The sequence below is a fragment of the Ursus americanus genome, chromosome 20 (assembly GCF_024610735.1).
Source record: "Ursus americanus isolate L20-20 chromosome 20, mUrsAme1.1.p, whole genome shotgun sequence".
NCBI classification, from domain to species: Eukaryota; Metazoa; Chordata; class Mammalia; order Carnivora; family Ursidae; genus Ursus; species Ursus americanus.
In genome coordinates this window covers 13005846-13150024 of record NC_142146.1, presented here as the reverse complement: position 1 = coordinate 13150024, position 144179 = coordinate 13005846, and the positions used below count along the sequence as shown (strand labels likewise).

The 144179-nt window shown below is 44.3% G+C and overlaps 1 protein-coding gene and 1 long non-coding RNA gene across 3 annotated transcripts; one reads left to right on the top strand and one right to left on the bottom strand.

Moving 5' to 3' along the window:
* Window positions 1-53987: 53987 nt before the first annotated feature.
* Window positions 53988-63559, bottom strand: LOC123778640 (uncharacterized). The gene is made up of 3 exons (XR_006775972.2): window positions 61948-63559; window positions 56493-56549; window positions 53988-55599 (listed from the first exon to the last, which is right to left on the bottom strand). It is a non-coding gene; the product is annotated as an uncharacterized LOC123778640 (long non-coding RNA).
* Window positions 63560-63696: 137 nt separating this feature from the next.
* GPD1L (glycerol-3-phosphate dehydrogenase 1 like) lies at window positions 63697-123664 on the top strand. Of its 2 annotated transcripts, none has more exons than XM_045776108.2 (8): window positions 63697-63855; window positions 77261-77438; window positions 87634-87774; window positions 89342-89480; window positions 103081-103193; window positions 114189-114422; window positions 114858-114964; window positions 120767-123664. In XM_045776108.2, exons 1-8 carry the CDS (start codon window positions 63809-63811, stop codon window positions 120861-120863), a joined length of 1056 nt encoding a protein of 351 aa, XP_045632064.1. In that variant the 5' UTR covers window positions 63697-63808; the 3' UTR covers window positions 120864-123664. The 2 variants fall into 2 exon arrangements, with proteins under 2 accessions (XP_045632064.1, XP_087726261.1); XM_087870135.1 differs by lacking the exon at window positions 120767-123664 and adding an exon at window positions 117299-117535.
* The last annotated feature ends 20515 nt before the right edge of the window (window positions 123665-144179 follow it).

Sequence of the window (144179 nt, the reverse complement as noted above, 5' to 3'; positions counted from 1 at the left end):
TAAAATTATCCATACAAAGCAATCTACAGATTCAATGCAATCCTTATCAAAATACCAACGGCATTTTTCACAGAACTATAATAAACTATCCTAAAATTTGTATGGAACCACAAAAGACCTCAAATAGCCAAAGCAATCTTGAGAAAGAAGAACAAAGCACAACTCTGGATTTCAAGATATACTACAAAGCTGTAGTAATCAAAACAGTATGGTACAGGCATAAAAAATAGACACACGGATCAATGGGACAGAATAGAAAGCCAGAAATAAACCCACAATTACATGATCAACTAGTTTACAACAAAGGAGGCAAGAACATACTATGGGGAAAAGACAGTATCTTAAGTAAATGGTGCTGAGAAAACTGGACCACTTTCTTACACCATACACACACACACACACACACACACACACACACACAAACCCTCAAAATGGATTAGAGACCTAAACATGAGACCTGAAACCATAAAACTCCTAGAAAAAAGATAGGTAGTAGCCTCTTGGACATCTAGAGCCAGAACACTTTGGAACCAGACTTAGACCTGTCTGCCTAGGAGCCATCGCCCACCAGCCAGAAGAATCAGTCAGCCTCTGGGGAACAGGGCACTGCAGAACACGGGCTCGTAGCCAGATCCATCCAGCTCTGACACACCCCTGGAGACTGAGATCTATGAGGGTGGGGACTTCAGAATGACTCTGTCCTCCTCACCCCAGATACATGCTACTTTTGAACTCTGCGCCATGATCATATGGCCTTAGGAAAGCTGAGGGATCAGCCTGGGAACTTGTAGTTTGCTCATCCTCTTTTTTTTTTTCTTTTAAGATTTTATTTATTTATTTGAGAGAGAGAGAAAGGGAGAGCGCATGAGAGAGCACAAGTACGGAAGGGGCAGAGGGAGAAGTAGACTCCTTGCTGAATAGGGAGTCTGATGTGGGGCTCAATTCTAGGACCCCAAGATCACGACCTGAGCCAAAGGCAGATGCCCAACCAACTGAGCCCCTGATCAACTTCTTCTAGAGAGACTTTTCACTTATAAAAGTCTCTTCAGTTAGTCACTAATAAGACAATAAATGTTGTTTTAATAGGCCTTAAAAAAACAGAATCCCATTAGCAACATTTTTCTAGATATGTTTCCTGATGCAAGAGAAACAAAAGTAAAAATAAACTATCGGGACTTCATCAAAATAAGAAGCTTTTGCACGGTGAAGGAAACGGTGAACAAAATAAAAAGGCAACCTACTGAATGGGAGAAGATATTTGTAAATGATATATCTGATAAGGGGTCAATGTCCAAAATATATAAAGAACTTACACAGCTCAAAACAAAAAACCCAAATAATCCAATTTAAAAAAATGGACAAGGACCTGAACGGTCATTTCTCCAAGGAAAACGTCCTGATGGCCAACAGGCACGTGAGAAGATGCTCAACATCGCTCATCATCAGAGACATGCAAGTCACAACCACAATGAGATAGCACCTCACACCAGTTGGAATGGCTAGAATGAAAAACACGAGAAACAAGTGTTGTCAAGGATGTGGAGAAAAACGAACCCTCGTGCGCTGTTGGTGGGAATGTAAATTGGTTCAGCCACTGCAGAAAACAGTATGGAGGTTCCTCAAAAAATGAAAAATTGGAATACCATATGATCCAGTAATTTCACTATTGAGTATTTACCCAAAGAGAACAAAAAGACTAATTCAAAAAAATAAAGCACCCCTTTGTTTACTGTAGCATTATTTACAATCGCCAAGATAAAGAAGCAACCCAAATGTCCACCGATACATGAATGGATAAAGAAGATGTGGAATATATATGCAACGGAATATTACTCAGCCATAAAAAAAAGAATAAGATCTTGTCATTTGCAGCAACATGGATAAACCTAGAGGGTATTATGCTAAGTGAGATAAGTCAGACAGAGAAAGACAGATACCACCTGATTTTATTTATACGTGGAATCTACAAAACAAAACAAAAAGCAGAAACAGACCCATAAATACAGAGAACAAACTGGTGGTTGCCAGAGGGGAGGGTAAGGGATTGGCAAAATGAATGAAGAGGACAGGGAGGTATAGACTTCCGGTTATGGAATGAGCAAGTCATGGCGGTGAAAGGTATGGCACAGGGAATATATATAGTGAATGGTCCTATGATGGTAGCAACACTTGGGGTGAGCACAGCATAATGTAGAGAGCTGTGGAATCACTGTGTTACACACCTGAAACTAATGTAACGTGTATTAACCATACTTCAATTAAAAAAAAAAAAGAAGAAGAAAGTTCTTCCTTTCCATGGGCCTTGGATAAAGAGACTCCTAGCTATTCACCATAATCCAGCCTTCCCTTCTTCCATGGCGTCTCAGCGTGGTTTTCCTGGAAAACGACACCGAAGGTAAAGCTTACACGCTAACACTCTAGTGGGGAGATGAGCAACCCAGGGAAGCAAAAGTCAAGGAAGTAAGGCAGGAAAGCGGGGAGCGATGGAGGAATGTGTTCTCAGGCTGCCACAGCTTCTCCACAGCAGCTGCTCGGATTTTATAGGACGCCTCCAGAGAGGCTGTACGAAATGACCGAGTCACAGAACAGTCTGGTAGGGTGGAAAAGGGAGCTCTGTTTCTGCTGGTATCCTGCCATGTCCTATCTCCCAGCGGCGGAGGTCAGCCGGGAGGCCTTACCCGCCTCATGTTTGGATTCATCACTCAGTCCCCTCAGTGGCTTCTGGGAAACTGGCCAATGTGGCCAGTAGACATGTGGGGACTTCTTGGATCATGGGCGCAGCACTGCGAAGCATGCTTTCAAAAAGTGCCAGGTCAGGACTCCCAATGACTCACTCGGGTCTTCTCTTCCCATCTGTAGGTCTCTAAGGCCCCAGGAATGACGTGAGCTGTCACCAGGGGCTGCCCTTGCAAGTGACAAAGGTAGGCATAGCCAAGCAGCTCTGGAGTGGTGCATAATGGTTGTGTACACATGGCAACTGATTTAGAGCTTGGCCTATTTCCTAGATTGCTTGCAGCTTGATGAGGCCGTGTGTCTGAATTATCATCGTTGCAATGTGAAATAGCAATCATTCTGGGTCTGGTACTTAAGACAATGGCATGTTTCCTTCATGATGTCTTTCCTCCTAGCAGCTGGAACCTGGTCATGGCAGCCACCTAGCTTCTGCCAAAGACAATGACATCCCTATGGGATGGTAGAACTATAACTTGGTAGAAACTTGGAACCCCTGATGATGACATGGGACAGAGCCATCCACCCTCCTGACCCGGACTGCTCACAGTGAGATGAGTAACTGAGAAAGAAAGAAACGTTTTTTTAAGCCATTGTTTTAGATCTTTTTCTTATAGCAGTTTAATATGATTGCTTTAGTTAAAAAAAAAACAAGAAAATTACCATCTATTCTAGTTTTTTGAGAGTTTTTATCATAAGAGCTGTTTAATTCGATTAAATGCTTTTTTGTATTATGATATTTTGTGATTTTTCTCCTTTAGTCCATTGATAGAGTCAGTTGCATATAGAGATTTTCTAATGTTGAAACATCCTTGCATTATGTATACACACACATACACACACACATACACATACTGTTAGATTTGGTTGACTAATATCTAATTCAGAATTGTTGCATCTTTATTTATAAAGTGAGGTAGGCCTTAAATTAGATGAGGTTTAATTGCATGTAAGAAATCATGTAAGCAAATAGGGCTACATATAGGAAATCGGATAAATAAATAAAACAGTCAATCAGATCTTGTCTGCGGCACTTGAGTGGCTCCGTTGGTAGAGAATCCACTCTTGATCTCAGGGTTGTGAGTTCAAGCCCCACCCTTGGGTGTGGAGCCTACTTAAAAAAAGAAAGAAAGAAAAAATGAAAACAAATAAATAAATATAGGGACTTGCGTGCTCATAAATCATTAGAAGGGATAGAGAAGCAAGCTCTAGGTGGGGTCTCCAGAACAGACCAGAGAGCTGTTACCACTGCCATAGATGGGGAGGGGGAGTGGAGAGCTGGCTGCCGGACCTCACCAGGGGCTGTGATCCACAGAGCGGGACGCTGCTGCCTCCGTCACGACAGCCTCTTATCACCACACAGCTAGTGACTGGACACTAGAATGTAAACGCCAGACCCTGATGCTTCCCAAGCTGCCTCTGAACACTCAAAGCTAGTGACTAGTGTCCTCAGTACTGCGCCAGTAATGTCTCCATGACCATGCGAAGCAAAGCAAGGGCAGGAGCTTTAGGAAGATGGCCTGCCCCACGCTTTGCACTTCTAGATTTCATCCAAGTGCATCTAATTGGTGTAACTTAATCACATCAAGAACTCTAGTCGCAGAGGAGACTGAAAAGGGTTGTATTTAGTTGTCTGGGTTTTGCTGTACAGGTGGGCACGATGGAAGGCCATTGGAAGGGACTGTGAGCGGTAAGTGACAAGTGTCCTGGCCAGGGTGCACTAGATTCCACCGCAGTAGCAATCCCCCAAATCACGGTCGCTTAAAATAGCAAAATACGTATGCCACCTGACTGTCACAAGTCTGCAAGGGTGTGATTCTGCTTATCGTCGCCATTGAGAGACCCAGGCTGAGGGCGCGAGTGTCATCTCACACATTGCCGGTTGCCATGACAAAAGCAGAGAGACCCTAGGGGGGTCTCAGACCACCTATCGAGTGCACTGGCCTAGAAATAACACACCATTTGAGCTCATAAATCATTGGTCAGAATCTAAGAGGCCCCACCTAACCTCATGCGGGTTAATAACATACCCCTAAAGCTGGGGGGAAGAACTGGAAATATTGTAACTACCACAATTCTATCTACCCACACCTGGAAATGCTTCCTCTTCTGCTCTCCTGATACAGATTTGGAATCGAGTTTATGCTAGACTCAGAAGATGAGTCAAGCAGGCTTTCTTATTTTTCCAGTCTCCGGAACAATTTGTATAAAATGAGAATTATATACTCCTGGAGAGATTGAAGGAATACATTCATAAAACCATCTGGGCCTGTGATTTTTAACGTGCATAGGAGGAAATCTTCGAGATACTTTCTCTCAAGAGATTCATAAGTGTGTACGAGGTTCCTACTTCTTCTCAATTTTTGCTTTTTATATTTTTATGTATAAAGTATTTTTATATTCTTTCAATGTGTTTAAATCTCTCCTATCTGATTTCCTGCTTTTCACTTTGGAATTTATTTGCAGGCTTTCTCCCTTTCTCAGTCTTTCCAGAGGTCTGTTTACTGAATTAATTGTATTGGTGAAAAACTGGCTATGTTAAGATACTCTTTTTTTTCCCCTATTATTCACTATTTCACTGATTTTTACTTTTTTATGTATTACTTCATTTTGTTTCATTTTTTCATGTTTATTTTGTTTTTTAGGTTGATTCTTGAATTGCGTGGGAAGGTCATTTGGTTTTAGTCTTTATTGTTTTGGATACACACATTTGAAGCTATAAAGCCAAAGGCACACATTTTGTCATGTAGCACACGAATCACTTGGAAGTATAAATATTCTCCTTTAGGCCTGATGGAGTCTTATATGTCTGTATCCTCTGCCTCCAATATTCCATTTCTTGGAATCTGTCCTACAAATATAATTGAACAGTGGGTAATAAGTTTCATGTATGGGGGGCGCCTGGGTGGCGCAGTCGTTAAGCATCTGCCTCCAGCTCAGGGCGTGATGCCAGCGTTCTGGGATCGAGCCCCACATCAGGCTCCTCTGCTGGGAGCCTGCTTCTTTCTCTCCCACTCCCCCTGCTTGTGTTCCCTCTCTCGCTAGCTGTCTCTCTCTGTCAGATAAATAAATAAAATCTTTAAAAAAAAAAGTTTCATGTATGGGCTATTTATTATAACTCCTGCTCATAATAGTGGAAACACTCCAAATGTCCACCCATCAGAGACCTGTATCCGTTTCCTGTGGCTGCCGTAACAAACGGCCACAGACCCAGGGGCTTACAATAACACACATTTCTTCTCTCACAGGCCTCTTAGCCGGAAGTCTGAAATCAAGAGCCCTCGTCTGAAACCAGGTGTCGGCCGGCCTGCACTTCCTCTGGAGGCTCTGGAAGAGAACCTGGGCCTTGTGTCTTCTAGCTTCTGAATGACTGCTGGACTATGCTGTCCTGTGGCTGTCACACTCCAATCTCTGCCTCTGTCCACACATCACCTCCTCCTTCACCGGTGTCAGATTTCTGTCTGCCTTTCTCGCATGAGGACGCTAGGCCCACCCGGGTCATCCAGGGTAATACCCCCATCTCAAGATCCTCAACTCAGTCACATCTGCAAAGAATTTTTTTTTCAAATAATGTAACACTTACAGGTTCCAGGGATTAAGATATAGACATTTGGGGAGAGGGGGACCATGATTCAGTCTACTATAGGAATAGTTAAATAAATCGCAGGGATAGACCTATCCCTATAATGAAATATTTTGCCATCATTATGAAGAATGAGATGGAACTGAATGTATTAATATGAAAACATGTCAAAGACATACTGCTAAGAGATTAAAAAGTACATTGCAGAACAATAAGTATAGTGTTATCCTACACTATAATTTACATATATTATACATGTGCTGCTTAAAATATATTTCTGAATACATACTCAAAAGTAGCAATAATTGCGTCTGAAGAATGCAATTGGGTCAGGAAGATGAGAGAATTTGCTCTTCTTTTGTACTTTTCTATATTGTTTAGATTTTTATTTTATGATGATGATGATGATGATGATGATGATGATGATGACGTAAGCTCCATGCCTAGTGTGGAGCCCAACACAGGGCTTGAATTCCCAACCCCAAGATCAAGACCTAAGCTGAGATCAGGAGTCAGACACTTAACTTACTGAGCCACCCAGGGGCACCCCCAGATTTATTTTTAAAAAATCATGGACAGGGGTGCCTGGGTGGCTCAGTCGTTAAGTGTCTACCTTTGGCTCAGGTCATGATCCCAGGGTCCTGGGATCAAGCCCCACATCGGGTTCCCTCCTCGGTGAGAAGCCTTCTTTTCCCTCCCCCACTCCCCCTGCTTGTGTTCTCTCTCTCGCTGGCTCTCTCTCTCTCTGTCAAATAAATAAATAAAATCTTTTTAAAAAATCATGGACAGGTTATTTTTATAATCTTTATAACTGTAAAGTATTTTGTTATAAAATATTCTCTAGCCCATCTGCCTCCAGTACCCTGGCCCCGCCATGCAGGACTCTGCTCTCCCCAGCAATCCTGTTTTTACAGAAGAAGCAGAACAAAGTAATCATTTTCCCATGCCCTATGAAGGTCTGTACTTGTCCTCTTTTGCCACCTGTTGTTGAACCTCCAGTGACAGTGGAGAAAGAAGGTGATGAATCAGCTTTCAGAGTGAGCAAACCCACGAGCTGTTTAGTTAATCAGCACCCAAACCCTCAAATCCCCGTCCGCTTCAGCTCATGTCGCTTACTAGCTGGAGAAACTGAAGCCAGTGACTTAACCTCTCAGACATCCTTATCTATAAAATGAGGAAACGTTACGGTCTCCCTCATAGGGCTACAGTGAGGACTAAACGAGACAATGCATTTCTAAGTAAAGTGTTTGTAGAAGCTGGGTTGCGGTCTGCCCAGGTATTAAATGAAGGCGTTGGTAAAATCCAGGGTGGCAAATAACAGGGATGATATTGGATATAAAACCAGATTTGAAATAGCCAAGAGCATTGCAAGCAAATAAGCCCTGCACCACCCAAGGAGCTCTGGGTTCCAGTATGGGTGCCAGTAAGTCCCAGCTGTGTGACCATCACCCAAGTCCCTTTTCCATTCTGGCTTTAAGTTTCATCAGCTGAAAAATAAAGGCACTGACCTGTGATCTCTAAGGTCCCTTCTAGCTCTCATATTTTATCATTCTGGGGACTTGGACACAAGATTCATGATTGTGCTTGTCAATCAACGTGTTCCTGCAAATATTTATAGAAAATACTTTATTACTTTGAGGATAAAAAATTGAATGGATTTTTTTTATGGACTAAATTGTGCCTATCTCCCCAAAATTCATCTGTTAAAATTCTAATCCTCAATGTGGTTATATTTGGAGATAGGGCATTTAAAGTGGTAATTAAAATCAAATAAGACCATAAGGGTGGCGTCCTAATCCAGTAGGACTGGTGTCCTTGTAAGAGAAGGAAGAGAGGTGACATTAGTAAAATGGTGGAATAGGAAGCCTCAGCCCTCGTTCTCCCACAAAAATACTTTTCATGAGGAAAAGCTCCCAATAAACTAGTTATAGACATAACCACCTCAACATAACAAAAGCTGTATATGAAAAGCACACAGCTAATATTATACTCAACGGTCAAAAACTGAAAGCTTTTTCTCTAAGATCAGGAAAGGCAAATAAGCCTGCACTCATCGCTTTTTTTTTTTAAGATTTTATTTATTTATTTGACAGAGAGAGACAGCCAGCGAGAAAGGGAACACAAGCAGGGGGAGTGGGAGAGGAAGAAGCAGGCTCCCAGCGGAGGAGCCTGATGTGGGGCTCGATCCCAGAACGCTGGGATCACGCCCTGAGCCGAAGGCAGTCGCTTAACGACTGCGCCACCCAGGCGCCCCTCTCATCACTTTTGTCCATTGTAATACTGGAAGTTCTAGTCAGAGCTATTAGGCAAGAAAAAGAAATAAAAGTCACCAAATCAGAGAGGAAAAAGTAAACTTATCTCTGTTCACAAATGACATGATCTTATACGTAGAAAACCCTGAAGATGATACGTGTGCACACAAAAACTGTTAGAACTAATAAACAAATTCAGTAAAGTGGCAGGATAGAAAATCAACATACAAAAATCACTGGCATTTTTTTCACATTAACAATGAACTATCCAAAAGAGAAGTTAAGAAAACAATCTCATTTAAAATACTGGGTGATATAAACTTAACGAAAAAGACGAAAACCTGATATGCTGAAAACTTCAAAATCTTGATAAAAGTAATTAAAGAAGATACAAATAAATAGAAACATAGCTTATGCTCCTGGCTCGAAAGACTTAGTATTACTAAAATGTCTATGCTATCCAGGGGCACCTGGGTGGTTAAGTCCGTTAGGCATCCAACTCTTGATCTCAGCTCGGATCATGATCTCAGGGTCCTGCGACTGAGCCCCACGTTGGGCTCCGTGCTCAGCGGGAAGTCTGCATGAGGATTCTCTCTCTCCTTCTTCCTCTCCCTTTGCCCTTCCCCCCCAAATAAATAAATAAATCTTTTTAAAAAATGCCTATACTCTCCAAAGTGATCTATAGAATTCAGTGCTATTACCAACAACATCCCAATGACATTTTTCACAGAAATAGAAAAATAATCCTACAGTTCACATGGAACCACAAAAGATCCCAAACAGCCAAAGCAATCCTGACAAAGAACAAAGCTGGAGGACCACACTTTCTCATTTCCTTCTTTCTTTTTTTTTTTTTTTAAGATTTTATTTATTTATTTGAGAGAGAGAGCACACAGGAGCAGGGGGGAGGTGTAGGGGGAGAGGCAGGTTGCCTGCTGAGCAGGGAGCCCGATATGGGACTCAATCCCAAGACCCTGGGATCATGACCTGAGCCGAAGGCAGATGCTTAACTGACTGAACCACCCAGGCACCCTACACTTTCTGATTTCAAAATATATTAGAAAGCTACAGAAATTAAGACAATATGGTAATGGCATAAAAACAGACAGACACACAAAAGATACACAATGGGAAAAAGTTGCTTCGGCAGATGGTGCTGGGAAAACCGGACAGCTATATACAAAAGAATGAAACCGGACCACTTTCTAACACCATACACAAAAATAAACTCAAAATGGATTAAAAACTTAAATGTGAGACCTGAAACCATAAAATTCCTAGAAGAAAACATAGGCAATAATTTCTTTGACATCAGCCATAGAAACATTTTTCTAGATATGTCTCTTCGGGCAAGGGAAACAAAAGCAAAATTAGACTGTTGGGACTACAAGCAAAATAAGAGTTGCTGCACAGCAAAGGAAACCATCAACAGAACAAAAAGGCTACCTACTGAATGGGAAAAGACATTTGCAAATGACATATCTGATAAGGGGTTAATATCCAAAATATATAAAGAACTTACACAACTCGACACCAAAAAAAATTGATTAAAAAATGGGCAAAGGACCTGAATAGACATTTTTCTAAAGAAGAAATCCAGATGGCCAACATGAGAAGGTACTCAGCATCACTAATCATCAGGGAAATGCAAATTAAAACCACAATGAGATATCACTTCACACCTGTCACAATTGCTAATATCAAAAGCACAAGAAATTAGCAGTTTTGGCAAGAATATGGAGAAAAAGGAACCCTCATGCACTGTTGGTGGGGATGCAAATTGGTACAGCCACTGTGGAAAAACCAGTGTGGGCATTCTTCAAAAAATTAAAAATATAATTACCATATAATCCAGTAATTCCACTACTGAGTATTTACCCAAAGAAAACAAAAATACTTACTTGGAAAGATAATGAGCCCTTGTGTTTATCGTAGCATTATTTATAATTGCCAAGATATAGAAACAAAGTAAGTATTTATCAATTGATGAGTGGATAAAGAAGATGTGGGATACATACACTATGGCATATTACTCAGCCATAAAAAAGAATGAGATCTTGCCATTTGCAACATGGATGGATCTAGTGTAAGTGAAGTAAGTCAAAGAAAGACAAATACCATGTGATTTCACTCATATGTGAAATTTAAGGAAAAAAAACAAAGAAAAAAGGAAAAAAACAAACAAAAAACAGATTTCTAAATACAGAGAAAAAAACTGGCGGTTGCCAGGGGCAGGCGGCGGAAGCAGGGATGGAATAAATAAATAAAGGGGATTAAGAGTATATGTATCTTAATAATAAAAAAAAAGATATAGAGAGCCCAGAAATAAACCCACACATCCACAGTGAACCGATCGTCAACAAGGGTGCCAAAAATACATCATGGGGAAAGAATGGCCTCTTCAACAAATGGTATTGGGAAAACTGGATATCCATAGGCAAAAGAATGAAATTGGACCCTTATATTACACCATACACAAAAATCAACTCAAAATGGATTAAAGACTAAAACATTAAAGACTTAAGCATCTGACTTTGGCTCAGGTCATGATCTCAGGGTTCTGGGATCAGCCTCATATCAGGCTCTGCAGTCGGTGGGGTATCTGCTTCTCCCTCTCCCTCAATTCTGTCCCTCTCCCTCTGTTCCTCCCCTCACTCATGCTCTCTCCCTCTCTCTCTCAAATAAAATCTTAAAAAAAGACCCAAAACTGTAAAACTTCTCAAAGAAAACAGGGGGAGAGCTTCTTGACTTTGGTCTTGGCAATGATTTCTTAGATATGACACCAAAAACACAGGCAGCAAAAGCAAAAAAAGACAAGCGGAGCTATAACAAACTAAAAAGTTTCTGTATGACCAAGGAAACAACAGAATGAAAGGCAACCTACGGAACGTCAGAAAGTATTTGCAAACCATATATCTATATGAGGTTAATACTGAAAATATACAAGGAGCTCTTAAAACCTAGTATCAAAAATACAAATAACCCAATTACGAAATGGGCAAATTGCTCCAAAGAATACGTGCAAATGGGCAGCAGGCATTTGAAAAGGTGCTCAGTATGACTAAGCACTAGGGACATGCCAGTCAAAACCACAGTGATACTATCTCCCACCTGTTAGAATAGCTATTATCAAAAAGGCAAAAGAGGGCAAGTGTTGGCCAGGATGTAGAGAAAAGGGAACCCTTGTGCATTGTTGGTGGGAATGTCAATTCACACAGCCATTAGGGAAAATAACACAGAAATGCCTCAAAAAATTAAAAACAGAACTACCATATGATCCAGGTATCCTACTTTTGGGTAGATATTCAAAATATTGAAACCAGGATCTCAAAGAGATATCCACATTCCCCTGTTCAATACATCATTATTCATAATAGCTGAGATGTGGAAATAACCTCAATGTCTATTGACACGTGAATGGAAAAAGAAAATGTGCTTTATACATAGAATGAAAGGTTATTCAGCCTTAAAAAAGAAGGAAATCCTGCCATATGCAACATGGAGGAGCCTGATGGACATCGTGTTAAGTGAAATAAGCCAGTCACAAAGAACAAATACTGCATGATTCCACTTGTATGAAGTGCATTGTAAGCAGCCTCATAGAAGCGCAAAGGAGAGTGATGGTTTCCAGGGGCTATAGGGAGAAGGAAATGGGAGTCGTTCAATGGGTATCAATTTCAGTTACATTTCAAGATGAATAAGTTCTAGAGAGCTACGTACAACATTATGCCTACGGTCGATGATGTTTTGCACTTTGTTAAGAGGGTAGATCTCATGTTTAGTGTTTTTACCACAAAAGCAAACAGTGTTTTTAACCACAAAACATAAAGAGGGAGAGCTGCCAGCGATGTGTGCACAGAGGAAAGGCCATGTGAAGACACAGGGAGAAGGTGGCCATCTACAAGCCAAGGAGAGAGGCCTCACGAGAAACCAAACCTGCCAACACCTCGATCTTGAACTCCCAGCCTCCAGAACTGTCAGGAATAAATTTCTGTTATTTAGGCCACCCAATCTGTGGTATTTTGTTACGGCAGTCTAGACAGACTCATACGAGATTTAAAAGCCAATTATGGTAGGAACTTCATTTGAAAATGTTCAAGAGATTTCATAGACTAACTAAACACTAAAAGGGCCTTTCTTGGAACCACGACTGCCAGAGATAGATGTTCTCTCTTACTGGTTTTGGAAATTAGGCTAGGTTGTCTAAATCTCGTGCAATTTTTGACAGTCTCAGGTTTTAGTTCTCCCAATTTAGAGGATTTCAGTTTGGGAGGCAGAATTAAAAATAGCACAGTAAAATAGTATGGTCCGGAGCACTGTGGACCTGGCTGAAGCTGCTTACCAGTAGCATGACCCTTACTCAGTTCCTTAATCTGTCTGCATCTGACTACTCTGATCCTACCTCACTGGATTAGGAAGGGAGTGAAAAGTGAAATTAAATGACAGCCTGCGGAGGGGGGCATCTGGCTGGCTCAGTCCAAAGAGCATGTGGCTCTTGATCTTAAGTTCATGAGTTCAAGCACCACATTGGGTCTAGAGATTGCTAAAATAAATAAAGGTAAAAGGAAATGGCAGACTGTAGAGACCTGGCAATCTCATGGTACAGGACTGGTAGCCGTTACACTCATTTGACAATGGAAAGTCATCACTGCTGCTTTCCTTGAAAACCTCATTATGTTGGAAAGAAATAGTATTTTCTTTAAAAAAAAAAGATTTTGTTATTTATTTATTTGTTTGAGAGAGAGAGAGCGCGCGTGCAAATGAGGGGGAAGGGGCAGAGAGAGAAGGAGAGGCAGACTCCCCGCAGAGCAGGGCGCCCCACTGGGACTCGATCCCAGGACTCTGAGATCATGACCTGAGGGGAAGGCAGACGCTTAACCAACTGAGCCACCCAGGCGCCCCAGAAAATAATATTTTCTTATAAAATATTTCCTAAACTGTTTAGTGTTTTGCCCATGAAGAGGTCTGAACTTCCATTGGAAGCTGGAGAGGATGGTGATAATAGTGTTCATTTATTGAGCTCTGACTTGTGTACCCAACACATATGAATTTGTCATGCATTGTTTCATTCAAACTTCTAGATATCCTAAGAGGCAAATATTGTTATTATTCTCATTTTACAGATGAGAAAACTAATACTCAGAGCAGTTAAATAGCTTTCCAAAGGTCCTACAACTAGAAATATCAGCTATTCGACTCCAAAGGTCACTTTCTTAGCTTCTATGCTGTACGGTCTCAAATATACAATTACCATTTGTATTATTACACATTTTTCCAATGCTAAGTACTTTATGTGTTTAATGTTCATACCAACCCTATAAGGTCTGTACAAGATTTTATCTCTGTTTTACAGATCAGGAAACTAATGCTTACATAACTTACTCAATGTGATTTAGCAAGTGGCAGAGCTGGGACCCAAACCTGGTCTGTTTGAGTCCAAGTTTCTGACTCTTACTGCCCTGTCTTATTGCCTCCACACTGTGCTCAGACTGCACAGAGCAGAGGAAAGTACATGAAACTGGAGTTCAAGAGAGCTCAGTTTTGAACTTGGCTGGGTGACATCAGTAAGTCATTTCGCTTCTGAGCCTCCATTTATCATTTGTTGAACAAAGAACTTAGATTAGAACACCTATAATTCTCTCTACTTTAACATTCTTTCATGGCAGGTGAATTTTGAACAATTCCATTTATTATATCACTAAACTTAAAGAAAAAAGTGATTATAAATTCCTAAAAGAAAGCTATAGTGATTAAACAATTATGGTAAAGAAGTTCCATCCCAACACTTCAGAAATCAGCTGTTTACCTGGATTGGGGCACCAGTTAACGGACAATGGCAATAAAGATCCGATTGAGTATCTGTGATCCTAGACAAGTATGCATTCTCACTCTGCTTTGGTTTACTTTTTGGTTGAGTGAAGTGATCATGTAAATACCTACCTGCATGTTCATCTTAGGAGCACTCCTTCAAGTATTAAAAAAAGAGAGAGAGGGGAGCCTGGGTGGCTCAGTCGTTAAGCGTCTGCCTTCAGCTCAGGGCGTGATCCCAGGGTCCTGGGATCGAGCCCCACATCAGGCTCCTCTGCTGGGAGCCTGCTTCTTCTTCTCCCACTCCCCCTGCTTGTGTTCCCTCTCTTGCTGGCAGTCTCTCTCTGTCAAATAAATAAATAAAATCTTAAAAAAGAGAGAGAGAGAGGGGAACACATGGTTGGCTCAACTGGAAGAGCATGCAACTCTTGATCTCAGGGTCATGAGTCCAAGCCCCATGGTGGGTGTAGAGATTACTGAAAACATAAATAAATAAATAAATACAATGAAAAAGAGGGAGAATAGACAGGAACTAACATGGGGAAAAAGTTAATAAAAATGCAAGATCTGAGGTGTCCGGGTGGTTCAGTCATATGAGCGGCTGACTCTTGATTTCAGCTCAGGTCATGATCTTGGGGTCTTGGGATTGAGCCCCATGACAAACTCATGCTCGGTGGGGAGTCTGCAGGAGATTTTCTCTCTCCCGCTGCCCCTCCCCCATGTGTGTGCTCTCTCTTTCTCTCTCCCTCTCTCTAAAATAAATAAATAAATCTTTTTCAAAAAGCAAGGCACTATCTTTGAAGAGGTCTTTTTCATCCCTGGAACTGGATATGAGTGGTTAAATGTGCTGTCTGGTCCACTCTGTCCACTGAACAAAAGAGAATTTTAAAAATGATGCTTTCTGTATGATCGCATTGTAAGTAACCAAATATAAAGCAAAAATCAAAAGGAAACCACAATTTCAAAAAACTGAGTAGCGAAAAGTTGAGAACAAGATGAAGAAAGAAAAGGATAAAATTGGTGGATAGGAAGAAAAAAATAAAGACCCACAGGGAGAAAAGAAGAAAGGGGGAGGAAGAAGAGGCCTAGGGAGAAATGGAAAAAATGAGGGAAAATGGTAATTTCCACCAAGAACAGGCCCGAGCCAGTCTTGATTTTTGGACATGTGCGAACATCACCACATTCCAATTTGAGAACATTACCCTCAAAATTCTCTTGAACTGAATTCCACAAACTGAGCCTTCCAAAACCCACCATAGTTTGAGAAACTAGGAAACACCCTTTAGCAAAGTCTAAAGTTGTTTTCCTATTCTACCACTAGGGGGTAGTACATTCCATCCAATTCAACAAGCATTTAAAGAAGGTTATCCGTTGCAGAGTGCCCTAGAAACTACCCTATGGCGTAAGGCACCATTCTTTATACTCAAGCATACTTGATAATATACTTACACAAGTAATTACCACTCAATAAGAAATGAGTTGTGGAGTTGCATTTCAGCTAAAACTTTAAGGCTGGGTAGGAATTCGTAATAAGCAGAGATGTGTGGTAGGAGGAAGGTTCTAAAGAAAGGAGTACATTTGGAAGGAAAGATGGGTGACAAAGGTCAACTAAACTTCTTTTATAGTTGGAACAGAAAGCATTTTCTTAACTTTTTTTCTTGTATGTTCAACATCCACAGACCACTTGATGGGGATTGTTACCATAGGTAAATAACTGAACAGAAGTAAGTTATAAAAAAAAAAAAAAGATCAACAGAATTTGTTTTATTCTTTTTATTAATTTTCTTAAGTAGGCTCTATGTGGAGCCCTGACCCAGGACTCAATTTCACGACCCTAAGATCAAGACCTGAGCTGAGATCAAGAGCCGGACACTCAGCCAACTGAGCCACCCAAGGGCCCCCAGAAGTTTTTGAAATGCAACTATAAAAGTTTCTATTTGAGTAGAAAATGTCAATCACAATTATATATCTTTGGCTATGGTAGCAAGGGCCTCTGGTTCTGACCGTTGGTTCTAGATGTTTGGATCTAACATAGACGCCAATGTGACGGAAGGATTTCTCTCCAAATTCCACTTACTCGGCTGTTTAGAAGCAGGGTTAATGAGACCATCACACCACACACCGGAAATCTGGATGCCAACTTCGCTTTTATGATACAACTGGCTCTGAGAGTGAATTTTCATAGTTTTCACAGAATTTGAATTTTATCTTATGTTCTTTTTATTTTTTACAGCTTTATTGAGATATAATTTATAGACCATGAATGCACCCATTATATACAGTTCCATGGTTTTTAGTGAACTTAAAGTTGTACAATTATCACAATGGAATTTTAGAACAGCCCTTTCCCCAGTTTCTGTGAGTCCATTTGCAGGCAATCCCCCTCCTCCTCTCCAGCCACAGGCAACCACTGATTTATTTTTCTGTCTCTCTGAATTTGCCTCTTCTGGACACTTTATAGAAACAGAATCATACTATATGTAGTGTCTGGCATTTGGCTTTTTCCCACTTAGCATAATGTTCCCAAGATCCGTCCATGGTGCACACGTATCATTCTTTTTTACTGCTGAGCAGAATTCGTTGTGTGGATAGATTACATTTTGTTTACCGATTCACGAGTTGATGGACATTTGGGTTGTTCCCCAAAGCTGTTTAATAATGCAGCCAAAAGTAATTGTACAAGTTTTTGTTACGTGAAAGATGGGATGTGCTGGACAATTAGGGAGATGATTTTAGTCAGGGTATTGCCATTGGGAGAACATTCTTTAGTGAGAAACATCTCCAAGAAAAGGAAGAGGGTCTGGGATTTTACAGAGGCAGATACACAAGGGAGTCATCACTGGGTCTCCTGAGAGGCTTGAGGAAGGATGGAAGGAACTATGCAAGGTTGGGGCGCAAAGGCAATTAGCCTTTCTCAGAATACAAAAATGTGGAGGGATTTCTCGATGCTGCTGCTTTCCAGAGCACTGCTCTCACATAAAAGTTCAAAGGATGAGTGATGACTTGTGTATTCATTTTTTCTGGGTTAGATCCCTAGGAGCAGGACTGCTAAGTGATGTTGAACAGTTTAAGCAACTGTTTTCTAAAATAGTTGCACCATTTTACATTCCTAAGAATAATGTAAGATGGTTCCGGTTTCTCCACATCCTCGCCAGTATGCAGTAATTTCTTTCTTTTCCATGATGGCTAGTGGATGCGAAGCAGTCTCCCGCTGTGGTTTTAATTTGTATTTCCCTAATGATGAATGGTATTGAGCACCTTCTCACGTACTTAGTAGCCATTTGTACATATCGGTGGAATGTCCCTTCAAATCTCTTCAAATTGCCCAATTTTAAGTTGGGTTTTAATTGGGTCTTTGCATTATTAAGTTGTAGGAATATTTATTATTTTTATTTTTTTATTTATTTTTAAAAAGATCGTATTCATTTATTCTGGGGGTGGAGGGACAAGCAGACTCCCCACCGAGCGAGGAGCCCAAGGGGGGACCTGACCACCGAGCATTTCTCTGGAAGAACACACAAGGAATTAAAAATAAGATTGCCTTTGTGAAAGAGAAGTGAGCCACAGGGACGGTGGGAAGGAGACTTCTTTTTCTTGTTTACCCTTTCATACCTTCTGAATTTTGTGCTATGTACGGGCTTTACCTGCACAGAGAGCAGCAGCCCAACGCCTAAGCGACTGAACCACCCAGGCACACCAAGTTGTAGGAATTTTTAATATATTCTGTATATAACCCCTTTATCAGATATATGATTTGCAAATATTTTCACTCAGTCTGTATAACTTGTCTTTTTAATTTGTGAATAGTATATTTTGAAGGGCAAAAATTTTTAATTTTAATGAAGTTCAGTTTATCCATTTTTTCCTTGTATTGCTGTGCTTTTAATGTCCTTTCTATGAACTTTGTCTAACTCAAGGTTACCAAGATTTTCTATTTTCTTCAGGAAATTCTATAGTTTTGGCTCTTAAGTGTAAGTCCATGACTAATTTTGAGTTAATTTGTCTGTGTGGTCTGAGTTAAGTTTGTTGGTTGGTTTGTTTTTGCATATTGATATCCAGTTGTCCCCACACAATTTTCTAGAAAGACTATCCTTTCCCCCATTCAATTGTGTTAGAACCTTTGTTTAAAATCAATTTAACATAAATGTAAGCGTTTATTTCTGTGCTCTCAATCCTACATCTTTCCTGTATATGCCCATCCTTACACCAGTACCCTAAGAGGCATAGTACCTTATATCATATTGTCTTGATGACAAGTAGCTTTTTTTTTAAGATTATATTTATTAATTTGAGAGAGAGAGCATGCATGAACAAGGGGGAGGGGCAGAGGGAAAGGGAGAAGCAGATTTCCCGCTGGGCAGGGATCCTGTTGCAAGGCTCCATCCCAGGACCCTGAGATCATGACCTGAGCCAAAGGCAGATGGTTAACCCCACTGAGCCACCCAGGAGCCCCAACAAATAGCTTTAAGAGTAAGTTTTGAAATTGAGCAATGTAAGTCCTCCAATTTTGCTATTCTTCTTCAAAACTGTTTTGGCTCTGCAAAGTTATTTGCATTTCCATCTAAATTTTGTGAGCAGCTCATCAATTTCTACAAAAAAGTAGTCTGCTGGGATTTTGATAAGAATTGTGTTGAATTAGGGGCACCTGGGTGGCACAGCGGTTAGGCGTCTGCCTTCGGCTCAGGGCGTGATCCCGGCAATCTGGGATCGAGCCCCATATCGGGCTCTTCTGCTGTGAGCCTGCTTCTTCCTCTCCCACTCCCCCTGGTTGTGTTCCCTCTCTCGCTGGCTGTCTCTATCTCGGTCAAATTAATAAATAAAATCTTAAAAAAAAAAAAAAAGAATTGTGTTGAATTAAATCAATTTTGGGGAAATTGCCATCTTAACAATATTGAGTCTTCCAATGCATGAACATATAATGTCTATTTATATTGTCTTTAATTTCTTACAGCAATATTCTGTTGTTTTCATTGTATGTATCTGACACTCCCTTTAATAAATTTGTTTCTAAATATTTTGCTCTTTCTGATTTTATTATAAATTGAATTATTTTCTTAATTTCATCTTTAGATAGTTTGTGGCCAGAATATGGCAATATAATTAACTTTGTATAATATTACTCTTGTTTCCTGTGACATTACTGAACAAATTTATTAGTTCTAGACTTTTCTTTGTGGGTTACTTGGGGTTTTCTATATAAAGGATTATGTCATTTGTAGCTAAAAAGTTTACTTCTCCCTTTCCAATAGGAATGGTTTTCTCTCTCTCTCTCTCTCTCTCTCTTTTTCTCTCCCTCTCCCCACACCTCTGTCTCTCTCTCTTTCTCTTTCTTTTTTCCTTATTGTACTGGCAAGGACCTCCAGTACAGTACTGAATAGAAGTGATAAGGAGTATATAGTCATGCCTTGTTCATGATTTTAGGGAGAAAGCATTTAGTCCTACACCATTAAGGCTGATGTTAGCTGTAGACTGTTCCTAGATGACCTTTTCGAGTTTGAGAAGTGCCCTTCTATCTGTTTTGTTGAGGGTTTTCGTCATGAATTGGTGCTGGATTTTTCTGCCTCTATGGAGATAATCATGTGGGTTTTTTTACTTTATTTGACTTAATTAATGTATTCCTTAACTTAATTGATATTGTATTAATTCAAGCTTTCATTCCTGGAACACAAGATATACTGGGAATATACTTGGTTAGGATGCATGGGTTTTTTTCTATGTTGATGGTTTTGATTTGATAGTGTTTTATCAAAGATTTTTGTGTCTGTGTTCAGGAGAAATATTGATCTGTAATTTTATTTTCCTGTGATATCTTTATCTGGTTTTGGTATCAGGGCAATGGTACCCTCGAATGTGAGAGCTCTTTGTTACTGTAGCCTAATCTACCCTAGCCTGACTGATACAGAAAAGAATGATGCATCCCTTTTTGTTTTTAAAGCATTTTTTTAAAAGATTTATTTATTTAAGAGAGAGAGAGCTTGCACAAGTGGGGGGAGAGGTAGAGGGACAGAGAAAGAGAGAGAGAGAGAATCCCCAAGCAGACTCCCTGCTGAGTGGGGAGCCCAACATGGGGCTTGATCCCAGGACCCCGAGATCATGACCTGAGCCAAAATCAAGAGTTGGACACTCAACAGACTGAGCCACCCAGTTGCCCCAGCATGAAGCAGCTTTTTATTTACAATCTCCAAGATACAGTGTTAGGTGTTAAAAGCATGTCATAGACTATCTGGTATATGGTGTCTTATCCTTTGTATAAAGAAAAAAATCATTTATACATATGCATAGCATTTCTCTGGAAGAATACACAAGGAATTGAAAATAAGATTGCCTTTGTGAAAGAGAAGTGAGCCACAGGGACGGTGGGAAGGAGACTTCTTTTTCTTGTTTACCCTTTCATACCTTCTGAATTTTGTACCATGTGCATGCACACACACACACACACCCCATGTACATACTTTTATTTTATTTAAAAATATATATATATATATATTTCTATTATATGTAAGCATAGGCACCAAAGCAAGACGAAAGTCACAGGAACAAGCTTTTTCTAGGAAGAAGCTAACCTGAGGCACCACCTCTGATGATTGCTTGATAAATGCCTCTGATTACAAATTTGATTTGTCTGTGGAGAGAATGTGTTATCAGATTCCTTTGTTATATATTGTTTACTTCTGAATGATTGAGTGGACGGCCTGGGTTTTGTACAGTATGGCAATTTTCATTAATGGAAGTCTGCTCCTGAGAGGCACTGCCAACCCCTCAGGTAACTAGGTGTTCAAGACTGAGGACCAGAGCCCAGGCCATGGTGACCTGACCCAGGTTATCCAGTCCCCTTTGACCTTCCAGGTGGTCAGCTTCCCCCTTCGTTCAAGTGATATTCTGACTTGCTACATATTCTTTCCTTCTAACAAAGCAGTTGCCATCGGCAACATCCGTCCTATTCGTAGCTGCCCAAGCACCTGTATTATATGATATCGTGTGTTGTATTATATTATGTTATGATGCATCCTATTGCACTGCTTTTTAATTCAAGTATGATATACTTACAGAAAAGTACCTAAAATGGGAGCTGAATACACCCAAGTAACCATGTCTAGATCAAGAAACAGAATGCAACCCGCACTTCAGATCCCACATTCTTGCCCCTTCAACCACCACTGCCCCAAGGGTAAATGCTACTCTTCTTTTGAATAGCGTAGACTCATTTCTTTGGTTTTTGAACTTTATACAAATGTAATTGTACAGAATGCACTGTTTCTAAGCTTCTTTCACTCAACATTGTTTGTCAGTTTCATCCATTCTATTTCATATTGTAGTAGATTCATCCTGATGGTTATATAGTTTTCATTGTGTGAATTCTCAACACTGATTATATCCATTCTACCATGCGTGTGAGTGGTTTCCAATTTGGGAAATACAGCGCTGCCATGAATATTCTAGCGTATGTCGTGATGAGCAAATGTACGCATTTCTGTTAGGTAGTTCGGTATACATCTTAAGACTGAAATCACTGTATCATATCATGTATGTACTTTCAGATGCTGTAAACACTGCTAATCAATTTTCCAAAGTGGTCGTACCAACCTATGCTCTCATCATCAATAGATGAGAGTTCCATGGCTTGATGTTGTCAGTCTTTTCCATTCCATTCATTCTGGTAGATGTGTTGTAGTAATTATTATTTTGTGGCTCTAATTTTACTCTGCACTTTTTGGACAGTCTTCCAATGTTAGGTTGATTTCCTGTTTGTGCTGCCTTCCCAGAGTAGAGAGGTCAGACCATCACTTTCCTGGTCTCCCCAGTGACCCAGGTTGCACTCTAAGACTTCAGCAAAAGAGGCAAGTAACAGCATGGAATCCATTGTGACAGCACTGGCAGAAACATGTCATCTAGAAGGACAATGTGAAGCTTCAGGAATCCACATCCCAGCATCATTGGTGGGAGCCATGGGGTCTGTGGTCAGCAAGATGGTTGTGATGTTAATGCTGGAACAGGGCATCCTTTGGGTACTGTTCCTAGCTTTCTGGCCCACTAGCCCAACTCCTTGGGCCCTACAGAGATTCTGTAAGAACCATAATTTTCTTTTTTTTCTTTTTAAAGATTTTATTTATTTAAGAGATAGAGAGAGCACGTGTGCATGAGTGGGGGGAGGGGCAGAGGCAGAAGGACAAGCAGACTCCCCACTGAGTAGGGACCCTGATGCAGGGCTCCATCCCAGGATGCTGAGATCATGACTGGAGCCACCCAGGCACTCTGAACCTTAATATTCTTAAGAACATTTTTTTAAGTTTTATTTTTTAAGCAACCTCTAAGCCCAACATGGGGCTTGAATTCATGACCCCAAGGCCAAGAGTCACATGCTCTTCCAACTGAGCCAGCCAGGTGCCCCAAGAAACTTAATATTCTTTAAGAAGTTCCTTCTCTGCTTAATATAGCTTCGGGTCTGTTAATTTCAACTAGAACCCAGATGGATGTGATTTCACGGATGTCTAGCATAAGGCACAGCCAAAGGAACTACTGTGTATGGTTCTAAAAGAACCCTGAGTACATATTCCTCACACCAAGGTGCCTCCTACTGCACACACCACTGGTCATGGGAGAAAGACACGGAAAGTCCTACCAGTGAACATCTGCATTACACTTTGCTTAGTGAACAATGACAGTTCTTGGGAAATGACCAGCCATCCTAATGCTCCCTTCGTTGCAGAATCGGGGGCCACAGCTGCGCTGTGCAGATGGTGAACAGCTTCCACTATTTTTAGCAGAGATCGCTCTAAGCTGGGAAAACAGACACGGAACCAAAATTCCCCACAGAGCCCACTTCACTTCCTCAGTAACACCCTTCAGTTCTGGGCCAGAGATGCCTGTGCTAGTAGCCACACAGATTTGTGTCAGCGCCTCAGAAAGGCTGTTGTTGTCATGCTCCGAGAGAACCTAACTGTGAAGTATTAGGGCTTCGGCTTGACGGACGATAGCCAGAGCCGGCTGAGGGGTCATTGATGGATAAAAAGATATGTGAAATAAGGATGTCTGAAAATTATAGAGTGTGGGTTGGAAAATACAGATCGAACAGTGCTGACAGAAGTGAGGGCACGGAGAGGGAGAGAATGGGACTGGGTGCGGTGGTGGATAAAGACACACAGGCTTCATCTGTAAGGTTTCACAGTTGCTAATGAAAAGATGAAGGAGTAACCCAAGCTTAGGGAACAGTATTACAAAAGGCCCTGAGACAAATCACTGGAATGTGACTGATGCATTGAGTCCCAGAAGGGAAAGAGTCTGTGCGGGGCAGGCTGGAGCCTGGGAAGCTGGAAGAGACAAGGAGGGTCTCTAGACCCCAGAGCCTCTAGAGGGAGTGCCGCTGGCCTCCAGCTTGACCTCAGCCTTCTGGCCTCCAAGACTGTGATAGAATACGTCCCTGTTGTTATAAGGCACCCAGTTTGTGGTCATTTGTTATGGCGGCCTTGGGAAAGGAATACAGGTACATATCCATTATTCTTTTTTTTTAATCGCTCACATAATTATCAAGTGGAGGCCTTGGATTTCATAATGGATGAGAGTCATTGATGAATTACATGTTTATTTTTCACCTGTAAAACAAGTGGTGTTGACTGTGCACAAGTGAGGTAAATATGTTCTTTCTACCTTGTTTGTTTATATCTTTGCTGGGTGAACTTATTTATCAAAGTCAAAGCAAAAATAAACATTAGCCTTCCCAACAAAACACACACACACACACACACACACACACACACACACACACACCCTAGTAGCAAATAAGACAAATGCTAACAGTTTTATTATTAATTCTTGATGTTGGAAATGGAGTATTTGCTAAATTTTTCTATATATTTTTCAATATGTTTAGTTCAAAAGAATAAAAATAATCAAAAATTGAATGTGTTCAGATTTCTTTTTTTAAGGATTTATATTTATTTACGTATTTAAAGAGAGAGAGAAAGACAGAGTGTGGGGGGGAGGAGCAGAGGGAGAAGGAGAGAGATTATCTCAAGCAGACCCTACAACGAGCGGGAGCCCAACACAGGGCTCAATCCCAGGATCCTGGGATCATGACCTGAGCTGAAATCAAGAGTGGGACACTTAACCAACTGAGCCACCCAGGTGTCCCAAAATGCTCCTATTTTAAGCAAGAGGCAGTACTGTAAGAAACGGAGATACCCCTTCAGACTTCACAATTTAGATTTTCTCACGGCACATGAGACCTTGAGCTTCTTCCTTCTTGTTCTTTTTCTGATGGAACATTGGAGAGAATGGAATAGCTTTCCTGATCCATTAGCTATCTCAGTCCTTTGGAAATAGCTAGCAGCTGGGTCCTAGAAGTGGGTTCAGCCTGTTCATGATGGATTTGTCACTTCATCGGGTCCACTCTTTAGGTGATATATCTTTCAACCCATCTCTCAGCCCAGACCTTATGTGGCTCGCGCTCAGGGAGGAGGACATACGTACACACTCTTTTACACACACATGTGTAAGTGGGGGGGGAGGGTCTCAATGTCAAATGTATTTCTAACTGTGGGTTATAATCAAAGAGAGTTGTACTGAAAGTAACTATACTAAGTGATTTAACCGCAACATGGCCAAATCAGAAATCTTTATTTCATTGACTTTCTTTCCTCGAAACTTCTAAAAATTTTCTTCCCCCATTTTCTCCATCTCAGTCGATAGTACACCATCCAACCCAGTTGCTTAAACCAGAGGCCGGAAGTCACCTTGGCTGTCTCCCCTCGCCCTCTACATTCCAGCCACCAGTTACGGAATAGATAATAGATAACACCTGCTCACAAGTATTGGTTTGGAGAACTTGTGTTTTGGACACATACACACACCCACACATGTGATATGGACACTGAATGGCAACATGTTTTTATCCCCCTTTCCCTGAAGGGGGAGAATGTTACAAAGAGGGTTTTTATATTTTATCCTCTTTAAGGAGCTTGGAAACATCTGGAGCTCGTAGATTCTTACTCCCTTTATTTGTATTTTTAAATGTTTGGTATCCTTCTCATTCTGTGGCCTTTCCTTTTTTACTGCTAAGAATCTGCTCCTGTTGTGATAAATAGTTGATGGAAGGTGGGAGAAAAGAGAGAACACGGAAGATACAGTATATTTTGAGTGTGTTATTTCCCTATCAATAGGTGTGAGGACCAACTAGACGGTCCGTTCTCCCCTCTGGATTTCCACAGCATTCCATCTATGGCACTTACCACTTTTGACCTTGTGTTTCAGTTACTGGAACACAACTTTTACTCTAATTTTCTGTATCCTGGTTGGGGAAGGTTCCTTCTATATTTTACCTCTGTGTTCCCACCCCTACCTATCCAACCCCCAAAAACCCTAGCACAGCCCCTTAGAAAAAGTCTTTTGAATGACTGCCTAATTGTAACTTCCTTCCTTCCTTCCTTCCTTCCTTCCTTCCTTCCTTCCTTCCTTCCTTCCTTCCTTCCTTCCTTCCTTCTTCTTCCTTCCTTTCTCCCCTGTCTTCTTCCTCCCTTTATTTCTTAGAGAGCAGGAAAATTGTGCTTTAGAAATTCTGCTTTCAGCTGTAATTGGGTACAAAAGGGGCAAGACCTTTGGCAAGTACCTGCCATTGGATGGTCCGGTAAACTGGCCCACAGAGAATAAAAGTATACAGTGGGCATGAGCAAGCTGAAGAAAGGCCATGCTTACCCGCTTGGGTGCAAACAGAGTTTGTCAAGTGTCCTTGCCAATGTTACAAAAGAAATCCCTTTATCTCATTCCTGGGGGGAAATGTCTCTTCCAGTGAGTTTTGAATGGCTCTAACCTCCAAGGTTATTTCCAACACTTACAAATATGAGCAATGTCAGCGTAATGCAGGTCTTGGAATCATGAATCAACATTACGTGTCTGCAAAGGTCATTTGTATCCCTTACTCCTCATAGGGAGTAGTTTCCTCTTAGCAAGTTCAACTAACCTGCTAAGGAACCTAATACTTGTGGGAAGAGAGCCAATAAAGGAAGGTGAAAATGCATCATCTCACTCTAAACTGTGTCCATTCCCTAAAGGAGAAAACACTGAGGGCAGAGCCAGAGAAACCGTATAGAGACATATTGTTTTTATTTGCCAGATATAGGGCATAGGGCAGTGATTATGGCGTCTTTATGTCTCACAGCACTCCAAGTGCAACCACTGCCAATCAACAAATAATTTTTAATAATACTAATAATGTCATATCCGAGGGCAATAAATACTCTAACACTACCCATTAAAAGTAGCCTGTAAACCATTTCTTGAAATTGCTTTCCAGCCAGTTTCAAACACGACTCTATTAAACCATTAAATAAAACAGAAGAGACTATGTCATAAAATGAGAATAAGTATTATGTCGAAGAAGGTTAGAGGCTAAATTTATAGTATCTAAATTTTCTTAAGGAAGCAAGTGATAAAATGTTACTAAGCACCACCTTAAGTTATATAAAATAGTCTCAGGTTGGAATCACATTTTGTCCAATAACAATTCTTTATCTCAAGGGAGTGATAAGATAATATGCAATATTTTAAGAGGGAAATAGAAAGATTGAAAATAAACTAGAACTGAAGTGAACTTCACCTACAAAAAAAGTACGGTAAAAAGAAGTAAAATTTTATAATTTCAGGGAAAGTAAATGGGTTTGTCCTATCTGAATGTATCTTCAGCTCACAGATGAAAACAAGATTGCTGGTATTTAGAACTTTTTAATTTTCATATAGTGGACGTAATTTTTTAAAGATGTAATTTGGGCCAGAAACCTAATTGTTGTTAAAAAACTTGGGGTTGTCTTCAATTATTTAATCTGAAAGGCTTTGAATATACTGAAAGAATCTCCCCAATTCTGATGTTAGTAACTTTTTTTAAGGAGGCTCCACACCGAATGTGGGGCTTGAACTCACAGCCCCAAGGTCAAGAGTCAAGATGTGAATGCTCTTCTGACTGAGTCAACCAGGCAACCTTTAAAGGAAAATTGAGAGACAGACTCAAGGGGAACAAACTAATACAGGAACGGCATAGGAATTGCATTTTCCCACAAATAAGAGCAAACAGTGAGAAGTAAGAAATACAAAGGCAACAGAAATGTGAGTCTGAAATCTTAGACTATCTCAGAACCTCTTGCAGATACAAGGCAAGAGAAATCATTTTAGGAACTACTCCTGTAGGGGTGCCTGGTTAGCTCAGTCGGTTAGGCATCTGCCTTAGGCTCTGGTCATGATCTTGGGGTCCTGGGATCAAGACCCGCATTAAGTGTCGGACTCTTGCTTTCAGCTCAGGTCATGATCTCAGGGTCATGATTTCAGGAGCATGAGATCGAGTCCCACGTCAGGCTCTCACTCAGAGAGGAAGCTGGAGATTCTCCCTCTCACTTTCCTTCTCCTTCTGTCCATCCTCTCTGTCTCTCTCTCTCTCCCCCAAAATAAATAAATAAATCTAAAAAAAAAAAAAGAATTACTCTTTTAAAATCTTAAGGCAATCCATATATTTTGTTTTGTGAAAGAAGTTCCTTCTTGCATGACATTCCTTTCTTCCCACACACAGAAATGGAAAAGCAGGAAAAAGAGGATGAAATTTTAGTTTCTTTAAATTGAAATGTCATCGAAACAGGACAATTTCTTTGGTGAATATGAAAAGAAACAAGAACACAAGATTTATTCTATCTCCAATTTTTAATTCTATTGAACGGCTGGCTCGAGTTGAGTTAACACTAATAATTCCCATTTCTTTAATGTCTCTGAAGCAGAGAATTACACGTTAGCCTTCAACTCAATAGATATATGTTTCAGATTCTTATTAACAGAAGAGGAAAACCAATAGGAAAAATTGCCTCTGGCTCCCTCCCAAAAAGAGTCTCCCTTAACACAGAATTTTATAAAATAAGATTTGTTGTTGTTGGAGGTCCATTGAAAGAAAATTCATGTCTTCATTCTATAAAAGAATATCCCACGTAACTTCTAGTAATAACATAAAAAACAGTCATCTGAATTATTAATGCCTGTGGTCAGCAGTCTCATTTAGGGGCTTATCAAACCACAATTTATGGATTTCCTAAAATATGTACTTACATTTTACACATTGTGTGTTACTGCACATTTCCCTTATTATTTCCAATACCCTAAAACAATTTGAAATGTATATTAAAGCTTAATGTTTTGTTTGTTTGTTTGTAGAGTCATTTTGGCCCAACTTGTCAAAATTTGAAGATCTTAAAAGCCGTTTCAATTACAAGAAGGCTTTCAACTATCTGTATTAATCTTGTAAGATTAACTTTCATCTTAGCAGGAAGTTTCATTTTTTAGTACCTAGAATTAATTAACTTGAACTTACATGATCCAGTAGAATTTAAAATCTGGCAAACCATTGACGCCAAGTCCTAAGGTTAAGAATTTAATTATAAAGTATCTGGCACCTAAAAGGGCACTCGATGAATACTTGTTGGAGGCGTGAATGGGGTGGAGGGGTACCTCTCTGCTAATAAAAGGGTGATATAATTCTGAATTGCAGCCAATGAACGCTCTATTAGAAAATACCTAATAATGTTCAGATTCTCATTTCATCGTCAGCTATAAATGACATCAACTTCCACAGATAGTGTAAAAAAGAGACAAGATTCCATTAAAGCTATTCATACCATTTATGGTCAGTTTGACAGGACATTTAGCCCCAAGTGAGAAGATGAGCCGCCCTCAAGGCAGGAAGGCAATAAGCCATTGTTATTATTGGATTTTCTTACTCTGTCTGTACTGCAAAAAAGAAACTTAAGAATTTCTATCAAACATAAATGTCTTCCCCTCCAAAAGTTTGAAGGTTTCCTTAAAGAGAGTATTCAATAATTAAAGAGTCTAGTCAATTACAGGCTCTGGGGCTGAAGAAAGAGCAACACCAAGATTTCTCACGTTTCAAAGAATCACGCTCTTTACAGTGCTTTTGAAGAAAACAAGTAACTTTCCTGCTCTGGGTCCCGACTGTGGGAGAGTCTTATTGGTCTCCAACACAGTACCCAACACACGGCAGTCGTTCAGTTAACCCCGGTCGAGATACTGTATTTGCCAATAGAGACAGTGTCGGTGTGTGAATTCTGTATCCTTGAACTTACAGTTACCCCCACTGTGTCCGAGCGTTGCTATGACAATGAGCCTTCATCGAGGTATGCTAAGTCTGTTTAGAGGTACAAAAATTTATGAAATACATCAAAATAAATATAGGCTCTACAGCTATTCCAGAGTCTAAGAAAAAGAAGTGTATATTCACAGAGTGATAATGCTGGTAACGGGGAAGAATTTTAGTACCTGACCACTGGGTTTTCTTGTAACTGCTAGTGAACTTGTTTTATGGAAGCCGCAGTGCCTGCACTCAGACACTCTCCTCAGATATACAGCTAGTCACACCGGAGAGCATTTGGGGATGGAGATACACCATAAAGGCATTTTCTAGAAAAAAATATGTTAAAACAAAATCTCACGACTCTGAAGGAATCAGACTGTCGTCTGTAAAATAGGATCAGATAATATGGAGAAAAATAATGTTTGGAAGAGATCTTAAGAGAATATCCATTCATTTTATCCCCCAGCCTTCGGGCAGGAAAGGAACTTAAGCTGTCCCCACAGATTTAAAAAGCGAAAAATAAGAGGTAAAATCATAGGAACAGAAAGTAGAATAGAGGTTAAAATTTTATGTTATAAAATTTACCATTTTTAAGTGCACAGTCTTGTGGCACGAGGTACTTCTACGCGGCTGTGTGATCATCACCATCATCCATCTCCAGAACTTTCTTCATTTTCCAAAACTGAAACTATGCCCATTAAACACAAACTCCCCAGCCCCTTCCCCGGTTCCTGGCAACCACCGTTCTACTTTCTGTCTCTATGGGTTTGACTACTCTGGGTACCTCATTATGGTATCTTTATTTTACCACACAAATCTTTTCTTTCCTAAGGAAAAAATAAGAAAGTATTCATTCTTTTTCATTCCAGCTGCACTGCCCTGGCCAGGCCATCACTTTGTCTTCTGCAGATGATGGTGGCAGCCTCCTAACTGGTCTGCCTCCCTATGTCCCAATTCTGACTCAACTCCCTGCTCCACGCCGCGGTCAGTAAAGGGCTTCTAATTCCTACAGAACTAAATACAGAGTCCTTAGATTGCCTCCAGGCTAACATGGGGTAAACCTCCCAACTCACTCACTAAGATGCTACCTTGAAGGATAGAGGCCACCCACCCAAGTCCAAAAGACAGTCCCGCCACGTGCGGTGTGTTTGGACACTAATTGTGAGACATGTTCCTAATGATATCCACTCAGCCTCCAAACGATGAAGAGCCACAGAGAAGGCTACCCATCCTCATTCTGACCAGACAGCTGGGCAGAAGTCCTGCTCCTACGGGCAAGCTAGCTTCATCTAAATCGATCTAAACCAGGGGCGCCTGGGTGGCACAGCGGTTAAGCATCTGCCTTCGGCTCAGGGAGTGATCTTGGAGTCCTGGGATCAAGCCCCACATCAGGCTCCTCTGCTAGGAGCCTGCTTCTTCCTCTCCCACTCCCCCTGTTTGTGTTCCCTCTCTCACTGGCTGTCTCTCTGTCAAATAAATAAATAAAATCTTTTAATAAATAAATAAATAAATAAATAAATAAATAAATAAATAAATAATAAACCGATCTAAACCAAAGGCATGCCTCACCACCCCGCACCCCCACGAGTGGCTTCTAACCATGCAATGACAACAACTACCATCACTCGGTACACCCACTGCATAGCCCACTGCGTCTTGGGAGGGCAGTCCTCCCTGGACCAGAGAATGTCTTCTGAGCGCCCCATCCAACAGAGCGAACGTGAGCTCTGGGCTCGTTAGGAGAGCCAGGCTGAGCCAGCAGGAGAGAGTCATGGCCTGTGGCTCCACGCCCACTGCCGAGGCTCTCACCCCACTGGGCAGCTTCTTGGACTGGTTCTGCCGTCGGCAAATCCTAGAATGTGAGCCCAAAGGAAAGTTCTGCTTCTGTCAGAAGAAAGTCTGATAGGCACCAGAAATGGTTTCTGTCAGCCTGAGAGGAGAACTCTGACTGCTTCACTTCAGTGAAGGAGGGTTAGAACAGCTTGGTCACCTGCCCGGTGACCATCCCCAGGCTTTAACAGATCTCTCCTCATTCACAGAGGAGAGGATTTTTACCTCCTAGGGAAAGATTCTGCAGCTTTTAAGGGAAAGGAAGTGTTGTCTTGAGGGCTCAGATTAAAAACACTGCTGGGACAATGTTTTTATAGAAGAACAGAAAATTGTCTATAAAATATCTAAAATGTATGGAGTGATATACCAGAGATAAGGGAGTGTACTGAGGGAGAGGTCCAGAGATTTGCAAAGGGTCCTCACTAGTCGGGCAAGCTGCTGGCTTCTGTGTGCTAAGAGGGAGCTACCTGAATCTAGGCGATACCACCAGAAAGGAGTAGGTGAACGTGTGAACACATCGGGGGACGCCTGGGGGGCTCAGTTGGCTTAAACATTCAACTCTTGATTTCAGCTCAGATCATGATCTCGGGGTTGTGAGATCGATCCCTGAACAGAGTCTGCTTAAGATTCTCTCTCTCGGGGCGCCTGGGTGGCACAGTCATTAAGCATCTCCCTTCAGCTCAGGGCGTGATCCCAGCATTCTGGGATCGAGCCCCACATCAGGCTCCTCCTCTAGGAGCCTGCTTCTTCCTCTCCCATTCCCCTTTTGTGTTCCCTCTCTCACTGGCTGTCTCTCTCTGTCAAATAAATAAATAAAATCTTTAAAAAAAAAAAAAAGATTCTCTCTCTCCCTTTGTCTCCCCACTAAAAAAATAAATACATAAAAAATAAAACATTGGTGGTACTGACATGTTGATGGCCCTCCAAACTATTATGCTCTGTGAAAGAAGTCAGGCACAAAAGATCATATATTATATGATTCTATTACTGGAAATGTTCAAAAAAAGCAAATCTATTGGCACAGAAAGCAGACCAGTGGTTGGCTGGGGAGCAGAGACTGAGGACCGAATATAAACAGTCATGGGGAGAAGGGAGGCCTATTCATTCATTCATTCATTCATTCATTCATTCATTCTTCATTCATTCATTTTCTTTTTAGTTGCTTTATTTATGGGGAGGTCTTTTAATTTTTTTAAATTATTTATTTATTTATTTGAGAGAAAGAGCAAGGGGGGAGGGGGAAGGGCCTGGGGAGAGGGAGAAGCAGGATCCCACTGAGCAGGGACCCCGATGTGGGGCTCAATCCCAGGACCCTGAGATCACGACCTGAGCCGAAGGCAGATGCTTAACTGACTGAGCCACACAGGCACCTCTATGGGGAGGTCTTTTTAGACAATAGAAATGGGGGATTGTGGTGATGTTTGCACAATTCAGTACATTTACTGAAAATCATTGAATTGGCTGTTTAACCATGGATGAATTTTATAGTAGCTAAATCATAACTCAATAAAGCTGTCCAAAAAAAACACAAACCCTAGGCAAGAAAAACAGAATAAATGGACAGAGTGCCTTATCTAGAAGTTAAAATGGACTAAAAGACTACTTCAAGCGAACTACAAAGACAAAATAAAAAATTATCAATTGACAAACTGGGACACAGTGAGGTTAATATAAAAATTTCAGGAGCTGTTAAAGACATTATGAAGAGATAAACCTATGGAAACAATGTAATTTTAAGAAGGAAGACAAGCAAACAGAAATTCAAAAGGAGATGTTAAAGATAAATGGAGGCATATTAACATTTTTAAGAGTTCGAGCAAAAATCGATTTGAATCGGGCAACATCTGATGCAGCAGATAGGAGGGCCCACTGGTGACCTGTACAAAATGAAAGACTTCTACAGCCAGAAGGGAGATATACCAGGCTAAAAAGCGGGTCTGCTGTTGCAAGGCCACTTTCCTTTAGTGGTGGGGCAAGGGTCTATCAGACAGATGATAGAACTAGGGCTGATCAGGTGACTGTTATCCCGTTTTTAACACAGATTGAACAACAAATATGCAGGATTTTTTTTTTTTTAATTAACCCTCCTCTTAATGTTAACACTGATTCTCTCAGTTGATCATAAGTGGTTCTCATTTTCTCCTTTTTTCCAAATTTCTTACAATAACACAATTTTGATTATAAAATATTACCTGTGTGCATATTTAAAAGGTAATGAATTTGAACATTTCAGTGAAATGGATGATCTTCTAGAAAACAAAAATCACCCAGAGTGTTTTAAGAAGAAATCACAAAAAAAGGATAAGTTTGTAATTCAAAATGCTCTTATGTCTGTATTACGCATTTTTTAATTTTGGAGAAACAGGTCATTTCCATAACATATAATGCTTCAGAGTATAGAGGAAAATGGGACACTAACCATCTTACGAAGATGACATAATCCCTTTACCAAAGCCTGGAAAGAGTGCACATGAAAGAACCGTAGACCTGTCTCACTTACAGATATCAATGGGAAAATCCTAACTAAAACCCTAGGAGATCAAATTCAAGAGTACAGTAAAAGAATAATGGATCTCAGCCAAGTAAGGACGTGGGCCAGCTGTGTGTTTGAAGGGCCAGGGACCAAGTGACTCCATCCCCACCATTTTCCACCTCCTAATTCAGTTGGCCTCATCATCATCTCTCACCCCAATTTTTGAAACCCTGTCTAATAAGACTCTCTGCCTACACTCTGATGGTAACCTTTTTAAAAGCACATTATGTTCCTTCTATGTTGCAAACTCTTTTAAGCAGCACTTTGCTTTTGGAATAAATGCCAACTTTTCTGCCAGGTTGTCACACACAGGTTGTATTTTAGGGAAGGCAGATGCTGAGATGGGTAGGCATGCAAAAGATTTCCTGGGGAGTGACACTGGCAAAAGAAAAAGGGGGAGGGAGCAGGTTTGGGCATCACTGACTGTGACGCAGACCTGACAACTTTCTGCTAGTCCGACAGGGATCTTTGGAGCAAAGATTGCCTTAAGAGCAGACGAGCATAGGACAGAAACAGCCAGGACTTTTACCACTGTCCTACCCAGTCATTAGTCAGGGGGATGCCTGAGAAGCAGGGATCTCAACTTAAAAGGTGAGGCAAGTATCCTGAATATATGAAGAACTCCTACAACAAAAAGGCAATCCAAGTTAAAAATGGGCAAAGGACTTGAACAGACATTTCGCCAAAGATACACAAATGGCCAGTGCAAAGAAAAGATGTTGAACATCATTCATCAGATTCATCGTTTGTCATCAAAACCATAGTGAGGGCATCTGGGTGACTCAGTCAATTAAGCATCTGCCTTCAGCTCAGGTCATGATCTCAGGGTCCTGGGATTGAGCCCCAAGTGGGGCTCCCTGCTCAGTGGGGAGTCAGCTACTTCCTTTACTCCTCCCCCTTGCTCATGATCCCTCTTGCTCTCTGTCTTTCTCAAAAAAATAAATAAATAAATAAAAATCTTGAAAAAAAAAAAGAAAAGAAAAACCCAAATCATAATGAAATACCACTTCACACCCACAGGGGGCCATATCCAAAATGCTGGATAGTTAGTGCTGGTGAAGATGTGGAAACATTTGAACCCTTATACATTGCTGGTGGAAATGTCGAATGGTACAGCCAGCGCAGAAAACAGTCTGGTGGTTTCCCAATAAGTTAAGCATAAAATCACCATATGACCTGGCAATTCTATTCCCAAATTAATATACCCCAAAGAATTGAAAACAGGTGTTCAAAGAAAACCTTGTACACAGATGTTCATGGTGGCACTACTCACAATAGCCAATGAATGAGCCTTGAAAACATGCTAAGTAAAAGAAACCAGACCCAAGAGGCCGTATATTCCATTTATATGAAATGTCCAGACTAGGCAAATCCATATGGCTTGGAGGTTGCTGGGGCAGGGGAGAGGGGGCAAAAAGGGATCAACTGCTTAATGGATATGGGGTTCCCTTTTGTGGCGATGAAAATGTTCTGGAACTAGGTAGCGGTGATGGTTGCATAATATCGTGAATGTCCTTAGGACTGCTCTAAGTGCTCCATCTCTGATGGGAAATTGTATGCTGTGTGTATTTTACCACAATTAAAAAAACATGCTGAGCCAGATTCTGAAAAGCCGAGATGCAGGAAGCTATCAGACAACAAACTGCATTTCTCAGAGCCAGGCAGCCAGCCCTTCCTTGAAGGGGGTTCTGAGTGCACCTCTGTGTCTGCCCTCGGGTTTGTGATGATAATTGTTTCAATATATAAGAAGATCGGGGCTCCTGGGTGGCTCAGACCGTTAAGCGTCTGCCTTCAGCTCAGGTCATGATCTCAGGATCCTGCGATCAAGTCCCGCATCGGGCTCTCTGCTCAGCAGGAAGTCTGCTTGTCCCTCTCCCTCTGCTCCTCTCCCCTACTCATGCTCTGTCTCTCTCTCTCCTCTCTCTCAAATAAATAAATAAAATCTTTTTAAAAAATAAAATAAAATAAGAGTGTAATTCAATGCAGCTTGTACTTTTCAGGGAAGGGAAACTAATTTTCAGAGCAAAAGAGAGTGAGAGAGGGCTGCTGGATTTGGAGGTTCTAGAGGGGAAGGGGCCTTTTTGTCACAGCCCACGTGGATGGAGTTCCCCGAGGTCTCTAGTCTTAGAAATGTTTCAGCACAGGAGTGAAACATAGTAGGTAGACTGAAGAGAGCCCAAACAAACTCATAGAATTCCCTGCAGCCCCAGAGAAGGGCAGGAGAGAAGCCACATTTTACCTGTGTCCCAGTGAAGGGGACAGTTTTAGCTGAAGTAGAGCGGACCTCAAGAAACCCTACGGTAAGGGATGGCGCAGTGGGACCCTGCTCACATCACCATCCTGGGACACATGGACATCTGGGCAGATACCAGCTTGGACAGAAATGAGCGAAGAACCAGCTCCCTCCCTATTGCAAAAGCCCCAGAGGAAAGAGGAGGGAGGACTGCGCTCAGGCCAGGCAGAATGGCAGAAATTTACCCAGGATGCAGATTTTCTCACACCCTGATATAATTTCTCAAAAGAAAAAGTGGATTGACTTGTAAAAAAAAAAAAAAAAAAAGATTTATTTCTTCCGTGACATGTGCCTTAAGCTAGGGTGCCTGCCACAAAGGCAGTGATGATTTTTCACATGATGGCCCCAGTTCACATTTATGGCCCCTGCTATCTGCCACTTTCTACCCCACACCTAAAATTCCAGCAACATCAGCCTACCCCCTAGCTGCAAACACCCCATGTGCTCTCCTGCTTTCTTAGCATGCCTGTGACATTTTTTTAACTGACCATATGCCTTCCTTTAAGAGGTCCGAGTCTATGTCCCCTCCTGTTAAATCTGAGCTAGCTAACCAGAGTCTCTTTTGTAGCCAACAGAATTTGGTGGATGTGACACCATGTAACTTGCAAAGCAGCTAGGTCAGAAAATACCATGCAGCTCCTGCCTCGTCGCCTGGGAACACTCACTTTTGGAGCCCTGAGCTGCCAAGTTAGAAACCCAACCATCCTGAGGCTGCCATGCTGTGAGGAAGACCAGGCCACAGGGAGAGGCCTCCGGTAGGTCCTTTTGCTGACAGCCCCAGCTGAGGTCACGTCCAATAGTCACTATCAACCGCCAGACACATGCGGGAAGATGCTTCCGGATCATTCCAGCTCCCAGCTGTGGGGTCACCCCCAGCCTCAAAGTCTTCCTAGTCGAGGAGTCAGATACTGTGGTGCAGAGACAAGCTGTCCCCCTTATACTCGTGCTAAATTCTTTTTTTTTTTTTTTAAAGATTTTATTTATTTATTTGACAGAGATAGAGACAGGCAGCGAGAGAGGGAACACAGGCAGGGGGAGTGGGAGAGGGAGAAGCAGGCTCATAGCAGAAGAGCCTGATGTGGGGCTTGATCCCAGATCGCCGGGATCACGCCCTGAGCCGAAGGCAGACGCTTAACCGCTGTGCCACCCAGGCGCCCCACTCGTGCTAAATTCTTGATCCACGGAATCTGTGAGCTTCATAAAATGGTGACGTTTTAGGACAGTTGAGTACACAGTAGTAGCAACTGGAATGTACCCTTCTCCATTCTGAGGGGTCAAAGTCCTATTTATTCTTTTCTTTTCTTTTCTTTTTTTTTTTTTTAAAGGTTGGGGGAAGGGGAGAGAGAGACGCTTAAACAGGCTTCATGCCCCTCGGGGAGCTGCCAAACCCTGAGATCACGACCTGAGCCGAAATCAAGAGTTGGACGCTTCACTGACTGAGCCACCCAGGCATCCCCAAGGTCCCATTTGTTCTTAATGGCCCAGCAAAAGCATCCCCCCCACCCCTGAAGTCCCTGCTCAGCTCCAGGGCGAAAATCGATGCCCTGGTCAGACTGTTGTAATTTTGAGGTGCACACTGCTCTGCCTCTCCCTTCTCCAAGGCCAACGCATGGTGCGAGCTGCCGTTGGGGGGGCAGCCCTGCCCGGAGTAGGAACTCAAAAGATCTTTGCTCCAAGAATCTTATTCCTCAACTTTACATGAAATAGTAATTCAGTGCAGCCTGTGCTTGAAATTTGCAGGGAAGGGAAAGGCAGTTTAGAGGACAAACCACGCCTATCTTGAAATGATTCCCCCGCTTTGAAAGGCTCCCGAGGAACTCAGCTGTGTCTTCCTCCTGAAATGAAGTCATAGTGGCAGAGAGCCTACAGCATTTCGTCCCTGAGCCTGCGTTCGTTTGTTCCAAGTTTCCAAAATACAGGAGGTTGTGCCTTTTCAGACGCTGCAGTGGGTGGGGCCCTGAGCTGGTGTGAATGAGAAGTGGTCTGGATGGAGCACAGAGTGGTTTTTTTGAAAGGCAGTCCAGAGTATAGTTCCCATATGGTGCCGGCATTCTGCCAGAGAACGTTCCGACCCCCTCTGAATGTCGTTTAGGCTGGGCTGCTCACAGATGCAAGAAAGCACCTGCGAGCCACTGCAAGCCAGATTACACGAATGTCTATTGTAAAAGTAAATTTTATAGCAGCTGTTATGGTGATTGTGATCAGAGTAAACTGATAATTGAGTTTATGCTAACAGATCAGTCTGCAAAAACACTGCATGGACTGTTGGGAAAGGGGGTGTAAAAGGTGAAGCTCTGTGTACACAGCAAGAGTCATCAGGAAATAAAGGCCAGGTCACTAATGGGATGACTACAAGCTTGGCTTTCCACCTGCTGGCATTCCAAACCGACAGCACTGAGCCCGGAGTCCAAACTGACGAGCATTTTTATTTATTGTTTTATTTTTAATTTTTTTAAAAGATTTTATTTATTCATTTGAGAGAGAGAGACCACGAGCCCGGGGGGGGAGGGGCAGAGGGAGAGAGAGAAGCAGACTCCCCATGGAGCAGGGAGTCCAACGGTGGATCCCACGACCCTGAGATCATGACCTGAGCCCAAAGCAGCAGATGCTTAACCGACTGAGCCACCCAGGCGTCTGACCAGCATTTTTAAAGATAGTACTGTCTCCCACCCCCAATTTGAAAACAGATTTCCCACAAAATCTTCTAGAACTGAGGGCTGGCTAACAATGTGAAACTAAGCTTCTATTTATTTTAGAGACAGAGAGAGAGAGAGCATGAGCAGGAGGGGGAGAGGGGGAGAGAGAATCTCAAGCAGACTCCTGGCTGGGCGCGGAGTCCAACGCAGGGCTCCATCTCATGACCCTGAGATCAGGACCTATGCGGAAACCAAGACTTGGGCCCTTAGATCGACTGCACCACCCAGGCACCCCTATTCAATGTTTTTTTAAAAAGCAGAGTCTTAGCTCTACTGTCTGTCTGTCCTGAACCCACTTTCCTGTTGTTTTTTTAAATTTCCTACTTATGGTAAAGAATATTTCTGCATTGTAAAAATGGGCGCTCCATATATAAAAATACTGCTTGCTTTAAAAAGTTGACACTCAGCAAAATCTGTTTGGGGTTTACCCATCTATTCCTTTTGTGTATCCCCCACCCACAGGGGCTTTAATTTCTCACCTTTAGCCTTCCAGTCCTCTCTAGCCTTCCTTATCAAAACAAAAAAGATCAGAGATCGTACCTGAGCCGTACATGAAATCACTTACTCTAATACAACAACTCTCCCAGGCATCTGCAATTTAAACTCTTCTTTTGCAAAATGAGTGACTCAATGTTGTATTAAAATAATGTTTCTGTCACAGCAGGCAGATGGGAAAGTGGTGAGGATGGGTTCGGGGGGCAGGGAGATGGGGGGGCTGAGAGAGAGAAGCAAGAGGCCTTTCTTGTAAACTGTAAATGTCTAACACTGGCCCCCAAGCTAAACCAGTCAACCACCCATCATTCCACTTAGCAAACCTTTGCCACACATCAACCAGAGAAAAGAGTATTCACTCCTATTTACATGATTTCATGTTTCTCACAAGAATCTAACGGAGTAAATACTGTTATCCTCCCCATTTTACAGATGAGGAAATTGAGGCATAGAGATTCAGTGAAAACAAATGTACAGCTCGTGAGTAGAGGAACAGGGACATGGACATAAACGGTCTGAGCCTGCATCCGCTCCTCTAACCACTGCCCTGGGCAGCTTTTCCCAATTTTCCTTCCTTTCCTTCCCCTTTTCCTTAGTGCTGGTAATTCTGCCTCCCATCTCTCTGCCCCAAATATCCAATGTTTTAAGGATCCAGAACCCATTCTTATGCACTCCTTCTCTCCTGGACACCATTACTGTAGGCTGGCTCTTTTTTCCAAACCCCTAAACCCCATCCCATTGCCCTTGGGACTGGCAACATCTGTTCTTCACTGCCTACGGCCTCAGACCTTCCAGGCCCCCCATGCGGGTGAAGAGACACATGGAGCCTGGGAAAGGGGGAGGGGCAAGCCCAGGAGAGGATCAGCTGAGACACATGTACTCAGCTCTGGTGCCTGAGGAAGGGCAACCTATGCAAAGGAACTGGTCTGTGGTAAGAATAACACTGATCTGGGGCACCTGGTAGCACAGTTGTTAAGCATCTGCCTTCAGCTCAGGGCGTGATCCTGGTATTCTGGGATCGAGCCCCACATTGGGCTCCTCCGCTGGGAGCCTGCTTCTTCCTCTCCAACTCCCCTGCTGTGTTCCCTCTCTCGCTGGCTGTCTCTCTGTCACATAAATAAATAGAGTCTTTAAAAAAAAAAAAAAGAATAACACTGATCTTTTACTGCATGGACTGAAGTGGGTATCACGGTAAGAATAATTCCAAAAAATTGATAATTGATGGTGTTATCAGGAAATGAAAACACTGACATTCAAAACGTATCTAATAGTACTCTTAAGATCTGTGCATTTCGGGGCGCCTGGGTGGCACAGCGGTTAAGCGTCTGCCTTCGGCTCAGGGCGTGATCCTGGCGTTATGGGATCGAGCCCCACGTCAGGCTCCTCCGCTGTGAGCCTGCTTCTTCCTCTCCCACTCCCCCTGCTTGTGTTCCCTCTCTCGCTGGCTGTCTCTATCTCTTTCAAATAAATAAATAAAATCTTTAAAAAAAAAAAAAGATCTGTGCATTTCACTGCATATTCACTTTACCTTAAAAAAATCTGTAAACAAACCTTGAACTCTAGTTAATGATGTGCATGTGTTTAGGGATGAGATATTCTGATGTCTGCAACTTTAAAGTCCATTAAAAAAATAAGATAAATTGATGATGGCTAAGTGGATAGATATGTGATAAAGCAGCTTTAGTAAAATGCTATCAACTACTCTAGTCTGTGGGTATATGGGTGTTCTTTGTGGGTTTGTTTGTTTGTTTGTTTTTTAAGTAGGCTCCACGCATGGAGCTCAATGCAGGGCTCGAACTCACGACACTGAGATCAAGACCTGAGCTGAGATCAAGAGTTGGATGCTTAACGGACTGAGCCACCCAGATGCCCCAAGTATTTGTACAATTCTTTCAGCCTTTCTGTATGTTTGAATATTTTCATAATAAAATCTTGGGACAAAAATATTGGTATAAATATGATTGTAGATAACTAAAACATTTTTAATGTTTCGACTAGAGAAAAAGTCATTTTTTTTCTAAACACAAAAATATATTTTTTGTGTCCTGATGACTTCTATATATTTTAACGGATTCCAAATTAGTAAGCATGCATGAAACGAACTTTTTGGGCTATTTGGTTATAACATTATACTCTAGACATGTAGTTTCCACTTCGGGAAGTGTGATATCTGCTCGGGCAGATACTCTTTACTTGGCACCTTAAAAAAATGTACAAGAGCTTAGAGCTCAGGACATTAAAGGAAGGCAGGAAAGAGAGACATCTCTGCAGTGAGGGGAAACTAAAAGTCCCAGTAAATTAAGGACATTAAAATATATGTGAACCATTAAAATGAGCGTTGGTCTGATTAAAACAGCGAGTGAGTTTAACGTGTAACAGATGTGACCAAATGACAAGGAAATGACTTGGGAGAGCTGATGAATGCTGAAAAGATAAAGAAGTCAATAATGAAACAGTTTAAAGAATTAAATTTTAAGAAAACAACCAACACCCGATAGAAAAATGGGCAAAGTGTATATGAACAGAAATATCAGAAGCTGAGGAATACCAAAGGCAGTGACCTTGGGGCTGAGAGGGGAGCCAGCCTCGAGGATAATGCCAGCACCCCGTGGACTGCAGAGGAGAAAGAGGGGGAGAGTGTCAGTAAGAGATTTGGGCCATTACCTTAATCAGGGCTGGGATGGCTTCCTTCTAGACTTCAAGCGAGATAATAAATGTCCTGACTGTTCAGGCAGCTTTTAGGTGGTTCTTATGTTACTTCCAGCTAGAAAACATCCCTGATAGACTGGTACTATTTTGAGGTTATTTATGAGGACTTTATTGCCGCACTGTCTGTGATAACAAATGATGGATACAACCTAAATACCAACTGGAGGGGATTGGTTAGATGAATTACGATACATTCATACAACGGAATAACACATAGTCGTTTAAAAGATGAGTCAACACAGAAGATTACATACTGTATGATTCCGTGCATATAAATTTTAAAAACAGGACAAATTAATCTAGGGTTCTAGCAGCCGGGACAGTGGGTAGCGACTGGAAGGTGCATGAGGGAGTTTTGGGGGGATCCGGTAGTGTTCTGTGACCTGGGCGGTGGTTACACGGATGTCCAATTATCTTTGTGAGAATTCAATGAGCTGTATATATACTTGCATTGTATATGCTTTTCTGTACGTGCCTTCTATACCATTAAAACACACAAAAAAGAATGAGAGCTTTATATATGCGAATAGGGGATAATATCTAAATGTGTATGTCCTAAAATAATTTAAAAACTAAAAAGACAACTAGATATTATTATGTATAAAACGTAACATTGATGATTGAATTTAAAAAAAAACTAAATACGTAAGTAAAGGCTGTCCAAATTCACCAAATAAGTAAATGCAGGGGCGATCCAGCCTTCCCTGCACTAGTTAGCTCCTCCCTGTTGCTCCTCCCGCATGGATATAGGTTAATCCAATGTGATTCCAACAAACACACTCTCTTTTTCTCACGACCTAGCAGATACCTGAGCCAGACAACCATCATTCTCAATCCCTCCCCTTCTCCTACGCCGCACGCAAACTCATCACACACCAAAAATATGTTGGGTTTACCATTTATACCTATCTCAAATCTACCCAGGACTTTCTGCCTCTACTCCAGCCAAAGGCATCATTATTCTCCTGGAGTAATGACAGAGAGCCCCACTTCCTGTCTTCAATTGTCCCTCAACATTCTCTCCAATTGCAGCCAGAATTAATGGTTAAAAAGGCAAATTTGACGGTGTCTCTCCCCAGCTTAAAAAACACTGCAGTGGTTTCCCCCTGCCCTTGGGACGAAGCCCAAAATTTTTGGCATGGAGTACAAGGCCATCTTTGGTTGGAGGGAGCTCACCTCTTCCTTTCACCTGAGAGCAAGCATTCTCCTGTTCCTAATCTGTCCTTCAGACACACAGACCCTTCTCGGTTCCTCAAATGACCTCACTTAGTCTCCTGCTAAGACCTCCCCCACCGTCTCCTCTTTCCATCTCACCAGGTCCTGCACATCCTTCTAGCGCTCCTTCCAGAAGGGCTTTGTGGAAGCCTACACTGAGTTAGGTCCTCCTGCTCTGCCCCCTGAACTCCCATACGTCCCCTCTCAGAATAGTCACTCACCACACCTTACTGTAATTTACTGAATATCTGTTTTCCAGATAAACCATAAGGATTGTGGGTGCAAGGATGATGTCTGACCTTGAACCACTGTATTTCCAGCATGCAGACCCAGGCCCAGCACATAGTAGGAACACAACGAATACGTTACATAAGTGAAATCACAAATGGGTGGCCGGATGAACAAATGCTTTTCAAATTACCCACAGTAAAACTAAAGTTACTTCCTCATCATAAGCGGGTGCTTTCGTGGGCACTGCTCGTGGCAAAGTCCTTGGGGGAAAGCCTTGAAGTCCTTTACAGTCGAAAGCCCTTTTAATGAATACATTCTCCCTTCGATTGCCAAACTTTGTCCCTCTGTACCATAGGAAGTTGTGGGACTCATATAAGGTGCAGGGTGTAGCAGCCTAGAGAGTTACTGAGCTGAGAGAGTTACAGAGAGGGTGAGTGATTTCTGGTCAGTGGAGAGAAGAGAAAGTAGAAGAGAAGGAGAATCAGAATTGTGTGCCTCACACATGACTGGCTGGACCCCAGTTTGGAGTGGCAGAGGGAAGAGCAAGAAGACAGCTGGGACAAGAAAAAGGGAAGTGAGCCTGGAGGAAATGTATAATCTAAGGGAAACCAGGGCAGAAGTCCAGGGTGCTCCTGACACCTGACATCACAGACATGGAGGGATGGAAGGCAAACAAAGACTGAATGAGCTGCGTGCAAAGAACACCCACCTAGTGGGGAGGCCTGGATTCTGAGCTCTGCCCTGACACGAATTTGTGGTGTGGCCTTACTGGAACCACTTAGCCTCCCTGGCTGTCAGTTTTCCCATTTGCGGGATGCAGGGTTTAATGTAGACTGTGCTTACTGATAGTTCAGAACTTTCGTGAACGCCATGGTTCAATGACAAGGCTTTTCTCCAAAGACAAAAGGAAACGAAACGAAAGAATACTCAGAAGAATTAAACCCTTTCACGTTCATGATCTCTACTAAGCATTTAGCAATCCTCACCTTGGGTAAAGAGTTTCCCTCTCATAAGGCTCTCTAATCTCAGGTATGTTTTCATCTGGGACTAATTTCCCTACGGGATTTCAGTTGTGTTTTCAATCACCACTGCTGCTATTTGTATAATAGAAAGCGTCTAGGTTTTCAAAAGTTCTTTCACGCTGGGCCAGACAAAAGCTCTGAGTGCAGATCTGGAGAGCTGCCCAAGGATACATTGCTCAAAAGGGAAGAGCAAAGGTTGGGGTGTGGGCTTCCCGCATGGACCTGGACTTAGTGCTAATATGGCCAACAGGCTGACATCACCACTTACATGCATACTTCCACAAAAGACTTCCAGACAGGACAGGACCGTAGCATTTGTCAACTCTCAGATCCTGAATCCCCGGTTTTTAATCCCTCAACATGTTGTGCAAATATTCAAAATTCAAAAATAAAGGCCGTCCATTATATTTCTACAAGCTGTTTCGGAAGTATGCGAGATAATCAATCCTTTCAAATGAAAAGTCTTCCTTTTCCCAGAATTTTTCACCTGAATATACTGTCAGCACCCAAATCCTGATGTTAGTCATGTATCTTGGATAACCTCGATTCACAGCTGTTTATGTACTAAAAATATTTATGTATTCCCTGGTCCTGATGAGCACAATAGCAATCTTTCAAACACCTTGCAGCGGGATGTAACAAAACCTGAACTGTGGCCCTGACTCATTTCTACTTTCGAGTCTGTCTCTCCGTTGCTGAGTCAACTTGGGCATGTTTCAAGAGTAGAAGAGCAGGACCCTGCACTCCCCCTGGAGGAAGTGAGGGGTGACAATTGATCTACTACTTGAGGGAAGAGACAGCTGCTGACTAGTTTTAGCACCAGGCAAGAGTGCGCAGTTCTCCATTTAATCCTGCAGTGGGCAGGAGGCTGACTGGGGAGCAAAGGTTTTAGAGCCACGTGGTGAAGACCAGAAAGGGCACTGGGTCGAAGTTCGGGCTCTCAGTTCCACAGCTCAGGAACTTGGGGCCTGAGTACAAACCTAATAGAGGGACCAGGCCTAGGGCAAAGAGACAAACACCAGAAGCTAAGGGCAGGGTCTTCAGAGCGACACTGACCAGGGCGCCTACACGCTCACTGCATGATACCAGGAAGATGGGGTCAAGTCACCTTAGCCCTCTGCATCCCTGTCCCCCCCTCCATAAAGAGTGTTAGCTCAACGTATCCCTTAGGATTGCTTTGCAGGTTAGATTCACAGCGTACAAACTACCTGAGAACAGGAGCTGTCTCCTGCTCCTGATGGCTTGTTGGGCACCCGGCACTCTGCTTGACCAAACAGGTATTCACTGAAAGGTTGTTGAATGAGTGAATGCAAAATGCTCAGCACAGAGCCTGACTCATGGTACATACGTAATGAAAATTTGTTGATTGAATGGTTTACGTAAAGCACTTGGGACTGGCCGATCACACAGCATCCAGTAAGTGGTAAATATTAAAATTGACACAGGGCTGATTTGTATAAGAAGAGCTCGCCTGAGATAAGAAATCTAAAGGGCGGGTGAACTTACTGCCATCAACGTATACTCTTCCCAGTAAAGCAGCCAACTTGGGAAAGCAAGGTGAGTGAAAAAGTATAAACATGAGCACTTTTCTCTTACTCTCAACATTAAATCTGAGAGTGGAAACCATCTCCCCACACAGAACTTGGGAGCTGAGGACTGAAACTGCTTGCCCTTCTCACACTCTACAGTCGGCATTAATTTACCTTGAGCATCCCCACTGCCCTTTTTAGCCTGACTTTATTATTCCAGAAGAGTCTGCTCAGACAAATGGCTAGATCGGAGCCAGGACTGGAACTTCCTGAAAGACCCATCAACTGTTCAGTGGAAACCGTCAACAGACACTTTGCACCTTAAGATTCTTTGGCTCCCTCACCTCAAAATCCTCACCAATTCTGGATGACTGTATCCTGATCCTTGCCCAATCCTGATCATGCCTCCTGCAGTGAAAGACCCATGGTAAGCCAAATTCCCAATTCTAAGCCAATTTCAACCTTGCCCTCCTGCTTCCAGCCACTGCCAAAGCTCTGTGCCAGTATTGTTCTCTGTTAACCACAGTCAGCAATAAACTTGGCATTATCTTTTTTTTAAGTTTATCTATTTATTTAATCAAGTCATCTCCATACCCAGGGTGCTTCTCGAACTCAGGACCCTGAGGTCAATAGTGGCATGCTCCTGGGACTGAGCCAGCCAGGAGCTCCCTCAGCCTTCTCTTTTCCATTGGTTGCGTTGGTGCTATCTGGGGAGCTGCACTGATAAACAGAAACACAGAATCTAGATATTACAAAAATAGCCACAGGGCATTTGATCTTCATGCCGTTCCCCTGACAGTCATTCAGGCTCTGCTCTAAGACCTCCTGTGCTAAGACCCCTACCTCTTCCCTTCTGCTGGGACCTGTTCTATCTCTGCGCAGCTCTCCCCTTGCAAATTCTCCACGCAAATCCTAGTCCTGCCTCTGGAAAGTCTCCCAAACTCGCTTCCAGAAATTAACCGACCCAGAAACCATCAGCCCTATATCGTTATCAGCTCTGCCTGAAGGCAGCCGGCTCATACAGCAGGATCTAAAATGGCAGAGGCTCAGAATTTCCTTTTGTTAAGGTCTGGGGACCTCTCTTCAAATGTAAATGAGTTTTGAATGGGCCACATTTAAAGCTCGTTCCACTTATAATTGCCTCACTCTTCACCCAAGATGAGCTGAGCGAAAATTTTTTTAATATATATTTATTTGTCAGAGAGAGAGAGAGAACACAAGCAGGGGGAGCAGGAAGCTCCCTGCTGAGCAAAGAGCCCAATGCGGGACTCGATCCTAGGACCCCAGGATCATGACTTGAGCCGAAGGCAGATGCTTAACCAACTGAACCACCCAGGCGCCCCTGAACTGAGGGAAATTTGAATTCTAGTTGACTTGAAAATATTTCATTATTGTTCACTTGCTATGGACATAATGCCTATTCATTATAGAAAAGTTAAAAGAGATCAATAAATTTTTAAAAGTCTCTATCACCTAAATATAGCCACCGTAAATATTTTGAATAATTTGGTATTCAATCTTTTGGTTATTTTTCCATTAACATGCAGGAACGAGTGTATGCGTGTATAGTGATAAAGTCAAGTTACACACCAGGACCCACAAAATGGAGGCCATCCCAGTGCCCCGGCCCCCATCACAAATGTAAACCTAAGTCAGCCTGCACTTACGGGAAACACCTACCAAAGAAACCCAATATACACCAACCACAATCCTCCGACTCAGCTTTAGCTAGCTTACCTTCCCCTAGAAAATAGGACCTGCTAGCCTTACAAGGAAATCCCCAGTCTCCTAACCTACCATGCCCTATTTCCACATTGCCTCTTCCAATGTTCTAGAAAACTTTCTCTTGGCTCAGATCCCTCAGGAACAGAGCTCCACTGCTTGTGAAATGCTATACTCTCCCAATCCATGAATTGTTTTCCCCTGAATACAGGACATCAAACTCAGTACTAAATTGTTTTGTCATTTGGCAATGCATACCTATGTATACATACATAATCTTGTAAACTTTTTAATATATATTGGTTATTTTCATATCATTATTTCCCATAACATCATTTTAATGGTTATACAGTATAAAACTACCTAATTTACCTATTGTTGGACACTTAGGTTTTTCAAGTATTATACTGATATTAATTTATTATTCATGTGCATAATTAAACATATGTATAATACACTATTATCTCTCTTTGCCCACCTTTAAGATGTTTCGATAGGAGTGGAATAAAGCCAATTTGTTGTCTTAGGAAACTATGCCACTTCTATATTCCTACCTGCAGAGTATAACAAGGTCCCTTCCCCCCATCTTCATGAATGTTGTGTATTAGCATACCATATACATTTAACATCTATGCCAACTACTAGACAAGATATCGAGCCTCTTGCAATGTTTGAACTACCTCTGATCCTAAACATTCCTTCATGTTTACTGGTCATTTGTGTTTCTGCATGTGCAAATTATCTTTTCATGTCCTGTGCTCACGTTTCTGCTAGGATATTCAGTTTTCTTTACTAAGTTATCAGAGATCTTTATATATGAAGATATTCATCATTGTTTTGTTCCACATTTTGTACAATTTCCTGAAGTTCAGAGACAATAGAGGTGAAGGATCTGGGCCCTATAGTAATAGAGGAAGGGTAGAGCTAGGAAATGTCCACAGAGGTGGATCCTGGGTGGCATGGGGGGATTAAAACCTGGGAATAAGTAGGGAGAGAGAATGTGGAAAGGAAGACAGAACAAGACCCAAGGAGGAGAAAGGCAACAGTAAGAGACCATATAGAGAGAAAGAGGGTGTCTGAATGGATAAGCCTGTCCAAAAAGACTGCGTGAGTTCCTTTTGATTCATCTAAATGGTAATCAACTTTTTTAAAAAAAGATTTTATTTATTTATTTGAGAGAGAGAGAGAGAGAGAGAGCAAGAGCAGGGGGCAAGGGTGGAGCCAGAGGGAGAAGCAGACTCCCTTCTGAGCAGGGAGCCCGACACAGGAATTGATCCCAGGACCCCAAGATCTTGACCTGAGCCAAAGGCAGACGCTTAACACCTGAGCCACCCAGGTGCCCCTTGGTCCCTGTTTAAAAACTAAACAAACCAACAACAAAACCCTGCTAAGTTTCAATCATCTTCAAAAAATCCTGCCTGCTGAATCCTTTTCTGGGCCCTCCACAATCGTACAGAAGCCTTCTGAATCCGTTTGAATCCAAGCTTCCTAGACTCAGTGACGTGATGCCTGGAAGGAAAGCGACCCTTCCCGGAGAGGACCTTACAATCTTCCTTGCGCACCACCCAGAGACCAGCTCACAAGACTGCCTTGGTTGTTGCTTGCTCCTTTTTCGCTCTATATTTAGCCTTTCCTTTCTTTCTATCTTCTTTTCTTTTCTTTTCTTTTCTTTTCTTTCTTTTCTTTCTTTTTTAAAGTAGGCACCACACTCAGTGTAGAGCCCAACGTGGGGCTTGAACTCACCACCCTGAGATCAAAACCTGAGCTGAGATCAAGAGTCAGATGCTTCACTGACTGAGCCACTCAGAGGCCCCTCTATCCAGCCCTTTTGATTTTTGCTCTGAGACCCAATGAACTCCGACCTAGATGACATAACTCTTTCCAGGCAAGCAGATACATTCAGCTTTCTCTTCGATTGGCATCTAGAGATCTTTGTTTCTTACCATCTGACATTCCATAGCTTGGTTCAGTGTAAGTGATTACCTGGGTTAGGTAATTAATACCAAGCTAGGAATGACCGATAGTCTCCCATTTTCTCAGGACATTGGCATGTCGAAGGTTTTATCAAAGCATATAAGTCTCTAGTGTATCATTGGTAGATCTGTTTTGGGGGTGGGAAGCAGGAAGGGAAATTGTACCTGTGAAATGAGTAGAAAGGAAAAGAGTCGGTGGCCACCTGACTCCTTCCCCTTCCCCATGAAATAGAGATGAACCCCCTGCCCAGCGCTGCCCTGGGGCCTCCACGCCATCCTCAGTACAGAAGTCCTTACCTGGACATGCACTGTGATCACATCCGCTACAAGCCAAGGCCAGAATGTGCTTTTTCTCAATTTTGTCTTCCTAGTATCTCTTTCGCTCTCTCTCCCCCAATCTCTCTCTCTCTCTCTCTCTCTCACACACACACACAGTGAAGGACTCTTTATAAATATCAGTTAAATGAATAAACAAACACACACTTGTTAGAACATGCATATGCTATAATCCTTGACTCACTGAAGTGAATGGGTAACACCTTTACAAATGAAAGCTAGTTGGGAGTGTGGGTATGATCTCCCTCCTTCCCCCAACTTTGAGGGTGAGGTGTGTGTTCCCCTTCCCCCACCCCCGCTCCGCCCCCACCAGGAAACTATAGACCTTTCCTCTTGAGAAATTAATGTGCTCTGGAGAAAAGTTAACAGGAAACTGACATTTGGGAGTGCCTCCCCAAAAAACCTGTTTGCCACCCCGTCACCCTCGGCTGCCAAGCCCTGCCAATTCACTTAGAGCTGCCTCACTCTTAAATATGAACACATGGCACACATCATCGAACTTTTGAAAAAGCTTCCGACATGAGATACCACAAGTAACATGAAGTAAAAACAGCAACAACAAATCGAAGGAAAACACCCTACACTTAATACCTTCAAAGGGTTAAAAAGAATAACGAGAAAGAACTCTTAGAAGTTGAAAACAACACAGAAACAAAACAAAACACCAAGAGGAGCTGAAAGATAAAATCCAGAGAGTGGGGGTGGGGCAGGCAAACAGAAGTGAGGAATGACAAGTGCTACGGGAGAGAAGTTTCAGAAGGAAACTACAGATGAGACGGGAAAGAACAACTTCTTGAAGAAATGAGACAAAAAATTTTATAGAACTGAGAAACACAATAATTCTGATTGAAACTGCACCAGTGAACTTAGAAAGGCCCACGACGGGGTTTTAATCAGGAAATTTCAGGACACTGGGGATAAAAAGAGAATCCCAAAACTCTCAGGATGGGGGGTGAAAAACAGGCCATACAGAAAGGAACAATGTATTAGGGAAGAATCTAAGGGAGTTTAACACAGAGAGATAAAAAATGGAATGGCATACTCAAAGTAGAAATGAATTGCTAACTCACATCATAGCTCAGAGGTAGAGTCGAGGGCTGGAAGGCCAGCTCAGGAATCCCCAACATCCAGCTTCCAATTCTGAGTTCAAGTTAAAGTTTGTTTACCTCCCTCTGTCATGTCTACACCCCACCTCCCTTCATCATGCCTACACCCACCTCCCTCCATCATGTCTACACCCACCATGGGGAAGAGGGGAAAGTGAAAGTGGACTGATTCTTCCTAGGTCACAACCTGAAATGGAAAACACAGTTTTAACTCACACTCTACTGGCCACAACCTGGTCCCCTGTCTGGAAAGCACCACAAGGAAGGCTAGAAAGTGTAATCCCCAGGTTGAAAGTTAGACACCATTTCACTAAAGGAAAAAAGGAGAATGGGTACTGGAAGGGTAACAGAAGCCTCTTTACCAAACAGATTCAGAACTGAATCCAGTTTTTTACATCGCTGGATACTAATAACCAGTAGAGTAATGTCTCCATAATTTGGAGGGAAAATGATCTTTACTCAAGCATGTCACACTAGGCGTGCCTAGATGGCTCAGTCAGTGGAACGTGCTACTCTTGATTTCAGGGTTGTGAGTTTGAGCCCCATGTTGGGTGTAAAGATTTCTTAAAATTTTTTTAAAAAATCTAAAAAAAATGTCACACTAATTCAATATCAAAGGTGAGGTTAGAACAAAGGCATTAAAGAGAGAAAAACAGAATTTCCTGGGAGGTACTGAATGATGTGCTTTACTTAAATAAGAAGTAATCCAAGAAAAAGGAGGACATGGAATCCAAGAACAGGCAGGATGGTGTAAAAGACACGTGGCTTTGGAAAGGAATCGCCAGGACAAAGATGGAATCAATAAATTATATATTATGTTTGATACTTGGGAAAAACTAATGATAGGAACACACTTGATCGAATGAAGCAAATGAGAAAAACTGTAAGAATAGTATGTGAGTTAAAAAACAACAACAACAGGGGCGCCAGGGTGGCACAGCGGTTAAGCGTCTGCCTTCAGCTCAGGGCGTGATCCCGGCGTTATGAGATCGAGCCCCACATCAGGTTCCTCCTCTATGAGCCTGCTTCTTCCTCTCCCACTCCCCCTGCTTGTGTTCCCTCTCTCGCTGGCTATCTCTATCTCTGTTGAATAAATAAATAAAATCTTTAAAAAAACAACAACAACAAAGCAATTATTAAGTCCAGGGGTGGAGGGAAGAATAGATGAGAGGAAATATGATTATAATACGCTTTTGAAGCTCTAGCTAATTGTGTTTACATGTCATAATAAGGCAAACTAATCACCAAATTGACCCCAAACCATGATGCAACTATGGAACAGAGAGGAGGCAGGGGAGGATGCTGGGCATGCTTGGGGGGTGGGGGGATAATATTAATGAAGCAAATCCTCATTTATTATCATAAGACATCTGAATTATAAAAATCAAGAAGTAGCAGAAAACCTCATTCATAAAAGGAGAAATGCTATATAAAAGTAAAATGAGAATATTTTCGCCTATCAGACAGGTGACATCCCCAAAGTGTGGTAATACACATCCTTGGCAAAGCTGTGGGGAGGCAGAGGCTGCCATACGTTGCGGGGAAGACCGTCAACTGGCCCCACCTCTGGGGAGGACAATTTGGCCATGCCTATCAAAATTACAAAGGTGTATACTCTTTAAGACTTTATTTATTTGAGAGAGAGAGAGAGAATGAGCACAAAATGAGGGAGGGGAAGGGAAAGGGGGAGAGAGAGAATCTCGAGCAGACTCCTTGCTGAGCGAGAGCCCGAAGCAGGGCTCCACACGGGGCTCAATCCCACGACTCTGAGATCATGCCCTGAGCTGAGATCATGACCTGAGCTGAGATCAAGAGTTGGACGCTTAACCGACTGAGCCACCCAGGCCCCCAAAGGTGTACACTCTGTGAACCAGCAATGCCACTTAGGGAAATTTATCCTAGAGGAACATTTACAGGTGTGCAAGATAACATCTGAATAGTCACTGTAGCATTTGTTTGTAAAGGAAATATTGGAAATAATGTGAACGTCCATCTGCTTAAGAAAAAAAAAAGTAAAGATGCTCTGTTTACCCAAGTGGCATGATTCATGAAATATTTCTTAGCTGAAAAAGCCATATGCAGAACGGTACATATACGAGGTAATCATCAGGCCTGTTCACCAGCGCGTCTGGCTCTCTGACTCCTGAGTGGTGGTAAGTTTGCACTCCCCTGCCCTCTCTAAGCTGCCAGGTCCACGTGACATGCTTCGGTCAGTGACCGGGAGCAGAAATGATATGTGTCGCCTCTGGGAGGAAGGCTTTAGGGGCCAGTGAGCAATTTGTCACCTTCCCCGCCCCTGACATTGCAAGCATGAAGCCTCAGATGGCAGAGGCTCTGTCATCTTTTTTTTGCAGCTCCGGGTGAGGACAAGGTGAAATAACCTACGACGGCCGTCGAACATGAGTGAGAAGGAAGCCACTTAGACGTCTGGATTGTTTGTTACTGCAACATGTCCTACTTGATCATGGCTGATACAGGATACTGTTCCACTTTTTGTATGAAAAAAAGAAAAAGGCAGAGAAAGTAAATATATCTTGTTCTTTTCTTGTGTACTGATATGCACAGAAAACTAATGACCGTGGTCACCTGAGGAGAAGCAGAGTAAGGTAGGGACTGGAAGGATCGGAGAAAGGGGTAGGAGAGGTGCTCTTTACTGTATCTCTTTTTGTGTTTTGTTCTGGAGCCATACGAATGCACTACTTATTTAAGTACTTTATCTTTTTTAAAGTTTTGTTTACTTACTTATTTATTTATTTATTTATTTATTTATTTATTTATTTATTTATCTATTTATTTGAGACAGAGAGTGAGAGAGAGAGCCGGAGCAGGGGGGCAGAGGGAGAGGGAGAGGAAGAAGCAGCCTCCCCACTGAGCAGGGAGCCTGATGCAGGTGAGCCAAAAGCAGATGCTTAACTGACCGAGCCACCCAGGTGCCCCTTATTCAAACACTTTAATTAAACAAGAAATAGTAGCATAAGTACATTAGTTAGAAATATGGAAGTAAACATATGAAACAGCAAAAGAGCTGAAAGTGGTTATTTCTAGGAAGTAGAATCTGGGCAGGAAGATGATTGCTTTCCACTTAGCATCATTTAGTAGTTTTAAAACTATGACTACGTATTTTAAAACTATGACTATGTATTACTTTGATTTTTTTAAAATAAGAGAAAAAAACCACGGAGAGTGACCGTGTTAAGCATCTTATGAAGTGATATTATGAGGGCTAAGCTTTAGTCACCTCAGTCTTGCATTGGGAAGTGATATATGACTGGAAATTTAAAAATTGTTCCAAAGTGCCAATCCTTACAAATTGAACCACATCTTTTATACTTGTAGGTCGCTTATGGAAAACTCCAGCCAATCTTGAATACTATTTGGCATAAAATGTAACACAAAGATTGATATCTGATTTCATAGTCTAGAAAAGAGGAAATCTAGAAAAGACGAGAGGTATTTTTGCTTTTGCCAAAAAAAGCAACTTCTGCCTCTGAACACTTCTCACCCACCACTAACACCTACCCAGTTGTCTGAGTCAGAAACCTGGAAGTCCCCTTAACTCTTCCCTCTCCCTGACCCTGCATTTCTTTAAATGCCAGGTCTGTAGGTCCTACTTTACCTGGACCACTTTTCTCCATCTCTGCTGCCTGCATCTAATAGCTTGTGTGTTCACTGTTCTTGTTTCCAGTTTTGCCCCTTCAAGGACATTCTCTTTGCTACAATCAGAGTGATATTTTATTTTAAAGATTTATTTATTCATTTTAGAAAGAGAGTAGGGGTGGCAGGGCGAGGGGCAGAGGGAGAGAAAGAATCTCAAGCAGACTCCCCACTGTGTGCAGAGCCGGATGTGGGGCTTGATCTCACTGAGATCATGACTTGAGCCAAAATCAAGAACTGGATGGTGAACAGACTGAGCCACCCAGAAGCCCCCGGAGTGATCTTTTAAAAGACAAATACAACCACATCACTTAGCCTAAGTGCTTCAATATTCTCCCATTGCATCCAAAATAAAATCCAAACCCCTGTAACAGAACCTTCCATTACCTAGCCCCTGTCCACCTGTTGGCGTCATCTGTCTTTACCTGTTGGTATGTCCTCTGTTTACTGAATTTTCAGATCCTCAAAGGAACCAACGACTGTTTTTCTTTTGCCTTCAAGCCTATATGTATGCTGTTTACTCTGCCTCAAACGTTCCCCTATTTAATTTGTACTCAATCTTCCTTCTTCCAGAAAGTCTTACCTGGCACCCTGGGCCCAGGTTGGCATGGCTCCCGTCTCTTCCCAGAGTTCCCTGTCTCTTACCAGACCTGATGGTTTGGACTCCACAGAAGATACTTGTTTCTTTATCTGACCTCCCTTCTAGACTGTAAACTTTGTTTCTTTTATTTGACATTGTATCCTCAGCTCTGGCACATGGGAGGAGGAAATATCTGTTGAATAAGCAAATGAACAAGACTCAAATCTAGAAACAAGTGCAGGTTGATATTTGATTTTCAATCGAATAGAAATGGAATAAATATCTGCTTTTCTCTGGTAAGGTATAATACTAAATCTTGGTAAATTCATCTTTTTTTTTTTTTTTAAGATTTTATTTATTTGACAGAGAGAGCCAGCGAGAGAGGGAACACAAGCAGGGTGAGTGGGAGAGGAAAGAAGCAGGCTCCCAGCAGAGAAGCCTGATGCAGGGCTTGATCCCAGAACACCGGGATCACGCCCTGAGCTAAAGGCAGACGCCTAACGACTGAGCCACCCAGGCACCCCCTTGGTAAATTCATCTTTAAAACTCCCGAGTTCTCCAAGTGATCCAAGCTAGCTGCTACCCCAGATATAATCAATAATAATACTCAGTGCTTGGCTAAGAACTGGCTCCTAGACTATAGCTAGGTTATAGCGGTGTGATTTTTAAAAGAAACAGCAGATCCTTACACTCTCCCAATTTAAGGGACTCATGAAAAGATGCAGTTGGTAGACGAAACCTGGTGCCCAGATCCCTCGGTTAATTAAATAAACCTTGATAGGAACAGATTACAATTGACACCTGCCACTGCTCGGTGTCTGCGGCTCTATTTGGTTCCTGCAAGCAGCCAAATCTGCCTTTCATCCATCACATCTCTATTCCCCAGGTAAGTGAGATAAAAGCCCATATAAGTTTCCAGAATGAGGCATTGTTTCTCTCAGCCAAAAATCTGTAATTTCTCATTAGACTTTCAATAGCAACATTGAAGATGGGCATTTTCATTTGAAGCCAGTTGTACCAAGAACAAATGTCACTGCTGGGGATTGTACATCGTGTAATTAGGAAGCAAAATGGTGACATACGTACTGGGAGGACAGAGCAGATAAAACGTTTCTCCGGACGCGGCCCAAGCAGAAGTCTGCCCTGAAATTAGAGGAATGAATTTAACCAATACCTGTGAAAAAGTTTTCAGCATCACAAAGTAATGAGAAAAACAGAGACTTGAGAGTTTTCTAAAAAGCTAAATGTATTCTTTCCATTTTTCATTTTAGGTTTTCATTACATACGTCCAATTGTTTGAATTTGACAGACGTTTTTAATATGAGCTAATGTTAAGTAGAAAAGCAAGTAACAGGACAATGTATAGAATATTAAAAGGTGGGAAAGAAAAATACGTTTGTCTATTTGTGGAAGATTCTTGGAAGGATACACAAGTCATGGTAACAAGGGTTTTCTCAAGGGAGGGAGCTGGGGCGCTGCTGAAAAAGGCAGGGAGAGAATTTCACTACATACTCTTCCAATCCTTCTGGATTTTGAACCATGTGAATTCATTAATTTTTCAAAAAATATATAGATTAAGTTAAAATAATAGGAATAAGGTCATTAAAACAATGAAATGAAGTGGGAATAGTACACGACAATAGTTTATGGGCTTATTTGGAAAAAATTTAAAATTAGCAATTCTCTGTCAGACTTCAAAAGAAGTAAAAATTTTTTAATCCATGAAATCCCAAAGTCTGGGGGCTATTTCTAAATTTTTTTTTCAACAAGCCTATCTTAAATGAATGATGTCTCATTCCAGCTAAAGAAGACACATGTGTCAGTTTGACCCATCACTGGGGATGTTGACTCTGGTCACTGGGTTAAGGTATCGTCAGTCAGTTACTCTGCCGTAAGGTTATTGTTTTATCCTTTGTACATAATTTGTGTGGAGACTTTGAGGCTAATATCCTGTCCCTCATCAAACTTTCACCCCTATTTTTAGCATTCCCTGATGATTGTGTAGGACTGTCATTCCTTCTCTATATATTAGTTGGCATTCTACTGCAAACAAGAGCTTTTCTTTCTGCCTTATTTATTTGTTTGCTTATTTCTTTAGGCTATCCTAGATACACGAATTTTTATTTTATTTTATTCAAAGCGTTTAAGTCTATTACTGTTATTATTTATTTTGATGCTTGTGTTGACCCAGATTTGGTTAGTGGAAAATCCTTTTTTTTTTTTTTTCTTAAACTGTGGACAATTTAACCTGGCCTGACTGCATTTTATGATTGAAATTCTCTCCTCTCACATTTGTTTACTATATTATATAGTTTTCTGTTCCTCAAAAACACAGGCTGTTTAGTGCCTCAGGGCCTTTGCACTGGCTATTCCTTCTTTCTGCAATGCTTTTCTATCCATCTTCCCATGACTGGCTCCTTTGATTCATTCATGGTCCCCTCCTCAGAGAGTCTCATCTAAGTTAAGGCTAATTCCTTTCTCACTTTCTTACTCTCCCTCTCATTCTCTGTTCTCTATTTTTAACCTCTCCCGCTCCACTGTCTCCTAGGAGTATACAACATGTTCTAGCCTCTTCCACATAAATTGTTCTAGCCTTTACACATAAAACAAAACTAAACTAAACAAAAACAGAACTCCCAAACCTTAAGATTTCTTCCCATTTCTCTTTAGTTTTGCCTTTCTCCTCCCATGTGTCCCTATCCCTTATCTTGTTGTCAGCCGAACTTCTAGAAAACATTGTCTACGTACACTCAAGCTCCACTTCTTTGCCTTCCATTTATACTTCCACCACTGCAAGCTGGGTTTATACTTTGTGCAAAAACTGAAGTTAAACTAGTCTCACCAGGGTCACCAATGACCAGGGTGGTGGCTAGGCCATAAAATACTTTTGTGTGACCTGGAAAAAGGTGCCCCTCCTTCAAGGCACTTGCTTCCATCTGTCAGAAAATAGTCATGTTAAGCATACCCATCTGCAGAGTTCACAGTACATCATTCCCACTGACATTATGCAGTACACTACCTGCACGACCATACTCAAGGGCTCTGTCAGCAGCCTCCTTTCTCCAGCTTTATCTCACTTGACCACTCTCAAACCCACCTCCCTCCCCACGACCATCCCTCCTCTCAAAATGCTATCTTCCTTTGGCAACTGCAATACCATACTTGACCTTCTTGCTGCTCCTTTCTTATCTTCTCAGGCTCCCCTTCTTTGGACCTTCTCTTGACTATTAAGTACATTTCAGAGTCCTGTCCTGGTTTGTCTTCCTTTGTTCCTTGACCCATCTGAGTGATCTCAGTTACTTTCATTCAACAAACATTTACTGAGTGTCCACTCTGTACCTGGCATTGGTCTAGGCACTGACCACTAGACTTTCCACATACGTGCTGATGAACTGTAAACACGTCTATCTCAGACCAACATATCCAATGCTTCCCTGAAATCTGAACTTGAATACCAAATGGATTCCTCAAACTTAACTTTTTGTTTTAAAGACTTTATTTTTAACTAATCTCTACACCCAGTGTGGGGCTTGAACTCACAACCCTAAGATCAAGAGTTGCACACTACAATGATTGAGCCAGCCAGGCACCCCTCCTTAAACTTAACTTCCCCAGAGCTCATCATCTTTCTCTCCAGATCTATTCCTCTTTTCCCGTTTCAGCAAATTACATTCATTCATTTGCCCAAGACTGAAAGCTCGAGTCATCCTAGATGCCTTCCACTCTCCACTCAAGAAAGTAGTAAGTCTCATTTTTCTGTTTCCTAGGTATGTCTTGGCTTGGCCCACTTCTCCCCATCACTGTCACCATCACACTGGTCTCCATCCTCGTCTAACCCACTGTTGCTTTTCATATAGAATACCATAGCGGGCTCTTCCCTGGCTTCTGCCTCCTGGCTCTCCTCCTGTGAATTAATTCATCTGGAGGACTCTTCCTATGACACAGGCTGGTGATTCATTCTTCCCCCATCCACAGTGAATTCCTTTTAGTTTCTGCACATGTCCCTCTCTCTCTAGTCTCTGAATTCTTGCCTATGCTGTTTCCTCTGCCCAGAGGAGCTCACTCATGCACTCCTGTCTCCTCACCTTGCTGACACCACCTTTTCCTTCCGGCTTCCATAGAGATCTTCCTTTATCTGGGAAGCCTTCCCAGAGACTCAAAATCTGGGACAGGTTTTTGTTTTGTTTTGTTTTCTGGGCTGCCATAGTAAACCAGTAGCATTTATCACACCATTGGTTACTTATCTGTTAATTGGCCTCTATCTCCTTCCAAATTTAAGTATCTAAGAGGGAAGGGACCCAAGGGCGCCTGGGTGGCTCAGTCTTAAGCGTCTGCCTTCTGCTTAGGTCATGATCTCAGGGTCCTGGGATTGAGCCCTAAACCAGGCTCCCTGCTCAGTGGAGAGTCTGCTTCTCCCTCTGCCCCTCCTCCCTGCTCATGCTCACTCTGTCTCTCTCTCTCAAATAAATAAAATCTTTTACAAAAATAAAATAAAGAGGGAAGGGACCCTGCCTTTCTTGTCAGTATTGAAACCCTGGGACCCAGCACAGTGACTGACACATAGCAGGTGCTCAGTAAATATACGCTGAATGAATGCATAATCGGATGAGTATGCGATATGGAATCCAAAAAGCCTGGCCCTGACTCCCCATGGGAAGTTTAGAAAGTCTTTTTTGAGTCTGTACCTCAATTTCCTCACTTGTAATGTGAAAATACACAGTTGGCCCTTGAACAAGGCAGGTGTTATGAGTGTTGACCACCCCCATAATTAAAAATCCTTATACAACTTTTGACTCCCCCCAAACTTAACTACTAATAGCCTACTATTGACTGGAAGGCTTCCTGATAGCATAAACAGTCAATTAACACATATTTTGTATTAAATATGTATTATACACTGTATTCGGACAACAAAGTAAAAGAAAATGTTATAAGGAAACCGTAAGGAAGAGAAAATACATTTATAGTACTGTACTGTATTTATTGAAAAAAATTCATGGGTTTGTATAGAGCAGGTCCACTTATACATGGATTTTTAAAATAAATATACATACAATACTGTAAATGGTATTTTCTCTTACGATTTTAATAACGTTTTTTAATCTGGCTTATCTTAATTATAAGAATTCATTATATATCCCTTCCCCTAGAATTTGGGCTCTGTGATTTCTTGGCCAAAAGATCATGACAGAAGAATGCTATGATAATTTGGGGGGTTCAGATCTTAAGAAACCAGCAACTTCCCTTTTGTTTCTCTTGCGATGCTTGCTGGTGGAACCCAGATACTTTGCCATGGGTCAGGCAGCTTCCCGTTGCTTCTGGAGAGGCCCACACGGAGAAGACTTGGGCCTGCAAGACTGCAGCCCACAGCTGAGGCTGAGCTCCCAGGCAGCAGTCATCACTAACTAGCCAGCCCTGTGAACGAGCCACCTTGGAAGTGGATCCTCCAGCCCTGTTTGAACATCCATCCCCATGCCGTAGAGACCCTTCCTCCCCGAGCCTGGCCTAAGCTGCAGATTCTGGGGCTAAATAACTGAATGTGGTTGTTTTAAGATCTAAGTTCGGGGGCAGTTTGCTGTGCAACGGGTGATAACCAGAACAGATTTTGCTACCCACAAGGGGAATGTTGCTGCTACATAGGGTGCGGCATTGGCTTTGGGACCTGGCAGCCGTCGGAAGTCAGAAAGGCCTCCAGGAGGATAGGAGGTCGGTGGGGAGGGCTTAACAGAGCTGGGAAAAATGTTCTCTGGAGCTAAAGGAAAGGAGAGTCTAGTTACATAGGGAAGTTTGGCAATACTGACGCCATTGCCTCCTGTAATGCAGAAAATAGAAAGTATACTTCCTGAACTCAGCGACCTAGCTAAGGAGTTTTCTGGGCTGAGTGTCCAAAGTGCTGCCTGCTTTCTTCTGGCTGCACAGCCAGTCTTTATCATGATACACGTGTAAACCAGTCATGTTGTCAGAGACATGGTGCCCATGCACCAAATCATATACACCCTCTGGCTTCTCCAGGTCCTCGAAGGGTTGGCCCTGGCACAATGAGAGTGGCTAACTCCAGCCTTCCAGGCTGCTCCCCCCTCTTGGGGAAGTGACACACAGAAGGCCAACAATGTCAGCACTGCCATCTTAGATGACCAGATACGGGTCAGAAGACCAGCTCCCTCAAAATCAGCTTTCCTCACTCTTCCGTACTGTCACTTCTCCTCGCTCCCATGATTTTCATTACATATATATATTAAAACATGTTTATAATAAATGCAAAAGTTACAAAGAATAACCAACCCTTCCCTCCACCATAAACACAGTCCTGCATTTTGTTTACCTTTCCATTGTTCTCCGTCGCAGTTTTATTACACGTGTGTGTATCCCTACCTACTGATATATTTAATTTTGCTTATTTCTGTAGTAACAGAAATGGAATCGAGGTGCATGCCATCTCTTCTGAGTTGCTTTATTCTCTCAATATTGTGTTCATGGGTTTCACCTACTTAGTTTTTGTCTTAATCTTTGTAACCAATCCATAAAATAATCGGTAACTTACTATGTTCTGGCACAATGTGGTGTGCATATCGGGTGATCAATAAACACCGTGTGATGATGCTTTGTCGGGTATGTCCACAGAATGGCCAGAAGCTCATTATCGTGCAGGTGTCCTTGCCACACTGGAAGAACAGGAGTTTCCAGACGAGGTAGAAAACTTTCAGGCAAAAGTGAAAACTGGATCACTTGATATAAATCTTTGCAATGCCTGGATACTCCCCCAGTCCATAAATTCATTATTTAATTTGACAACCTCATTTTCTAAGAAAAAAACTTTCTGTGTGCCTGGGTGGCTCAGTCAGTTAAGCCTCTGCCTGCAGCTCAGGTCATGATCCCAGGGTCCTGGAATCAAGTCCCATGGCAGGCTTCATGCTCAGCGGGGAGTTTGTTTCTCCCTCTCCCCCTCACCCCACTCTCTTGCTCTTTCACTCTTTCTCTCAAATAAATAAAATCTTTTAAAAAAATTTCTAGCAAGAAAAAACTAATAAAGCTTGAAAAGTCCGTCTTTCACATTATCCCTGCCTAGAAGTTTTCCCATTACTGCAAAGAAGTGAGAGCAAACTATCAGTGAAGGAATGGAGAAAATCCGTCTCATCCACTACTTTAAGTACTTAGCATAAGTAGTATCGAGAAATCTTTCCTACAATGTAAAGATGAAAACAAAAATAATTGTTAATCCTCTGGACATCGGACTAACAGGCTTAGTATTTTTCTACGGATCAGAGCATTTGTTTCTTCAGCCAGTCGCCACTCAGTGGTTTGGCTTTTTGGTGCTCATCTTTACCGCCTTTGGCAATCACCTCTCGAACTTTAAAAAATTGTGATGTTTGTGTCCCGGGAAATTCTAATAATCCAGGATGGTGCCGAGGCCTGGGGATTTTTAAAAGCTCCAGAGACTCTTCTATGCAGCAGAGTTTGAGAGCCACTGTCCTAAGCCACTTTGTCCTCTTCCCACGTGTCTAGCACGGTGCCTGGTGGAAAGTGACACTCAGAATGAATACATAATGTTCTACTTGTCAGGAAGGAGAAGCATAGTCTCTAGTGTCCGAACCACAAACTCTCCAGGTGCCCTGGGCAAAGACAACGAGGAGGCGCGTCCTGCCAAGCAAGTGGGGGAGGGAGATGCCGCCGGCGTCCAGGTCTCTCTCTCGACTAACTAGAAAGTGTCCACCCTGAAGCTCAGGTACCGTCCAGCCACGTCCAGAAGGCCTCAGAAAACACAAGTTCAACTAAGAAGTTCAAGGGGTGCCAGACTGTTTCCTGTTTCCACAAACGAGGCAGACGCTGAAAAGGCAGGTGTGGGTACTTTGAGCTCAGGCCCAAGCCGAGTCGACTCTAAAGCCAACCTGGAATCTTCTGCTCCAAACTGCAGTGTGGCCGCTCTTCCCGCGTGGGGAGAACGGCGCGAGTGGGGGATGGGCACCACGACGAGCCGGGGTAGGCCTGTTCTGCGGGGTCAGCGGTGCTGCCCCGGACGCTGCGAGAGAGCAGCTGCGCAACCACCCGCGGGTGCACGTGGCCCGGCTGCAGCCGCTGTCCAGGGGCGCGCGGCGGCTGGGGCAGCGGGGCCGCGGACTACAAGTCCCGGCATGCCTCGGGCAGCGGCGGGTAGGCGCCGGAGCCCGGCCCGGAGGCCAGCCCGGCTCAGGCGTGCGCAGTGTTTCTCGGGAGTGGCGGGGCGGGTCCTCCCAGGCTGTCAGCTGTGGCCCGGGGCGCCCGGGCGGCGGTATTTGCGGCCATTGGCGGAGAGACGGGAGGGGCGGGGCCCCCGCGAGCCGCTGTGGGCAAAGCCGTGCGCGCGGAGGCAGGCAGGCGGCCGGCTTGGGGAGGCACGGGTCGGGCTGCTGCGTTCCATCCTGGCCATGGCAGCGGCGCCCCTGAAAGTGTGCATCGTGGGCTCGGGGAACTGGTGAGCGGCGGCGGGCAGGCGGTGCGGGCTCCGCCTCCAGGAAGCCCCTCTCCCGGGCGGGCTAGGGCCGCGCGTCCCCGCCGCAGCGTGGGCACCGGGCACCGCGCGCAGGGAGGCGGGGCGGGCGGCCTCGCGGCCGGGCTGGGCACCGCGCACCCGGGGAGGCCGCGCCGAGACACTGGCCCGGGAGGCCTTGGGCCCGCGTGCCCGCGGAGGGCAGCAAGGCGAGAGGGTACTGCGCGTCCGCGGGCACCTGTCTGCGCTCTCGTCACCGCGCGGCGGACGCACGGAGGCCACCTGCTCGCCACGCCCGGGTGTTTTGCGCACCATTCTAAGAGCGTTCTCCAGTCTCCTGGGCGGGTCGCGTGGGTCGAGGAATCGGTGGAGACGCGAGCGTTTTTGCTGTAGTTTCGGTATTGAGGAAACCGAAGCAGAGAGGGGCTTAAGGGCTCTTGCCACCAGGTCGTGGACGGGACCGGCGCTGTCCTTCCAAGTGCGGGTCTCACCCACCGCTTCTGATACGTCCAGTATCTTAGGAAGGTTATGTAGATAAGAAAAGCCAAGTTCAACAGGCCCGGCTCCCGGAGTAGTCCAGCGGCCTTGGGGATTCTCTGGAGGGGTATTTGCGAAGCTTTGCATCTCCTTTAGGCTTTATATGACTTTTAACATTTATACAAGCACTTTGTGACAGGCGCTCTCCTAAGCACTTTGTAAATGTCGGCTCTTTTAGTTGCCTTTATCAAACTTCGCTACTCTGGTGTGTTGGGTGAGTGTAGAGGAAAGTGAGGCCAGGTTGGGTGGGAAGAAGCAAAATATAATAACAGCCTCTGATATTTTCAATCATTTTTCCATTGCGCACTTTTTTTTTCGCACACCCGAGGGACGGGTATAGAATAATTCAGAGTTGTGTCCTTTCAGTGCTTGTGCTTCTCTGTGGCCGGACACTCATCACAGTTAAGGCTTCTAGGAGAGCTGCAGCATTAGGAGTGGTCCTAATTACTGGTCTTACTTTGTCTTTCTCTTTGACCTGGCCCAGAAAGTTCTTGGAGGAAATCTTATCTGGTTCTCCACTTTTCCATCCCAATAAGGCTGCTGGCCTCTCCCTGTGCCACACCCCCACCCCCTTCAGGCAAGGTAATGATTTATTTCATTATCTGTTACCACTCCTTCCTATCCAGCTCTTGAGAACAGGCATCTACCCTCGTGCCTGGCATATGCTAAATAAAAATTAAATGAATGTTGGAAAACTAATTTTTAAAAAATGTAATTATATTTGATTAGGTAACATATTCACGTTCAAAAACCGGAAGGTACCAAAAACCCCACACAAAAACAGTGAAATACCTGACACTCACACTTGTCTCCCAGGATATTTCCTGGAGGAAAACCAGTAATGAATCAGTCTCTTCTGGCCTTTCTGAAGGAATTCCTTCAGATGCCAGCGAATGCTTACATATATTCCTTTCCCTCTCTGCCCTGCAGATACCAGGATATTATGCACTTTTCTGTAAACTTTTTTTGGCCAGCAACAGAATGTTCTATACAACATTTAGTGGAGTTGGTACCTCTCCGCTGCAAAGCTTCATTTCGACTTCCAGGTTGACTTTGCCAGTTTTGATCCCAAGGTCACCTGAATGAGATTACAGCAGCCCCGTTGGCCAGGGGACTGGAAAAGTACTCCTTTAGCACATGTTCTTTTAACATTAGTTTCCTCTTCTGTAAGAGGACACAGAGCCACAGATGACAGAGCCTTTTCCTAATTTGCAAGATGCAGAAGGAGCACGGCTTTGCCACGCTGGATTTGGGCCTGGAGCAGGAGTAGTGAAGTAAACCTCCTGCCCCCTCCAGTGGGATTTGGCTGCCTTCCCATGGCTTCACTCTGATGTACTTGACTGTTTTCCTGGCCCACTCCAGCCCAAGGAAATGGAGTAGAATTTGGCTAGTGACCTTAGAGTGCAGCAATTGAGAAATGTGCCATCCTGATGGTTTGGGCTGGCTGCCCAGCTCCATTAATTATGGGATCAGACAGGAACATTGTTGTTCACACTCGAGTCCTAGAGAGAGGATCACGACCTCCCCAGAGAGATTTCAGAAATCTGGGAACTGAAAACGGCATGGAGAGTCTTCCTAGGGCCCGTGGGGTGTTCAGCTCTGGTCAGCAGGCATTTCCAGCAATGCAGGCACAATGGTACAGAATCCTTGCCTATAAAGAATTTACCTTCAGGGCTGAGATCAATTGTAAGATAAATTCAGAAGAAATGGAAAGTGGAATGTAGTATCTGTCACAAGGTTAGTTAGATGTTACATTTTAAATAGTGTTGCGTAAAGTGTGGTCCAAAGACCACCCGCAACAGAATGACCACTGAGGCTACACTTGCTGACTCATAATCCCTGAGGGTGCAACAGATTTTTCCTTATGGGACTTTGGCCTTCTGCTAATTTTGAAATATTATCTGGAGATGGACCTGCCCTTCCAGATTTGGTCCTTAATTCAAGAATGTGAAGTTGCTTAAGCAATGTTTAAACTTAGGACTTTGAAGTGGCTGAACGTGGCTGTGTAAATAAAGGTGTTGTGACATCTAAACCCATAACTAAAAGGTGGCTATCATGCTCGCATTTGAGTGCCCTGTCCCATGAAAATGATCATTAATTGCAATACAGATAACAAATCTAGCTGACTTGGCCAGGAGCTTCAGCTTGGAATGACACGGGGGTAAAGTCAAGGGGTTGTATATTGTGCCTTTGTCCTGTCCTTTGGCACCTCCTTTTCTGTAGACAGGTCAGAGGGAGGAGGCCCAAGTGGCCCTCATGCATCCGGCTGAGCCCTGCGATGGTGCCCAATAGCTGGGATGCAGGGAGGTGCTTCCTTTTTTTTTTTTTTTTAAAGATTTTATTTATTTATTCGACAGAGATAGAGACAGCCAGCGAGAGAGGGAACACAAGCAGGGGGAGTGGGAGAGGAAGAAGCAGGCTCATAGCGGAGGAGCCTGATGTGGGGCTTGATCCCAGAACGCCGGGATCACGCCCTGAGCCGAAACTGAGCCACCCAGGCGCCCCAGGGTGGTCCTGACCTGCCTGGCTTTTCATGACCCTGGGAACTCAGAAAAACAACAAAAAGAAAAAACAAACATAAATTTTCCTAAGTTCCTCCAAAGGTGAAACAAAGTTTCTTCATCAGAACTTTGGGAAAATGACCCAGACACAGGGCAAGATCCGGTTCTAGCGTTGAAACCTCAGGGCTGTATTTACAGCCAAACCTCTAGTAGGGAGCATATGTCCGAGCCCCCAAGCCCCTTTGGAGGCAGAGTAATGCAGGAGGGGCTGGGGATTCCTACTCCTTGGGTTTCAATCCTGGTCCACTATTTGGCAGCCATAAGGCCTTGAGCGAACTGCTTCTTCAAGAATCATTGGTTATGATATTGATACCTACTGTCTAGGATTTTGGTGAGGATGAAATGACAGGATGGGGAGAGCACAAAGTGACCGGCACTCTATTACAGACATCAGCTCCTGCTATTGTTTATGTGATCAACCTCGACCAGCACCATCATTAAGTCACCAAATGGATCCAGTTGGAATCTGACCAAGAAGCAGAGGCAGAGAAGGGAGAGAAGGTGAAAGACAAAGAGTGGAACTGATTTGCAGCTGGAGGAGTTGGGGCAGTTGTTTCTCTCTTGCCCTCATTTTCACCATCACCCCATAGCTGGACTGAGGGCAGGGACAGCTTTGGCCTACTTGCACTGATGACCGGAGCTGGATGTGGGTGACTCTTTTTGGTCTGCTGGAACCATCTGAATGCAGTGCTGTGGCCCTTAGCCCTGCTCTGTCACCCTTTTGTCTATGCTGCTCCAGTTTTTCCAGTGGTTCTTGCTGCATGCCCACATGGAGTGTCAGAAGCGGTCTGAGCCGCTGAAAATGAGCTCCCCTGAGGTCAGAAATAATCCCTTCCCTGTCCATAGGGGCCACTGACATTACCTCTGCTTTGGGAGCCAGAGGGATAGTTGAATGGTAGGATGGGTGGGAGCTGAACTGGGAAAAGATCAGAGTTCCCTTGTGAACCAGAGTGAGTGAGAGTTTGTACAACTAAAACCCAGAAAAAGCCCTGATACTTAACTGCCTGTTTCCATCACCTCTGCCCCCTGGTTTGTATAGAAGTCCTCCAGCTTAACGATGGTTCGACTTACACTTTTCGACTTCATGATGGTGCAGAAGTGATATGTATTCAGTAGAAACCGTAGTCCGAATTGTGAATCTGGATCTTCTCCCGGGCTGGGGCTGTGCAGTGGGTCCTCCGTCATGATGCCGGGCAGCGGCTGCAGCACCCGGTCAGCCACCAATCACAAGGGCGAACTGGTGGTACATGGACATCCCGTTCTTTTTGTCACTTTCAGGGCAGCGTTCAGTCAGTTACCTGAGCTAGTCAACACGTCATTGTGAAATAGGCTTTGTGTCCAGTGATTTCACCCAACTGTAGGCTTACGTAAGTGTTCTGGGCACGTTGCAGTTCAGCTAAGCTAAGCTATGGTGTTCGGGAGGTGAGGGGTACTAAATGCATTTTAGGATATTTCAAACTTACGGATGGGTCTCTTGGAACCTAACCCCATTGTAAGCTGAAGAAGATCTGTATACAAACCATGGCTGCTCTTGTAGGGGTGAGTGAGGAGCTCCCAGTTCTCCTCCCTGAGCCTTTCACCACTGTCATTATCATTCTCTTCCACGTCCTCCCTCCCCAGGAGGTCGTTTTCCCTCGTGTCAGGTGTGTGCATTACTTCATTTAAGCCTCATAACAAGCCTGTGTAGTACTGTTGTTCTCCCGATTTTAGATGACAAAATGGAAATGCAGAGAAAACTTTTCGAGGTCAGTGGTTAATAAGGTGAAGTTGAAGCCCAGATCCTTGTACATCTAACAGCCTTGTTTCTATATAAATTGTTGTCATTTTCATTGAAAAGCATACTTTTCCCTGAGGACAAACCTCATCATCACAGAAATATTGAATATCTGATATCTTACCCTCCCAACAAAAGTCTAGTATAACCGTATTCCACTTAAGAAAAATCAAATTGAGGGGCGCCTGGCTGGCTCAGTTGGTGGAGCACGCGACTCTTGATCTTGGGGTTGTGAGTTCGAGCCCTGTGTTGGGTGTAGACATTGCTTAAAAACCTTGAAAGAGAGAGGGAGGAAGGGAGGGAGGGAGGAAAGAAAAGAAAAAAAGAAAAGAAAAAAGAAAGAAAGAAAAGGAAGAAAGAGAGGTCAAATTGAAATGTGGCCTTGAAAATTGTCATTGTCACCCTCTAGAACCGGCCTCCCTCCTCTTGTACCCATGGCAGATAATCATAATGCCCTATTTTGAAGGCAGCTGATCTTCCTAAAATTAATCTAGCAGAATAATTATTAGAAAAACCTTATATCTGAGTGAAAAATCTGTCACTCTAACTTCCATCCCTTAATCTCCGAGCACTGCCTGGGGGAGCCCACTCTGTTCTAAGACATCCCATTGGATAAGTCTTACGTCTGCTCCGTCCGTCTTCCCTGCGGCAAGCCGGGTAGTATCTCCAGGTCTGTCAGTGGTTGCTGGTGGGGGTCCGCACTAGCCAGGTCTCCCTTCTCTCTCTTCCCCTCATGCCTCACCTCCATGCTTGGTGATGTTGCAGACTAACTGCAGCATGCCAGAAGTCTTCTGGGTTTTCTTAAGGTTATACTGGTGGCATTTGGCCATCATTCCCCTTTGGGGCTCAGTCCCTTCCACATTTGGGAGCTGGGAATGGAATCAATTTTCTGCTGCTGCCTGACCGTATCCCCCAAAACTTAATGGCCTCAAGCAGTCGTCATTTATTAGCTCATGATTGTGGGAATCAACAATCTGAACCAAGCTGGAAGGGTCTTCTGCTGGTCTAGCCTGGGCTCACTCAGAAGGCTGAGGTCCGGTGATGGGTTGGCTGGGACTCTTGGTCCTAGATGACATCCTTCGTGTGTCTGGCAGTGGGCAGGCTTCTGCCAGAGTGAGAGGAGTGACCGAGCTGTGTGTCTCTCATTTGTCAGCAGGCTAGTTTGGACTTCTCCATTTGGTGGCTGGATTCCAACAACAGCAAGAGAGAGCACATATAAGTACCTCATCTAAGTGGAATCCTGCAGTATTTGTCTTTCTTGTAGCTGGCTCACTTGACTTAGCATAATGTCCTCAAGGTTCATCTGTGATGTCCCATGTGTCAGAATATCCTTCCCTTTAAGGCTGAATAATATGTCATTGTGTTTATATAGTACATTTTGTTTGTTTATTCATTCATCCTTCAATGGACACTTGGGTTTCTTCCACCTTTTGGCTGTTGTGAATACAGTGGTCCCTCTTACCCACGAGGAATACGTTCGAAAACTCCCCAGCGGATGCCTAGAATTGTGGATAGTACAGAACCCATAAAGACCACGTTTTTTCCTATGCGTACGTATCTGGGATAAAGTCTGACCTATAAATTAGGCACAGTAAGAGATTACCAACAATAACCAATATAATAGAACAGTTACAACAATATTATAAGTTATGCGAATGTGGTTCATCACCCTCGAAATACCTAATTGGACTGTACTCCCCTTTCCTGTGATGATGTGAAATGATCAGCTGCCGACATCATGAGGTGAAGTGAGGTGAATGGCACAGGGATTGGGACCTGGCATTTGGGGGGGGGGGGGTAGGGTAAGTGAAAGCACAGCAAACAGAAAGGGCAGATGAGGGGGACCTCTGTAAGGCTGCTGTGACTGTGGGTGTACAAACATCTGAGTCCCTGCTTTCCATTCTTTGGGGTTCATACCCTGAAGTAGAATTGTCGGATCATATGGTAATTCTATTTTTAGTTTTTTTGATGAAGCACTGTAGTGCTTCCCATGACAGCTGCACCGTGGTACGTGCCCTCCTGCAGTGCCCAAGGGGTCCGATTTCTGAACACCCTCACTAACACTCATTATATTTACGGTTTTGTTCATTTGGGTCCCTCCCCCCGCCCCCGTAGTAACAATCCTAATGGGTGTGAGGTGGTATGTCTTTTGTTAACCGCATGTCATGTGGCATGTGCAATTTTGCATCCCGTTTTTTGTTAAATGTAACATTCTGTCGTAAGCTGTGTCTTCTGCCCTTTGCATGCTGATAGATAGAAAGGCTTTTTTCCTCTTCCCCCCTCCTTTTCTTTGTGAAGTTGCATACATTGATCTTTTTTCCCCTCTGTGGTTCCTTGCTTTGATTTTAAGCTGAGAAAGCTTCCCAATCCAGAGATCAAATAAACATTCACCAAGTGGAATCTGTATTTAAAATACTTGATTTTTCACATTTGCATCGAATACTCTGGCATTTGATTGTACTTTAAAAGCCCTTTAACGCAAAGAATTACACAAAATGTTAACAGTGGTTCTCCCTGGGAGGTGAGATTATTCATAATTGTCTTTTCATCGTTTATGTATTGCTTTTCCGAGTAAAAAAGTAGATGTTATTTAAAGCAAAGCTTACCACCCTCTTCCCTTGGTTACATAGTCAGATCACCTCTGGAAGAGACTGGGCCGTGGATGTGGAAAATCTGGCTGACCCCTTGCTCATTCCCCTCACTGGGTCTTAGTTTCTTCTGTACAAAGGAGGAGGTACCATAGGGTCCTTTCTGGCCCAGAAGGATTTCACATTCAGTGGAGGAGCATGGGCCACCAGAATTCTGTCGGGTTCGCACCTGGCTTGATAGGTGGCCGTTCCTTGGCTGATGGAGCACATGCCCTGCCTGATGAAAACACTACATCTTTTTAGAGAGGAAAGGACAAGAAGGCAAGAGAGTGAATACCCAGGGGGCTGGGGTGGAGGTATGCCAAGCCTGAGGTTAGGACCTCCCGCAGGTGGGTGTCCATCCAGCTGGGACCCAGGGAGGGAGTCGAGAGTTGAAGACAGGGCCTGGGGTGTGACTGTGACCCCTCTGGTCATCCACTAACCACCTGTGTGCTCTCTGGGCTTCAGTTTCTTCATGTAAAAAAAGTGGGGATAATAGAGGCACCTGGGTGAGTCCATTAAACTTCTGACTCTTGATTTCAGCTCAGGTGATGATCTCAGGGTTGTGAGATCGAGCCCCGTATTGGGCTTTGTGCTGGGTGAGGAGCCTGCTTAAGATTCTCTCTCTCCCTCTCCCTTTGCCCCTTCTCCTCTCTCTTTCTCTCCCTCTTTAAAAAAAAATGGGAATAATAGATGGATATTGTAATATATGTAATATATATAATATAAAAAATAATGATAATAATAAAACCTGCCTCAAAGGGTTGCTGAGGCATGAAACAGATAATGTGGGTAAGATATGAAAGCAGTGCTATGGTGGTAATCATACAGCATATATAAATGTATCCGATCAACAAATTGTACATCTTAAACGTACACAATGTTATATCCATTACATTGCAATAAAAACAGCAACAAAAACCAGGGCCTGATACCCGGCAGGCATACCCCTTTCTGGCCTGGCCCACACCGCTCACTCCCCTCTTACTTTCTCTTCCCTCCCTTGCAATCCCATTCTTTTCCTTCCTTTCTCCACCCTCTCCCTCCTGCCCTCCCTCTCTCTTCCTTCCCTGGACCTCTTCCCTTCCCGCCTCCCATCCCCTCCTTCCCGCCCCCTCCCTGCTAGTGTTGGCTCCAGGTTAAAAGCAGAGGATAATCTCCCAGCCCCACCTGTTCCTCCACCTTTGCTCCAGGGCCCTGAAGGCTCCCCTCCCCCCACCCAGGTGAGGGCCTCTCAGCCTTCCGAGTTCAGGGTTCAGCCCTTATTGGCGCTTTCTCCCAGCTCTCCTGGACCTGAGTGTCACTGTGTCATCTGCTTAGCCACTTGGGTCGCCATGGCATCGTTTACTTTTCTTTGTGAGCTTGCTGGGGCAACCTCAGTCTCCATTTACCTCTCTCCGGGCTCCGTGAGGGTGCGGACGTGTGTGCTTTATTGCCTGTCTCCCCCGTTCCCAGCAGTGTCTACGCTTGATAGGTGTTCAGCATGCATTTTCAACACACGATTCTACTCTGTACAAGGGCAAATATGAAAGAGCAGGAAGTGTGGGCTTTGGGAGCAGATCTGGGTCAGAACTGCTGGGTCTAGGTGGGTAACGTGATTTTTGGGTGACACTCTCCAAGCCTCCACTTCTTCATCTGTAAAGTTAAAGGGGACAATGAGCGCCTCTCTTGGGGCTGCCGTAAAGATGAAAGGAGATCAAGCCCCAGTAGGTAACTGGCACTGGAACATGGCTTCCGGTCCATGTCCCTTCTGAACTTCATTTGCATAGGCTTGTAAGTTGCGGTCCCTCGCCTGGTTCTGCCACTCCCTGGTTGTGCTACATAAGGTCAGAGTGACTCTGATCCTCGGTGTCTTAATCTGCAAGGTCGAAAGGTTGGACAGGGTTAAGCCTCCGTCTTGCAGGCTCTGTCCTTACGGCTTTTGGCTCCGCTTCATACTTGCGTTACTGTTTGCTTATTATACTTTGTGTAGAAGTTGACTTTAAAGAAAACTTTCTGTCACTACTGTCAATATCATATGTTGGAGGTAACAACAACCAGGAGAATGAAAACGAAACAGTGTTAATAGAATTCTTGCCAAATCCTGCTACTGCCCAGGCTCAGTGTCTGAGGCCCTTCCAGACTTCGTGAAGAAGGGAAATTAGCACATGCTGGAGAGATGGTAACAACACGGTAGCACTCAAATGAGATGTTCTGCACTCTCTCAGAAGGCCATGGGGGTTGAAAGGGCATGAGTGAGTCAGTGTCCTTTGGTGCGGTGTGGGGGGGTAGCACTTGGCCATTGGGGGTGCCCCTGGTACCCATTCCTCACTTTGGAAAACACTGGACTGGATCCTAGACCTGGAAGGGACCTCAAAGATTACTGCCCCACCTGTCATTTAGTAGATGAATGAGCTGGGCCGGGGGTAGAAATGGTTGCCCGTGCCCTTGACCCTGACAGTGGAAGATCCATGCCTGGATCTGTTGGTGCAGTGGCAGAACGATCCCTGACACGTGGACAGCTCCACCAGTGTGCCGGGGAACCCCAGCCCCAACCACAACCAGGTCACATAGAGACTGCCTGTGTGGACTGTAGCATAAAAGTGTACTTTTATTTTAAGCTCAATTCTAATATCTGGGAGTGTTTTTGGACTGGTTTTCAGCAGGCCAGTCACTTTTTTTATTTAAGAGCAGGGTATGTCACTTGCAATAGCCTCCAGTCCCTTCAGAACGCTCAGGTTCCTCCAAAACACTTGGTTTGCTCCATCTGATCTGTTCCTTCGTGTTGGTCAGAAGTAGTACACGTGTGATGAGCACAGATGGTGCCATTTCAGAGCCAAAAAGGAGTTAGGGGTGTGGATTATATACTTCTTTGAAAAAAAACAACAATAACAAAAAACAGCTTTTTTGAAGCATAATTAATATACAAAAACTACTGGACATATTTAATGTATATAATTTGATGGATTTGGAGATATGAATATACCCGTGAAAGCACTACAAATCAAGGTAATAAAAATCTTTGATAAAAATGGAAAGAAAAAAATAATAAATAACAATAAAATAAATGTTTATTTCCTAAAATAAAAAGGTTCTGCTTACCCCTCCCCCATTTCTGGTGGTAAGAACACCCACTGTCATGTCAGCTGTGGGCTTGTCATATTTGGCCTTTATTATGTTGAGGTGGATTAATACATGGAGGTTTTATAAACAACCCAGAAAAAAGGTGGGCAGCAAAGACAATGTTTGGTTCAACATGGAGATTGTACCAAATAACAACCGAAGTACTTGGTTCAACGTGAAGATTTTACTAGATTGCCCAAAGAGATTTTGCTAGATTTTACTAGATTGCCCAAAGAGATTAAAAAAATAAAATAGAGTGTTAGAAGTCCTGATCCCAAAAAACAAAAACAGATTACTGTGTAAGGTATTTAGAAAGAACAAGACAAGGCCTCGTAGGCACTAGAATCTTTTTTTGTCCTCGCTAGATTTGTCCTTGAATTAAATTCCACGCTTCTCAGGGCGCCTGGGCGGCTCAGTTGGTTAAGCATCTGCCTTTGGCTCAGATTGTGATCTTGGGGTCTTGGGATCAGGCCCCAGGTCCCTTGGGAAAAAAAATCCCTGCTCAGCGGGGAGTCTGTTTCCTGCCTCTGCCTACCCCCCCCATACTCTCTCTCTCTCAATAAATAAAATCTTTTAAAAAAAAAATTAAATTCCATCCTTCTTCCCTCAATCCCGATCACCTTCCTTTATCACCTTATAAATGGATAAATTAAGCTACTGGTTCTCAACTTTGGCTGTAAAGTAGATTATTTAGGAGCTTTAAAAATCCTGAGACCCAGGCCACGCTGCAGACCAATGAAATCTGTGCTTGCAGAGTGGGATCAGGCATGGGTATTTTCTAAAGCTCTGCAGGGGCCGACGTGCAGCCAGCATGGAGAACTGCTTTGCACAACCGTCCAGAACTTTGGTGCTGTCCTCCCTCACAAGGAAGAATAGCATGAACTGTTGTACACATCAAAGCTCTGTGGCTTTACCTGTAAAATTCTTATTTTATGCTGGCAAGACAGTCTGTTAGCTAAATTCCTATTCATCCAGTTCTCCTGCTGACACTTTGTAGAAGAGAGGCCAAGAGAGGTGCCTGGATGGCTCAGCCGGTTAAGCGTCTGCCTTCTATTCAGGTCATGATCTCCGGGTCCTGGGATCGAGCCCCATGTCGGGCTCCCTGCTTGGCTGGGAGTCTCCTTCTCTCTCTTCTTCTGTTCCTCCCCCCACCCCCTTCCATGCCCCCGGCTTGTGCTCTGTCTCAAATAAATAAATGAAATCTTTTAAAAAAGGCCAAGATTCTCCCCACAATCACTAATTCTAGTCTGGGAAACAGCTGCTCGCGGACTCCCAGGGAGGTTAACAGCTCAGGCTCACGGTGTTCCTTGGCGTTGAGTAACTCACACAAGGTCATAGGGAGCAAGTGTGATTCTGGGGAAGTGAGCAAAGTGAGGGGGGCTACTAGGCATTAGGAATCCACATCTAGTAAATCAAGTGGGAAAATAAGCCAGAACCACCAGATCTTCCTGGTGATCTTACCAGAACATATTTGCTTCTCCCTTTACAAACCCCTCTTGGGGAAGCCAAGCATCTGCAACCAAAGGCAAACCTGTAGCATCTGCTGAAATGAGTTAGTTCAGAAAAATCAAATGAATATGGGAACTGTTAAACATTAAGCCCACCAGACCATGCTGGGTATCCTTTGGGATTCATTGGTGCTAAAAATGACATGACAGAAATAAGTGGGGAAATCTACATTACATGTGAGGTCATCAGGGACTTCGCTCTGCCTCCTCCCTGGTTTCACCAGTCACTTGGCTCAGTCACCCATTCACTCATTTATCTCTGTTATTACATATTTACCAAGCGCCCGCTGTGCCTAATGCGTTGGACTAGATGCGGGAGCCAGTAGAGCGAGGGCAATGTGCTCTTTGCTCTCAGAAGCTTACCACCCACTCAGAGAGGTGAACAAGGTAAGGGGAATTGCTTCCCGCACCAGGAAAGTTGTCTAAGAAGCAAAGTATTTCTCCATTCAGGGCCACCCAGGCCCAGTCAGCCGCCCGTGGCCCACTCTGCACTCTGCGCATGTGTGGGACGGGCACAGGTGCCCGGGGTGACCGGGAACACCTCTTCCGAGGTGGCTGCCGACCCTAGCCCCGCGGCCCTTGTCCAGCGGACTGGCCTTAACCAGTTGGAATGCCTTCTCTTCCTCGTAGCAAAGCCTATGGGACACATCAGTTACCAGAATGTGTCTGGTGAACAGAGATGCAGGAGAGAAAGGGAGCTTGGGGGGCGGGGGCTAGAGGCCAGCTGGGGGGATGTCTACTGGGGGCACCAAAGACCCAGGCAGCCAAGCCCTGTGCCCTCGCTCTGCTCCTTTTCTGGAAGTCACCTAGGTTCTTGTCCTCCCATTGTGACTGCAACTGTTGCAGGTCACCAGAACCCAGTTTTTTCTACGGTAGCTACGTTTTAATCTGTGTGATGGATTTGAATTATAGCCTGGTTGCCTCGGAGGCTTGGAGTACCTGCCAAGTAGTATTTTTATGTTTTATGTCATTTCTTAGGTGAGGTTCTTTTCTGCCTGTCATGGTCTCTTCCAGGATAGGTCGATGCTTACTAGTTTCAAGGGGTGGTGGTTTTGACCTTGAACCAAATTCTGGGGCTTTCCTCATCACGGGGGCGGGGGGTGTTCTTTCCAGGTGAAAACAACTAAGCTTCAAATGGTTTGTGGCTGATAGGACGTCCCATCTGAAGTTATAAGCGCAGTGCTTGAATCAGAATCACATGTTTCTTCTGAATTACATCGAATGCTTTCTCTCTTCTGCCCAAGTGAGTTTAATTTTTCTTTTCTACTGTTTCTTTCGTAGGGGTTCAGCTGTTGCAAAAATAATTGGTAATAATGTCAAGAAACTTAAGAAGTTTGCCTCCACAGTTAAGATGTGGGTCTTTGAAGAAACGGTTAATGGGAGAAAACTGACAGACATCATAAATAATGACCATGAAAATGTAAAATATCTCCCTGGACACAAGCTGCCAGAAAATGTGGTAAGACTTTGGGATGGAAAGTACTTTTGGTTAATTCTGAAAGTTACGCTTGGCTGAGTTAGCGCTTGGGGCTTGGGGAAATGGGAAAGCTACTCCGTGCTCCTTTGTTCCGTTCTACTGCCAGCTTATTTGCTTGGTCAGTTTTGGTTTTCCTGACTCTGAAGGTGGGCTTTGTATTGGTTTGCTAGGGCTGCCATAACAGGTACAGTAGAACAGGTGGCTTAAACAACAGAGATTGATTTTCTCACGATTCTGGAGGCTTCCAAGTCCAAGAGGAGGGTGTCGGCAGGTTTGGTTTCTTCTGAGGCTCTCTCTCTGACTTGTAGATGGCCATCTTCTTCCTGTGTCTTCACACGGACTTCGTTCTGTGTGTCTGTGTCCTAATCTACTCTTCTTCCTTTTTTTAATGGATTTATTCATTTGAGAGAGTGCATGCAGGAGCTGAGGGGAGGGGCACAGGGGGAGGGAGAAGCAGACCTTCCGCTGAGCAGGGAGCCAGACACGGGGCTCGATCCCAGGACCCCAAAATCATGACCTGAGCTGAAGGTAGATGTTCAACTGACCGAGCCACCCGGATGCCCCAATTTCCTCCTCTTATAAGGACATGAGTCATGTATAATTAGGGCCCACCGTAATGTCCTCATTTTAATGTAATTACCTCTGTGAAGACCCTGTCTCCAAACACAGTCTTATTCCAAGATACTAGGGTTGGGATATCAATATATGAATTTGGGATGGGGGCGTGGCACACAATTCAGCCCACAACAGGCTACTTTCTTGGCATTCAAAGTGCTGGTCCCATCAGAGCTGGAACTCACAACCTTGCCTTTAGCTGCTTGTGACCCCCCCCCCCCCCGTCCTGATATTCCCTTTCCAAGTGCATGGACTTGATCTGCACACGGGGACAGCTAATGGACTGGTCTGTAATTAAAATTAGGGTCAAGGCCTAAATTACAGAAAGAGATTGGAGAAAACAGAAGATCGTAAGACTGACAGTTTAAAATTTAAGCCTATTAGGTCTGAGAGGGAAGACTACAGGTAATTGCCTGGCCTCATTCCAGTGACTGTGGGAGGTGGGGGGAGGGAGAAATGAGCAAGAAGAACAAAAAGAGTGTACCGTGCGTGCTGCTTGTCTGAGTGGAATTTAACTTCTGTTGCCAGCTTCACCCTTTGGTGGCTTTCTGTGATAGTCTGTTTGAAGAGCGGGCCACTGTGACTGCCTGATTCCCGGGTTAACCGGACAAACACATCTTCTTTGTTCATGAAATATTCATCTCTTTATATATTCACTCATCAACCTTTATGAGCATGTACCCTGCATGCAAAGCACAGTGTTGGTTGCTGGAGACAGGAAGAGGAATAAGACTACTTGCTTCCTTCAAGGAGTCCAGCAGGGGGGACGGAGTTGTAAGCTGATAAACGCCAGGAAGTCCCGATTTGCAAAGCCCTTGCTCGCTGGAGATTGCTGTTTGGCTTTTGGTTGCAGTGTTCACTAGCATCAAGCGCTGTGCTAAGTAGCTCACGGATCTTGTCTCGTGTAATGCTCTCAGTAACCCTCTTAGGTTGATACCACTGATTTTCCTATTACGAGGATGATTTTGATTTTATAGGGGAGGATACCAAAGCTCAGAGAAGTTAATGAACTTGCCCAGGGTCACACAGCTAGAAGCTAGGGTTTCAGTTTGATTCCTGGTGGACTCATCCCGTTGAATCCGTTGTCTTCTGGACACTGATCACTTTCTCCTCTGTGTCACTGCAGTGGGGTCAGGCAGCATTTCTGCACATTCTCGGCATTGTTGGTGGGGAGAGAAAGGATCCCTACGGTTCTGAGCTTTGAAGTTAAGTTGTCCAAATATCCGAGGGGAGGGACAAAGGGAGCGGCTATTCCCACCGCAGTGGAAGGCTTCTGAGGTCATCTCTGACCCATGCTTGGAGTAGGAAATTCCTGCGTTTCACTTCTCATTCTTGTTGGACTCGATGGCTTCTTCCCTAACAGAAACCACAGGCTTCGTTAATACGTTCCTTCCACCCTGCTTTGTGGCAGTCCCTTATGTACCTACCTGTTCGACCTCACCTGCCCCCAGTGTATGAACCTGACTTTCTGGTTTTTTTGTTCTTCAGTGGTTCCTGGTGCAGTGCTCAAGGCATGTGGGGGGAGGGGAACTTGCCAAGTGGTTCTGTGAAGCTGAAGCTTGTGCCACCGGCCGGGGAGCCAGGAGGGAAGGAGACAGGGAAAGAATTGACATAGAGGAGTCAACAGCCATTACCACGTAGAGCCCAGTCCCCACACTGACTGATTCCACCACCTGCCCCATGTCCCCAGGTGTGGACAGAGGGAGGAGAGAAAGGAGGAACCATCCGCTCCCAGAACTCTGTCTGTGGATGTCTGAAGCCTTGTAGGTTCACAAAAGTGAATGTATCCATTCCCTAGAATGGACATTTGTGTGGTTTCCAGCTCTTTGCTGTCATGCACCATGTTCCCAGGCTGGTGGAACTGCCAGGAACACACAGCCCTGACGTCACCACGTCACACCACTGGTTTCCAAAGTGGTTGTACCAGTCTACACTCCCCCTAGAGCACGTCTGAGGGTTCATGTTGTTCCGTGTCCTTGCCAGGGCTTGGCAGGAGAAACCCAGGCTGTTAGAAAGTTTTATTTCTTAAACTGGTGGAAGGTACACAGATGGGTTTTTTTTTTTTCTTTATACTTTTTATAGTTTTGAACTGCACTTACAAAATGTTGCATGGTAAAGCCGAGCGACGAGAGGTGTCATGGAGGAGGACTCCTGGGGAGTCCGAGCGCCTGGGCTCGATGCTCACTGTACGGCCAGACGGTTGGGCTGTTCCTAGGGCCTTATTACCCTTAGGGGTTTTGTGAGGCATGAGTGAGGTGATCCACGTGTATTTAGTCTTCTGCAAAGCATTTTTTTAAAAAGCTGGGGTTGTTTTTGTTGTTTTATTTTAGTTTCATGTTTATTTCAGAGTTTTTCAGCTATCTCATTTGATCCTTTAAAAAATCAACTAGTGTTAGATAAGACCCCCATCGTTATGAGAGACCAGTTGCATTTCCATCCACATAGGATTGTTACTTGTGATGTCTGTCAGTTGGCATGCTGACGTGAGAACGTGAGTCTTTTTTGCTCGGGGCCCCCATGCTGTTTCTCACTGAGGTCCTTCATGTCCATCCTCATCACGTGACCCCCCATCCTCACCCCCAACCTCTTGTAACAGTGACGTCACCGTGTCATCACCTGTTGGCTAAAAGCTGGGCCAATCTGGGTTTGCAGTTTTCTCTGAAACCTCAGTGGAAAGAAAGCTTCCCATTTCTTGCCACTGTCGGGTATCAGCCATCGATCCCGGTTTACAGCTGTCTGTCCTGGTTTACAGCTGTCTGTCCAGCGTCCCATCCGGGTGGAGAGCTCCTTTGCCTTCCCGCTGCCGGTTTAACCAGCCGCAGCGTCGTGCCAGGATTTACGATCACAGCATCTTCTGTGAAATACCGTTGTCATTGCTTCTCATCTTGCTTTCTAAACCTTACGCTTTTTTGAAACAACTTTACCGAGGTACGATTCACAGATCATACAGTTCACCCGTTCAAGTGTACCGTTCAGTGGTTTTGAGTATATTCAGAGTTGTGCAAGCATTAGAATATTTTCATCACACCAAAAAGAAACCCCATACCAGGTAGGAGTCACTTCCTATTTCCTCCTATCCCCTGCCCCAGCCCTAAGCAACTGCTACTCTTTCTGTCTCTATAGACGTGCCTCTTCCGGACATTTCCTATAAATGGCACCATACAATATATAGTTTTCCGTGTCTGGCTTTGATTTAGCGTCGTGTTTCAAGGCTCATCCGTGTGGTAGCTTGTGTCAGTACTTGATTCAATGTTTTCATGGCTGAATAAGATGCTATTTTATGGCTGTACCACATTGTATTTATCCACTTGTCTGTTGATGGACATTTGGGTTGTTTTGCACTTTTTGGCTGTTGTGAATAGTATGGCTGTGAACACTTGCATACGGTGTTTCGTGCGAACATGTTTTCATTTCTTTTGAGTGGGTACCTAGGAGTGCAACTGCTGGATCGTATGGTAACTGTTGACCTCTTCGAGGAACTGCTGGGCTGTTTTCCAAAGTGACTGCACTGTTGAACACGCCCGCCTGCAGTGTGTGGGGGTTCCAGATGTTCCACGTCCTTACGAACACCTTTGTCATTATCTAACTCTTTGATCCTACCCATCCTAGTGGGTATGAAGTGGTATTTTATTGTGACTTTGATTTTCATTTGCCTAATGGCTGACGATGTTGAGTATCTTTTCATGTGCTCATTGGACATTTATGTATCTCTCTCAGAGAAATGTGTATTCACAGTCTTTGTCCGTTTAAAAAATTGGGTTATCTTTTTATTAATGAGTGGTAAGAATTCTTTTTTTCTTTTTTAAAGATTTTATTTTGAAGTAATCTCTACACCCAGCGTAGGGCTCGAACTCACGACCCCAAGATCAAGAGTCACATGCTATTCCTACTGAGCCAGCCAGGCGCCCCTAGAATTCTTAATATGATTAGATACAAGTCCATTTTCAGATACATAATTCAGAAGTATTTTCGCCTTCAAGTTTTCACTTTCTTAATGCTATCCTTTGAAGCATGTAAGCTTCTAAGTTTGAAATTGAATTTATATATTTTCCTTTCTTACTAACTCTTTGGACTTGGTTTCTTTTTTTTTTTTTTTTTTTTTTTTAAAGATTTTATTTATTTATTCGACAGAGAGAGACAGCCAGCGAGAGAGGGAACACAAGCAGGGGGAGTGGGAGAGGAAGAAGCAGGCTCATAGCGGAGGAGCCTGATGTGGGGCTCGATCCCAGAACACCGGGATCACGCCCTGAGCTGAAGGCAGACGCTTAACCGCTGTGCCACCCAGGCGCCCCTGGACTTGGTTTCTTACATCAGCCAGTGCTGATGTTTCCTCCGCACCTAGAGTAGTGACTGGCTTTGTTGTGGTCTGGAGGAGTGCCAGGGACGGTGGACATGGTGAGGAGGAACGAAGCAGGGTGAAGAGTTGTATTTCCGTGCTTTCAGTGGTATCCTGTGCGATGTAAGGTTAGGCCGAGACAATTAAAAAAAAATGACCACTTTCTTTTGGATAATAGGGTTGTGATAATAACTATTAATTTTGGCTGCAAGCCTTCTCAAAATTAGAATATCAGGTCACTAGAAGCCTCATTGTTAACTCTTTCCTCCCTGGATTCAACTTTCTGGTTTTCGTTAGAGGAGTCATTGTCACTGCTGCTTCTCGAATTTAAGTGCTCCTCAGAATGGCTTGGAGAGCTTAACAGGGATTGTGGGGTCCACCCGAGGGCTTCTGATTCATGAGGTCTCAGATGAGGCCCATACATTTGCATTTTTAACAAGTTCCCACGTGACGGTGATGCGGTTGCTTCAGGAATCACACTTTGGGCACCACGGGTCTACCTGATCAGTCTACATCACTCGTGTTGTACTGGGGAGTCCAGCTGGTTAACGGCTGTGTTTCTCTCCAAGCGACCTCCCTGGTGGCGTATTTGCATAAGACTCATCAGATAAGGTTGTCTGTGTCTCAGGATCATGTTTCTGAATATAGAGCCAGGGATGTAAATTTCACCTATGCTCTTGGCTGAAATTGAGATTAAATAGAAGGGGAGGGCACCATACTTACTATTTTTGAACCTCTGCTTTGCTATATGTGTTCCTCACATGCTGTTGTGTTTCATCTAAATACTTATTCCCTCGAGAATCTAGGCGAGTTGCCTGTGGGTGTCCAGTTAGCTGAGTGGTGACAGAGCTAGGCCAAGGTGTGCATGTACCATACAGTGATAACTAAGCCAGGGGGATCCAAAAGAACCTTTAGGCTTCTCCACATACATTCACCGGCTTTGTTTTAAATGATTTTGTGTGTGTGTGTGTGTGTGTGTGTGTGTGTATACATATGTATAAATGTGGACCAAGAGCCCTGGATTCCTGGAAGTCTGAACATTAAGTGGACCAACCATGATGCCTTGGCTCTGTCTTGATTATTTATCCTCCTTGCCTTTGAAAGGCAAGCCCTTTTGTTCTGAGTTGTCTTTCCCAAAGTATTTCAGGTTCTTTAATGGTAGACACCCTCAGAAAGATTTTGACAGGAAGCACGTGAAATAGGTCAGCATTTCTAAAGCAGCGTCTTTGATTTTGTTCAGAGTAAAAGATAGGTAAAGCCTTAGCTAAAGGTTTTATTCTGAAACAGGGTATTCCAGTTACTGGGTTACTCGAGGAGAGCTCGTTTGATACCGTGTAAGAGGAGTAATGTTCTGTGAGTGGACCGTGCGCTTCTGTGGGTGAAACCCTAAGCACTCCACCAAGGGGAGCGGAAGGACGTCTGTGTAGTGAGCCCCCAGTCATATCGTCCTGGAGAGCTGTCACGTTCCCAGCCAATTGCAGGTTCTTTGATTTATTGAAGAAGGAAGTGGAAGGGACAGGAAAAAATCCAGACCAGCTGGCAGCTTCCTTGCAAGTTTTTAAAAATGGGACACAGGGATGGGCAGCCTCCTTGAAAGGTAAGAATTGTAGGAAGCAGGTAGATTTTTCTGATGTGTAATCTCTTTCGTTTGTTTGGTATCATTTTGAAGCACTCTTATTTATACTACTTAATCCGAAAGCGTTTTGTGAAGTGGCTGGATAGGAAAAGTGATTTTTTTTAAAAGATTTTTTATTTATTTATTTGACAGAGATAGAGACAGCTAGCGAGAGAGGGAACACAAGCAGGGGCAGTGGGAGAGGAAGAAGCAGGCTCATAGCGGAGGAGCCTGATGTGGGGCTCGATCCCACAACACTGGGATCACGCCCTGAGCCGAAGGCAGACACTTAACCACTGTGCCACCCAGGTGCCCCAGGAAAAGTGATTTTTATACCCCTTTGTATATGGGGTGATTGCGGTCAGTGAAGATACGTTACTTATCCAAGGTCACACAGCTGATCATTTGCAAATATGGGACTCAAACATACATCTTTTCCATATTTTCTCTTTGGTTCTGGTGTCTTTTCCATTTCACCATGTTGGGAAATGCCTTGAAAGGGCAGAAAGGGAGGGGTGTGTGTGTGTGTGTGTATGTGTGTGTGTATTGGGGATGGATGGGACAGAGGAGGAACAAGAGGTCTAGAGAAGAAAAAAGATTTTAACTACAGTTCAGGCTGTCAGGCTCTGTATTAGAGTGTGCAGAGCAGAAATCCTTGCCTGAGTAAGGCTAGTTACCCATGGTGGAGTGAGGGGGTCAGTTCTTAACAAAGGCCCGGAGAGCGTTGGGTGGGACCACAGGCAAATGCAGAAGAGCATAAAGAGCTTTGCCAGTAAAGGACATGGCAGCTGGGAATTGGCATCAGGAGCCTAATGGAAAAGAGTAAGAAATTGCTCTTTGGAGCAGGTAGAATCTGCAAATGCGAGGGGACTGATAGGCAGGTAGATTTTTGGTGACACATCCTTGCCACTCAGCCTGGATTACTAATCCAGAGAAGCCCCTCTGAAGAGGAAAGCAGCTTCTCCCTGCTCTGGGGAATGTGAATAAGAGGGGAAGTGCCAGTAAGCTTTGGGTTATGATCTGCTCTATGGGGAATGACTATGCTGCCATTCAAACCAGCTGAAGCTGAGATAGGGGATGATTTGGTTCATATGACTAAAAATCCAGGTAGGGCTGGTTTTAGGCACAGCCCGAACAATGGCTGAAATGAGGTTGACTGGGCCCTGGGTTTTTCTCAGTCTCTCTGGTCTGCATTCCACAAAGTTGGCTTCATTCACAAGGGAGCCCCTTGGCAGGACTAGGTTCTCCACCTCACATTTGTAAAATGGTTGCAGCTGTTCCAGACCTCACACCATCATCCCACACTGTTCAAGGGAAGACCTGGTAGCTATTGGAGAAGAGTAAGGAAGCAGCTGTCACAAAGAAGCCCCAGCAAACATCTCCTTGGCTCTCATTGTTTTATGTGCCTACTGGCTTGGACAAAAAGACCATCCATGGAGCAGGGGAGGGGCCAACTCCACCCAAATTGCATGGTTAAAATGGGGAAGCAGTAGCTTTTGAAATGAAATGTAGGGGCACTTTTGCCAGAAAGGAGGAGAACCCAGGCTGGGTGGTAAATTACAGAAGTCTTCCATACCAACCAAAGGGATAAGGGGATGAAATAATTCCAGATAGATTCCCCTGGGGGACTCTCGGAGAGAGGGAGTGACTCTTAGCATATGTATTAGTTAAGAGAATAGACTAAGATCAAAGAAGAGACCTAATAATCACGTGACTTAAAGAACAAAAGGACTTATTTCCCTCTCACGTAACAGTGGTCTAGCAGTTTTGCTTCACACTGTTAGGCTTGGTTCTATCCTTCTTCCGCATGTCCTGTGCCATCTCTTAGGTCTGGGTTGCCATGAGTTTCAACAACAGAAACTGGGGAGAGAAAGTGTGGAGGAAGCAGCCCGCTGTTTTAGGGGCTCTGGGCCATAAGTGGTGTGCACTGCTCCCTCTCACGCTCTGTCGATGAGAACTCAGTCCATGGCCTGTGTCACTGCGGGGCCTGCTGGAAAATGCGATTCCTAGCCATGTGACCAGTGACCGGCTTCCAGCTCTGTGATTACGGAGGAAGGCGAGAAGGAATTTCGGTGAAGAGTTGGCAGTCTCCATCACAAGGACCAAACTAGCTCTCCTAGGAGGCTTAGCCATCCCGAATGATATTCCTGTGGCACATAGCAGCATTTCCTCAGGGAAGAATCTTCCTCTAGTCCCTTCATTTTGGGAACCAGTTATGCTTCATAGGAGCTCTATCTCGGTTAGAGTTCGGTTCAGGTTTATATGACAGAAAACGTATCATAGCAGTGACCTAAAAGTTTGCTTTTTCTTCTTTCCTGTAAAAGATGCTTATGGTATTAATGATGTGTTAATGGTGCCAGGGACTCTTTTATCCTACTGTTCTGCCATCTCAACATTTGGTTTCCTCCTCATAGTCCAAGGTCACTGTCTGAACTCCAGGCATCTCTTCACGTTCCGTCTGGCCAAAGGAGGAGGAAAGGCCTCAAAGAGCATTTCCCGGAAGTCACACACAGCACTTCCGTGGACGCCCCGCCAGTCAGAACTCAATCACATGGGGCACGTAGCTGCAAGGGAGGCTGAGGAATGTAGCCTTTCTGCTGGGCATTTATGAGCCTAGCCCCAAACTGGGGCTTCTCGTGCTGAGGAGGAAGGGGAGAACGGACATTGGGCAACAATAAGCATTCTCTGCGAGAGACCACATGCCCCCACGTCCTCACCTCTGCCTGTGAATGTGTGTGTATGTGTTTCTCTGCCCATGTTAAATTCTAACACCCATCTTCATATTTATCTGAAGGAAGGAAATCACCAAAAGAGCTGACGTGTGTTGAGTGCACACCAGGTGCGAAACACGATCTATATCCCTTATTCTTCACGAGAGCGCTCCAAGTGCCTTACCGAGGAAAGTTTAGCGTGGGACTATTTACAGAGGTGTGGGCAGAGTCAAGGCAACCCAGAGGGTTTCCTGGAGTGCCCAGAGTTTAGCAACAGCAGGAAATCATAACCCACCCCTGAAAGGGCAAGGGGACAGACTGGTGTCAACAAACCAGCCCGACCAGAGCTTAGAGACATGGGAAGAGGGACTGCCTGTCAGGAGGTATAACTGTAGAATGAAGCCAAGCCAGCACCCCTGTGAGCCTGGGCCGGAATGGCCCCAGGAGGCTGACGAGTACCCTGACCTGTCTCTCCTCCCACCTTGGATCTCCTAACAGCGTCCTGCTTTGGCAGACGCCACCTGGGAGGCAAAAATGGTCCACAGAAAGCAGCTCCCTGGGGCAACACAGCAGGGCAAGGAAGGGCAGAGAATGGATTGGGGCATTGGGAGAGCAGCAGAGAACAACCCACACAGTATCAGGACTCCTTTTTCCAGGTAGGGAAACTGAGGCATAGAGAAGCTAAGTCACTCGCCCAACCGGTCAGCAACAGAGGCAGGACCCTCCACGATTCAGATGCGTCCTGAAGGGGAAGGCAGAGCACACAGCACACTTGACTTTCCTGTCTATCTGCACGGTACTGTGCACACAGTAGGCGCCTGATAAACGGTCAGTGAATGAAGTCATTGGCAGAGACATGTTGGTATAGGAGTAACTGTTTCCTCCTCCTCCTCACTGCAGGTAGCCGTCCCAAACCTCAGTGAGGCCGTGCAGGACGCAGACCTGCTAGTGTTCGTCATTCCCCACCAGTTCATTCACAGAATCTGTGACGAGATCACCGGGAGAGTGCCCAAGGAAGCGCTGGGAATCACCCTCATCAAGGTAACTGGCCCGTGACCCCAGGCAGAGAAAGCATTGCTGGACATCAGTTATGGGGGGGAATTTATTTTCTCTCACTTCCACCTGTTGGCAAGAGGAGCGGAAAGGGAGGTTATGGCAGTTTTTTTGTTTTCTGGTTTTTTTAAAAAGATGCCTGGAAGGTAATCAATAACACATATCCCAGGAGCTTAGCTGAGCTCAACTTCAGGCGAGGGCTGCTTGCTTTCTGTCACAGCGGGTTTTGGCAGCGGCGGTGATGTGAGGACGGGCTCCTCCTGATGAGCCTCGCTGTCAGAAAGAACCCGTCCAGGACATGGGTCTCAGCCTGCGTTCTGGAAATCACCGGTGGTTTGTGTTGCTGGGAAATGCATCGTCATTAGTTTCCGCTCCAGGGTATACTCCCTGAAGGGAGTTTTTAACTAGAAGTCCACAAACCACCCCCACAGGTCCCTAGACAGAATTCAGGAGGGTCCTGGACTTAAATGGGGGGAGAAAAGTCCCATTTTTATTCATTTTAACTTCCAACTGAAATGAGCATTGCTTTCATGGATGAATGCCAGCCACAGGTCAGACTTGCCATAACAGCGTTAGCAGGACTTGTGGTCCTGTTGTCAATAGAAATCCAAGGTATTTTCATGCCACTTTATAATGGCTCCAGGTATCTCAAGGTATCATTTATGCTGATCATGACCTTGAAATTATGGTAATTGTTAAACCTGCCAAATCATCTTTTTCTAATTGCATTAATAAAACAGCACGTATATTTGTCATAAATTTGTGTGGTTTTTTAAAACATTTTGATAACCACATTTCAGTGGGTAATCTCATACATTTTGCTTTATGCATATGAAATTCCAAGAGTGAGTCCATAAAACTTCAACAGATGGCTGAGGGTGAGGGCCATATCATAAAAAAGGTTAAGAACCCCCTGGAGAGACTTTGTTCTCAAGTGGTTCATAGATGAGTGTTTATGAGAGCAAACTTGAACAGCTCACACATCAGTTATAAGTACAATGGATAAATGAATAGTGGGCTTTCATTTTGGAATAATACACAGTGGTAAATAGAAACACACCAGAACATTCATGCAGTCACAGGGGTGAATCTCTAAAATAATAGCGTAGCACCGAACAGTACCGCATAGGTGAATGGTGCCATTTCACTTACAGGCTTTCTAAAGCAAGCGTTATGGCATAACACATCGTTTAGGAATAGCTTTATGTGGCAGAACGGTCCAGAACAGAAGGGAGCAGTGCGTCCAGCCTTCAGGATGGTGGTTCAGCCTGGTGGGGGTGGGGACCAGTAGTGAGGAGGAGGACAGACTTGGGGAAGGACACAGGGGACTTCAGGGGTATAGGTCATGTTTCGGGTGGTTACATGTTCATTTCTTTCCCTTTCATCGTTACGCTTTCAACAGTGCAGACATGGTATGCATGTTACTCTTGTAAGAGCTGTTTTCTAAGTCGTGTATGCCCCCGGGTTCCTGTGTCTACGTGAGTAACAAAGCAACCGTGTCATGCATCTTTCACTTGGCGGTTTGTTTTCCCCTAACTTGTTGACATCCTTGCAGGGCATAGACGAGGGTCCTGAGGGGCTGAAGCTCATTTCCGACATCATCCGGGAGAAGATGGGCATTGACGTCAGCGTGCTCATGGGAGCCAACATCGCGAGTGAGGTGGCTGCAGAGAAGTTCTGTGAGACCACCATCGGTGAGGTTGGCTGGGTCGGGGGAGCCTTGGGAGCCTGGGCATTCGGTGCTCTAAAACGTACATTTGCGGCGTCCGGTGTTTTCTGTAGTGGACTCTTCTTCAGGTGGATATTCCGTGGGTTGGGGATTTACTGTAAGGAGGTCATTCTGTGGAACAGAAATGTTTCAGCAGCCTCTAGAATGAAAGGAAAGGCCAGGAGACCCTTTGGACCTCCCATGATTGAATAATGAATGATCAAGGTTAAACACAAAAATGCAAAGTTGCTTATACAGAGAAGCAGGTGGGGATATTCATGGAGGGGCTGCCCTGGCCTTAGAAAACCCAGATTTTTTTTTTTTACTCACAAATGCCAGTATCTTCATCCTCGTTGGATTCCGGTGCGATTTAAAAATTGGTGGTAATGTGCTCGCTTTGGCAGCACATATACTAAAAATTGGAATCATAAAAATTGGTGAGAATGATCCCTGTTTTCAGGTGAAAAATCCAAAACTCAGTGAATAAGTTACCTGCCCCAAGATCACGTGGCCAATTTAGAACCCAGGCATGAACTTGGCCATCTTGTTTCCTAAATCAGAAAGCTCTTTCTATTCTTAGGCAACATTGGTGTTGTGAAGATTTCTGCTTCGTTTAAAAAGAGCTTTGGAATTCTCATGTGCCGATGTACCACATTAAAGACTGATAGAAAAGTAATATTCCTATATTTACAGATGCTTTGCAAAAGTTTTATTTACCACTCCAGAACTTACTTCTACCCTTGTCAAACATACCAGCAGTGTGAATGATTTCTCCTTACAGCTTTGTAAAAGGAAGCTCTGAGAGGGGTCAGGCTCTTTTGAGTAAGATAGAATGCGTGAGAAAAAGTAGCTCCTGAATTTTTTTTTTTTTTTAAGATTTTATTTATTTATTTGACAGAGATAGAGACAGCCAGCGAGAGAGGGAACACAAGCAGGGGGAGTGGGAGAGGAAGAAGCAGGCTCATAGCTGAAGAGCCTGATGTGGGGCTCGATCCCATAACGCCGAGATCACGCCCTGAGCCGAAGGCAGGCGCTTAACCGCTGTGCCACCCAGGCGCCCCGATTTTTTTTTTTTTAAGATTTTATTTATTTATTTATTTATTTATTTATTTGAGAGGGGGGATAGTATAGAGGGAGAGTGAGACGGAGAAGCAGATTCCCCGCTGAACAGAGAGCCCAACACAGGGCTCAATCCCAGGACCCCCCGGGATCATGACCTGAGCCGAAGGCAGATGCTTAATTGACTGAGCCACACAGGCACCCCAGTAGCTCTTGATTCTTACACACGCCTGCAAGTTAGGACATTTTTACTTCTTTTGCTTATTTCTCTTTTACTTTTAATTGCATAGATATTATGAAAAATAGGGGTGATCAAAAGAAAACCCTGTCTTACATTTAATTTCCATTATTTTTTTCCTATGTGTGTAAACTACTAATTTACATTTATAGTTAAGCTACATACTGCTTTAAAAAAATACTTTATTTACTTAATATATAACAGGCAACTTTCAAAGTCGGTCAGCTTACATCTTCATAGCTGGACAGTAGTCCATCAATCCCATATATCTGCGCACTTAAAACTTTTTTTTTTTTTTTTTTGAGAAATACTATTTGTGGAGAACAGAGGTATCACAAATAATAGAATGAAGAAAACAAAATGGACTATAGTCAACCTAGGTTGATATTTATGTAGACACAGGGAAGATATATGTAGGGAAGATGTATGTCTACAATGATATATGTAGACACAGGGAAGAAAATTTAAACAGTACAAGAAAGTGTGCAAGTAGAATTAAGATTGTAATTTCTGGAACTTGGGATGATGGCAGAGTAGGAGGATCCTGAGCTCACGCCGTCCCACATTTACAACTGGATACCATCCACATCCAAGTCCGTAACCAGAGAGGGATCCAGAGATGGGCAGAACGAACTCCACAGCTAAAGACGGAGAAGAAGCTGCACTTGACAGGTTAGGAAGGTCAGAAAGGTGGAGGGAGGCTGCCCACAGGAAGGAGGGGGCTGTGTGCATGGAGACGGCAGAGAAATGAGCCCTCGCACCAGGGAGCTCACATGGGAATGCTAATCCCCATAACATTTGGCTTTAACAACCAGAGGGGCTGAATTCTGTGAGTTTGTAACAAGTGGGACTTGTTATAGCCTGGAGCTTCGGAGGTCAGCTGACTCAGCCCTGGGCAAGCCTGGAGGGCAAGTGATAGTTGGGTCTCTACCCTTAAAGAGAGCAGCCTGAGTGGAGAGGCAATTTGCACGACGTGGTTGCACGACGTGGGGAGCAAACAGGAGACAGATCTGATCATATTGATTTTGGAGCATGTCGGGGGACTTCTCTGAAAATGAGAGAACTGACAGCTGCGATTTTCTGCCTCCACCCCCCAACATAAACACAGAGCCATCTGTGGAAGGCAGGGCTGCACAAACACTTGTAGCCTGTGCCCCAGGGCTCAGGGCAAATTGTATTAAAGCTGTGTGCATGCCCTGCCCAGCCACCGGGTGCACAGCCGTCTCCTTGCATAGCACCCAGCCACCACACCATGCCCCGCTGCATGCCCCCGGCCATCATCACACACCATGCCCGGCCACCACATCAGGCCATATGCCCCCAGCCACCATTATGCACTGGACCCAGCCACACCCAGCCATTATCAAATACTGTAGCCAGCCTCATGCCCCCAGCCACCCTTGCGGGCAGCTCCCGGCCAGGGTGACACTTCAGGGGATCCGACATAGGACTGGAGGCCCAACACCAACTTTGCTAACACCACCACCCCGCTCCCAAGTTCCCCAGTGGGTATGTCCTATCAGAGCTGACCTGCTTGGGTCCCACTAACACCACGGGAGGAAGCACAGCCCACAACAGGCAGAGAATCAGTGCCGACGACTGCACTGAAAGGAAAAGTGACTCTGACACGACAGCAGGACATAAGCAACATGCACAGAACTCTCTCCTGGAGTGCCGGGTTCTGGTGAATGGGGGACATGCACTGCAGGGACTCCAGGACCTCCTCTGCATAATGTTACTGCATTCAAGACAGAAGACACAGCTGACTTTCTTCACACACAGAAACAGACACAGAGAGGCAGACAAAATGAGAAGACAGAGAAATTATCCCAAACGAAAGAACAGGACAAGGCCACGGCCAGAGATCTAAGCCAAATAGTACAAGTAATTTGCCTGATAGAGAATTTAAAGCAGTGATCGTAAGGATACTCACCGGACTTGAGTAGGGTGGAAGACATGAATGAGACCCTTAATGCAGTGATAAGGAATAACATAGCAGAGATAAAAGGCTCAATAAATGAAATGAAAAACATGCCTGATGGAATGAGCAGCAGGATGGAAGAAACAGAGGAACGAATTAGTGACCTGGAAGACAGAGAAATGGAAAGTATTCAAGCTGAACAAAAGAGAGAAAAGAATTATGCAAAATGAAAACAGACTTAGGGAACTCAGCGACTCAATCAAATGTAATAACATTCATATTACAAGAGTCTCAGAAGAAGAAGAGAGAAAAGGGGGCAGAAACTTCAGTTGAAGAAATAATAGCTAAAAACTTCCCTAATCTGGGGAAGGAAACATATCCAGATCCAGGAGGCACTGGGAACTCCCATCAAAATCAACAAAAGCAGGGGTGCCTGGGTGTCAGTTAAGTGTCCGACTCTTGGTTTTGGCTCAGGTTATGATCTCAGGGTCATGAGATCGAGATCGAGTCCTGAACCTGGCTCTGCACTCAGTGCGGAGTCTGCTTAAGATTCTCTCTCTCCTCCCTCTGCCCCTCCCCCTTGCTCACTCACTCTCCTCTCACTCTCTTTCTCTCTGAAATAAGTAAATAAATCTTTTTTTAAAAATCAACAAAAGCAGACCCACACCAAGACATATTGTAATTAGATTTGCAAAATCAGGTGGTAAAAAAATCTTAAAAGCAGCAAGATAAAAGGAGTCAGTAACTTAGAAGGGAAAACCCATAAGGCTAGGAGAAAATTTTTCAACAGAAACTTGACAAACCAGAAGGGAGTGGCATGATCTGTTCAAAGTGCTGAATGGGAAAAATCTGAGGCCAAGAATACTCTATCCAGCAAGGCTGTCACTCAGAATAGGAGGAGATAAACAGTTTCCTAGACAAACAAAACTGAAACTAAAACTAAAGGAGTTCATGACCACTACACCAGCCCTGCAAGAAATATTAAAGGGGCCCTTTTGAGTGGAAAAGAGAGACTAAAAGTGACAGTATAAATGTAGGAAACACAAAAGCAGGAAAAATGAATATTTATGTAAAAAACCAGAAAGGAACTCAAGAAAAAAAGGATATAAAATATAATAACATACACCTAAAACATAAGGAGAAGAGGAGAAAAGAATGCTTTCAAACTGAAACCACTGTCAACTTAATATAGACTGCTATATGCAGAAAGAGGCTATGCACAAACCTAATGGTAACCATATATCAAAAACAACTACTAAATATGCAAAGAATAGAAAGAAATCCAAATATATCACTAAGGAAAATCAGCAAAACATGAAAGAGAGAAAGACAATAAAGGATCAGAGAAAATCTTCGGGAACAACCACAAAACAAGTAATAAAATGGCAATAAATACATATCTATCAATAATTACTTTGAATGTAAATGGACAAAGTGCTCCAATCAAAAGTCATAGGGTATTGGAATGAATACAGGAAAAAAAAAAAAGACCCATCTATATGCTGCCTACAAAAGACTCATTTTAGACTTAAAGACACCTGCAGATTGAAAGTGAAGGGATGAAGAATCATGTATCCTGCGAATGGATGTCAGAAGAAAGCTGGAGTAGCAATACTTAACATTGGACCAAATAGACTTTAAAACAAAGACTATAACAAGAGACAAAGGAGGACACTATATAGTAATAAAGGGGACAATCCAACGAAAAGATATAACAATTGTAACTACTTATGGACCCAACAGAGGAGCCCCCAAATATATAAAACAGTTAATAAGAATCACAAAAGAACTGATCAATAATAATACAGTAATAGTAGGGGACTTTTTAACACCCCCGCTTACATCAATGGACAGATCATCTAAACAGAAAATCAACAGGGAAACAGTGGCTTTGAATGACACACAGGAACAGATGGATTTAACAGATATAGTCAGAACATTCCATCCTAAAACAGCAAAATACACATTCTTTTCAAGTAGACATGGAACATTCTCCAGAATAGATCACATATTAGCCCACAAAACAGGCCTCAACAAATACAAGAAGATTGAAGGTATACCATGTACCTTTTCTGACCACAACACTGTGAAACTGGAAGTCAGCCACAAGAAAAAAATCTGGAAAGACCACAAATACATGGAGGTTAAATAACATTCTACTAAATAATGAATGGGTCCATCAGGAAATTAAAGTAGAAATAAAAAGATATATGGAAACAAATGAAAATGAAAACACAATAGTCCAAAGCCTTTGGGCTGCAGCAAAAGCGGTCCTAAGAGGGAAGTATATAGCAATACAGGCCTACCTCAAGAAGCAAGAAAAGTCTCAAATGAACAACCTACCCTTACACCTAAAGGAGCTGGAAGAAGAACAACCAATAAAACCTAAAACCAGCAGAAGGAAGGAAATAAAGATTAGAGCAGAAATAAATGATATAGAAACAAAAAAAAAAAAATAACACCACACAAAAAACAGTAGAACAGATCAATGAAACCAGAAGCTGGTTCTTTGGGAAAAAAATCAATAAAATTGATAAACCTCTAGCCAGACTTACCAAGAAAAAAGAGAAAGGACACAAATAAAATCAAAAATGAGAGAAGAGAAATAACAACCACAACAACACAGAAATGCAAACAATTAGAATATTATGAAAAACTATATGCCAACAACCTGGAAGAAATGGATATATATTCCTAGAAACATACAAACTATCAAAATTTAAACAGGAACACGTAGAAAACTTGAACAGACCAATAACCAGCAAAGAAACTGAATCAGTAATCAAAAAAACCCCAACAAACAGAAGTCCAGGACCAGACAGCTTCCCAGGTGACTTCTACCAAACATTTAAAGACAAGTTGATGCATACTCTTCTCGGCGTATTCCAAAAAAAATAGAAGAGGAAGGAGAACTTCCAAATTCATTCTGTGAGGCCAGTATTACCCTGATACCAAAACCAGATAAAGATACCACTAAAAATGAGAACTGCAGGCAATATCCCTGATGAACATAGATGCAGAAATTCTCAACAAAATACTAGCAAACCAGATTCAACAATACATTAAATTATTCACCATGATCAAGTGGGACTTATTCCTGGGTTGCAGGGGTGGTTCAATATTTGCAAATCAGTCAGTGTGATACATCACATCGATAAGAGAAAGGATAAGAACCATATGATCATTTCAGTGGATGCAAAAAAAGCAATCGACAAAGCACAGAATCTATTCATGATAAAAACCCTCTCAAAGTGGGCTTAGAGGGAACATGCCTCAACATAATAAAGGCCATATATGAAAAACCCACAGCTAACATCATCCTCAATGGGGAAGAATTGAGAGCTTTTCCCCTAAGATCACTTTCACAACTTTTATGCAACATAGTACTGGAAGTCCTACCACAGCAGTCAGACAACAAAAAGGAAATGCATCCAAATTGGTAAGGAAGAATTGACGACTTGCTGATGACATGATATTGTAGATAACCTGAAAGACTCCACCAGAAAACTGCTAGGACTGATAAATGAATTCAGTAAAGTTGGAGGATACAAAATCAGTGTACAGAAATCTGTTGCATTTCTGTGCACGAATAATGAAGCAGTAGAGAGAGAAATGAAGAAAGCAATCCCATGTATAATTGCACTAAAAATAATAAGATACCTAGGAATAAACCTAACCAGAGAGGTGAAAGACCTGTATTCTGAAAACTACATGACACTGATGAAAGGAATTGAAGACGACACAAAGAAACGGAAAAACATTCCATACTCATAGATTGGAAGAGCAAATATTGTTGAAATGTCTTACTGCCCAAAGCAATCTGCATATTTAATGCAGTTCCTATCAAAACACCAACAGCATTTTTCACAGAACTAGAACAAACAATCCTAAAATTTGTATGGAACCACAAAAGACCCTGAATAGCCAAAACAGTCTTGAAAAAGAAAAGCAAAGCTGGAGGCATCACAGTTCTGGACTTCTAGTTATATTACAAAGTGGTAATAATCAAAACAGTATGGTATTAATACAGAAATAGACACATAGATCAATACAACAGAATAGAAAATCCCAAAATACACCCACAGTTACATGGCCAATTAGTCTTTGACAAAGCAGGAAACAATATCCAATGGGAAAGGGTCTCTCCAACAATCGGTTTTGAGAAAACTTGAGAGTAGCATGCAGAAGAATGAAACTGGACCACTTTCTTAAAACATACACACATTCAAATGAATGAAAGATCTCTAAATGTGTGACCTGAAACCATAAAAATCGTAGAGGAGAGCACAGGCAGTAACTTCTTTGACATTGGCCATAGCAACTTCTTTCTAGCTATGTCCCCTGAGGCAAGGGAAACAAAAGGAAAAATAAACTATTAGGACTACATCAAAATTAAAAGCTGCTGCACAGCAAAGAAAACAATCAACTAAGCAAAAAGGCCACCTACAGAATGGGAGAATGGAATGGAATATTACTCAGCAGTAAAAAAGAATAAAATCTTGCCATTTGCAGCAACATGGATGGACAGAGCTAGAAAGTATAATGCTAAGTGAAGTCAGTCAGTCAAAGGAAGACAAGTACCATATGATTTCACTCATGTGGAATTTAAGAAACAAAAACAAGCAAAGGGAAAAAATAAGAGACAAATCAAGAATCAGACTCTTAATTATAGAGAACAAAGTGATGGTTACGGGGGGGAGGGATGGGTAAACGGGTGCTAAAGATTAAGGAGGGCACCTGTGATGAGCACCGGGTGATGTATGGAATTGCTGAATCAGTATATTGTACACCTAAAGCTAAATATAAAATGCATGTTAACTAACTGGAATTAAAAACTTTTTAAAAAGTTGAAAACAAAAGCCCACAGCAAATCTTAAGGTGTCTACTGAGAAAGTCGAGATTCAGGGCGTTACGGTGACTTACCCAAGATTATACAGCTAGTCATCGGTGGAGTCAAGATTTGGATCAGGACTGTCTGACTTCAAGCTCATGTTCTTTAGATACCATATAACAGTGTCCTTTTTAGTGGGTTCCTAACTCGCTGGTGACTTGGGATCATTCCTGTGAAGATACAAGGGCTTATCCAATTTCTGTGCCCACCTCTGGAGCTCCTCTGCATGGAAGGAGGCTAGTTCTGTTCGCATAGAGATCCGTGGGGATTCCGGAAAATCACAGGCTGGCAGAGCAAGAAGGAACCTCTGGTGTCTTCCAGACCATCCCCTGCTTTACAGATGAAGAATGAGTTACCCAGGATCACCCAGGGAGAAGGAAATAGTCTTGAGTCGGCTCTCTACCTAACACTGCCTCACTGGAAGAAATTGTGAGCTTTGCTGGCTGATCTCATTTATTCAGCAAATTGTTCAGCAGATATGAGCCATTTATCTAAAATCACGAGATTAGTCAATTTTAATCAAATATAGTCTGACACAATATGAAATAGCCAAGGATAGGTCTGTTGTGCAGACATCCCCCAGCTTCAATTACCAAATGGCCAGCCCCTCACATTTATCAAAGGAAGCATTACATTTCTTATGTAACTTATTTTCTATGCCAACATTTTGAACAGTAAGAAATAAGGGAGGGGCGCCTGGGTAGCGCAGTGGTTAAGCGTCTGCCTTCGGCTCAGGGCGTGATCCCGGAGTTCTGGGATCGAGCCCCACATCAGGCTCCTCCACTGGAGCCTGCTTCTTCCTCTCCCACTCCCCCTGCTTGTGTTCCCTCTCTCACTGGCTGTCTCTCTCTCTTCAAATAAATAAATAAAATCTTAAAAAAAAAAAAAAGAAAAAAAAAGAAATAAGGGAAAATGTAATCTGTTCTTGTCACAGGAATTGTTACATGAAAAGAAAAACGTCAAATTTCCACATCCATTCTCCAGACTGAAAACAGGTGTTCCTCTGTAATAGCGATATCATCCTTAGAAAAGAAAAAAAAAATGTAATTTCCCTCCCTCTTCCGGAAGGGAATCCCTGTTTGTTTCTAAGTAGTCTTCCAGAAAAAAAAATTATATGTATACTAGCCTATATATAGGTTTTATTCTTTCACAGTTAATTCTTTTATCTGCCTGTGACTTTAATGGAGCCTGTGAAATTATATAACTACTTCTATTAAAAAAATTACTTGTTGGGGCGCCTGGGTGGCACAGCGGTTAAGCGTCTGCCTTCGGCTCAGGGTGTGATCCCGGCGTTATGGGATCGAGCCCCACATCAGGCTCCTCTGCTATGAGCCTGCTTCTTCCTCTCCCACTCCCCCTGCTTGTGTTCCCTCTCTCGCTGGCTGTCTCTATCTCTGTCGAATAAATAAATAAAATCTTTAAAAAAAAAAAAATTACTTGTTCCAACTCAGTCCTATTTGCCAATAATAAATTGGCACTTAGTTTTGGCAATCGGTTGGAAATGGCTGGTTGCCATAATCATTCTGTAAGGCTGAGATACCATCTCCAATCCTTGATTGAAACCCGTGTCTGCCTATAGATTTTGGCTAGAATTTTCATATACCTCTTAGCCATGTTCATTGTAAGAAAGCTTCTAGTTGGGCACATTAGGCTGTTTTGCTTTGTAAAGACAGACAAATGCACAGATGTTAACATCTCTTTCCCTCTGGCTTCTATTTATCCAATGTGTCCACTGCTTTCTCTGTGGATTGGATCACGGTTGGCAACAGTGACCTGAATTAAATTAAGTAAAACATTGAAAGGAGGATAAAACCCAAAGGTGGTATTTACTAAGTTGTCTTATATAACCTGAACTTAACCCCTCATGAGGAAGTAACAGACAAGCCCAAAGTGAAAGACACGTTACACAACAGCTGGCTTGCACTCTTCAAAAATGCCACTGTCATGAAAGACAACGAAAGGTTAAGGAGTGTCCTGGATTAAAGACAAAACGTGCCTGCCAAACGCAGTAGGATCCTGGACTGGGGGAGGGAAGGTTGCCATGAAAGACAGCGTTGTACTAATTGGTGAGATTGGAATGTGAGTTGTGTGTTAGATAATTGTACCAACATTAAATCTCCTGCATTTGATAATTGCACTGTGGTTAATCCAGATCTCCTTTCTTGATGACATTAGCAACCAACCTATTCTTCATTATGGTAGATTCAGGACTTTTAGCCCACTGGAATCTTCTGTGGAAGACAACAAAACAGCCTTGTTTTTCAGTAGCTTGTAAAAATACCAACTGGCATGGTGAACTGTGGTGCCCCCTTGCGGTGAGAGTTCCCTCATTCTTGGGACTGACTTCCAGAACTGGAGACTTTCACTGCCACCTCACAGATGTTTTTCAAAGCCTGTTATGTATGCAGCATCTGCTAAGTGTCGAGGGTACACAAGCTCCTTGCAGAGCTTCCAAGCACACAGATATGGAATCACACACTGAAAGGAGGGCTTGAAGGTGTCATACTACAGAGGTGGATTATCCTACAACTTGGCATGAAACAGAAGGGAGATTTCCCTGTCTTTGGTTCATATTGAGTTTGGGGCTGTCCTTCCCCGTGGCTGTTGGGCATTCATTACCCGTTCTGGACCAGATGGTCTGCGTCCCTGCTTCCCTCATTACTACTTATGGTTGGTAATAATACAGTTAGTGCTTTTCTAGCTGTGACTTAAAATAATAATTTTTTTAAAGTACATATGAGAAAAAGTGAGATCGCGGTAAATCAAGCCCACCCCTCTAAGGGACACTGTGTATAATAATTTGCAGCCACAGAGGACCCGGCAGACCCCACCTGTGTCAGTGGTAGATGGAGAGTGCCCTTCTCCCTGCCTGAGCAATCTGTCAGATTGCTCACAGCAGCAGCTCGCTTCTAGCTGCAGACAGCTGGATTCCAGTGACCTGAGCGAGGGGCTTGTCTGTGGTGCTCACGGTTGTCCTTCGTGTTGGAGGCACTGAGCCGTGGCCCCCCGTGAGGGACGCAGGAGTAAGACAGTAATGACGTCATGATGTGGAGGCTGGGGGCTAGTTTACCCAACCCAGGTGATGCAACAGTGTTGCACAGAATCACCCACATGATCTGGTGGACTGTTTGAAAAAGGAAGAGGGCAGTTTGCTCAAACGGACACACTTCTAATATTTGGAGAACTCACCTAAATAATAGATAATAGCAATGCCTGTAGAATAGAAAATGTGTTTCTAAGTATTGGGTGTAAAGATTTTAAACATTTTATTACGGACAGTTTCTTTAAAGAAGACAAGAAGGAGAGGTCGGACAGTGTCATGAGCCCTGTGTATCCATCATCTATCTCTGCTGGATTATTTTGACATTATATTACTTATAGGTGTAACCGTAATTGTTGACAATCATCTTTTTTTTTTCTTCACTGGAAGAATACAGCTCTGTGATGTTTTTTGGGTTTTGCTGGTTGACCTCCCCACCCCCATGAGGAAGCGTAGCATAGAGAGTCAGAGCATGGGTCCCGGAGCCAAAGCACCTGAGTTAGAATTGGGCTCTGCCTCCTATGAGCTGTATGACCCTGGGCAAGTTGGTAAACCTCTCTGGGCGTGCTACGTATAATTGGGGAACATCAGTCATAAGCATATGTCGGTTCTCCCCATCGTTATTCTGTAGGACCTCTGTGTGCTCTAAGAGGCTCTTTCCACACCTTCTAATTTAACCCCACAACAATCCTGAGGGTGTCATAGCATTTCACTCATGAGGAAGCTGAACCCGGAGCCGGTGAACTCGAAGGTTTGAGAACTTGTCTGCCGGAGTCATCTGGGGAGCTTTAAAAGCTACTGATGCTTGCCCCACCTCGGAGACTGCTTAAATTGGCCTGGGATGTGGCCTGGGCGTTGGGTTAGTTAAAGACCCCCAGGTGACTGTGTGGGAACAAGCTTGGGAACCTAGAGGCAGGCAGAGCCCCCATACTGTCACCCACAGTGAGCTCTCTGCCATCTCTGTGTGCTAGCGTTGACTTGGGAGCCAGGACGTGGCTGGCAAGGTTTATCATCTGGTTTCCAGGGCCTCCCCAGAGCCAAGCCGCACCCCACCCCACCCTGCACCCTGCCCGATCAGAGCAGATTTCACACCAGGCTTTACATGTAAAGTTTCGTCTGTGTTCGTCTTAGTTTTAATCCCAAGTCCCTGAACAAAACAAAAGGAAAAGTAAAAACTACAGAGCCTCCATCCCATTGCCGGGGCTGTCCCAGGAGACAGGAGGTAGCCATAGCAAAAAGCGGTACTCTTAGAATGTACCCTTTCCATCTTCCACCGGTTAGTCACTGAGAATAGTTGTTGATGTTTGTATCGGTTCTCTGTTGCCCTAGTGACGCTAAGTATCGATCACAGAATCTCAGTGGCATACAAAGTAAGCACAGCTAACACCTGGGGGTCCCCTGGGGGTGGGGCTGCTGGGCTGGGTGGCTCCGCTCCATGTGTCTCTCATCTTCCTGCCGGGCCCAGCCGGCTAGCCAGGGAATGTTCTTCTCACATTGAAGGCAGAGGTACAAGGAAACCAGCCCTACTTCTGCATGAGTGGGCTGGAAGTATCCCCTGGGTCATGTCTGCTCATGTCCTGTTGACCAGAGCAGATCACATGACTGAGCCCAAAGTTAAGGGGTGGGGAAATACGCCCCATTTGCTTTGAGTCCAAGCACTTCGTGTGGTCAAGCCTAACATTAGTAGAAGGGAATGCACTCTTTTCCAGGGGAAAGGACAGGGTAGGTGTTTTTTATTTTTTGTGTTTTTTTTTAAAGATTTTATTTATTTATTCGACAGAGATAGAGACAGCCAGCGAGAGAGGAAACACAAGCAGGGGGAGCGGGAGAGGAAGAAGCAGGCTCATAGCTGAAGAGCCTGATGTGGGGCTCGATCCCATAACGCCAGGATCACGCCCTGAGCCTAAGGCAGGCGCTTAACCGCTGTGCCACCCAGGCGCCCCAGGGTAGGTGGTTTTGAATGTGAATCTGTTACAAATGTAAACATGGAAGTTGCCTTCCCATGTGTTTAGGGTAGCAGAAAGTTGCAACAGTTTTAGGTATTAAACATAGAAAGATACTTAGATAATTTAGAACACATGTGCACAGTAAAACACAAAGCAGCTATTTAAAATGATGTAGCAAATATGTCATTGAAAATTACTCATGCCACAAAATGGGGAAAGGCAGATCATGAATTACATTATGTTCCCAATTCTGAGAAGAACTATGTATATTCATATTTCAGTAGGTTAAAGACACCTGCCAAATTGCTAAGGATCGTTTGTGGTAGAATTACGGAATATTTTTATTTTCTATTTCTACTCCTGAATTTTCTACATTTTCTGTGATGAATATACAGTGCTTATTGTAATAAGAAAAACATTTGAAACTGTTAGATGTGGAAATTAAGATGAAGCATTCCTATTAATTCCCTCTTTTTCTAACCTGTCAACAGGCAGCAAAATAATGGAGAATGGCCTTCTCTTCAAAGAACTACTGCAGACTCCAAATTTTCGAATTACTGTGGTTGACGACGCAGACACTGTCGAACTTTGTGGTGCTCTTAAGGTAAAGTGGGCCTTGTTATTTCTGCTCGAGGAGAGGAGGTGATCGCGCCCAGGCCACTGTCCGCAGTACAGAAGCCGAGCCTGAAGCGTGGGCTCTGTGTTCTGGGCTTGTACTTCGGAGAAGAATCCTGAATTGAGAGCCTTGTTCATCACTTCCTGTTTTACCCCAGCCTGTCCTGGGTGGTTGGACTTCCTCTTCCAGTGGGCTTTGCTTTCATTTGTAAATCTGGGCAGGCGGGGAGGTATGGTGTTTTGTTCTTTTGGAAATTGGCAGCATTAATATTTAAAAAGCATGGGGAGTACCTTGATCGTGGAGTTTTACAGGGGAGCAAAGCTTCCCCCCCCCCCATGAATTCATATATTTCTCTTACACATTGTCTTGAGTGGGGAAGGGACTTCCTCCCTCTGAATTATGCTGTTCATTCCATTTGTTTGCGTGGTTGGTGGTTGTTTTTAAAAGGAAAATAGTCAGCTGCTGACAAAGGCTTTTCTAAGAATAGTTTTATCTTTGTCCGTGAAGGGAAATGGTCCAATGAAAGAAGCAGCTTCTCTTGGCCAGTGGCTTGGGAGGGTAGAGGGAAGAGGTTCCACACGGGCTGCTGACCTGTTCCACTCTGCCTGTGGAAGTCGTGGTGGTGGCGGGGCCCTCTCCAGCCTGACGCTGGGGAACAGCCCGTGGGGAGCTGGGCTGCCCTTTCTGACCCTTCTCCCACTGGAACCAGCTGCCTTCTCGAGAAAAAAAAAAAAAAGAAAGAAAGCGCCTCACTGTGAATGAATACCCCCCTTTGAGGCACTTTTGAGTCATTTCTTTTGTAGCAAAAGCTGCTTTTCAGGAATTTGAGCACCTCAGGAAGGAAGTCAGGCAGTCTGGCTTAGGTAGAATTGGCAAAGATAGAAAGTATGCTGAAAAGACAAGAATCCAAAGACCGCCTTTCCCCTCTTTCTCCCCATCGTACATACATCCTTGCTTCTTGTCTGAGTTTAAAACCACTCTAGAATTCGTAGCTCGTGTGTTTGTGTGGTCACGTGTCCCTGTACAGTGAGGATTTGAAGAGGGAAAGCCAGTGAGGGGCTCGGGCTCCCAGGAGCAGCCCGCGGCCGTGTTTCCGAACGTTTGTGTGGGGCAGTCTTCACGTTACGGGCAGGCCCTCTCACACAGTTAAGGCACTGGCTTTGGCTGCTTTGTGTGGTTTTTGGTGGAGATTTTTATGTGTTTTTAATAGTCCTTCATTAAACTAATGAGCACTTGATAGCGGGGGTATCCTGAACGCCTGATTGTTCAGCACCAGCCTGTGTTACCCCAAAACAGGATTTAAGTGACTGTGTATTTTTGGTGGTGGCTGGAGAACCTGCGAGATCCTGCCCAGAACAAAGGGGGCTTGAGGGGAGAAGAAAGCTTCTAGATGGAGGGTTCTGGAAAAGCTTCAGCTAATGGGACCTCATGCTGGTTTTGTGTCTGAACTTAGACTGGCTTTTCATTTTTGTTGGCAGGAAACCTGTACGTGGATCTGTGCCTGCCACCGGCACAGAGAGTGGTTCGTGGGGGGCAGAGACAGATGGGGGTTGAGCTCCATTTATCATCCTTCCTCTGGCTATCCTTTGAAACGGGATCAGTTACCATCATTCCTGGCAGCTTGCATCAGAGCTGGGATTTTTGAAAACTGAGAAACAGGCATTTTTGGCAGTAACTGGGTCTAACCACTGGGTCGTACAGATAAGGAGACAGAGATCCAGAGAGATTAAATCACTCAGATGTAGCAAATATTGGCACAGATGGAGTGTTTGAAGGCAGGTTCCAAGAATCTTAGCCTGGTGTTCTTTGGTTCCTATGGACAGCCTGACTTTTTTCGTTTGTGTCCAGTTGAACAAAACAAAGCCCTCCCTTGTCAGAGGCTAACAAAGCAAGGACAAATGGACTTACGTTTCTTTTATTCCATAAGTAATAGTTTGTCGTTGTTTTCTGATTATAAAAGTAGTGCACATTCATTGTGTTTCACACAACTGAAGGACGCAAAGAAAGTGAAAATCAATAATCCTGAGATGAGTGGCACCACTGTTGTTTTCTCTATACCCTTCCAGTCTTTTTTAGTGAGTGTACGTATATATATATGGCCCCTTTTAAAAACAAAAACCGGTGGGGCGCCTGGGTGGCACAGCGGTTAAGCGTCTGCCTTAGGCTCAGGGCGTGATCCCGGCGTTATGGGATCGAGCCCCACATCAGGCTCCTCCGCTATGAGCCTGCGTCTTCCTCTCCCACTCCCCCTGCTTGTGTTCCCTCTCTCGCTGGCTGTCTCTATCTCTGTCGAATAAATAAATAAAATCTTAAAAAAAAAAAAAAAACGGATCTTACTGTTCAAATAGTTTGACATGTTTTACTCTTTCACATTAAATTAACAGTCTTTAGTAATCTCCATTCTAGCAATCAAAGAAATGTACACTCTTTTTTTGGTGCTCAAAAATGTGAGGGCATGTGAATTACAAAAAAAAAAAAAAAAAAAAAGTAAACAGCTCACTACAAGGATAAAACCAAAAAGAAGATGTAAAGTTTTACGCAGAATCATTTTGTAGCAGGTGTATTTTGCTGCCTTCAGAATGTCCTTTACCTCTGGCCTGTATTAATCTCCAGTAAGGGAATTTTTTTTTTTAAATATCAACTTTATTTAAGCCTAAGTCATGTACATTAAACTGCATCCATTTAAAGTACCTAATACAGTGGGGTTTTTTTTTTTTTTTTTAAGATTTTATTTATTTATTTGTCAGAGAGGGAACACAGCAAGGGGAGCAGCAAGCAGAGGGAGAAGCAGGCTCCCCGCTGAGCAAGGAGCCTGATGCAGGACTTGATGCGGGACTCCATGCGGGACTCTCCTGGGATCATGACTTGAGCTGAAGGCAGATGCCCAACTGACTGAGCCACCCAGGTGTCCCCTAATACAGTGGGTTTTAACAGCTGTGCACATATACCCTGAAAATCACCTCCATAATACAGAACATTTCCACCATCCCCAAGCAATTCTCTATGTCCCTTTTCAGTCCCTACCCTAGCCAGGCAGCCACTGATCTGCCTTTGTGCACTGCAGTTTGCATTTTCTAGAACTTTCATAATGAAGTTGTCTAGTGTCTACTCTTCTGCTTGTGGCTTCTTTCACTGAGGGTATATTTTTGTTAGTTTTAATGTAAATTTTAAGTGGCCCTCCTTACAGAAAAGCACAAAAATCATAACTGCATAGCTCAACTTATGTTATCATTTTTAACAGATGCTTTATCAGGATTAGGTTTCATTAACAGAGACCCAAAGTAATAGTGGCTGAACACAGTAGAAGTTAATTTCTTTCTTACGTAAAAATTCTGAATCCATGTGATAGCTCCATTCCACAGAAGTCTTAGGGACTCAGGTGCCTTCCTGCTCACAAGGGTAGCCCATTGTCCTCATGTTCCAAAGTGGTGACCAGAGTTCCAACTGTCACATCTGCCTCCCAGGTCGTAGGGTGGAAAAAAAGAAAGGATAAAGGGCATGTGACAGCTGTCCTTTAAGGCAGGTTCTGGGGAGTCCAATATAATAACTTGGCTTCATCTCAGTGGGCAGTATTTAACTGTGACTGTACCTAGCTGCAAGGGACGTTAGGAAATGGTTTTTTGTTTGTTTGTTTTCTCCCTTGGTCAGCCATATACTTGCATGAAAGTCAGGGACTCTTATGACTCTGGAAGAGGAGAGTGGATAGGGGGATAACCCCATACCCTGTGTCACAGCCACATGACATTCCCTTTGCAGGGCTGTTCTGTTGTGAGATTAAACATCCCTGATAGCTGGGCATATAAGTTTCTTCCAGAGCTTTAGCTGAGATAAACCACACTGTGAAGCACAGCCTCGGGCTTAGTGTCTAGCCAGGGCCACTGCTGGATCCCACTAGCCATATGTGGCTATTTGTGTTTATATTCGAATTAACGAAACCTTAAAAAAAAAATCAGAAGTTCCGTTTCTGAGTCACAGTAGCCCCATTTCAAAGACTCAGTTGCCACATGAGACTTCACGGAGTCTCAGTGGCTAAGCGACTGCTCTGTTGGATGAGCAGACAGAAAACATTGACATCATTCCAGAAGCTTCTACTGGACATCACTGCTGTAGCTAAGGCCGCTTCTTATCAGGGTGCCCCGCCTGGTGGGCTAACTGTGGGCTTGACCCTCAGCCTTCCTTGAACTTCAGCTGGGCTGCCTTATGCAGAGCCTGACCTGCAGGCCATACCATGGTGCCTTGCCCGTGGTCAGCCTACACTCTGCAGAGTTCTTCCTTCGGCCCAGAGCCCTAGGAGCGGGGGTCAGGCAGAATCAGATGGAGTGTTGGCGGCACAGGAAGTAGTGACTGCAGCCTGGGTTTCACTGGAGCCCTGCGTCCTAGGTGGTGAGAGAGTTTGCATAACCCTCAGGTAGCCTGGGCCGGGTAGCTTCTCCACTCTTTTTGCATTCTTTCCGGGGAAGGCTAGGAGTAGAAGTAACGGAGTCCCATCCGCAGCCGCTGCCCTCCCCCTCCCCACCCCTCCCGTTGAGAATTGCAAAGACAGCACTTCAGGGGGAATGATTGCCTCTGAGTATTGCCATAACCCAGGAAATGGGGAAGGGCTTAAGCATGTCTGTCTTCTGCAAATCATGGTATTTTTAGCTCCAGAATAGTTTAAAGCAGATTTAAATGCACAGTGGATAATGATAACTTTCACAGCTGAGCGATCTCAGAGGACATCTGCTCGGATGCTATTCAAACACGATCTGACTGGCTCAGTGTGTATATTTTTCTTTTGACAGTGATAAGTGGTAGAGGGAAAGAGTGAGGGTTTTAAGATCTGTCATAAGGCGATTAAACTGGATCCATGCCCAGGATCCCCTTGGAAAGGAGGAGTTTACCCTGCAGTGGCCTTCTGCTCCTCTTCCCCCCGCCCCGCCCCTACCGTGGGGAGGTCAGCCATCTAGGGGAAACTGAGGTAGTCCTCACCTGTGTGCCCTGCAGTGAAGAGGTCACAGAAGGGCCAAGAGAGCGGCTGCAGTCCCAGGCCATGGGCACCGTCATCTGTCTTTTCTCTGAGAGCAGTGACACGAAAGGTCAGAAGCATTGCTCTAGAGCTCAGCGCTCATCCACACAGCTCCTGCTCGGATGCTTCCAGTGACTGAGAGCTCACGCCTTTACCTCCAGGTCCTTTTGGTTAGGTGAGGTCAGCTCTTCCTGTTAGAAAGTTCTTATCTTGAATCTTAGGTGGCCCCTCTGTGCCTTTCATTCACGGACCTAGAGCAGCACAGTGTGATCTGCCCCCCCTGGAGAGAACTCTGGGGCCAGGCAGCCTGGTCCTGTAGGTACCCACCCTGTGACCTGGGGCCCACTGCTTACTCTGTGTGTGGGAGTTTCTTTACCTCTGCCTGAGCATAATCATGGGGCCTGCCTTGTAGGAACGTTGTAAAGATTAAACCAGGTAATAATACTGGAAGCCCTTAGAGCAGTTCAAGAGGGTTAACTGTCATTTTTGTTACTTTCCCCCCAAAATCTATTCTTCTCCTAAGCCTGCCCTTTTATCTCCCAAGCCTACATGCAGGCCAGAGAGGTACTCCCCTTTGACATCTGATTGCAGAGGGTTCAGGAAGGTCTCCGACCCAATGCAGGGTGGGAGTGGCCAGGCCAAGTTTGCCAGACCACGGAAGAGGCAAGGTGCAGGAAACAGAGCGGGCCTGTGGAGCCAGGCACCCGGACAGTGTCACTCACCGGCAGGGTGTTCTCGGTAAGCCGCTGAACCTCCGTGAGCCAGCCAGGAGGCGAGGGACACGTGAGCCTGGGTTGTCAAGAGAATTCAGAGGAGACGGTGTGCACCATGGGCGCGCTGTAGGCCCTTCGTCAATAATCCCTCTCTCCTCCTCTGTGTCTAGGAGCCCCTTGTTGGAAGGAAGTCGTTGTATCTCTCATTCAGTCTGTAGTCATGTACTGAGGTTGGTTCATCAAGTAACCTCCGCCTTGTGAAGGGGTCACCCTCCGGAGACGGTCCAGGAGGCGGCAGAGAGCCATTTCAACAGTCTCACTGTTTGGAGCCTAGGCCTTGGCATGTTGCCATGGTAAATTCAGCAGCCTCGCCCTACAGTTGGCCTCCTGGCCTCTGTTCTCAGTCCCCCTGCCTGTCCCCAGGTGTCTCTTTGTTGCCTCGGGACCATCCCACTTATCTACAGCCTCAGGGCAGGCCACAGCTCAAGGCAGCTTTCCTGGAGGAATGTCAACCACCAGAAGGGCCTTGAAAGATTTATATATATATATATACATATATATATATATGATTTTTTATTATATTATGTTAGTCACCATACAGTACATCCCCGGTTTCCGATGTAAGGCTCGATGATTCATTAGTTGCGTATAACACCCAGTGCACCATGCAATACGTGCCCTCCTTACTACCCATCACCAGCCTATCCCATTCCCCCACCCCCCTCCCCTCTGAGGCCCTCAGTTTGTTTCTCATAGTCCATAGTCTCTCATGTTTCATTCCCCCTTCTGATCACCCCCCCTTTCTTTATCCCTTTCTTCCCCTACCGATCATCCTAGTTCTTATGTTCCACAGATGAGAGAAACCATATGATAGTTGTCTTTCTCTGCTTGACTTATTTCACTTAGCATTATCTCCTCTAGTGCCGTCCATGTTGCTGCAAATGTTGAGAACTCGTTCTTTCTGATGGCTGAGTAATATTCCATTGTATATATGGACCACAACTTCTTAATCCAGTCATCTGTTGCAGGGCATCTCGGCTCCTTCCACGATTTAGCTATTGTGGACATTGCTGCTATGAACAGTGGGGTGCATATAGGGCCTTGAAAGATTTTATTCAACCCCTGAATTTTATCCCTGAGGCCCAGAATGCTCAGAGAGGTGGGGTCATTGTCCCAAGGTCACACAGCGGAGAGGCAGAGTGAGAACCAGAGGCCAGAGACCATCCGGGTATCAGTGCATGTGCTTCCGGTGTCTCCCCCTGGCTTCCTTAGTCCGGCTGCTCTGCCAGGAGGGTTGTCTGGGTCTGCTTGTGATGAGGTTGTGGAATGTAGGTGCGGTTCAGGGGCGTGAAGTCTGGAGCTGAAAACCAAGAAAGAATTCTTGAGACCTCTTGGGTGCAAAATTGGTGGTTTATTAAAGCACGGGGACAGGACCCGTGGGCATAAAGAGCTGCTGCCCTAGGGTTGTGAGGGGTGGCTGATTATATTACCATGGGGTTGGGGGAGGTGAGGAAAAGGGGAGGTTGAGAAAATACTTTCATACGTTAAAGAAGATTCGTAGGATGCGGGAGGCCTTGCTATTGTCAAGTTAAGGTGGTTTTTCCCTCTACCAGGGCGTTAACAGGAAGATAGTTGGGAACTTCCTGGATTCCTAGAATTATCTGTCTGTGGTCTGCAGGCTATAAGACATTTAGTTGTATTTACGTTCCCTTCTGGAAACTAGGTTAGTGATAGAAGTGCTTCGATCTTGTAAACTGCTAAGACATTTACAAACGAAGGGAGACCTAAGTCTTGCAAGATTGTGGTCTCTCTAGGTTAACTGTTTCTTTGTCCTTTAGGGCAGCCAGGAGTGCCTGAGAAATGCTGCATATATCCCGGGGGGGGGGGGGGTTTGCAGGGTGTCCGCCTCAGCTTGCCTCTGTTCCCTCATCGCTTGGACCCAGCCCTTGGGTGTTCCTACCATCCCCAGCTCGTCTTTGCTTTGTGCCCCACCTAAAAGGTTAGGGAGTTGTTTCGCCCCTCAGCATCTTGGGGCTCCTTTCCCACTGCCTCTCTCCTCTCCTCTTCGCGGGAGGCTTCCAGAGCCTAAGGAGTGTGCCAGGCCAGGGGCTGCCCACTTCTGTGTCGGTGAGCACGCGCAGCAGGTACTTGGGGAGGGATGGGTGCAGTCGGGCGATGAAACCCATAGTTTCCATTGCCTGTGTGGCAGGAAGGGGTTGGGAGGCTTTTGCAGGTACAGACAGAAGTTAGTACCGTAGGGGGGGCGCCTGGGTGGCTCAGTCGTTAAGCCTCTGTCTTCGGCTCAGGGCCTGATCCCAGGTCTCTGGGATCGAGCCCTGCATCAGACTCCATGCTCCGCTGGGAGCCTGCTTCTTCCTCTCCCACTTCTCCTGCTTGTGTTCCCTCTCTCACTGGCTCTCTCTCTCTCTCTCTCTCTCTCTCTCTCTCTCTGTCAAATAAATAAATAAATAAATAATCTTTAAAAAAAGAAAGAAAGAAGTTAGTACCATAGGAAAACATAGGCCCTCTGCTCGGGCTGTGAATGCAGAAAACCCCATTGACCCAATTCCTTGTCAGCTCTGCCTGCCGCTGTGGGAAGCGGGGTCTACCTGGAGTGCGGCCTTTGTCAGGGGGTGAGTGATCCACCTGGAAGCTACTTTGTTGGTCTGTTAGAACAGCTCACCACCTCCCCGGGAGGCCCTCTGGAGCACAGAAAGAGAGCAAATTCGTCTAAAATCTGCCCGTGCTCAGCCAGCTTTCTGATCCTTTTATAGAGAATAATTGTTTTACTCTTCCCTTTCCATGTCAGTAACCGCGAGAATAGCCAGCAGCCAGAGTGAGCCCTGGGATTATTCCTGAGGAAGAGAACAAGATAGATTTTGGGCGCCCTCCACTCCCATCCCCTGTTCTAGACCCTCTTCATTCTGCCCCCGAAGCTTGGAAGAGAGGGTACTTTTTTATTGGTGTGTTGGGAGTAGACAAAAGCTTCAGCAGGGCTCAGTGGTTTTTTTTGGGGGGGGGGGGTTCCTTTTTCATTGGCAATGGCTTAGTGTCTTCTGTCTCCTGGTGAGCGATAGCTGTGTTTAAATGGCCAGCTCTGTTTCTCGGGGTGCGCCTGGCCGCATCAATGCTGTGTTTGATGTATTTTATTAGAAACTGCATATCAACCACAGAAGACATTTTCCTCGCCGCTTTGTTCTGTTTTTAACCTCCTCCCTCAAATTTTATAGGCCTGATGTTTTGAGAGATATTCTTTCATTAATTAAAAATATTTATTTATTTATTTATTTATTTATTTATTTATTTATTTATTTATTTATTTTAGGAAAAGATGTGCTTATTTCATTTCCTGTTCGTTACCAATTAGCTTCGTATTTTAAGATCTTTCCAGGCACAAATTCGTAGGTAGTCACCAGGTAGTATGGAAAAATGCTAGTGTGGTTAGACAGAGGCAGCGTACTTGGCATATTCCCTGGCATCAAGCGTTCTCAGTGAAGGAGCTGGTGAAGTGGACAGGGCTGGGAACCCGGGGACTTGACCGAAGTCCCAAATGAGTGGGCACATGCAGACATTACTTGTCATATATGGTTGCTTGGTTTTACATGGGATTTGAGGCCCAGCTCAGATGCCACCTCCTCCACGCAGCCTTCCCGGCTTTTGAAATGAAACTTGTGGCTTCTGCCACCACTCAGCACACCCTTATCCTTGATGCACTTTGCTACCTGTTTTGCCAGTTGTATCATCAGCTCTTTGGGGACAAGCTCTGTGTCTCATTCTGTCTTGGCAGCTCCTCCCTGGGGGCACCCTCAGCCCCCACTTCCCCCAGCACCACTCTCTGGGCCCTGCATACACAGGGCATGCTTAGTACACATAGATTGAAATGAAAATCAGATTTTCAGTCCCTTTTGCGGGGTATCACTTTCTGCCCAGGTTATAATTATGTGCGCCCATTTTATTTTCCTATTAGGCCAGAGGTTGGCAAACTTTTTCTGTAAGGGCCACATAGGAAATGCTGTGGGCTTTGTGGCCCATACGGTCTATGTCACAAGAACTCAAATCTGCTGTTAACAGCGCCAAGGCAACCACAGATGATATGCAAACGAGCAGGGGCGCTTGGCTTCCAGACATTTCCAGAAACAGGCAGTTGGCCCTTAGTGTGCTGATCCTTGAACCAGATTATCAGCTTCTGAAGAGGCAGGTCTCGGTCTTATCTGCCTTGTGTGTAGCAGAGGGCCGTGCGGGAGCGGGGGCCCCACGAATTCTTGTACAGAGGTAATTAAAGGAAACAAAAGGCCGAAGCTCGAACAGCACATTTGCAGACGTACTGACCCAGCAGCTCCACTCCCAGGCACACACCCAACAGACATGCCTGTGTGTGGTTACCCAGGGCCCTGCGCCAGCCTGGCCACGGCAGCACCATTTGCAGTGGCCCCAACCTGGGAACTACTCCATTGCCAATTAGCAAGAGAATGGCTGAAAAAAATGGTACTGTATTCACACAGTAGAACGCCAAGAGCAAGGGTGTTCTGTACAACTCACGGAACCCTGAACTCTGCCTCCGAAACTAACTGCACTATATGCTAATTAATTCAGTCTAAATAAAAAAAGAATACACTGCAGCAATGAAAATAAATATGCTATATGTAAAAATACAGCTAAATCTCACAGACGTGATGTCGAATTGAGACAAAGACACATGATTACATATGATTTACTCCTATCAAATTTAAAGACAGGTGAAGCAAATCTATGTTGTTGGAAGTCCGAAGAGTGGTTACCTTTGTGGGGGTGGGGACTGGGAGGGGTGTGAGGGTGGCTTTCCGGGGCACTGGTTATGTGCTGGTTAAAAGGGCGTGTTCAGTTTGTGAGAATATCACCAAGCTGTACACTGCTGACCTGCATACCTTTCCACGTGAATGTTAGTAATTCAGTAAGGCATTCGATTCAAAAAAAAAAAAAAAAAAAAAGGCCGTTTGTCCAAACAGTATCTAACCAGAGCCTACAGTCAACCATTCTAATTCTCTGGCTGATTCTCCCTTAACTCCTGCTTCCTACTAGGCTCTTGGTCCTGTAAATGGGAGCGTAGAAGCCTGGTGCCTGCTTTCACTACTGGCAGTCAGGGCGCAAGAGCAGAAGCTGGGGCTGTGCGGGAACCAGTGGAACGTTCTGAGGGTGGGCCAGGGGTCCCTGCCCCCCACCCTCCGGCAGCCTTGTCTGTGGCCGGTGTGTGACAGGCATCCCGGGGCTTCCTTGTCTCCTTCACAGAACATTGTAGCGGTGGGAGCTGGGTTCTGCGACGGCCTCCACAGCGGGGACAACACCAAAGCTGCCGTCATCCGCCTGGGGCTCATGGAAATGATCGCCTTCGCCAGGATCTTCTGCAAGGGCCAGGTGTCCACGGCCACCTTCCTGGAGAGCTGCGGCGTGGCCGACCTCATCACCACCTGCTATGGGGGCCGGAACCGCAGGGTGGCCGAGGCATTTGCCAGAACTGGGAAGGTAACCCCTGGCCTGCCCTCCCCCGACCTGTCCACCCGCATTGAGAGCCCTGGGCTGGGGCAAGGCAGGCATTTGTCACCTGCTGGGCATATCCTGCCGATACTTGTCTGCTTTCACTTAAAAGTACTTAGCCTGAGTCCTTTAGCTTGTGTCTCTTTCTGTGGCTTACAGTGGAGAATGGCAGCTCCCCTCAGCTCTCCTCTCGAAATAAGTGGTTCTCTAGTCTTTTTTTTCCTAACGATTTATTTATTTGAGAGAGAGAGAGCACGTGCATGTGTGCACATGTGCATGGTGGGGGAGAGGGAGCGAGAAAGTCCAGCAGGCTCTGCACTCAGTGCAGAGCCCAGCCTGGGGCTCCATCTCATGACCCTGACATCACGACCTGAGCCGAAGCCAAGAGTCAGACACTTTAGTGTTTTCATCCTTGTTTTTAAGACCATCGAGGAATTGGAGAAGGAGATGTTGAATGGACAGAAGCTCCAGGGACCTCAGACTTCCGCTGAAGTGTACCGGATCCTGAAACAGAAGGGGCTGGTCGACAAGTAAGTCCCCCCGCTGTCCCTGCGACCAGAGGAGGGCCACCGCTGCTTCCCTCATGACCGCCAGCCCAGTCACTGCACGCGGGCACATTGTGTGCGGAACTCTGCTAGAAGAGTTCCGCCCTCGTGTGATGTGAACATCTGTGGCAGGAAACGTCTTCCTGCCCTGAAAATGAGTGTTGACACAGAACCAGGCTCAACTTCAGGGAAAAGAACTCAATTCTCCTTTTTTTTTTTTTTTTTTTTGAGAGAGCGCGCACGCGTACACAGACGAGAGCAAACAGGGAGGTGGGGAGGAGGGTGCGGGGGCAGGGCAGAGGGAGACAGAGAATCTTAAGTGGGCTCCATGCCCAATGCAGAGCCTGACGCAGGACCCGATCCCATGACCCTTGAGATCATGACCTGAGCCGAAACCAAGAGTCTGACACTTAACCGACTGAGGCTCTCAGGCGCCCCAAGAAGAACTGAATTCTTCTATAAAGCATGTTGCAAAACATGGAGTTTGAGGTTGGTTTATCCTGCAGGGTGTTTGGTAAGAGCTACATGTCGTAAGTTTTGAATTAAAAAAAAAAGACTACCTTGTTATTTGTTATAAAAAGATACAGTCTTGTTAATAAGAGGTCAGACAATTCAGAGAAGACGACGGTACGAGTTACCCCAGAATTCTACCACGAGACGTGACCTGCGTTAGGGCTTGCTGGGCAGCTTTGCAGTCTCTGTGTCCTGTGGATGGACGGGTGCCTCTAGCCGCCACTGCCCTTCCGGGATGGTCAGCTGCTAAAGGTGGTCTTGGGACAGCTTGATTTGCCACCTGATCGAGGGAATAAACCCTACGTAGCACCACAAAGCTGCCAGCCTCTCTGCGGCTGGCCCATGGCCCTTCATCTTTCTCATTTGCTGAGCCTTCTTCCATAACCACGAAGCCAGCGACACTAGCTAATAAATGCGTACACATTTATTTATTCTGTGTACCCTTCGCTCTTCGGGAGGGAGGGGGAGGTTTGCTTGCTTGGGACAGGAGGGGGTGGGCAGCTGTGTGGACGCTGCCAGGTGTGGCCAGTCGGAGCGCACACTTCTCCCTGAGCCGGTGATGGCTACAGACGTGTCTGCTGTTCTCTGGTGTGTCTCCTTCCTCCTCTTCGGCTCAGTCTGTGTCTGCTGGTCCCGACCATCCACCTTTACCTCCCCTGCGCGCAGCGCTCCTCCTCGCTGGACCAGTACACGCTGATCAGCCATAGAGTTCTCTGTGGAGAGTTGAAAAGGAGGGAGGACAGGACGTTTGTCTTCCTTCTTCCGTTTGCATTTTATTTTTCTGAAACGGCTTTCAAAACCAGCCAGGCAGAGATGGAAGTCATCAACAGGCCTCCAGAGGAGGAGAAGTACCTTTAAATCCTGACCAAAAGGAAAACCTCTCCGGTGGGCACGGTTTTCCTTACATACTTCAGGGCAAGCGCTGATGTGTTTGTGCGTGGCCGGGCTACTTCAGCGACCGTTAAGTATTGATCGGGAGTTTTTTTAAGTCTTAAGAAAATACTTGGGTGTCTGTGGATGCTGATGGTCTCCTAGTCAGGGTTGTAAAGTGCCATCTGTCCGCTGCCGTGGGGTGTATTTGATAGGATCCTGTGAACGGATGAGTCTGTGTTCATCATGGACCTCGGGGAGGCTACGGATTGGAAGTGGCATTCTGGAATCAGTACCTGCGCCCGTTTTAAAAAAGCAGGTGTAATCAAGCAGGTGAAACGTGGCTCTGAGCAGATGCCCCTCCTCCGTCACGTCCCATTTTCTTTCTCCTGATTAGACACGGAACAGGTTGTGCCTGTGCTTAATGAGGTCCCTGCCAGGTTGGAGGGGACACGCCATGCTTCCTGCGGGCTGCGGCTCAGAGTTCTGTGGCCCCCCGCCCCCGGCCACCCCACACGCCTCCCAGAGCTGCTCAGGCAGAGCCCGAGTTCTGCCATTCCCCCTTGATTTTCCCCTCTGTCACCCCAGCCATCTCGACTCAGGTCTTCCTGTCTTTCCTTCCTCCCCCCTTCTCTTCTCGATGGCTACGGAAGAGCAGTGAGTGGAAGGGCAGCATTTCCGGCCACCTGGTGGCTTACTAGCCGTGTGGTCTCGGGCAGGTCATTTTTTTACCCGTGCCCCAGTTTTCTTTACCCACCAAATCAAACTGGCGCACCGGTGATCGCCGCCGTGCCTTTCCCCTTGAGTATTCTGATCCGCAAGCCGTCTGCTCACCCAGAACGCGTCCTTAGGCTGGCATCTGGGTCAGCGCCTCTCGGTTCTGCACCAGTGGAATTCCTAACACCGTGTCCTGTGCCCCTACAACCCCTTCTTCAGTTGAAGCCGACCTCCCTTTGCCCCGATACCTCCTTCTTGGAGACTTCTGCGCGCATCTGTCCTCCTGCCGTTCGGCCTGCCAGGACGGCCCTCCTTGACGTGCGTGCCAGCCCTGACCACCCTTGAGGCGGCCCGGGTCTGCCCTCCGAGCAGCCTTCATCCACCTCTTCCAGACGCAGGTAACTTTCCCCGCTTCGAACATGCTGTTTACCCCAGCGGTCGGCAAACTTTTCTGTAAAGAACCACATAAATATTTAGTCTTTGCAGCCCACATATAGCTCTCTGTTGCATATTCTTTTTTTTTTTTTTTTTCCTTTTACAGCCCTTGAAACACGTAGGAATCGTCCTTAGCTTGCAGGCTGTACAAAACAGACCACAGCTCCGGTTGGCTTCTCGGGCTGTGGCTTGCCGACCCCAGGCTTAGACAGTCCTGCTGCTCGTGGGCTGTGGGCTGCTTACATAAGCACACAATTTTACTTTCATTCTTCTAGATTGGGAGGGGAGGGGCACATGCTCCTGGTTTAAAAAAAAAAAAAAAATTCAAATCCTAGAAAAAGGCACCCGGTGAAAAGTGACTCCGGATCCCCACCTTTGATGCAGGCAGCTTTCTGAGTTTTTAGTATATCTGTCCATGTATGTAATGGATGCTGGGCTCCACGTTCTGCTCTGCTTTTCTTCACTCGAGGGTATGATTCGAAGATCCTGCCCCATCTGCACCAGCAGATCTCATTTACTGGCTGCAGAACATTCCTCTGTGTGGGAGAGCCACAGTTTATTTAACCAGTCTCCTCCGGATAGATAGTAAAGTTGTCTGGGTTTTTCTGCTGTTAGAAAATCTGCTTTATTCGGTTTCCTTGTGCATGTATCTTTATGAGCATGCGTGAGTATCCGGTATTTGTATCCGTTCGCGAGGGCGGCCATAACAAAGTACCGCGGACTGAGAGGCTTAACAGCAGAAATTTCCTTCTCACGGTTCTGGAGGCTGGAAGTCTAAGATCAGGGGGTCAGCAGGTGCCTTCTCCGGAGGCCTCTTTTCTTGGCTTGTAAATGGCCATTTTCCCCCTGGGTCTTCATGTGGTCTTCCGTCTGTCCATGTGTGAGTCCTATCTCCTTTTCTCATAAGGACACCAGCCACATTGGTTTGGGGCCCACACGTATGAACCCCTTTTAATGTAATTATCTTCTTTAGGGCTCTATGTCCAAATACAAGTACTGGGGGTGAGGACTTCATTGGAAGAATTTGGGGGCTGGGGGCACAACCCAGCCCAGAACAGTGTTGTAAGTCCTTGAGGGCTGGGGCCTTACTGATAATTCCACATCCTGCACCTGGTTGAAGGCTGACACGTCTTAAGTCCTCAGTATCCGTCAGTGGGGTGGCTGATTGACTGTCTTATGCTGATATTTTTCAATGAAATACTGCCTTTGTCCTCCTTTCACCTCTAACCTCATTTAGAGAGCTCCCCAAACTGATCTAATTGGCCGTATAGCATTTTATGTCATATAAAATAACATTTAGATGGGCAGTCTAGCCTAGTGGTTGAATCTTGGCCCTAGAGTGCCTCAGTTTCCTTATCTGTGGAATGGGGATAATGTTATTACTCACCTCATAGGGGGGTTGCGAGGATTAAACAAGTTACTTGTCCATAAAAACTCCCTTCCCCCCATACTCCCCCCATACTCCAAATCTCTTGTTAGCATCCCATCTCCACAATTTGGAAGCGCTGGTTGTGAAAGTTGGGAGTGCTTCTGGCTGCAAGAGCAATGCCCAGTTTAAAATACTTCAAACAATAGGGCTATTTTCTCATAGAACAAGGATTCTGGAAGTGGGCATCATTGGTGTTGGCACAGTGCATCTAGCGTCGAGTCTCAGTGATCCTGTTGGTCTTCCCTCAGAACCTCAAGATGGCTGCAGCAGTTCCATGCATCACATACACAGCTGTACTCAGTGACATGGAGCATATGCAGTCTGGGGAGCAGAACTTTCCTCCAGTACCTCTCGAGGAGAGAAGTATCTTCCCCAGAAGCCCCCAGCAGAGGTGTTGTGTCTTGCTCTTTAGAACTTGCTCCCTGGCTAATTCTAGGAGAAAATAAAGCTGGGAAACTGAGCGTTAGGCTATTCGTAACATTGGTAAAGAGTGAAGGGATTTCACTCATCACCTCCCACCCTGCTCTGAGGACACACAGGTTGTCCTCATGATAGGATCAGGAAAACTAAGCCATGGAAAAACGAAGGGACTAGGATCTGCAGGCTCTAACTGCCATTCCTAGTAGTTCATTCAGCAAATATTAGCTGAGCACCTGCCCTCATCTGTGCTGTGCCAGGCCCCAAGGACGCAGAGGTGAATAAGACATTTGGGGCCCTGTCCTAGGAGCTTGCTAGGACCTAGTGGCCATCTTGTGGCTGTGTGTATAAACCGTCACTGCACACCCACCATGTGCCAAGTGTTGTACTCTGCAGGTTACACTAAGTCCCTTCATACAACAGGCCTTAACAACGGGTCCTGCCCCATTTTACAGAGGGGTTGTGAAACTTGCCCGGAGTGTTTAGGCTGTTGGGGTCAGATTTGACTGCCTGCCTGCCTCCAAAAAATAAAACATTCTGTACCTTTAAAAACTCACAGTGATAGACATATGACCTTTCAGGGCTGTTCGCCATTCTTAAATAAGTTGTCATTAATAGGATTCCAACTAGATAATTTCCAGAATGGCCTTGAAGACTCTATTGATCCTGTCAAGCTTGCTTTGGCGTGTGTGTGTGTGTGTGTGTGTGTGTGTGTGTGTGTGTGTATTTAAAAGGCTGATTGAAATTAACTTTGTTATTTCCTTAGTGATACCTACTATTTAAAATAGTTGCTGAGCCAGCTGGACCCTGGGATAATGCTGTCCTTTCTCATGGTGCATTATTAGCCCACACCTTTGTACCCTCAGCCATTTCTGTGTTCACATCTTGAAAGAAAAGGCAAAATAAACCCAGCTTTCAGCTTGAGATCAGTGCTTTGCTAATTGTGGGTGCCCACGTTGATTCTTGCAGGAATGTTCCAGACGCGAACTATTTATGGTGATGTGGGGGCTGCCTCATCTTTATCCTTGGATGATCCCTTTTGGAGAAGGGAGAGCAGTACCTCCTTGCAATTTAAAATTTATTCTCCAGCCTTTTAAGATATTGACAGAAACTTGGACTCATTCCAGACTTGCCCTGCAGCTCTTCATGTCAATGGCCACCGATGGCCCTGCAAGGATTACCATGGGACTTGTGAGTAGACTGTGCAGTCCAAACAAGTAGGCCGCGGATGGTCTAGGTCATACCACCATCTTACAGCCACCAAATCATAGAGGAAGACAGAAGGTGTTCACTTCGTCGTCCAAAGTAGCACACCCATCTGCAGTCTGTTAGGCAGGAGACTCATTTGTTCTGTGAGGTAAACCAGATGGCTCAACTTGTCTTTTTTCACATTTCCTCCCAACCAGGTTCCCGTTGTTCTCGGCAGTGTATCAGATCTGCTATGAAGGCAAACCCGTTCAAGAGATGTTGTCTTGTCTCCAGAGCCACCCAGAGCATGTATAAAGTGGACAGTACAGCGTGTCGGGGAGCGTGCTGCCTTTCTGATCAGTCTTTTTCATTCGAATGGAAACTGGGACTGGGCAACACGATGTTTGCTTGACCATAATCCTGTCATGGGTGCGGATGAATTTTTACCAGTTCATTTTTTAATTGCAAGACGCAGTTCACTGGCTAAGATGTGGTGGGCAACAAATAGACACGTGTGAGCGTGTGAGTCTGTGTTCATTTATCATGCTGTGGATGTTTTATGAACCAAAATTAAAGGTCCTTTTTAAAAATTACTTTGGAAGTTTTCCCACCGTGGTAGCTTAGAAGATGGGAATGATCTCAGCTAAATTTTTTACATCGAATCCATATGCATTTGAGTGAAGGGATTTTTTTTTTCCTCATGCTCTTGATGTTAAAACCGAACCAGCATTAACATGGTAGAACGGAGGAGTGAGTGTGTTCAAAGATCAACATACTGTAACTTAAACTCTTATCTCAAAGCCAGCATAATTAACTACTTTGATTGTGGGTTGATCTTTTTTTTAACAATTAGAGATTTTTAATTAGGTGATCCACTTACATATCTTCCTCTTTGCAGTTTTCTGCATTTTTAGCCTCTTTTCTCTTCATTAGCTGCCAGAATGTGCTTTCATAAAGGCTCAGCAGTGGCGGAAGGCAGAAAATCCATCTGGGATTTTCCTGCTGTGACTGACACGTTCTACTGATTAATGACACTTGTATGATGCTTTTTGTTGGGTAGTCCTTTTGTGCAAACATTTCCTCTAAGCCTCACAGATCGACTGAGATGGGACTCCCATTATTCCTCTTTTGAGTTGCAGTCATGGTGCCTGGTCACCTGGTGAGTAGGGGCAGAGCTGGGAGTCAAGTCCAGTGTTCCTCCATTCCACCTAGGTGCCCAGACCTCAGGCATCACTGGGCTGATCTGACCGCCAGCTAATTGGTTGTAGCAGATGCCACGTGCAGCCTTTCCTGAGACTAACAGGGCTTCCTGTAGCTGAGATTTGTGTGGGTCATTCTCTGGATGGATGCCACTCAAAGTGCGGTCCTCACCCCATCAGCTTCACTTTGGAGTCTCTCAGTCTCAGAAATGCAGGTTCCCAGGTCCCACCCCAGACCTCTGAAGTGGGGTAAAGTCTCTATACTCTAAGATGCCTTCCATGTGTTTCTGATGCTCACTACAATTTGAGAACCACTACTTTAGAAATTCTACTCAGATTGGCATTTCTCAAACCATGTTCCATAGGACATGAGTGTCCTGGGATCCCATGGTTGTTTGGGGTGTTCTCTGGCAAAATCAAGTGCGTTGGGAAAAGCTGCCTCTGCACACCCCTCTTGAAGGCGTAGTATGTCAGTATGTCAGTAGAACTTACCCAACCCAGCAAGTTCCAAACACCTTACACTATGAAGATTTTTTTGGCAGAGAATCTTGCTGAGTTTTCAAGGGAACACTGTTCCAGGCTGCAGTGACCCCAGGACAGCTCAAGTATACCCTTCACTCCCTGCAGAAGTTAGGATGAGTAACTGCCTACCTGTGGTGTTGTTAGCTCTGAACTTTCACAGTTCAGGCCTGCAATGAATCTTCATGAAACTTCAAGGTGACACTGTCAAGTACAACCAAGTAGATGTCAACCTCGCTGAAACGCACATTATATCGAATAAGTGCTTTTCATTCTAGAATTAGAATGGGAATTATTGTATCTTAAATGAGATTGATTTCAGGACAGCATTATAGTTACCTTACATAGCACTTGGTAAGTGTGAAGGGAACGTATGAATGTCACTTATATATTCATGGATTTTCAGTCACTTTGTGAGATTTTGACTTTTTTTTTTTTTTTTAATTTTCCAGTTTGGGACTTTTTTCCTTCTATACCTGAAATGATTGTAGAATAGACTTTTGTGGGAATTTTAAAAACTCAATCCAAAACATCGTGGGGGGGCATTTTAAATCCTCATACACAGAAGTCTATGAAAGCACACAAAATCTACAAGGTCCATTGATTTTCGTGCCACTGTTAATCGATTTTTGCTTGTCTCATGATTAATCTTTTTAAAAATTTGTACATAGATTACAAAGTGTTATTTTTTAAGATTCTTAAAGGGCTGTAAGCTAATTGTGGTGTCTATTAAGTAAGATAAGTGAGGAGTTCGGAGGTGGTTTGATGTATATTTTCATCTGCATTCAGCTTCCTACTCTGGGTTTTGTATTTCATTGTTTTTCCTTTGCGCGTTCTCTTGCCGATCTGAAGTCCACTGACTGTACCTCTTGAACGTAACTTCTGATGTTCTGCACATTCATGGAAAAAGGCAAATTTCGTAAGTTTGTGCTCTGCTGTCTATAGATATTTATTACTCTACGAGTTACCTATTTTTGTAGCCACCTGTGGTCCATAGTTTAATTTTAATTCTCATTTCTTACTAATTATGGTAATAGGGAGGGAGACCTCTAGAGGAAAAGCTCAATTTGTACTAGTTCAGCCAATCCGTGAATGTAAAAACTTCACTGTTGCCTTGCTATAATCCAGCCTACTATAATGTGGAACAAATACCTGTCTTGAAATCCGCCCTAGCAGGTGGAGGTAGACTCCTTCTGGTTTTTCATTTAACTCTTGAACTAAAACCCGGCCCCATGGCGTCAGCCCATGGAGTGACGAGATGCCTGTGTGCGAAGGGATCTTTCATTTTTCCACCACTTCTAATCTAAGAGCCTTTTACTTACATGTACTGTATCTGTTTACAGACTGTAGGTGGATATAATTTAAAAGCTTGATTTAATAAACATTTAATGCCCCAAACCTGTGCTACTGGCCTTCTTTTAATAATCAGCTTGGTTAAGAGTTTTATTTATCTAGGTCAGCTCTTTTTTCCCCTCAGTTGTGTTGCATTAACGATAGGCAATTTTTAAAGGAAGGGTTTCCTCTCTAATCCCAGTCCTCAAACACGTCTGTTTCCATTTGTCTGCATTCCTTCCCATTGTTTGGTGATATTTTTATATAATCATAATTGTAGGATGGAGACCTTCCAGTTCTGGCTACACAATGGAGCAATAAATTTTATTGTATGTACGTATGTATGTATGTATTTCTTAAAGATTTTATTCATTTGCCAGAGAGAGATTGAGACAGAGCACAAGCAGGGGGAGCTGCAGGCAGAGGGAGAAGCAGAATCCCTGCTGAGGAAGGAGCCCCATGCTGGACCCAATCCCAGGACTCAGGGATCATGACCTGAGCCAAAGGCAGACACTTCACCAACTGAGCCACCCAGGCGTCCCTGGAGTAATAAATTTGAAATCCACACCAGCACCACCTCGAATACCTAGAAAACCTGGGAAGATACAACCAGCGTCACTTTTATACGTAGGGCTGATCTCACAAGAATGTGAGGGAAATCCCCAGGAGGCTGAGATAATTAGGGACTGACAGAGCAGTAAAGCCACCTGATGGCTCTGTGGCTTCCAGGGGAGGGAGTGGGAGTACTCTCCATTATCTGAGGGTTTAGGTTGTAAAGCTTAATACTAGAACTAGAGCCTTCTAAGGGCTACACTGTCAGGGGGAAGAAAGGGCTAAGAAAACCCATGGATAGGCACAACCAAGGAAGGGGTTCCAGGTGGAGAAAAAGGTCTCTGCTAAAAACTTGTAATCATGAGTCCAACACCACAAACAGGTTTTGGGTTTGAATTTTGATAGCCAGGAGATCACAAGCAAAAACAAAAAAATGGGAACATGGGCTAGTAATGCCCATAAAGAACTGACAGAAGCAAACACAAAACCACTGTAGAAATCCACTGTGGGTCCAAGTGGCACAGGCCTCCCATAAATAATGTCCCGCTGAATATGCCCTGTAAAAATAGAATATAATTACAAAATAACAAGGGTTGACCAGGGTGCGGAGAAAAGGGAATCTTCATGCACTGTTGGTGGGAATGTAAATTGGTGTAGCCACTGGGAATGGCTTTTGAGGAATATGGAGTTTCCTCAAAATATTAAAATTAGAGTTACCGTATGTTCCAGTAATGCCCCTACTGGATGTTTACCCCCCTCAAAAATGAAAACACTAATTTGAAAAGATAAATGCACCCTTAGGGTGCCTTGGGTTGGCTCAGTCAGTCGAGTGGCTGACTCTTGATTTCGGCTCAGGTCATGATCTCGGGATCCTGGGGCGTCTGCTGTCTCCCTCCCTCTGTCCCTCCCACCACTCATGCTCGTGCTCTCTCTCTCTCAAGTAAAAAAATCTTAAAAAAATAAGTGACTCGAGCTACTGAAGCAAGCCATGTTACCTTTGGTTTGGATGGGAGGTATAGTACTGGGGCGAGTGGGAATGCTATCATGCAGTCTAGCTCCCAGGATTACTTGTGCAGGTCAGTGAAAAGCAGGAAATCTTATTAACATTAAAGGAGAAGACCCCCATGATCATATTAATAGCTGCTTGTGACAGAGACAATTCTACGTGTACACTAAATTTTTTTGTGAAATACACAGTGAAATGACCTCTCTCGGCAACCCAACAGTCAGGTGATTGACTTCTGGCCAGTGGCACGGGAAAGAAAAAAATGCCACTTGTTTCTTTGCTCTTGGGTGTGCTGCTTGGATTATCAATTTCCAGGATGACTTGGCAGCTTTCTGTTGAAGATAGTAGAGCCCCTCTGGATCCCTACATGACTGTGGACAGTATCCCCCCACCCTTGGTCCACATTGTACTGTAATAGGTACAAAAATAAAACTCACTGTTGTATTACACCCCTGAGATTTAGGAGCTGTTGTAAACAGCCGCTAGCATAACTTACCCTAAGATGGTGCTAAGAAGCTGTTTGAGAGGTGAAGGGCTGAGGCTTGGAGAAGTATCAAGAGATTTGGGAGAATTTATCCATTGGTCATTACAGCATCATGGTTAGTATCCATTTGGGGATCTTTCATTTGGACCAAGAGGCTGTGTAGGAATGTGGGTGGGTAAGCCTGTGACTGTCTGTCCCTCTCCTCAGGACTAATGAGATAAGTCCAGACTTAGTGTCCAAAATTGTCCCTCCTTCTCCAGAATGAATGCAGCAAGGTCCAGGATTTAAAACATGTGCTTCTTCGGAGTGCCTGGGTAGTGCAGTCGTTAGGCATCTGCCTTCGGCTCAGGGCGTGATCCCAGCGTTCCGGGATCAAGCCCCACATCGGGCTCCTCTGCTGGGAGCCTGCTTCTTTCTCTCCCACTCCCCCTGCCTGTGTTCCCTCTCTCGCTGGCTACCTCTCTCTCTGTCAAATAAATGAATAAAATCTTAAAAAAAAATAAATAAACTGCATTTAAAAAATAGTTCTATTTTGAAATAATTATAGGTTCACAGGAATGAATCTGTATTTATATATATGAATTTATTTAATCTTCACAATTTATCATCCCCCAATACAGAGGAGGAAATTGAGATACAAAGAGGCCAAAGAATATGACAAAATCACAGAAATCATCATTGATAAAGGCAGGATTTGAACTCAGGCAGTTTGGCTTAAGCGCTTATGTCCCTAACTTAAGGGCTACACTACCTTCTTGGAGAAATGGCTGTTTGTAGTTAAGCAAAATCAAACAACTCTTTCTGCCAATTTGTACACATGTCCTATGTTCATGCATGTATAAGATTTTAAAATACTGTTCTAAAACTTTCAATTTAAAAAAAAACTTTATTTTTAAGTAATCTCTTCACCTAATGTGGGGCTCGAACTTACAACCCTGAGATCAGGAGACACAGGCTCTACCCACTGAGCCAGCCAGGCGCCCCTAAAACTTTCTTTTATAGTCTTAGTATTGAAGACTATGAATCTTCCATATCCTTTAAATATCTGCATCATATTTTATTTATGACTATTCCATAATTTATTACAGATGAATATTTAAGTTGTTTTCTCCACTTCTCTTATTACAATAATTGCTGCAGTAAATGGCCTTGCACATGGCTCTCTGCTCACTTATATGAGTAAATCTGAAGGAGAAAGTCCTAGAAGTGGAACTGTTGGCTCAGAGCTACGTGCGTTTGCTATTCTAACAGACAGCGCCGAATTAACCTTCAAAAGGATGGCTTCCATTCATGCCTCTGACCTGTCTTTCCTAATGACCACTATAACCTCTATTAGGGATTCCTTTATAACAGAGACCCTAAGTGAACCAATAAATCCAAAAAATTGTGCAATTTTGTATTCATCAAGAATTCAGAGGTCTCTCCTACCTGTGAAATTTTGTTTCCTAAACCACAATTTTGTTGAAGTAGCCGTCTTAACTCACAGTCGTAAAGGTTTTTATAGGCACAGAATGGGTCATTAAGTTCACCGTTGACAAGGAATGTTGAAACAAGAAACATTAAGAGTTTTAAACACCACACAATCACTGTTTAAGCCAAACCCCAGAAGGCTCTTGTTAAAAAAAAAAAAGCGGGGGTTGCTGAAAGGGGTTGAGATGCTCCTTTGAAAAAATTCTGGGTTCCAGTGAATGATGATACTCCTGTCCACTAGAGGTCACTCTCTGGGAAGGACTGTTCCCTGGGCTGTTGGCTGCCTTCAAAAAATGGCATCGCTCCTTGTTCCTGCGACTTTGGTCAAGTGTTTAGAAGGCCATGCATTTCTTATGCTGAGTCTGTGCGAGGCAGTGGTCCAGTGTCTATGTTTCCTTTCGACTTTTTAACTCAAAATCAACCATAAATTTTGACGCACGGCAGTTTTACTTACACCCTGGCCTGTTACTTACACATCCATCCTATTGGATTTTTTTTTTTCCTTCTGGATCTCTTTCCCTTCCACGATGTTGGACACCCACTTATGTCTGTCTTTTCAAAATTACCGTCTTCTTCTCCCTCGCATTCTGACACTGACATTCCTACAAAAGCAAAAATACCTGCTTCCTGCTTTTTGTTTCCAGGAAAGACCCCTGGAACATCCTGGGGGAAACACTTCTAAAGAAGGGACCTTCCACGCTTTCAAGAAATTGCGGCAAGGAGGGTGGTATATAATGAAAGAAAAAAACCTCTTTGCCTCCTAAGCTTCCCTCTGGTTTGCCTGTCTATTATCTCTGGTGATGGTATAATTTTCATTTAGAGACCATTTCTTCAGGAAGCTAGTGAAATTCAAGCTTCAAGGACCTTCCTTGTGCAAGTCCCTTCTATGGCCCTGTACATTTGTTTTCTTAAATTTGTGTTCTCTTTCTTAAAGAGAGATCACCTCTGGCCCCCAAGTTCTGAGAGCTGCTGGCCCCATAAGTCCACATCTAATTTCAAGACTTTGGAGTCAGGTGGGGTTTCGATTTCTGGACCCGTGTGACTTTGGGCAAGTTACTTCACCTCCCTGGGCTTCAATTTTCTTATCTATCAATAGTGTCAGTTTTTTTGAGAAGTCAGAAAACATGTACTTTGCTTTTCACAGTTCCCTGAACACATAAAGGAACTTCAAGAGGGAAAGAATCTGGGGAGAAAAAGACAAATCCATCATTGGTTTGAATTGCTTAGGGCCTTCTGTAGGGAGATGTCTGGGGGTGAGAGAACATTCTGGACTACAGATCAAAAGGGAACGAGGAGCAGAGGTGTTGTTTGGGTGAGGCACTTAAAAGTCAGAGTGGAGTGAAAGGGGGAATCTGTGAGGTATGGAAGGAAGGGGAAATCCAGCACCCAGAAGCAGCTGTCTTATTTTTTAAATTTTTTAAAAAATATTTTATGTATTTATTTGACAGGAGAGAGCACAAGCAGGGGGAGCTGTAGAGGCAGAGGAAGGAGCAGACTCCCCATTGAGCAGGGAGCCCGATGCGGGACTCGATCCCAGAACCCTGGGATCACGACCTGAGCCGAAGGCAGACGCTTAACTGACTGAGCCACCCAGGTGCCCCAGCAGCTATTTTAAATAAGATAAAACTGAAGTGTCCAGGGCAAGGCCTGGACAGAAGTTCACATTTCATTTCTTCAAGGAATTCATAAATCTCGCACCGTGTTCCTCGAGATTTACTCATTCAGGGACCCATTTTCATTTTCTTTCTAGCTTTATTGTGGTGTAATTGACAAACAATGATTGTATATATTTGGGGTGCAAACATGATGATTCTACTTACATGTACATTGTGAAATGATTACCACAGTCAAGCTAGTTAACTTACTCATTACTTCATAGTTACCTTTTTACTGCAGTAGTGGTGATGAAAAAATGTAAGATCTACTCTCTTAGCAAATTTCAGCCATACGATACAGTATGATCAACTACAGTCCCCAGAACTTAATCGTCTTATTACTGAACGTTTATACACTTTGACCAACATATCCCCATTTCCCCCTGCCCCCCGTCCCTGACAACCACCACGCTCCTGTCTGCTTCTATGAATTCGACTTTTTCCGATTCCACATAAAAGTGAGATCATATAGGATTTGCCTTTCTGTTTGGCTGATTTCACTCAGCATCATGTCCTCCGGGTTCATCCATGTTGTTGCAAATGGCCAGAGTTCTTTCTTTTCATGGCTGAATAATATTCAGTTATATATATGTGTGTGTATATAGATGTATTCATATATATAAAAATCACATCTTCCTATCCATTCATCCACTGACTGAAGCTTGTTTCCGTATCTTCGCTATTGTGGATAATGCTACAATAATATGGCGCTGCCGGTGTCCCTTCAAGATACGGATTGCATTTGCTTCGGATATATATACCAAGAAGTGGGATCGCTGGATCCTACAGCAGTTCTATTTTTAATTTTTTGAGGCCCCTCCATGCTGTTTTCCATAGCAGCTGTACCTTCCCAGCAACAGTGTGCAAGGGTTCCCTTTCCTTCACAACCTCGCCAACGCTTCTTATCTCTTTTATAACCGCCCCGCTAGGGTGTGAGAGGTGCTGTCTCATCGTGGTTTTGATTTGCGTTTCCCCGATGGTTAGGCACGTTGAGCACCTTTTCATGCCCGCCTTGGTTCCTTGGGTCGCATTTGATCCTGCAAAGTATGAAAGCCATTGGGAGTCCATTTAAAATGAATTGTTGCAAATGCCCGGAGGAATCACTGGAGGGCAGTACTGCACAAGGGTTATTCAGCCCACACCACCGAATGGACACACACTTACTGACAGCACGTAACGCGCTAAGGGAGCTTGTCAGTAGGGCATTGGCTGATTCTGGGAAGTCAGGGGAGGCTCTCCTGAGGTGGTGACCCTTAAACCATATATCAGGATGCAGTAGAATTGAAGAGGGAAGGAAGAAGTGTTCTAAGTGAAGGGAACAGCAGGTGCTAAGGCCCTGCAATGGCAGAGGGCCTAGTGAGTGAGGGACAAACGGATAGTACGGTAGGAGCTGAGAGCAACTGGGATATGGAAGGAGATCAGAGCAGGAGCTAAATTTCTAGATTCTGTTAACATTTGTTCAGAAGCTACTGTGTACCAGGCACTTTCCCAAATTTATTTCATTTCAAGGCACGTGACATTAAATCTGCTTTACAAAGGCAAGAGGCATGGCTACCACCAACCTTTCCTCCAGCCTCCTCTCCTTCCCAGAGGGTCTCCTACTCCACTGGCCCCTGAGTCCTGCTTTTCCCTCCATGCATAGGTCAATTCTCTCCTTAGGTTGAGTGTTACTGATCTTTTTGTGTATGTCTTCTGTCTTCCCGATTAGATAATATCTCCCTGAGCCAGAAGGTTCTGCTGATGACCTCAAGTGTGTCCCGTATCTAGCCCAGAGCTGATATCCAGGGGGCGCTCCGTTGCCATTGGTTTCCGTCTGACAATAATGTTGACAGCCCAGCGCAAGGTCATGGGGATGCATAGATTGCCATCATGGCCCCAATTCGGCACGCTTCCCTGAATCCATGCCCTTGGCCATGAGGCTTTACGGATGGCGTCTCTTTCCCCCCAGCTTGAATCAGCGCTTGGCCTTGTGACTTGCTTTCCCAACGCAATGTGGCAGAAGTAGTGTGGCAGGTCCAAGCAATAAATAGTGTTCGTAAAGTTTACTTTCTCCTGGACGTTGGCTCTCTTTTTTTTTTTTTAAGATTTTATTTATTTATTCGACAGAGAGAGAGACAGCCAGCGAGAGAGGGAACACAAGCAGGGGGAGTGGGAGAGGAAGAAGCAGGCTCATAGCAGAGGAGCCTGATGTGGGGCTCGAACCCAGAACGCTGGGATCACGCCCTGAGCCGAAGGCAGACGTTTAACCGCTGTGCCACCCAGGCGCCCCTGGACCTTGGCTCTCTTTAGCCTCATTTCTGGGAGATAATATGAGTCATGTTTTAAATATTTTTATTACACAAAATAGCTCAGATTCATTTATTTTTAACTGCAGTCTAATTTTCCGTTATATGAATAAACCCCAATAGAATTATCCATTTCCCTACCCATGGCAGGTGGGTCATTTGAAGTTTTTTACTAATACAGAAAATAATGAGAAAATGCTCCTGTGTGTGCTTCCTGTATGCACTGGTGAGACTTTCTCAAATGTATATGCTAGTAAGTCGTGGGGTATACACCCTTCAAATTTGCTGAAATATCACTATATTGGTTTCCAAGTATTTTGAACCAATCTATTCTCCCGCCAGCAATCCATGAGAGGCTCATTGCTCCACATTTAGCGTCAGCGTCGTCAGACTAATTTTTGTAGTTTCTTTGCCAATCTAATGGGTCTGAAATGGTATCTGGTTAATATTTTAATGTTTGTTTCCCTGATTTCCAAGGAGGTGGAGCCTGTTTCTGTGTGTATATCGGCACTTCTGGCTTCCTCTTTTGTGAATATCCTCTATTTTCCTGTTGGGTTGTTTGCCTTTTTTTTTTTAAACAGACTTGCTCCTACACGTTTTTATATAATCTTTACATGTTATATAGTCTTACATAATATATACCGATATCGCATAAAGATAGTATATCAAGAATATAATGGATATTGTATATATAATATGTAAAGAATATTGCATATCCTTTATACGTTTGGTTGCTTTTATGAACGGCAAGGATCTTATCTCTGTAATTACTTAACAACTTGATTGAGGTATCGTTCACGTATCATACAATTCACGCATCTAAACGGTATAATTCAATGCTTTTTGAGTAATCGGTTTTGGAACATTTTGTGACCTCAGAAAGAACCCCGTGCCCTTATTTCCCCATCTCTCTAGCCCTAAGCCACCACTAATCTGCTTTCTGTCTCTGTAAAAATGCCAATTCTGGACATTTCCTAGAAAGAGAATAGATATAAAATGTGGCCTTTTATAACTGACTTCTTTCAGTTAGCACAATATTTTCAAGATCCATGTTTAGAATTATCAGAACTTCATTTCTTTTTATGGCCCAATAATATTCCAAAATACACCACCTTTTGTTTACTGGTTCATCTCTTGAAGTAATGTCTACCGAAAAATGTAACTGAATACAAAAATGGTTCTTCTAATTTCTGTGTGTCTGATCTCCCATGCATGACAAGAAAAGTGGGGTTTTTTGGGGTTTTTTTAATTATTTAAATTCAATTAGCCAACATAGAGCGCATCATTAGTTTCTGATATAATGTTCAATGATTCATTAGTTGCGTACAACACCCAGTGCTCATCACAGCATGTGCCCTCCTTAAAGGAAAAGGGTTTGTTTTTTTTTACCAAAATGACGAAAAGGTTTATCACTGACTTTGAACTGTGCTTTACTGGTGAGAATCCTTGGTCCAAGCCCCACAGAGAGAAGTTCTAGAGACCCTAGTTACCCTATGTGTGGCCGCTGGATGACAGCAGTGCCTGCCCTGAAGCTCAGTAGGAAAGCAGGCTCTCCAGCCCTTCCCAGACCTGCCTGGATGAAACTCTGAAGTTTACGGAGATCCCTGGGTGACTCATTTGCCCATTCAAGTTTGAGAAGGGCTGCTCTATACCAGTACGTCTTCCCCAGCGTCCATGTTGAAAGCACCGGGAGGCGTTCAGACCAATGCCAATGACCTGCCCACTTTTCAGATGTTCAGATTTCACAGGTGGAGGAGAGTGGGTCCTGGCCCCTCGGGGCTGAGTCCACTGAGCAGCTGGGCCTGAGAAGCCCTGACTACACATACCTTTTAGGAGCAATCCCAACTTTTTTCTGTAGATCACTTGACTTTAGGAATTTTACATGCTTTAAGCCATCAAGATGGTAATTCTGTTTGTTTGTTTAAAGATTTTATTTATTTGAGAAAGAGCATGACGGTGGGGAGGGGCAGAGGGAGAGGGAGAAGCACACTCCCCACTGAGTGAGGAGCCCAATGCGGGGCTCCATCCCAGGACCCAGGACCCGGGGATCATGACCTGAGCCAAAGGCAGATGCTTAACCGACTGAGCCACCCAGCTGCCCCAGCAATTCTGCTTAGCACAACTGACCAGAGGGTTCTCCAGAAAGGGTCCCCATGTCCCTTTTCTAAGGAATTGGGGTGTGATGGCCAGCTCCTCCTTCTGCCCTCTGACCTCCCTCTCTGAGTGGGTGTTCAGAGCTCTGTTGACAAAGATGGTCTGTGTTTTGAAGAAAACACAGCTGAGGCCCCTGCAAAGGGCGTGCTGCCAAGGACGCACTAGTTTCTCTTGGTTCGTTTTCAGTATCCAGTTTACAAACTGGCTCCGCAAGGAACGGCTACTCCTTTGAGCATGTTTACCCAATGATGGCATCTCCCTTGCTCCTGCCAGCAGATGAAATACAGGAAGAACAAACATCTTGGGTAGATACCCGGATTTCTCTCTTTTTAAATAAACCCAGTCCTGATTTTATCTCGGCTAAGGAAGCTGCGGCAGCCACAAGGAACAAGAAGACCTGGTTCCCACCTCTGCTCCTCCTTCCCCGGGGATTTGCTCCCACGCCCTGGCTTCCAGATGTGCGTGCGTCTCTGTCCCTGTCCTGTCATGGCAATAGCTGCGACATCCCTCTCGCCGGCCAGAGGGGGGCAGTAGAGCCTCCACCTTGCATTTCCATGAAAGGTTTCACCCCTCCCCCCACACTGGGGTTTGTCTATGCCTCCTGGCCATTTATAATCCTGTCCTACCTCTGTGTCTCCTAACGTCACCGCGATGCCCCAACCCTGTGGCCGAGGCCACTTTTCCCAGTTAAAGGAAACAGGAGGGAGGGGAAGGAAGGTATGTTTGTCCTGTACATCCTGCCATTATCCGAGTCCCAGACACACGTGCGAGGTCCTCCGAATTTTCTGTCTACACCCTTTTCAGCCACCTCCGCGCTATGCCACCTTAACTTACTGAAAGGAGTGACTGCGAGAATCAAAGGCCCTGAGGTTCCTGAAATGCACACCAGGCAGGGCGCTTACAGGTGTCGAATAGCTTCTCGGGTTCTCTCCAGGGGTAGCTGAACTGCTAAGCTCCTCACTTCATCCGTTCCCTCACACCGGGCCGAGGAACCCTGCTTTATTTTCCAGACACCGAGTGTTACATCTCCTGTGTTCGTGATACTTCTCCTAACTCCAAGTCCAGGACATTGCCCTATTACTTGCAGCAGACCCCTTGGAGGGTTTTAACCCACTAGAGAGTTCTCGAACCTGGGCAATTCAAGGTCTGAGTCTCAGTCTCCAAGAGGACAGACCTGGTCTGACCCAGCATTTCAAAGTTCTTTCCACGGGGCCAGTTCTGGATCCCCAGAAGCCAGCAAAACCTGCCCAGTGGTGTGGGACCTGGGGCCTGCCGAGGGCACTTACTCGTGTTTTGATCTTTGCTAATGACTTTTGCTTCGATTGCTGGTACACTGCCTCTCGGATGGCATTTCAGGTCTGCACCCCTGTGTGTGTGTGTATCCTTTATAAATAGCAGCCTGTGCTTTTCTTTCTGCCAGTCCCTACCTACTCCCCTATGCTGCCCTTCTCATTAAAAAAAACAAAAACAAAAACCTGGTTTCATTCTTTTAAATTAGAACACCAGTAAAGAATTCAGGACCTGAGCCTGATGTCCCTGCTTCCTGGAGGTGGGAGCACGTGCATGATATTTACTGGTAATTTCCACAGAAGGGTGTTGAGCAATTTGCAACAAGATTTGTTTTCCCTTCAGAACAACCTACCACCACTTCTGAGAAGTCTCTGATGTCCTTCGCACACTCCAGCTTGTGTGCTCCTGCCGGCGCTCTTCTGACAACGACTTGATGTGAACACCATTTTTTTTCACTTTGGTGCTTGTATCTGCAGAAAAGTCTGTGTTCTTGTCAGTTCAGAGGGCTGACTTAAAGAAGTTGGTTTCTGTTATAGAACCTTCTCTAACAACAGCCTGAACAGTGTGTGTGTGTGTGTGTGTGTGTGTGTGTGTGTGTGTGTGTGTGTGTGTGTGTGTGAGAGAGAGAGAGAGAGAGAGAGACAGAGACAGAGACAGAGACAGAAATACAGAGAAACATGAAACAGTGTCCCATGATTTCATTTGTTCATTTCTCCCTAAATTTCTAGCTCTTTCTCTCTCTTCCCCTGCCTCCCCTACATGATACTCTCTCTTTCTCCCTCCTGCTTTGTTTCTTCATTTCTAACCACCACACCCAGTCCCACCCACCTTAACTGACCTTAATATAGAACATTACATAGAATTCCAAATTAATTGAACTTAATAAGTTTTAGTCTTGTGTTATTAAATGGCAGCAAAGTAGAATAATTTCTTCTTTTCCATTAAAGAAGGAGAAGGGCTGGTAACTAAAATGTTTTCTTTTTCTCCTCAAAATTTTTAATGCCACATATATGGTTTTATTGTCAAAATTCCAATATGATCCCGCTTTTCTCATTTTACATTAAACCAAGAGCATTTTCCCATGCCATTAAGTATTCTTAGAAAATGTATTTAACTATTTGTAAGTTAATGGCATTTTAGTGTTTGTTTTTTAATTTTAGGATATACAACTTAATTATATTCATGGCTGAATTGCCAGTACTAGAATTACAGGGTTTCAAGGGTATATTTTAAAAGCTCTCAATAAATATATTTGTCATGCAGTCCTGCAGGTGGGCCCATCTAGCTGGCATTGAGCAATGTCCTGGAAAAAGACAACTTTGTCCATTTAATAAGTGAGAACAGTATCTTGATATTTTAATTTGCATTTCATTGATTACCAGTGAAGTCAAGACTCAGAGATAACAACATTTAGAAAAGGAAGGAATTTACTTGCAAAAAATATGAGACACCCAGAAGGACCTGCTTATCAAATAAAAAACACAACGGGTCATTAAAACCAAACACCACAAAATTACCAATGGGATTGAATTTATAGTTGGTATGTTCATGACCAAAACCCAGCAATTTTCTTACAGGGCTATCATTTCTGCAAAAATTGTGGCCAGTCTTCAGACAGCAGCATTGCAAAAGTCAGGGATAAAGTTGTTTGCATTAAGCAGTCAGCAACTTACAGGAAATGCTCAGGTGTGTTTGTTTATTTGGGGGGCTGAAATTAGACAGGGTCTTAAGTATTTATTGTCCCTTAACCATGGGACTTAATGGAGGCAATATGTGTATAAAGGATGTGCAGGAAAGACCATGCCTTCTTTTGTAACCGCATATTTCTGTCTTTTGCTCTATTTAACTTTATTAAAGTTCATTTTTTGCTGATTGGGTTTTGCTTGCAGTATATTAAAAATCCATTGCTGGATATTGCCAAAAAAATGTCCTGTGTCATTTGACTTTTGATTTGGTTTATGGTATTTTTATCATAGCCAACACTTATATTTTTGTGTAGTCAAATCCATCAATTATGATAACTTCCGTTTTGGTATCATGCTTAGAAAGTCTTCCGCAACTCTTTTAATATTGCTCATAGACAACCCACAGAATGGGAGAAAATATTGACAAACCATGTATCTGATACGGGGCTAATATTCAGAATTTATAAAGAACTCCTACAACTCAATAACAAAAAAAGAAACAACCTGATCAAAAAATGGCCAAAGGGCTTGAATAGATATTTCTCCAAAGAAAATATACAAATGGTCAAGAAGCACATGAAAAATGCTCAACATCACTAATCATTAGGGAAATGCAATCAAAACCACAGTATCACCTTCTATCTATTAGGATGACTATTTAAAAGGAAGGAAGGAAGGAAGGAAGGAAGGAAGGAAGGAAGGAAGGAAGGAAGGAAGGAAGGGAAGGAGGGAGGGAGGAAGGAAGGGAGGGAGGATGGAAGGGAGAACACGTGTTTGTGATGATATGCAGAAATCGGAGGTTTTGTGTATAGCTACTGAGAATGTAAAACGGTGCAACTGGTTTTGAAAACAATACAGTGATTCCTTGGTAAAAACAGAATTGCCACAGGATCCAACAATTCCACTTCCCAAAAAATTGAACCCAGGGGGTGCCTGGGTGGCTCCGTCTGTTAAGTGCTGCATTCTTGGTTTCGGCTCAGGTCATGATCTCAGGGTTGTGAGCTCCAGCCCCATGCGGAATTCTGCACTCACTGCAGAGTCGGCTTGGGATTCTCTCTCTCCCTCTCCCTCTGTCCTTCCTCTCTCTTTCTCTCTCTCTCTCAGATAAATAAAGTGAAAGCAGGAACTCAAACGTATTTGCACATCCACGTTCATAACAGCATTATTCACGACAGCCAAGAGATGGAAGCAGCCCAGGTGTCCCTCAATGAAGGAATAGAAGAAAATGTGCTATCTACATACAAGGGAATATTATTCAGCCTTAAAAAGGGAGGAATTTATGACACATCCAGAACGTGGATGAACCTTGAGGACATTATGCTGCCTGAAATAAGCCACACATAAAAGGGCAAGTGCTGTCATGTTTTCCCTTACTACCTAGAGTAGTCAAAGTCAGAGACAAAAGGAGAATGGAGGTTGCCAAGGGCTGGGGGGGAATGGACAGTTGTTTAATGCACGTAGGGTTTTGGGGTTATAGGATGAAAAAGTTCTGGAGACGGACGGGGGTGGTGGTACAGCAACACGACTGCACACAATAGCACTGAAATGTACACTTCAACATGGTTAAAACGGGAAGTTTCATGTTACGTATATTTTACCACAATTTAAAAAATACATTACAGGGCACCTGGGTGACTCAGTTCGTCCAACTCTTGGTTTCAGCTCAGGTCATGATCTCAGGGTTGTGAGATCGAGGCCTGTGTCCAGCTCCACGCTGGGCGTGGAGCCTGCTTGGGATTCTCTCTCTCCCTCTCCCCCTGCACCCACCCCCCAACCCACTTGCATGTGGTTTCTCCCTCATAAAAAAAAAACAACCCCATTGCTTATATTTTCTCATATTACTTTTAATAGTGCTGTGGGTTTATAATTGTGCTGTGGGTTTTTAGGAACGATTCCGACTGAAAATCATCAGCAATTCCTATCCACATTTCAGGTTCACCTGTTGGTAGTGGGGATTTGGTGGCTGGGGTCTGGGGGCCTGGTGAGAACTAAATTAAGGCGAGTTAGTAATAGGGACAGACCCTGAGAGATAGAGTTGGGTGGGTCTGTCATGCTCTTTTGATGACAAGGAATACGGATTTTCTTAGGGTACCTGTTCCAGGTCCTGTTGCTGTGTGACAAATTACACCAAATTTTGTTGAGTAAGCAACAACCATTTTATTATCTCATGGATTCTGTGAGTTGGCAATGTGGGCGGGGCTCAGGCTGAGCAGTTCTCATGGTGTCGACTGAGGTCACTCAGGGGTACGTACTCAGCTAGTGGGTGGGTTGGTCTGGGTCCAATGTGGTGCCTTGATGGGGGAATGGCTGGATGGCTAGTTTCAGCAGGGACTGTCAACTGGACAGCCCACACATGCCCTATTCAGATGGTGGTCTCGGGGTTGTTAGATTTCTTACATGGTGACTCACACCTCCTTGAGTGAAGATCCCAAGAGAACAGGTTGGAAACTGTATGGCTTTTCTGACCTAGCCCTGAAAGTCACATAGTGTTACTTGCACCGAATTATTATTTTTTTAAGATTTATTTATTTATTTGAGGGGGAAGGGGCAGATGGAGAGAGAGATTCCTCAGGTAGACTCCCCACTGAGCCCAGAACCTGACATGGGGCTCCATTCCAGGACCCTGAGAAATTAAGAGTCAGCTGCTTAACCGGCTGAGCCACTCAGGCACCCCACTTGCACTGCATTCTATTGGCTCCAGCATAAGTCAAGGAGAGCGGAATTACAAGCCGTCTCCCAATGGGGGAGTGGTGAGGTCACACTGAGGAGAGAATGTGGGATGGAGATATTGCTGTAGCTGTCTATAGACAATACATCATACCTTACTGCTATAAAAACACACTGCACTAGTATTAGGAAAACCCTGGAATGGAAGCAGGGCAGGACTGGCACAGCTGGTCTGCAACCTTCTGCATATCTGCTTCGGTCCCTGTCTGGCTCACTGTCTTTCCCTTGGTCTTCCTCAATTTCCTTTGGCCCCTGCTCTTCCCTCAACCCCCCCCAATTCTCCACCTGTGGCCTACCATGGCCCCTCCAGCCTTTCTCAAGCTTCCGCGAAAATGTCTTCGTTCAAATTCCTGAGAGCGACTCTGATTGGCTCGGCTCATATTCCTCAGCAGCTGGTGGTCCAATCATGGGAGAGGCTGGTGCCAGTTGGCAGTAAAGGGAATGGGGGCTGGGCAGCTGTCAGATCACATTGCCATTGGCTCTCACACCGGGCTGCACACTTGAATCACCTGGCAGCTTTCCAAAAAAAAAAAAAAAAAATACTCATGGGGGTGCTGGGGTGGCTCAGTCAGTTAAATGCCTGCCTTCGGCTCAGGTCATGATCTCAGGGTACTGGGATCAAGCCCTGCATTGGGCTCCCTGCTCAGTGGGGAGTCTGCTTCTCCCTCTTCCTTTCCCTCTGTGCTCTCTCTCGCTCTCACCCTCTCTCAAATAAATAAATAAAATCTTTTAAAAAGATACTCATGGCGTGGGTCCCATCCCTAGATGTTCTGATTTAATTAGTTTGGAGTTAGAAACTGAGCACGGGTATTTTTTAGATACCCATGCTTCTCCCACAACCAGGGAATGCTGCTGCTGGCTGTGATATTCTGGGAATAAGTAAGGTATGACCACGAGCTTGCCCAGGGAGTATCGGCTACCATATGGGGAAAGAAAAACAGGCTTTTCTTGTTTTTTTTTGTCTTTGCGTATGTGTTGTGTTTGTGTGTGTTTTTCACAAATAAAATCTCAAAGAATCTGTGAGCTAGAAAGCAACCCAGAGGCCACCAAACAGGACACATTCATTTACAGATATGGAATAGTGTGACCAGTTCACCTTGGTTTGCCTGGGATGGTCCCAGCTTTAATATGGAAAGTCCTATCACGTCCCCAGGGAAATCTCTCAGTCCCAAGCAAACCGAGAAGGTTGGTCACCCTATATGGAAACTCTATCCCCATTGGCAGTCACTGCCCATTGTCCCCTGCCCTCAGCTGCTGGCTGCCACTTATATTTACTTTCTGTCTGTATGGAAATGCCTGTTCTAGACAGCTCATATACGTGGCATTCTACAATATGTGGCCTGTTGTGTCTGGCTTATTTCACTCAGAATAATGTTTTTAAGGATCATTCGTGTAGCATGGGATCAGTACCTCATTTCTTTTTATGGCTGAATAATATTCCGTGGCATGGCTATACCACAGTCGTCAGTTCATGGACATGTGGGTCATTTCCACTTTTCAGCTATGATGAAAACTGCTGCTGTGAGCATACAGGTACAGGTTTTTGTGTGGACACGTGTTTTCAGTTCTCTTGGGTATGCTCTGAGGACTGGAATTGCTGGGTGGTATGGTAACTTTGTATTTAACATTTTGAGGAATTGCCCTATTGTTTTCCACAGCAGCTGTGCTATTTTGCAATCCCACCAACAGTGCACAAATGTTCCAAGTTTTCCACATACTTACCAACACCTGTTATTATCTGTCTTTTTAATTATAGCCATCCTCGAGGATATGAGTGGTATCTCATTATGGTTTTGATTTGCATTTTCCTGATGACGAATGATGTTAAACATCTTTTCATGTACTTATTAGCCGTTTGTATATCTTCTTAGGGATATGTGTATTCAGATCCTTTGTTCCTTTTTTATTTTTTTTTTTAGAGAGATGGGGGCCAGAGGGAGAGGAAGAGAGAGAATCTTAAGCAGGCTCCATGCCCAGCACAGAGCCCAATACAGGGCTTGATCCCACGACCCTGAGATCATGATCTAAGCTGAAATCAAGAGTCAGATGCTTAACCAGCTGAGCCACCCAGGTGCCCCCCCACTTCACTCATTTTTAAGTTGAAGGTGTTTTTAAAATTAAGTTGTAAGAATTCCTTATATATTCTAGTTACGAGTCCCTTGTCAAACATATGATTAACTGCTATCCAGTGGGTTTGTTTTTCATTTTCTTTTTTCTTTTCATTTTCTTTTTTTTATTTAATTTTAAAAAAGATTTATTTATGCGTTTGAGATAGAAAGCGAGAGAGAGAGATAGAGAGAGAGAGAGAGAGAGCGTGCGCGCGCACAAACCAGGGGAGAGGCAGAGGGAGAGAGAGAGAAGCAGGCTCCCAGTGGGGCTTGATCCCAGGACCCCTGGACTATGATCTGAGCCAAAGACAAACATTCAACCCACTGAACAACCCAGGTGCCCGTCTTTTCATGTTCTTGATTGCGTCCTTGCAGCACGAAATTTAAATTTCGATTAAGCCCTATTTATCTACTTTTTCTCTTCTCACTTGCGCTTTCGTGTCATAACCTAACAAACCATTGCCTAATCCAGAGTCATGAAGATTTAAGCCTATGTGTTCTTCCAAGAGTTTTCTAGTTTTAGCTTTTGCATTTAGGTCTTTAATCTGTTTTGAGCTAAGTTTTATATATGGCCTGAGGTAAGGGCCTGCTTCGTTCTTTTGCATGTGGCTCTCCAGTTGTCCCAGCACAATTAATTAAAGAGCCTTCTTGCCCCTTTGTTTTTGTTTGTTTGTTTGTTTGTTTGTTTTAAAGATTTTATTTATTTATTTGACAGAGATAGAGACAGCCAGCGAGAGAGGGAACATAAGCAGGGGCAGTGGGAGAGGAAGAAGCAGGCTCATAGCGGAGGAGCCTAATGTGGGGCTCGATCCCAGAACGCCGGGATCACGCCCTGAGCCAAAGGCAGACGCTCAACGTTTGCGCCACCCAGGTGCCCCCTTCTTGCCCCTTTGAATGGTGTCAGCACCTTTGTCAAAAACAAGCTGACCACAGATTAATGGGTTTCTTTCTAGACTCTCAATTCTTTCCTTCCCTCTCTCCCTCCCTCCTCCCACCCTTCCTCCTTTCCTTCCTTCCTTCTTTTTTTAATTAAAAAAATTTTTTTGGGGGGGCGCCTGGGTGGCACAGCGGTTAAGCATCTGCCTTCGGCTCAGGGCGTGATCCCGGCGTTGTGGGATCAAGCCCCACATCAGGCTCCTCCACTATGAGCCTGCTTCTTCCTCTCCCACTCCCCCTGCTTGTGTTCCATCTCTCGCTGGCTGTCTCTAATAAATAAATAAAATCTTTAAAAAAAAAACTTTTTTTTTGAAGTAGGCCCCATACCCACGGGGCTTCAACTTATGGCCCTGAGGTCAACAGTCTCATGCTCTACCGACTGAGCCAGCTAGGCACCCCCTTGACTCTCAGTTCTATGTCATTGACCCGTGTCTATCCTTACGCCCATACCAACACTGTCCTGATTACTGCAGCTTTAGAGTAAGTTTAGAACAAGAGAAGTGTAAGTCCTCTAGCACAGTTCTTCCTTTTTGATTGTTTTGGTTATTCTGGGTCCCTTGAATATCCATATATGATTCTTGTTCTCAGAATCTAGTGGGAACCCAGCCATGTCCACTCCCAGCCTGCAGACCTTCTGCCATCAACTCCCGGGGCCCCTCATCGGGGTAGTGCCAGCCTGTTCACCACCACACCTCTGAGATGCCTCTGATTCTTTGGCACCTTCCTTACCTAATGCTTGAGGACTCAGCTCTTCTTTTCCCAACAGTCAGAAGAAAGATTCTCAAACAAAAGAGAAAAACAAAAAAACAAAACAGGAGAGGTTGGCCATTCTGTGGTCATTTCAGCTTCTCTGTCTTTGGGCCAAGGGCTCCTGAGACCCAGTCTTCTGGCTGGTTTCTACGTGATCTACCAATTAAATGGTTACTGGAGGATGTGCACTGGCCTCTCACCTGCTTTACAGGTGTCTTACAAGAAGGTAACCTGCTCAGGGCAGGAATAAAATATGTGGACATTTTGGGCAGGCTCATAACTTGGCATCCCCTCAAAGTGACACTCTTTAAATATTTGCTTAGCAGGAGTGGGAAGAACAGATTTTCTATTCATACACGGGCCCAAACAGCTCAGCTCACTGCGTATCCCTCTGCTGGCCGCAGGAGTCAGTGGACTCAAAGCTTGGGGCGAAGGAGATTCCCTCGGTGTCTGATGTCCCTCTTTCTCCAGTTGTCTGTTGGGCTTTTCTGAATCAGACACATATTTTTAGCCTCAATTACAAAATTATGTTCCTCGTATTTGTCAGCTTGTCACTTACTGTCATCTTCTTTCCGAGCCATGCCTCCCTCTTGTATTCATTTTATTTGGTTCTCCCCACGAGCACACACTGCAATGTGTAGTATTTCCTTGGACACGACCCCGCCTTAGAAAAGCCCAGAGAATTGTGTCATGTGTGTATGCATTCGAAATGCACGTACATGCTAACCCATCTTCAGGGGCATCAGAATGCCCTGGAGAAAGATACAGATTCCTGGGCCCTGCCCCAGACGTGATTCTGCAGATCTGCGTGGGGTTCCTAACAGGCTCCCGGGGATGTTGAGGCTGCCGGGCGGTGGGCCATACTTTGAACTGCTTTCGTTTAGATCTCCCTCTATTTTTAACGTTCAATCATGCAACCTTTTATTTTCAAGATGTGTCCATATTATTGCATATGTCTTCAGTTCATTCATTCTAGCCGATCCAAGAATTCCATGGTCTGCCTCTCTTCAACAGCTTACTTTCCCACTCTCCTAGCGATGGACACCACCACCCTCTGTCACCCATAGGATGCTGCCATGACTGTTCTCACACGTCCTTGTGGATGGAGCAGCGAGTTTCTCCGAGGCTTATACCCAGGAGTGGGGACCGCGGAACGATCAGCACATATTTGCACACCTAATTTTTCTAAGCACTTCCAGACTGTTGCTTTCCAATGTGATCAAACCGGACCCACTCCCATTTGTGCAGAGTCTATAAACATCTTGGGAGACCTAAAGTGTTTTTAATTTAGATAATAAAAGAAATCTGTCAGTCCCTGTAAACAGCAAGATGAGAAGCAATATTTGGTTTCGGAATTTGACCCGATCGACCCCGCATGCTCCGAAACCACTGGGCAGAGATAGGTCTCTGCCGGCGAGGAGTCCGCACGCACGAATGCACACACTCACGCACACCCACATGCACGCACCCAGCCCTGAG

What these genes read in the sequence shown, in the direction of transcription:
- GPD1L (XM_045776108.2), top strand. Translation starts at nt 63,809, where the DNA reads ATGGCAGCGGCGCCCCTGAAAGTGTGCATCGTGGGCTCGGGGAACTG. An exon ending in ACAAGCTGCCAGAAAATGTG is followed by an intron (nt 77,439 to 87,633) that starts GTAAGACTTTGG and finishes TCCTCACTGCAG; the next exon opens with GTAGCCGTCCCAAACCTCAG. An exon ending in GTTCTGTGAGACCACCATCG is followed by an intron (nt 89,481 to 103,080) that starts GTGAGGTTGGCT and finishes ACCTGTCAACAG; the next exon opens with GCAGCAAAATAATGGAGAAT.